The 144,179-nt window shown below is 41.8% G+C and overlaps 1 protein-coding gene across 1 annotated transcript; it reads right to left on the bottom strand.

Annotated features, from left to right (window-relative positions):
* Positions 1–23,171: 23,171 nt before the first annotated feature.
* On the bottom strand, positions 23,172–143,081 carry SLC6A2 (solute carrier family 6 member 2). The gene is made up of 14 exons (XM_065416415.1): positions 142,781–143,081; positions 114,700–114,831; positions 110,361–110,598; positions 92,643–92,781; positions 91,119–91,253; positions 86,606–86,709; positions 81,059–81,183; positions 79,089–79,201; positions 73,989–74,117; positions 67,269–67,368; positions 40,799–40,899; positions 31,002–31,169; positions 24,840–24,911; positions 23,172–23,195 (listed from the first exon to the last, which is right to left on the bottom strand). Exons 1-14 carry the CDS (start codon positions 143,079–143,081, stop codon positions 23,172–23,174), a joined length of 1,881 nt encoding a protein of 626 aa, XP_065272487.1.
* Between the last annotated feature and the right edge of the window lie 1,098 nt (positions 143,082–144,179).

The following is a 144,179-nucleotide window of genomic DNA, read 5'->3' as shown; positions in this document are numbered from 1 at the left end:
CCATATGTACATCGCTTTTGTAGGATTTTATTGGGATTAGGATAAGTACACAAGTGTTTGCATGACATTCAGACAACTAAGAATAGATACAATAAAAGCTGTGTCTCCCTATAGTTATGGAATACTTGTTTTCCTGTGGAGAGATGTGCTTGGCTGAGTGTTTGCTCTTTGCTAGCTGTCATTTATAGAAAGAGGAAGAACATTACTACATCTCCTCAGAGAAAGGTGGCAGCTTCACTAAAAGGTTCTTAACAACCCTCCTTCTGTGATTGAATATGGTACAAATTAATTCCACACAGCCATGGGAGACACCTTGCTACATTGGGTTCGATATTGGCATCGTGCTGCCTCTATCAAACGGTGACTGCAATAATGCATTGCTCAACTGCTGGTGTGTCCGGTTGTTCTTGGTGACTTTAATGGGCTTTGAATCAGGCCCTTAGACAGACTTGTGCCTTTCTAACTCTTACAATGCTTCTAGCTTTTGCATTCCCATCTGGTATGTAGATTTTCATCAATAATGTCTTCATTCCTCACCTTGGATTCCTTTCCATTATTTGTGGCCTGTTACTAGTTTTGTTGTTGTTGTGCATCTTATTAACAACAGGAGATAAACTTCTCTGTGTCTCCTTTTACCTTGTGGGATGATGAGCAGTTACTTATTGCCTAGTAATTGACATCAGGGTGGAGGCTTGCTTATAATATCTCAGCACTTCTGGTTCTAGTGCATGGAAAGGTGCAGGAAAATGAAAAATAACCAAGATCATCTTTTTTTTTAGTTTTAAAAAAATAATCTTTTTTAAAAACCTCCCACTGCTCTTCCCATACCAGGAAATACAAAAGTTGCCAATCTCTATCAAACGGAAGAAAATACAGAAAAGAAAGGAATTTTCACTTGTTTTGTCAAGAGCAGAATAGAAGTTGATAGCAGTGTGCCAAGTGCCGTAAAAGAAGAGCTGTGACTGTCTGGCCAGTATTCTCTTGGTCCTTATTATATGGTGTGATGTGGTTATAGTGGCTCAGTTGTTCGGATCCTACCCTGGGACTTTGAAAACATGGATGCATTCTCTGCTCCGTCACAGCCATCGTTGGGCATGTCTCTCTGTGCCTCACCGGTAAAATAAAGATAATACCACTTCTATAGATTAGAGAAAGAAAATGTTTGTGTGCGCACACTCGTGTGTGTGTGCATGTGTGTGGGAGAGAAATCTACCTACCCACATAGGCCAGTCTAGGTTCCCACTAGATGAAAGCAGCAAATAGACTACACTACCAGAAAGCTGGTAAAAAAGAAAAAGAAATAAGCTAAACCTCTACGTAGTGCACCCCAGCCATTAGACAACAATGCTTCCATATGATCAGAAGTAATGTTTATGGTAGCCAACAAGCATGCTGTGAGAGCTGGGATGGGTCATTTCTCTGCATGAAGGGCTTCCAAGAGCTTTTTGTGGGCCTTTAAAAACAACAACAAAACACCCCCAAAATAACTTCATCTGGCTACAGAGATGAAATATACAAAGATCTAACATGAAAGGAGATTTCCAAACATTGATACCACATGCTAAATATATCATTGAAGTATGAGTAAAGCTGTATGTTTGTCACAGCCGTGATTTCCTCAACAAAAGTCATAGCATAGGTTCTTTTGTCACAAAAAATGTTTGCCTTTTCTCACCTTGACCTGTCCTCCACCTAGTGAGATTTGTCCATGATTGCCTACACATTTTGCTTTATTTTTGGTGGTGTGCCATCGTCACCTGCTTTTAAACTGTTGAGGACTGCAGTTTAAAACATTTCCATCACGTAGAAGAAGCGTAATAAATATTAAAGTATTATTTGGCATGACTTTTCCTTTTTTATTTTTTAAAGTAAAATTGCAATTCACATTTTCTGCCCTCATTAATTATTTAATACAGCCAACATTAATTAATTATTATTTTAAATATATTTGCTTCCTGCTACACTGCTAGGGTATTTCCCAATATGATTAAAAATATATATTTGTTGTGTGTGTATGTAACAGTATTGCCTGGGCATCATCATAAAAAGTCAGGGCCCCGTTTTGCAAGGTGTTGTATAGACATGTAACAAAAAATACAGCCCCTGCCCTGCAGACCTCACATTTTAGGACCCCCCTCCCTATAAATTTTTCTTTGATAGAGCTACTGATGAACCTAAAATTGAGCATGTGCATAAGTGTTTGCAGGATTGGGGTCTAGTTGTTCAACCAGATGCAATGGGTGGACAAAATGGATGAAGGGGCGAGCATGGGTTGGGAAGCTGAGGTAACAATAAAAGAAACAGAGCTTTGCAGAAGAGAAGCCCCAGCTTGCCACCAGACTACCCAGTTCTAATCAATAGCGGTGTGGTCGTAGGGGTCCATTTCACGGAGGATTTAAAGACAAGAGGCAGTTGTTACAAATATCAATAGGGACTACAGATAGAGATTTTGAAATTGGTCTCGTTTCTAAGGAAAAATGAGTGTTGATGAGCTAAAGCTTTTTGGCATAATATTGGTTGTTTAACCCAGATATTTGTTTATTATTATTATTGACCTGGAGATGGCAATATAATTGCTAACATAAGTTCAACAGGTCATTGTACGTTTAATATTAAAAATCTGTATTTAGTTTGGGCCACACTATTGAAGATGTTGTAATAGTGAAGACCATCTTCAATAATGTGGCCCAAACTAAATTCAAGGGATCTGCTAGTTGCAAGAACTCCCCATAGATCGCTCAGTTTCAAGAATAGCAGCAGTCCTATAGCAGGGACTATCATCTGCTCTGCGTGCAGCTTAAAGATATATATATATATGCAAGAACTTTGCTAATTCACATGACTGGCTGGGGAACTCATTGTGAATGGCTGAATTTTCTGAACTTGCAAGTAAATGAATGAATACAAACCTAATAATACCGAGCTCTTATATAGAATTAATTGATCACAAATTGTACTTTGTTCATTTATTTTGCCAGTCATCATTTTAATTATTTATATTCTATAATATGGATAGCTCAGTGGTTTGAGCATTGGCCTGCTAAGCCTAGGGTTGTGAGTTCAGTCCTTGAGGGGGCCACTAAGAGATCTGGGGCAAAATCAGTACTTGGTCCTGCTAGTGAAGGCAGGGGGCTGGACTCGATGACCTTTCAAGGTCCCTTCCAGTTCTAGGAGATAGGATATCTCCAAATACTGTATGTAAATACATATTTTGTATATTTTATATAAACATATAATCTAAGTAATATACTTATAAATCTAAGTAATATACATATAGCACCTGCTCTTCATTATTTGCTGAGAAGTCAGGAAAGGCTGCTAATGTTCTATACAGATTATAACATGTATAATTCAACAAAGCGAGGATTAGCAAATCCTAGTTTTTCTGAAAAAGAATGGAGCTATATAGCACAGCACACAAGCCTAATATAGAATAACATGAAATTCAAGAGTTATACTAGGTTTTTCAATAGTCAGAGCTTCCTAGAATGTCACTTTTAGTGATTTTTTTTATTAGTGTTTAAGTATGTATTTTCATGGATCTGAAAGATAGCACCTGAACAATACCTCTGATGTCAGTGGCAAAACTTTGGGTGATTATTTTTCACATGGATGGAAAGGTCTCAAATTTTTACCTTTCCAATGCAGGTTTCAGCCAGTTTTAGAAATGTTTCTGTTTCTTCCATGCAAGGGAAGAATAGTATGCTAGGGCTTTTTAAATACTATGTTAATATTATCAAGATGATCGCAGTGTTGCCTACTCTTGAGATTTTGTTACAGGTCTAGTAATATTTGGCATTTTTCTTAAACCCCAATCAAATGATTACCTGAGCATCTCTGCCATCTATATTAAATGAAAGTTTCTATCCCTCTTGGTTATGGAGAAAAATTTGAAAACATGAACCTGAAAGGCTCAGTCAGCAGAAGGCAAATAAAAAGAACCCCAAACTTAAAATCATTGATCAGGAACGGCTTGATTTTACATGATTCTGGTTGTGGCTGTTGATCTATTGTTCATCTATAGCATTCTAATGTGCTTGTCACAAAACTGTATAAACCATCTGTTGCTGTCAAAGGTAGAAAGAGAATGGCACTGGCGAAAAATCAGGTATCTATCAGGATTTGTTAATAGGAGAAACTGAGGATTGCATAAATAAGAATTGTAACTCGATCACTAAATCCAATTACATGCAGCTTTCCACCATTCTTGTTGGCTGTAAACTTTATACAAACTGAGAACAGGCCCTGGACTTTCATGATAAGTAACAAGTTCACATACTTGTATGTGAGATTATGTGAAAATCAGGGAGGGAGAGTATGACAATTATGGCCAAATGGCATTGGGCTTTGAATAATAAGAGGAGATGATAAAGGAGATCACCCCCCAAATCATATACTACAGTCTATCCACAGCACGCAGCGAGAATTCTGAGAGAGACTGCTGTAAAAGTTTGTGTTATATAAGGTTAAGTTCTTGCATCCAAATCTTTCTTGTTTGTTTACAAGTGTGAGAGTTTTTATTAGTGCAATACAGCCACTAGAAACAAATTGCCTGGTCATGCTTTTCTACTGCCCCAAGGCAATGACACTGAAATCACCTTTCAAATCTCCTTTAATGTTTTTATGTGCCTGTGTGCTCTCTAATTCACTTTAATGTAGGCCAACGTTCTCCAGATTTTAGCTCTCGGCAGGATAGATAACCTGTTCTGTTTCTACTACCACAGTATACCAAGAAGCTTACGATAATTTTGTGAAAACCAAAAAAAACAACAAACATTTTCAGAGTACATTTTGTACCTATTGTGCTTTAGTACATTTTAATGGAAATAGAAGACTGGATAGTACTGATATTTGGCACATGTGTACTCTAGTTCTTTTCCGCTCAAGATCATGCAGTGTTTTGCAATGGTAGGTACAGTATTGTCTCCATTTTTAGAGAGGTCTTTTCCACCTCCTGTGAGATAACAATTTTGTTTTATTGCTGAAATTACTGATTGGGCTGCCAGACTATGCAAATGATGCAACAGAGCATATCTTGCCTACCCCCTACTATGGCACTAGAATTGAAAAACATATATATATAATTTTTTTTTGATAAAATGAAATTGTTCCATTTTAAATCACAGGGACTATCCTTAAACACGTCACCCCTGATTTTCCTTTCAATTTCACCACCTGTTTTATACCAGTATAACTCCACTAGCTTCCTCAGCGTTATCCCTTATTTGCATTGTTCTGAGAAGAGAATCAGACACTTCCTCGTTTTCCCTACCCTCCATTCCAAGCCGTTTAAAAAAAAATGTCTTGAATTGAATATGGAACATAACTCACGCTTCAGGTAAATGGTAGGGGTTAAATCTAAGGTTCACATTTATTCGTAAGATTCCAAAAGAGGTAAAGAGTAATAAAACTGCTACTTGAAAATGCAATTAACACCATATAGTGTTACCATTATTGAGTCCTCAACTTGGAAAGGACATGCATTTTTAATTAATTAATTAATATTAGATTTAGCTTCTCTAACAGAAGAGGCACAACATAATTGGCCAAAAGCAGAGAAGAAATTGTTACTTCTATTATACTTTTAGGAGGACACACAAACTAGACTTTCTCCAATCAAAGACTTCTATGGGACCACTTTAGTAGTAGTAGTTGTTAATAATGCTGATTTTTAGAGGCTTGAAAACAATTTACAGAAGTTTGATGCAAAAATTAACATGGCAAATAGACAACATTTAAGATAATAATGAGAAGTGTGGCTTGAAAACAGACTGATGATGTGAAATAAGGAATATCAGTAGCTGATACCTGCAACTCTGCTACCTGTTTAGCTGAAAAAATACTGAAGAAGGGAGTATTTTTCCTGGCTAGGCAGAGCAGTACTTGATGCCACTGTATTTGATTTAAGGGGTATAATCTCTATGGCTCTGAGCATTTTAATCAAATTCAAAAGACAGAAAGCAACTTCTCTGAATGGGGTCAGCTTTTGAATTGCCAGATTTAACACACCACAGGGGACAAAATATTCTTCCCTGCTTGTTGTAAGTTTCCATAGTAAGCATCAATTCTGGGCTCACGTACATTGCTGCCACCTCACTGACTGGGAGAAGGTCAGTGGGTGGATTGATAGCAGAATTTGGACCTGTAAACTAAAACAACACCATCATCAGACAGTTTAGACCAGTTATGCTTCTAGAAGTAGACAGACATTCAGGAAAGGGTAAAAATAAGAGATTTTTTTTTTTGGTCTTTGTTTTGTTGCTGAACAAGTCAACTCCCTAGTGAATGTTCCCTTAAAACATCTGGAATGTTTCTACTGCGGAAAGAAACAAAATGATCAGTTGTTAAGGCATCCAACACTTGACATGTTCTCTTTGCTAGTGGTTAAAATAATTCCCTCATCTGCAGACTGAAAGAGAGGGTTCACTTTTTCTACCAGGATATTGATGATCTCAGCAATGCAAACTAACTGCACCAGGTATAGCAGTGGGTTCATTCCCCCGCAGACGGCTGTACTGCTTCAGCATGTAGTGGAAGCAGAAGAGAAGGGATTGATGGTTTGGGAATAGGGTGAGGTTTGGGAAATGGAAACAAAGCACTTACGCGTGTGATTAAGTTCCATGGGATTTAAACAAATGCTTATTTTAAAGCTAAGCTAGCGTTTAAGTGCTTTGTTGAAGCAGGGCCTGGATCAGCAAGATATGTAACGTAATGGGCAATCATTCCATTTAGTGAGGAATACAAATTAATGGAATGTGATTTGCCTGTGTTTATATTAACTTATGTAAAACAAACTCAGTTCATTATTTTTAACTTTTCCTTTAGCACCTTCATACATCATCCAAGTTTACACAAGATCATAGACAGCGTATAGAATAACTTACTCCAGTGTTCAGAGTGTATACCCAGCCGCTTATGTTCTCTCTAATTATTGCCACATTATTTCTCACCTTCTTGACAGGGCACGTTAAACATCTCAAAAACCCAGTGCATTCTTTCATCCCTGGCAGTTTACATTTTGGGCTGTGATCCTCATCTTGCAGCATAAATGCACACAGCCAGGAGAGTCAGATAGCTATTCCTACCCCACATCAGTGCATTGATTGTCAAGGTCAATGTACATTTTACAGGAGAAATGCCAACAATAAACACAGCACAATTTTGACTGAGTTGTATTGTTATTCCCTAATCTTGGGAAAATGCAATTTCTCTCCTACCTGCTGCCTTCATCATAGTTAGTTTTCATTTGACTCCAAAAGCTTGCCTTTTCTGAGGCCTCATTATCAATCTTGAACATGGGTGATGGTGAATTATGAAGAATTTCATAACACAGCGGTCCTCTGACAACATAGTGAGTGAACGCAGGATGGGGTGATACACTGCTGAGAGTTTTAATTCACAAAACAAGCTTATGTTAAAATAAGCCTGTAGCTTACAGGATTTGTGGTGATTCATTTATGATAAAAAAGTACATCTTATTTGAAAAAAAGTGCTGTTAAAATGTAGGAGTCAAACCTTTAAAGTTTCTGGCTTGCTGTACTTTCCCAGTCATACAGTACTGGAGACCAAATAAGTTTTTCCTGAGGATATTTTAGCCTTCTAGTTGCTTGTGCATCATGCTATATTTTGGCCTTCAAACATCCCTACACTGCAGATGTGTACTATTACGTGTAACTTCTCTAACACTTTAGTACACTGTGACATCTCAAATATCTAAAGCAACGCTATAGTACATCCAGAGTGAATAACTTGCTAAAATCAGTTAAAAGACCTCCCCAAAAATCTACATTTCTGCATTTAAGTGCTTTCAAAACTAAGATTCTACAAACTGACCCTAGATATTGTATTTATTTTATTATTTGAGATTTTGGTTTTATACAAACTCCAGACAAAAGGACGTCCATCCAGAGCTCTAGGCACCCTTCACTTTCACATCTGCTTATAAAAACAAGAACATAAGAGATGCAACATTAAAAATAGTCCAAAGCCACTGCACTTCTTTTCACAGTTCATGTGATCACCATTCATATGACAAATTCTGTTTCTTGACCACCTCTACTAAATACACACAGATTTTGAAAACAAAATGAATATTCAGCCCACTTGAAGATCCAACCTTCAACCAACATTTCATGAATTGGGCTGGACAGGACTGGACTCTCTGTTGGTAATTTAGATTGTAAGGTTCTCGGAGAAGGAACTGCTTTCTCCTTTGTACAGCATCAAGCACAATAAATTCATTCTCAATAAATAGTAATCTGGAAGTGGGCAACTTTTTGACCCAGTACACCAAGAAGTGATTAAACTAACTTCAACTTTGCAAAATCCTTATGGAATCTTTGCAGCTTTTCCCTAATGATTTCACCCGATCTTGAACTTTCATAGTATGTATATGCTGTGTCTATCTAGCTCTATTTCTTTGTCACTCTATTCCTGAGCATTCACCATAACAACATGAAAGGTGTAAGTGACAGTAGACTGACAGTGTTGTGTAATGTGTCACATAAACTGTACCACTGCACTCTCCTGAAGTCTATTTGTGTACAGCAGTACACTTTTATTGAGTGTAATATGTTGTTGCTCCTATAACCCAAGGGTTGGAGATGTGAGAACCCAGCTCTAATTCTAATGTCATCTCTGGATGTAGTTGTATTAATGCATGGACCATTCCTCTAGTCCAAATGTCCTTTACTTTGGATGGAACAATGAATAGAGGAAAGTTTAAAACTTTAAGAGCTGTGGGAGTTTTATGACGCTTTTGCAAATCGCTTGGCATTCAACGTGGATATTTCACTAAACATCTCACAACTTCTGGACTGAGCCCTTTGACTATACTTACTCATTAAATAGAATCCACAACATGTTGCTGAAAATATTTATCATGTACACTAATCCACACAGCCAGTTATGGTAGTCAAAGCCATGGATAGAAACAAAGGGGAGAAAATTGGAAATACTGTAGTGTCAAAGTTAAAGCAATACAATGACTAACAGGTTTTTCTCTTCTGAAAAGTAAAATTAACTTTTTTTTGTACAATGTGGTTACTCCATGTTTGTATCCTTTTTTGAGCACTAATATTGGAATCCTATATACTTCTAATTAATTATATCTTATTAAAATACACTGGGACTCAGTTTAAGCTTCTTGCTTTACATGCCTCACAGCAAATCTGTGAATGGAGTGATAGGATCTTTAGCTATTCCAGAGTAAGTGCTGGTGTCCTGTCCCACTGCCCCTGAGGTAGCACAGGGAGGCAACCTGCTTCACACAGCAGACTGGTCCTTTAGACTCCTGGATGAGTAGGGGGAGCCATTTATGGGGTGCAATTTGTTCTCCCTGTGCAAAACCAGACTGCAAACTTATGTCTCCACCTCCTGTCTGACCTTTTGGGGGTTCCATATGAAGCTGGTTGGAACATTTTCAACTAAATTAAATTTCATTTAAATATGCTCTTTTGCCAAGACGTACATGTTTTGACTAAGTTTTGGATCCAGGGCTCTCTGGTCACTTCTGACCAGAGAGAGAGAGCGAGAGCAAGAAAGCAAGAAAAAAACCAACCTCTTGTGCTCTAATAGCTTAGTGGTCAGGTGATTGGCCCGATTCAGAGTGATCTGGGATGAAAAACTGTGCTCCTATTAAGGTAGAGCAACGCCTTGAACCTTGTTCTCCTAGGCTGATGCCTTGGCCCCACAAACTACCAGGTTTTGATTTGAAAATAGACATTTCAACACAATTTCATTCTTTTTGTGAAAATGTTCAAAAGGTTTTATTTTCATTCCAGTGCAGAACACAACCCTCAAAAGTTGCCACAAAACTGAATTGTCTTCCTTCGGCCTGCTTTAGTTCTACACACTCTGGGGGCGTAAACATGAAGTCGGTGCCTTCCTCAGTTCACGGGGGCTTCAGCTCTGTATGGCCCTTACAGAGGTTAGGAGGGAAAGCTCCTTGTATCCTCCTTCCCAAGGCACACCACAATCTGTAGTTATGGCAGAGACATTCTCGATGAATATTATGTATTTGAAGATTTAGAAGGGCCTGATCCTGAAGACTGTATTTTTGTGTGTCTAATCCCCATTTAGCTTCATGGGAAGTAATTACATAGCATGTAGCTCAGGATGGTACTGGAAGTGTTTAATTGCAAACTAAGGTCTCTGCTTCAGCTTTGAGAACAAGGTGGTCCATGCTGCGGGGGGGCAGGGGGCGCAAAGCGAATAGGTGCAGTTGCAACATCATTCTGCCTCCAGAAAACAAGGCAGCTAGAATGTTCCAGGGGCTTGAGAGCCTGGGGGGAGCATGCTTAAAAGCAGCAACACATTCTCTCTTTTAAGTGTGCCTCCCACAACCAACCTCCAGCTGCCATGGAGTGAGCAGTAGTCAGGCCCCCAGACCCCATTTTCAGTGTGAAATGGCCCTGACTTCCCTTGGGTTATTTATCTCAGTTTCCAACCTGAGGCAGCAGTTGCACGAGCTCGATATACTCGATGAACACATCTGACATTCTGATTTAAGAGAAGAACAGTTTTTACGGACAATATTTATATTGTAGAAATAATTCTACCACATCATTTTAAACTAGATAGATAAAGTAGGTAGATATTTTGTATCCCCCTATTGAGCCATTACCCTTCTAACAGGCTTGATTGCCTTGTTGGTCTATCTATAGCAGTGGTCTCCAACCTTTTTTGATCGCGCACCCCTATCAGTAAAAAATTTGAGCACGCACCCCCTGCCACGCTGGCGCTACCATTTTTCCCTAAGCAAAAAAAGAAAAAAAGGTGCTCGGACTCCCGCCCGAACCGCCGAAGCGCAAAAAAAAGCCGCTTGGACTCCCGCCTGAACTGACAAAGCAAATAAATAAATAAATAAAAAGTGCTCCTCCTGCTGTGCACCCCCAAGGATCCTCTTGCGCACCCCCTGGGGTGCGCGCACCCCACTTTGGAGACCACTGTTCTATAGTCTAAGCTGCACTTGAGAGGGGATGTCCTCTGCTATATTCCTTCAATAGCAGAGTCGGTCAAAAAGAGTTGTGAAACATTTCAAAGCGTTCAAATTGGACCCATTGTGAGTAGGCTTTAAATTATTTTATAAATTAAAAAATAAACTTTTCAATGGTATATTTGATGGTTTCAGCTGTAGGCAAAATAATCAAATTATCCCATTTTTTTTAAACTGACATCAATTAAGGGGAAAAGCAAAAGTAAATCTTTTCTTCCTGGTTAATCCATAGATTAAGGTCGGTTTTTGTTATACACCTCTACTCCGATATAACGCTGTCCTCAGGAGCCAAAAAATCTTACTGCGTTATAGGTGAAACCGCGTTATATCGAACTTGCTTTGATCCACTGGAGTGCGCAGCCCCACCCCCCCGGAGCACTGCTTTATCACGTTATATCCGAATTCGTGTTATATCGGGTCGCGTTATATCGGGGTAGAGGTGTAGTTGTTACTATAGTTATGGCATATTTTATAAGCAGACTATAAATGACAGCAAGTAGTTAAAAAGGTTAACCATGTGTACTTTGGGAAATTGCAGTTCTTGCATCTTGCATTTTGAGAGATTTTTAAATTGTTTGATTTTCACTTACTGTGTGTTTAGCATGACAGCTGTACAGAGTTACTTGGATTACACTCACTCTAGGAATTAAATAATCCCTTTACTCTTGCTAATCCATTTGATTAGCTGAATGGTAAAAGGATGTGGGATATAACTGAGCAAAGATAAGAATTGTGTGCAGTTTCTACATTTTGCCTGCTATTTTTAACTGGCTACCAGCCTGGAGGATCAGCCGGAGACAATGTTTGATAAGAGTGGCTAGTTTGCATATTTTTAGTAGGACTGGTGTTTCTGTACCCCACTCACGTCAAGGCATAGTTTCCACCTGTGTGAAGGTCATTTCGGGATTATCCATTCAGAACAATTTGGACATCTTAACTCCGTTTTCATTTTAACATCTTCAACACACTGCATGCAATATTACCATGACTAAATTGTTGATACAGAAGATACTCTTTATTGTTTATAGTCTGGTTTTGTATGTGCATATTTGTCAGATGTTTATTCATTTAAATAATAGTTTGTACACAATATTGAAATAGTCTATTACATTTATGGTGCACAGCTTAAAACAGTTCTTATTTACACTGATCACAGAAGAATGAGGACAAATACTTTACATTCACCAACTTTATCAACATTTTTAACATAGTTAACCAGCGCATCTATCACACGTACACCCATATTTATAAGAAATGTAGTAGTTTCTGGTTACATACGTATGTAGCTATGTCCCTCTTTTTAAAAAAAAATGAAATTGAAATGCTGTTTCTTCCCAGACAACGAAACAGAAATGAAATAGTTAATAAAGGGATCTGCAGATCGTACAAACTCATGGAAGTAGATGTGAAAGTTTAGTGGCATTATTCAAACATTTGTGGCCACTGGGATACTTTGGAGAATGTTCAATCACTGGTAAATTGTCAACTTCTATGAATTTTTTTTGGAAATTAAATAGTATTTCTTGACTTGGATATGGATCTATATTAGACACTAGTTTATTTTATTTAAAGTTCAGTTCTCTATAACAAAACAAAATTACAGGCAAAAATATGCTCTAATTGGTTCTTCAGAATATAGACTACAAATGCATGACTTCCTTTTATGAAATTAAGGCAGTTTTGGAGAATATTGTTCTGCAGTGCACTTTAGCTGTAGAGAACAATTCTTTATTCTCCTTTCTCACATTTACATTTATAATCAAAAGGCCAACATACTGTAGAACTAGACTGGCTGATTACATAGACTTATAATGGAGAGACAGTCCTATATGATAACACAAAAGCTCAATTTCTCGCCTTACAATATACATTTACATTTTGTTAAAAATAAAAAAAAAACAGGTAAAAATATTAAAATATTCATATACAGAGGTACCCTTATTTCAGATAAATTCTAATCACTGCTATAAAAAGGCTTTACAAATTAAGTAAAACATTTGTGTAAACCAAGTAAATGCTCACTATAAAGCTTTCATTTGTAAGGCAAACCTTGATAAGTTACTTTTAAAATGCAGTATTTGGAAAAACTCCCTTAGTAAATAATATTTTCCCTAAGTGCACATATGTTAAGCTCTCACAAATAGGTTCATAGAGAGGGTGCAACATAATAAATGATGAAGGCAGGTCACCTGCAAATTTAACACTGTCTTGGCAGTGAACAAGAAGCAACATGACACATTTAAACAGAGACAACTTAATGCTTAGTGATTTTCTGAGTTCACTGCATTTTTGCATGTTACCCTGTTAAAGAAATTTAGCAATCAAAGAACCATTTAAAGTTGCAGTAAAAGAGGAAAAGTAAGCACCTTTTTACAAAAGAAAACAAATATACAAGTGGCACAGTCTTGCAATCAGTACTTAAGCAAGAGGTCAGCTGATCTCAGTGTCAAAGCTGATGCCAATAGAAATTTTACCTATGTGAAGACTGTAGGGTAGGACTGAAAGACTTTTAAAAATGTTTCACATAGGGGCCGATCCAAAACCTACTGAAGTACACAGGAATGCTTCCAATGAATTCACTGGGCTTTGAATCAGTCCTATTAAAATTACTTAGCTCAGGCATAGCATTTTTCTTCAGTAGATCTCAAAGCACTTTACAAAGGAGGTCAGTATAATTGAAAACATTCATTGTTCTACACTACATTTGGTCATTTAGTTCTCCTGAATTTCTCTGTCTGCGTCTCCCCTCTACATCAATTTCTTCAAATAATGATTGCTATATGACTAAATAAGTTTGCTTTTGGTACTGGGGAGGTGGGGAACAAACAAACAAACAAAAAAACCATCTTTTGTAAGTTGTCACTTAATTAAAACACAAGGAAAATTCTTATGCAGGCTGAACTGTAGCCTAATTCTCTCTGGCAGCCCAAATGATAAATGTCTGATGGACATAGATAAAGAATTTCAATAGAGAGCATCCAGAGATGGTCTCCTTATTGTGATAGTATGCCCAGATTCTTAGGGGATGAACAATGCAGCTATGCAGTTACAGCCAACTGAGGATATGGCCCTATGTTTACATGAACTTGCCATTCTTAAAAGTTATAGTGTGCTTTGGTGAATAATTTGAAAATGGCCTGAGTGCATAAAACCTACAGCTTCTGTCCCTAATGATCATACTCCCCATGTTTGTACCGATGATGCCTTTTCCTGCAGAAACTTCTAGGCATCAAAAGATGTACACTGGGCTGTATAGTTATCCACGTTTGAAATGTTTTCTGGAGTGAATGAAATTTGGGGCAGAGGCTTAAAGATAAGCAGAGGGCATTCACATTTTTGGTCCTGCAAAAGGAACCACATCATCTTGACATGCGCATGATCTGCCACAAGCAGTAAGTAGCACTCATGAGAGTGTAGCATGCAAGAACTGGTTCATTTCAAATCATGGTAACATAAGAACTTACTAAAAAACTGCTACAGATTCTCTGTGTTGCTGTTCATCAACCTAGTTAGTTACTGCTACTCCACCTCTTGTTGGTGTCACTACATGATACTGTGTGACGAGGGGATTAAAGGGCACATTCTAGTCCATCAGAAGCTAAGATGAGAAAAATCCATGTCAATATCCAAAAGTCGGGTTACTGGTGTAGAAGAGAGGCCCTAGCTTAGTGGCACTGAAAAAACAAGTGACCACATACAGCACCAGAGTGGACAGGATACTTGCAAATGCAGGTAGTCTGTTAGCTTCTTTGTCTTGCACAAAATGCTACCGATGTCTCCAATACTGCTGCCAAAGGGTACTGCCCAGTTTTAAAATGGAACTACACCACTTCTTTCACATAGTTTAGACAAACTTTGCACATCAGCAGAGTTGATAAAGTGCCCTCTCTTTGCTAGTGTGATACAGAACATGTCTCTCTTCTGGAATATTTTGTCAGACAATAGATATTAGAATATTCCTCCTCACCAGTGATGTCCTTGGAAGTGAAAATGAGTAATTTCTTACAATTCTTATTCAATTTTTTCCCTTGTATTTGCCATAGTAATTTTTTCTGTTCAAGAAAACAAGTTTTGCTAGAAAATATTGACACTGAAATTAAAGATAATATTCTTTATGACTAATACTTTGAAAAGTTGCTCAGTAATAATCTACCCTTATTAATGTTGACATCCACACGTTTCCTGAATCACATCAACTTGGTTTTAGTGCCAATGTTAAAAAGCAAGTCGACAACTTCTGTTCACAAAAGTTCGGAGGTTTAGATGAAGGAAATACCTGTTCTTGCTTCTACTTGTATCCCAATATTTTGTCTTTTTTCCCCGTTCCCTTTCAGATCAACATACTGAACCAATTGTGATACAAAGATCAAAAGTCCTAGGTGTTCTACCCCTGTCATGTGACCTTCGTGCACTGTGAGTGGGAGAATCAGGTTCAGAAACATTTTTTGTCTAAATAATAAAAATAATTAAAAAAAAAAACAGTTATACATGGGGTAAGGTCCCTCTCAGAATAGGCCTTTCAGGGCATTGCAGAAACATGCTAATTGCATTTTTCATCAAAACTAATGAACATGTGTATACTTGGTTGGTCTTATTGACTAACATTATCCCTACCTGAGCAAAACCTTGCCTCCCAAGAATATTGGTTAGGAAAAAACAAACCAAAACAACAACTCATTGTAGTGCAGTGCAAAGCACTGAGTTCCAACACCTAGATTGGAATTAAAAAATGTGACTGCAAAAATATATTGAGGACTCAATTCTATAACACAGAAATCCCCCCCACCCCCATGGCCTTTTTTAGATTCCTTCCAGGTAGAAGCTTTTCATTAGAATATGCTCCTTTGCCAAACAAAGAGGAATAAAATTGGGGGAGGGTCAAAGGACTAACTGAGGCTATGTCTTCACTACCGCGGTAAGTCAACCTATGCTACACAACTCCAGCTATGTGAATAACGTAGCTGGAGTTGACGTACCTTAGGTTGAGTTACCGCGGGGGGTCGCCGGGAGAAAATCTCCTGTCGACTTACCTTACTCTTCTCGTCAGGGGTAGAGTACAAGGGTTGACTGGAGAGTGATCTGCAGTCGATTTGGCGGGTCTTTATTAGACCTGCTAAATTGACCACCAGTGGATCGATCTCAGAGCATACACCTCAGAGCATACATACTGTAGTGTACACCTGCCTTGAGTTTAAATCTAGGGTTTTTTTATTTGCCATAAATTAAATGCCAAAGAACCAGTTCTGCAACCACTTTGCACTGCTCTGCTGACATAATCTGGTGCAGCCAAAGCTTGGATACTCATCAATGCTTTGAGTAGGGGGTTGGACTAGATGACCTCCTGAGGTCTCTTCCAACCCTAATCTTCTATGATTCTATGATCTCAGTATAAGGGTGATCCTTTGACACAGAGCACAGGTAGGTAGGAGCTTTTATACCATTCCTAGGCACGCTTTTTATTGCCAGTGTGGCAGAGAAAAGGGGGCAATGGCCTGGATGTCCAAGCACTGCACTGATCCTCTGCTTCAGATTCAGCTCCTTGGGGCTGTTAGCCACTGTTATTTAGAACAGCCCTCATGCTGTTGATGCAGCCCTTAATGCAGAGGGGCCAGCCCTGCAGAGGCAGCTCCAGGAGCTGTAGGTCATTTTTACCCCCCTTCTTTTGAACGGAGTATGTTCAAACAGCAATAACTTCATTCTACAGTCCACAGTAGCTTGACTTCTAACTGAATAACTGTCATAAGTTATAGTATGAGTCATGCTAATCAATACAGAAGGCAAAGACTTTTCCCTTTGGGTGAAAATCTCCAAGGATTTTTATTATAAAATCTGCCTCTTCCTGTGTTGTGGCCAAGAGTCTAAAAGACAATCAATGATTTTGGGGGCCCAGTTTGAGACACTTTATCAGGTCCTAACTTAGGACACTTTTTAAATGTCTCAAATGAGACAGGAAAAAATCACTAGTCATGTCAGAAATTCTTGGTCTATGTTTTTGAGTTGATTCACTAAATCTTTCCCTGTGTTTAAGGAAATGTTTGACACAGCTTCAAGATATACAATAAGACAACATTCAAAACACTCAGCAAAAACAAATGTTGTTTTTGTGCCTGTCTTATGCATTCCATCCGAATCCGAATTAATGTTAAATGAACAACTTTTTTGGATTATGAAAACTGTTTGAAAAATGAGATTGTTTTCTACATGACATTTCTCTTGTTAGGTTGGGGAAAAAATAAATTAAACTCACCTCTAAACAATAATGTAAGAAGGGAAATGTTATACTAGATGTTTGAATGTGGCTGTTTTATCAGTGTTTCATCTTACTGTGGAAAAAGGTCAACTACAGGGAGCTTCCTCTGGGAAAATTACATACAACATGCATCACACGGGCAATTGCGGTACACATACAATAGAACGGCCAAGTGTTTCTCCCCCTTTACTTTATATTTATCCTAGATTTCCTGCAAAATCGCTCACTATGGTAAAATACCTTTCAAGTGTTGCCAACGTGTATGCCTCAGGACATGACAGAAGGCAAGATAGAGCCCTGCAGTGGTTCAAACAGAGGTCAAGCATTAAATCATACTGGTACTTTTTGGATTACTGACTTAAACGGCTCACTATATTTCCATTAGAAATCTAGGCTTCAAGGGCTTTAACCATGGAGTGGTGGAAAGCTGCAGATATTTGGAAAACTCACAGCATTACTGCTGAGCTACAGAAGAAGAATATGAAGGAAAAGCAAGTTCTCTTCTTATCTGCTAGTTGGTTTTCTGTGGCTTGGTGAGACAGTGTGGATCATGGCTGGGTCCTAAATTTCAGTTAGAGCTGGGCAAATAATGGATTTTTATGGTTGCTGGCAATTCCAAAAAATTGGGGGGAAAGAGTTTAGAGTCAAATGAAATGTTTATTTTCAACAAAGATAAATGTTTCATGTTGATTTTGATTATTTTCAAATATTTTGTATTGTTTTTAAATAAAATTAAGGGAAATTTTGAAATGAAAAGTAGTTTTGAACCAAAAAATTGAAATACACCTCTACCTCGATATAACGCTGTTCCCGGGAGCCAAAACATCTTACCACGTTATATTGAATTTGCTTTGATCCGCCGGAGCACGCAGCCCCGCCCCCCTGGAGCACTGCTTTACCGTGTTATATCCAAATTCGTGTTATATCAGGTCGCGTTATATTGGGGTAGAGGTGTATTTTGTTTCATAAAAGATAGACTGAATTTCAGATTTTTTTTCTCCAATCAAAATATTTCAGGGAAACAGAGATGAATTTGCAACATGTTTTGGTGTCGTCGAATTTCTGGGTTTCTCAGAAAAAGTTTTGCATGAACATTTTTGCCCGGCTCTAATTTCAGTTCCAGGCAGGCCGTGAAGGACTGCCCAGGAGCAGGAGACATTGCACTGAGCCCCTCTCCTTGCTGGCCCTGAACCAAGTCATAGAGCACACGTTTAAAAAACTTAAAAAAAAAAAAGTGTGATTTTTAATTTGGATTAGCTAACCCACGTTCGCTACGTTGGGTTAAAATAGCAACAAAGACACAGCCAATTGGCTTGTAACTCAGGTTCGCTGCTTGAATTGAAGGTTATCTGGGAGGATGGGGTTGAATTTGGGCTGATTTAAAATTTGGGCTGATTTGAGCTGATTTGAATTTGAATTTGGGCTGATTTGAATTTGGGCTGATTTGAGCTGCAGTGCCTTCACTGGTATTGTAACCTTAGCTGATGCAGTAAAGCTAACCCGAGTTAAGAACTCATTGGTTTTGCAGAGTAGCCATACAGTGACTTCCAAAGCTGTCGAATAAACCTGCTTAGCCCTACACTATGCTCCCTACAATAGTCACTTCACCCTTTCCCTCAGACCAAGGTGAGTGTCCGCGCTGGCTCACCAATCTACAGAACTAGCAAGCACATTACAAGCTCATTTTTAAGGGAGAGATAATGCTACATCTGGGGGTGCAAATGAACAGGGCCTTTCCTCTAGCAGAAAATGGGTTACCATGCCACCTCTTACTTTACTAGGGATTGTGTGTGTGTGTGTGGGGGGGGGGGGATCTTCAGAGTTTGGGATCTGTGGGGGAAGATATGGGTGGGGGGCAGCGAAGTGAAGTGACAGAGGTTTGAGCATGGAGTCATATTCCTCTTCTGAGGGAATCTGTTTCTAGGCGGTAGGAAGGGGAGGAATTTTTATTCCTCTGCAGAGGCTGCAAAGAGGTCCCAGGAATTACTGAGCTGTGACAAGGGATGGTGTAAGAGGGGCGTTCGTTTAAGAGACTTTAGGCTTTGTTAATCCTGAGATTTATGAGACTCTGCCTCTCCCTAAGTAAGCATGTAGTGGAGTTGGATGGACTTTTTCTCTCCAGTGTCCAGTGCCCTCAGAAATGGGTCTCACGGGACTGCTCCAAGGCATGGGGAGGGTCTGCTCTCTCAGGCAGGCATCTGTGTGTGTGTGTGTGTGTGTGTGTAGGGAATAGTGAGTTGCTGCTTGGCTGAACGTGTCAGACACACTGGTTCTGTTATGGTGGGAGCCATTTAGCTGAGCCACCTCATAGAGGTGGTGAGCCTGCTTTGCCTGAGCAATCTTCCATAACTGCTATGGTTGAAGCCTAAAGAAGCTGACTCTGTGCAAGGCATTTTCTAGTTTCCTCAGTGAGACACAGAAAGACACTGGGGAGATGGTACCTGAAAGGAGCAGGGTGTGGCACCAAATCTCTCTAATTCCTGACTGATGGACATTTTTGATGGACTTTGATGGCTTCTTTGATGGACATATTGTCCATATTGCCTTACAAAGTACAGAGTGAGTCTTTAGCACCTTGTTCGCACAATCAGGCATGGCTTCCTTGAAAGTATTTCATTACTCAGCAGGCCCTGAGGTCACATCTAATAGCAACATACTTTTCTGTCATCCAGATGTGATAAAGTGACTCATCTTGCTCCCTCATTTAATGGAGAATCAGGGACAACATTTTCCAGCTCTGGGGCAGAAGAAATGCCTCGTAATAATTGTGAGAGACTCCTTCTGGCTGACACTCTGAAATAAGGACCAATCATACAAGCACTTACTATCCTGAGTAGTCCCGTTGACAACAGAATTCCTTTGTCTCTCAGCTCCACCTATTATCTCTTGTCTTATACTTAGGCCTGGTCTATACTAAAAAGTTAGGTTGACCCAGTTATGTTACTCAGAGGTGTGAAAAATCCACACCCTTGTGCAACATAGTTAAGCTGACCTAACCCCCGGTGTAGACAGTGCTAGGACCTAGCAACTGCCTCCAGGAGGTAGAGTACCTACGCTGAGGGGAGAACCCTCATGTCAGCATAGGGAATGTCTACACTGAAGTGATGCAGTTGTGCCACTGTAACATTTCAAGTGTAGACGAGCCCTTAGATTGTAAGCTCTTTGGACAGGGACCATTTTCTTGTTCTGTGTTTGTACAGTGCCTAGCACAATCGGGTCCTGCTCCATAAGTGGGGTCCTAATGTGCTACCACAATACAAATCAATGATAATTTAATGAGTAATCACCCTAGCCTTGGGCATAGCCACCCATGGAAACTATTCACAGTAGTAAGAATTACTATTACTACAGTAGTAAGAACCCAGTGAATATTTGCAGGATCAGGCCCCTAACATGCTGGTTGGAGCAAGCTCCAACGTCCCTTAGGACTAGTCTACACTGGCAACGCAAAGCACTGCTGCGGCAGCGCTTTAATGTGGCTTGTGTAGTCACAGCAGAGCACTGGGAGAGAGCTCTCCCAGCACTCTAAAAAAACCACCTCCACAAGAGGCGTAGCTCCCAGCGCAGGTAGCGCGGCTACCAGCGCTGGTGCACTGTTTACACTAGTGCTTTACAACGCTGAAACTTGCTGCGCTCAGGGGGGTGTTTTTTTTCACACCCCTGAGCGGGAAAGTTGCAGCGCTGTAAAGTGCCAGTGCAGACAAGCCCTTAGATAGAAGAAGGAAAAACCACACAGGCTTTAGGACGTGAAAGCATTACATCTGTGGCCATTTCACTGTATATTGGCAGATTTTCACAACTAAACGTTGCCGTAGGTTGTTAGCCTGTAAGTTTACCATTTATGTGCAGATCTAAAGGAATATGACTTGATGAGACATGACGATTTGCACATTTAGCAGTTCTCTGGTATATCTCAATTTGATCACCATAACCGGTCTGAGAAGCTTTTCGGTCACCTCAGAACAGTGACTGTGCAAGCTATGCCATTCTCAAAGTAAGATTTATATCTACAAAATAAGGACCCCAGCATAATTTTAAGAAGCAATGTTGATTAGAGTGACGATATAATGACCATTTAAAAAAGAATCCTAAACTTATTTTCCTCTTTATAGAAGATGTTGTTTGGACTCTTAGGTAATTACAGTACTAACATTTTAAACTTCTTGATTTTTGTATATAAATTACCATAGCTGTCCTACCAGGTTACTGTCCATTAGCTTGGGTAAAAAGCTGACAATGCCCTTTGGGTTTAAAACTCTGTGTTTTGAAGAAGAAGAAGAAAAGAAGACAATGACAATAGTTTGTCACTTAGACACTGAAAATAGAAAAGAAGCTATTTTTAAGAACTGTTAAATATTTCTGGCTTTTCAATCATGCTGGGGCACAAAGGATAAAGTAAAAAAGAGAAGCAGATATATTTCAATTCTATTAGAAACATTGTGGGTTGGAAGGAAGTCAATGGTTGTTAAATGGAAAAGGACAAAATCAATAGGGAAAAATTTTATTTTCAGACTTCCAGGATGGTATTATAAAAAATGAAGAATTAAAAAAAATATAAATAACCATTAAAAAAGGAAACACTACATATATTTAAAAAACCATTAAGAAACTGAATTGAACATATAAAGGCAAAGAAATTCAGCATTAAGGCTCTAACTCCAGACTAGATTCAACTGAGAACCTGCTGTCTCTAAAATTTAGAATAGTTCTTGTAATAAGTAATTCCCAGTTACTGCAACCCCTAGTGCTCACTGGGAAGATAGGACTTTAAAACAGTGACTATACAGAACAGCATCCAATCTCACTATGATTGCTCTGTATTTTCTAGCTGTCATAAAGCTGCTTGAAATACACAAGAGAGGGAGCAGGCCTAGATAATTGTGTTATGCCTAGAAGACCCCTCCATCCAAGATGTTCTACACAACTCTTAAAATGTTCTGGCAGTTGAACCTAGAGGACATTTATAATAATAGTGCACTCGCACAAAGCCAACATTTGATATTTTGGTGCCACTGGATAGAGTGGCTTATTCTAAAAATCACTGCCTCTGTTCCTATATATTTATATATACTGTACATTCTTTGTCACACAATATAACAGAATGTAGAAGGAAAATCTGACTACTTGTAAATATTTTTGGTGCTTAACTCAAAGTCTGTAGAATATGGATCATGTGATAAATAAAGCCATTTTAATAGCTGACATAAAGGAATATGTTTGCATTGTTAAATACAGTGTATTGTTAAAACTACTTTCTGTACTCAATAGCCACAACAATAGGAATTTAATTCCATCCCTGTTACTTTTCGGTGTGTATAGTTCAACTGCACAGAAAATGGCACAGACATATACAGCAAAGACAACCTTCTTCACCAAAAGAAGAGACTAATAACAAACCACTGAAAGTGAAGCACTGAGTCTCCACTTCAGAAGGATGCAAAATTATATCCCAAAGGATAGTCCTGAAAGAAAGCAAATGACATGAATGTGCACTTAAAGTCACTCTTGTCTCATAATTGAGATGCATCCATCTCTGAGTATATAGTTGGTCTCTAAACAATGTTGTGGCAGGAATTTTAAAAGGAATTATGTTTTTTATTTATTTCTCCAAGACAAGAGTTTCTTTAATTAATGCTGATTTTCTGCTCCCTCCTCCACTTCTATCTCTATCAAAGCTCACAAATTTGGTCAAGTATGGATCTCATGGCACTGAAAGATATAAGGAAATGGAAAACCAGTCTGTAAGTTCATTTGAAACCAAGTAATAGAGAAAACAGAGAGCAGAAGCTGTCTTCCCTCAAAGGAATCAGTAGATGAGCTCTGAGCCAGCCTGGTCCAAACACAATCAAGAGAGCTTTGAACTTGACTTTTCGTTTATTCCCAGTTTAGTTTAATGTATTGGCTTTTTCCTCAACCTGTCAGTTGTCATATTGATAGCCAGTGTTGAAGCTGAAAGGAAACAGAAGCCATTATTTATTTGATAATATATTATTGACTTCAATGATAGTGATGAGAGTAAGTATGAAATAAGGGAGATGACAAATCTTGAATTACAGAAAAGCAGGAAAAATGGACTACCAGTATTATTTTCAGAATGAATCCCAGTTTCTATTAACAACCAGCTTGTCTTATACAGCGATCATTTAATAATTGGACAGTTTTAAAATGCACAACAGTTGGACATTAGGGAAACATAACTAAGATACTAGTTGCATCATAAGATAGGCACATGGTTTAATGTTTTGTTAAGATGCTTAAAGAAGATTAACGTTCAACAATCATGATGTTTTTCTGCTATTGATGCTGGCTATTTGGAAACAGTAACTTAAGTCAATACACAGGCCTCAGTGATTGACACATCATCCAGGAACTCCATTGTCAGAGCCCCACTCCTGCTTTTTTCAAATTATGCCTTTCTACTTTTTGTCTGTTTTCCCAACCTCCATAATTTAAATCCAAAACTGCTGAAAAGATATGTTATACCACTATGTCTTTGGGTTCAAATGTTCAGAATTGTGCAGAAATATGTGCATATAGCCCATGTCTGCATGTTCATGTGCAGTAATTACAGAGAAAATATGGAAACACACACATTTGAAATCTTGAGTCATAATCACTTACATTTGAGGTATTAAAATATAAGGGAAGATATCTCTACTATAATATCACTCTAAAATATATAGAAAGAATTCTCCCTCATATATAGCGAGTATTTTGCCTATTCAGTTTCTTGCGTTTGTTTCAAACTAAATATAAAGAGCCAAATTTTCACCTTATTTTTCAGGACCAGCACCTGAATCTGAATCAGCAATGCAACTGGGGTCAAGTTTTGAGCTATTGTACATAATTATTAGTTAGTTTTAACCACGAAGGCAAAAAACAATACAGTATGAATGTTGATAATAGTGCAGAATGGGATATTTGTATCCTTTTTCACTTTTAGCAAAGAGTTTTTCAACAGGCTCATTTTATTTGCTAAGTCGAAGGCCTCATTGGAAACTTATAGCATATTTGTCATGGTTGCTTAAAGACCATCCATGCAAAATAAGGAACATGTTCAACCTGTAAGCATATGGGGAAAACCTATTACATTTCTGTATCGGGTCATCTCAGCATAACCATTTTGTAAGTGAGTTCTTGTCACAGGATATTTGCTTGCCTCTTTGTCATGACTGGTGGCACATATCTGGAGTTTGAGGTAGAAACCGTCAATCCAGATCCCTATGAAATAACTTATGTGAGGGGAGAAGCATCTCATAATACTTAATTTTTAAAAAAACTGCATGATGGTCTGGAATCGATCATTGCCAAGATGTCCTTTGATGAGATCTCACCATGATTGCATATGAACAAAAATGCTTGGAACTAGATCTGCTGTGGGATAACCTCATGGACTCTATAGGGTCATATTGTTAAAATGGTAAAAGATAGGTACCAAAAGTCCTACAAGGCCGATGCACATGGCATTTTCCCACCCACAAAGCAACATACTGGCAAAAAGGCAGAAAGGAATCAAACCCACTTTCATTTGCCAGTCAAACTTGCTAAGGGTGCAAAGGAGTGGGCAGGGAGGTAGGGAGAAGGAATACACACCTTAAACTGCCTCACGTTCCCTTGTGCCACAAGATGGTGTTCGTTCTCAGGTGTGATGCAGTAAGCTAGTCTCTAAACAAGAGTGGAGGCACACAGGAAAGAAAGTTAGCCATGTTAAATGGGTTAGATCTGCAGATAGGGGATGTTATCCCTGGGTTTACAGGGAAATAGTGTGAGTTTTCTCTAAATCAGTGACTTAATTTTTAATATCATTGAGCCCAGAGGGGACCTAATCATTGAGAGACAAAAGTGTATTATAATTTATGAGCTTCTTGATGGTAGTCCTAATCTCACAGCAACAACAGAATGTTTATGATAAAGTTTAGCTGGTCCCCCCAACATGGGAAAAGGGCCCCAGGAGCTACTTGGCATCACAGCCCTTGAACTTCCTGAATGCAAGGATTGCTGGAGGCTAGTAACAATGCAAACAGGTGAAGAAAGGTGCATGGGAGGGTACCCCTCCATATTGTCCACAAAGCCTAGGTTGTAGTGTCATTTGGGAGCACACACAAACATTGCTTTGGCATACACTTCCATGGGCACTATGCATGCCTCTAGGAGCTCCTGCTGGAGAGGTTCCCTCCTCTCTCCCTCTATTGCAAGCTGAATAGCCACAATTTAGCCCTTGATATCTTATACTTATACTAAGAATTTTGGGCATGGCTTCCCCTTTATCTGCAGCCCTTTTATTTTTGGGTATTGCTAAGGTTCAAGCTTTGTGAGCAAACCTGAGCTTGCCCTTGTGTCATTTTGTGTCATTAGCTTTTGCAAGCAGGTGAAACTCAGTGGGCTAAAGTGAATTCTGCTGTGAGGTTTTGGTGTCGCTTGAAAGGGATCTGCAAACGCAAGAGAACTGAACAAAATAAAGGGTTTGCACAAACCCCAGTGAAAAGAAAGCCAAAGGTTTTGCAGAACATTGATTGCACGGGGCTGGATTGTAACCCTACAAACTAGCAGGAGTAAAGGGCAGTGCGGGAATCAGATTGTAACTCAGAGGACCTCAGTCAGGTTCCTGGCTCCCTGTCTGCACTGGTTTTGCTAATTAACCTGGTGTGTTGGGGGGTGGAGTCAAGTCTTCTTCTGCTCCCTGCCCACTCTCATCCATCTGAGCAGGAGAAGGAATAGCTGACAAGCAGTGGTCGCTGTCTTCTCCATGCTTGTACTGCCGTTAGCTTGCACAGTGGTATAAGAAGGATTAGACTCCCTCTTACTCCCCTGTGCATGCAAGAGGGCTCACAGTTGAGCCTATGGAATTGTCTTTCTTACCTTTCTCTTGTCCTAACATATTAGGAGACTATTTGAATTTGAGGCTCAGAAATAAAAGATTGAACTATAATAATATGCCTGGCTACCTCACAACTCTATTTGCATAATAGGTTTAAAAGATAATTAAATTCTACCTGAACTAAAGGGCCTGATCCAAAACCTTTTGAAGTCAATTGGCACCTTTCCATTGGCCTCAGCAGGTTTTGCATCAGACCCACAGTGCATTTTCTGCACTTGTTCCACACACAGATCTTCTGCTGAGGTCAATAGAACATCTGCGTGCAGAACACATGAACAATATGAAGGGTTCCTGTCATTTGCTGGGGAGAAGAAAGGGAAAATTGTTGGAATTGTTGGGTATATAAACCATAAAATGCTTCTTTGTGGCAGTCTGAATTTTGACAAACCTAGGGGCATCTTTTCAGATTATGGATAGATACTATGATTGAAATCCAACTGTTTGCAATAAACCAGATAATATTCAAACTGTGCTTGCCTGAGTTTTAAAATACTGGACTATAAGGCACATAAAACAATCAACATTTCAATGTCTTAGGAGTACGTTTGGTATTTTTAAAGGGCTGAAAACAGATCTAAAGGTGGCTTTACTTTCTAAGTCCTATTTGTGGATTCCTTTGGAGCATGGATAAGAATTTCCAGTGACAGTGATGAGAAAATTAATATGATCAGTGAATCTTAAACTTGTGTCATTTTGAAATGGTAATTTGAGGCAAGTACAGAGCAGTGAGATTGTAATGAAAAATAATTAGATGTATTTTTTTCACCATAGAAACCAGGTTCCTCTTAAGCAGAACAATAACACACTAGATTAACATTACACACAATAACACTACGTTAAAAGAACATTTTTAAGGTAGCAAAGTCAAGCACTCAGAAGTTAGGAAATTAGGTCAGAATTAGGGTTGCTTATGCAACCGTTCTTCAGCCCCTTTCTGTGTATGCATTTGATAGTCTTTCCTTACATGACCACATACTAGTTTTGCCACAAAATGCCTGCCTCAGTCAGTGTAAAGGACGGATGGTGCTCAATTCATGAGCAGCTATTCAATATTCTATTTTCTCTTCATTGTTCAGTGTGTTGCCTCATGCCTTATTTCCTGCATGTTATTCAAACCCTGCTCTGAAGATAGAACTATTAATTTCCACGTGGGCTTTTCTATGGTGCTCATCATTACAGTATCTGAGTGGTAGACAAACATTAATTTATTTTTCAGCATCCCTGTTAAATGAGGAGGTGTTATCCTCATTTGACAGATGGGGAACTGAGGCATATTGAGTCAAAAGTATCCACTAATATTGAGTGCCCAGTTTGAGATGCCTGGGATTGAATTTTTCAGAGCACTTAGCATTATGTAGCACTTTGTGGTATATCTTCAAAGCAATGCTCCCCTTGCTCCAGTTGCTGCTGTGAGTGCTCAGGACTTCTGCAGATCAGACCCCAGGCACCAGGAAGGAACACTCAATTAGTGACCACCTGAAAAGGTTTGTTTTAAGTGACTTGGCCAGTATCACACAAGAACTCTGTGGCAGAGGTAGGGGTAGAATCCAATTCCCCAGGACAACATTCAACTGCCTTAACCATGAGACCCTCTTTTCTCTTCCTGTGGTCCCCTGCCTCATTTTACTACTTGGGCTAAATGGGAAACCGGAATTCCATTTCATAAAAACTTTCACGATTTCAATATTTGTTTTTATTCTACATCCAAACAACACAGGGAGCTTTCACAAAAACGTGTGTGTGTGTGTGTGTGAGAGAGAGAGAGCTCCTCCCCAACCCCAAATAGCCAAGATTTTAGGGGTCTTAGACACTCACCTCTGATGTGGAAGACCGAGACAAGTCCCTACTCCAAATCAGAAAGACCAACAACATGGATGTCCCACATCCCAGCTTTCATCAAAAAATTTCAATTGAGCTCTATCCCCTACACGCCTTTTAACTTCTGTAACAAATGTAACAAGGGCCCTACAGATATCATCTCCAGAGCAGGTCCAGCCTGTGAAGTTAATGAGGCAGGGGTCATGTGGAAAAAATATGTGATCATGTGATTTAAGACTGCAATGTATGTGCAATATTGGGCAGGGCCGGATTAATGCAGGGGCTTTAGGGGCTGCAGCTCAGGGCCTCTGGCTAAGGGGGGCCCCGCGGGCCGGCTGCGGTCCACTGCTTCTTTTCATCTGGCCCATGGCAAGTCTCTGCGCTGCGGGCCGGACACCGGTCCCTGAGCCTCGGTGCCCCCCTGGGGCTGGAGCCATGAGCGCTAGTTCGCCAATGTGCCCCTGCAGCCCCTAGGCGAAGGGGTTCAGTGAATCTCTGCACGCTGCCCCCAGCGCTGGTTCTGCAGCCCCCATTGGCCGGGTACCGCGGCCAATGGGAGCTGCGGGGGCAGCGCCTCCAGGCATGGGCAGCATTCATTGCGCAGAGCGGCCTGGCCCCTGTGCCTAGGATCCGGACATGCTGGCCACCTAGGGGAGCCAGGGCAGGCAGGGATCCTGCCTTAGCCCTGCTGCGCCGCTGACCAGGAGCCGCCCGAGGTAAGCACCTCTCAGCTGGAGCCTGCACCCCCGCCTGCACCCTAACCCCCTGTCCCATCCCTGGACCCACCCCAGAGCCCACCCCCCAACTAGATCTGCACCCCCCTCCCACACCTCCGTCCACTCCCCCACTCCAAACCCCCAGGGGCCCCATGAAATCTAATAGCCCCGGGCCCACAGGAGAGTTAATCCAGCTCTGAAAGAGGGCCAAATTAAGATTTCACAGGCAATCTTAATTCTGGCATTTACTAACTTCTGAATGCTTGACTTTGCAACCCTGATGTTCTTTTAATGTAGTTTGCCTGTAATTTCCTATAACATATAAAACAATATAGATCCTAAAAACACCTATAAAACAAAAAACAACATCCATCATATGATGTGATATATTTACACCTACAAGGTACATCAACAGGGTTGGAACATTTAGACCCACCCCACAGACCTCTGCTACTTGAATTAATGGAGTAACTGATAGCAGTAGTAGGTTGTCATCCTCTTTGTTGAACAACACTGGAGGGGGATGAGACAATTTGCCAGTGGGTTTTGCAGACATTTGCTGACAGCAAAGGAATGGTGAGACACAGGAATCTTGGGTTCCGTTCAAGGCTGCGGAGGGGAGTTTGTCTAGTGGGCACAGACTCTTCTGCACATTTCCACCAAAGCTTGAATTTCTTTTGTCCCATCCCCTCCAACCTGCCTGTCTCAGCCCTGTGTATTCTGCACCCCTGGTTCCTCATCTCAGTCTTCACTCCTCAGGAGACTGTTCACCCAAGTGCCAGTCTCCGTGTCCAGCAAGTCCTAGTCTCACCCCTCTGGACTCCCCAGACCAATCCCCTTGCCCAGCAATTCCCAGTCCTCCCCCAAACATGCACTTGCCCATGTTTCCCATCCCCACAGAATCTCAGTCCCAATCTGCCTCCCAAGGATCCTCATCCAATCTTAGTGTCCCCCAGCCCCACTCATTGTCCACTCTTTACTCACCTACTGGCTCTGGTATCTCCCCATTTCCCTCCCTAGCCACTCCCAGTCTCCATCCCAACCTAACTCCCATTCCCAGTTTCCCTTCCCTATCCCCCCCCACAGCCTCAGTCTTGCCCCACCCCTTTGTCCTTTTCCCAATCTACTCCCCTTTCCTCTTTCACAGGTCCTACTCTTGCCCCTCTGCATTCAATTCAGGCAGCTGCCTGGGTCCAGCATGAGTGTCATTGAGAGTACAGGAGAGACAGTCTCCCTGCTCTCAGTTCAGGTGCCTGGCAGAGCCTGCAGGAGCCCAGAGCTGCAATTGCAGGGAACAATATGGAGCATCCCAGTGTGGACTGAATCTTTGGGGAATCTAGCTGCAAAAATCTAACAACTTGTCTACTTGAAAGTTAATTTGGATAAGGATATGGTGTTAATTTAAAGCTTAATCACTATTCCTGAATAGCTGTAGACAAGCCTTAAGAAGTCTTTACTGAGCGCATGTGAACGGCTATTTTTCAAAGCTTATTACTTGCCCACGTTTCAGCAGATTTCCATAGGGATAGCAAAAGGCACATTCCTGACACAAAGTCTACCCCCTGCCAAATTCCAAGTCCCTGTTCCAAAGCATGGGGGCTCTAGAGCAATTCAAATTTTCCCCAGAATTTTTTAATACGGGAAATAGGACTTATTTTTCACAACTTCATTTTTGATAATGATTCCTCTATTTTGGCTGAAGTTTTCCAAGAATATTCAGCCTGAGGTAGACCCCCAGCATGAAAAAATTATAAGCAACCGAAAACAGGGTCTATGAATGGGAACTGTCAAGCAACCTTCAAAATAGATGATGTCACTAGCTCTATAATTACCCACCCTCCAACTTTTTTTAAAATATCAGCTATACAATAAACATTTGGAACCATATTTTCAGATGAGTGGCCTAATCTATTTTAATCACCTCAATGAAGTGCCCAGATTTTCAGAGATGCACAAGACTCCTGTTGAGAATCATGGGCCAAATTGCTGTCTAGAGAAAGCATCTGGACTGGGTCCACTCTTTATTCTGGATGTTTTATCTGAAGGCATCCATTTATATATATTTCTACAGTTGAGAAAAATCTACTAATTCAACTTTAAAATGTGCATTAAAAATGCTTTTATGAACTACAGTGGGGCATTCTGGCAGACTAATTTCTGTCTAGAAACTGGAATAGGGTGTATTAAATCCAGTTCGTAATTCTAACCCGTTAGAAAGCTGGATCTGAAAGGTCACATAACGAGGAATGTGTCTGGGGAGCTAGAGAAGCAAACTGTTAGCGCAAATCCAGTACATTCATTTCATAATAACATTTCATGACCTTTTATTAGCACTCCACTTACTTCTTTAAAGGTCCCACGCACGTTCAGAAATTTATAGATAATGTAGGCAGGCACCAGGATCATTGAAGATAATGCTATTCCCCAGCCAATGCGATTTGCCCAGAGAGGGAAGGTGTAGTCATCATAGGTCAGAGGTTTGAAGTTTATAATACTGACTATCACCACAAACTAAGGAAGGAAAAATAGAAAGAACCACAATTTTAGTCCTTTGGGAAAACTCCAAGTGGAAAACAAGCCTCATCTGTTAGATCAGGCAGGCTGCCCAGTGCAAAGGGGATACTTAGACCAGTGCAATAGGCCCTACCTTCAGCCTGTTTACAATGTGTCCCTTTTAGAAGACAGTGTGGAACCACTTAGGGCACTCACGAATGATGTTAAAGGCCAGAAAAATCATAAAATTCCAGCCAGGCTATTTGTATCTGCCCTGTGTACTAGTGAACCTCACCAGCAGACTACACGCTGCTGTGGAAGGGGGATTTCCTCCCCTACTTCTGAAGCAGACAGGGGAGGCTGACTTGTTATTCTGTAGTTTAAACTAGAGTTAGAGATGGGGATGTTCTTAAGGCTGTAGTCATGGGTCCCGGACAGGACTATAGGCAGAGATTTTCAAAGGGTCCCTGAGGTCTCCTCAAGATCCCTCTTTGTCCTTTTCCCCAGGGGTTCTAGTAATGCTTCCAGGGCTGGCTTTAGGACCTGCGGGACCCAATTCGAATACCCGGCGGCATTCCAGGTCTTCGGCGGCGGGGGGTCCTTCACTCGGCTCCGGGTCTTCCACGGCACTGAAGGACACCCCCCCCCCCCCCGCCGCCGAAATGCCGCCAAAGACCCGGAGTGTTCCGCCGCTGGGTGAGTAAAAAAAAATTTAAAAATTAAAAAGGCGCCTAACGCGTGGGGCCCTCTTAGGCGCGGGGCCTGATTCCGGGGAATCGGCCTAAAGCCGGCCCTGAATGCTTCATAAGGATGGGACTGTCCCTGCTTGACTGAGGAGCCTGTTATTAAATATTTGTTGCCCGCGTAGATACTTACAGACTGTAATCAAGTCAACCCTTAAGCTTCTCTTTGTTAAAATAAACAGATTAAGCTCTTTTAGTCTATCACTATAAGGCAAGTTTTCTAATCATTCATGTGGCTCTTCTCTGAACCCTCTCTAATTTATCAACATCTTTCTTAAAATTGTGGGCATCAGAACTGGGCACGCTATTCCAGCAGTAGTTGCACCACTGTCAAATATAGAGGTAAAATAACCTTTCTACTTCTACTTGAGATTCCTCTGTTTGTTCATCCAAGGATTGCATTAGCACTTTTGGCCACAGTGTCGCATTGGGCCACAAATCTTTTTCGGATAGAATCCCCTATCCTATGAGTATGACCTACATTCTTTGTTTCTAGATGTATACATTTACGCATATTAAAATGCATATTGTTTGCTTGCACCCAGTTTACCAAGTAATCCAGATCCCTCTGACACAGTGACCTGTCCTCTTCATTATTTTACCACTTCCCCCATTTTTTTGTGTCATCTGCAAACTTTATCTGTGATGATTTTATGTTTTCTTACTGGACATTGATAAAAATGTTAAACACTGGGTCAAGAGCTAATCCCTGTGGGAACCCACTGGAAACACAGCCACTCAATAGTTTCCCATTTACAATTACATTGTGAGACCTATCAGTTAGCCAGTTTTTAATCCATTTAATGTGTGCCATATTCAGTTTATATCATTAGAAAGGTTTCTCAAGTGTGTGTCCCCAGAATTGCCATTAGCCCAGTGGTTATAGCATGGATGTGGGAAACCCAGATTCAAGTCTCTGCTCCAATCTAGGCAGAGCAGGAACTTGAGCTTGGGCCTCCCACACCACATATGAGTGCTCTCACCACCAGGCTATTTGCTATTATTGACTAGTCTCAGATTGGATTCGGTGTGTGTTGGTTTTATTTTGTGACAAAAATGGAAAGGTTTCTAGTTTCATCCTGATGTGGATATGGAGTGGGACAGTTTTTGAAATTTTGAAAATGTTTTTGGGTCAGGAAAACCATTACTCTAGGAAAAAAGCCTTGGTGGGGAAAAAAGCTCTTCTGGCTAAAGATTTTTGGGACAGCTTGGCCAGATGTTCCACTCTCTCAACGTACAGCAGCACTTTCTATCCCACTTAAACAAATAAGATGCTTGAGGGTATTTTTTTTTCTAGCTGCTGCTCCATGTTGAACATGAGCTACTGAAAATTGAAAAACTCAGCCACTCTTATGCCCATCAAAATATATCTTCCTTGGATTGTGTGTCCTACTGAAAGAACGTTAGATTTATAATACAATGCAGGCTAGAAACATTCTGAATCACTTATTGATTCAGTATAATATGTTTGAGTTTTGTTAGAGATATTGTAGTACAATACCAATAGAATCAGTCACCAGTAATGTCTTTAAATGTTGTATTTGTCAGAAGATAAATTGGATGACTATCAGTATGTGTATATAATCTCAATGTGCAAAGTACATTGGTAATTTCTTTTTGTCCCCCTGGCTATTCCACCTTGGGCCATGCAACTACTTCAGATGTTCAGCGACTGAGGGCTTCTCTATACTTGAAGGGCTACAGAAGCACTTCAGTGTAGACACTACCTACGCTGATGGGAGGGGTTCTCCCACCATCATAGGTAATCCACCTCCCCAAGAGTTCGTAGCTAGGTCAACAGAAGAATTCTTCCGTCAACTTAATGCTGTTTACACAGGGACTTAGGTCGGTTTAACTACGCCGTTCAGGGGTGTGTAGTTAAGCCAACATAATTTTCTAGTGTAGACCAGGCCTAGAATGTCAAAGGCTACTGAGATAGCTTTTTCAAATCAGCAAGAATGCCAGAAATGCTATATACTCACAAATGTTGGTTCATCTAGTGATATTTTTGGCTGGCATTCAATAGCTGTGAGAAATGTGGGGATAATGTTTCAACAAGAGACTTCCTAATGCTAACATAGATATGTGGATATCTAAAACTCCTAAGAGTTTGATCTAGTATCCTATGGAAAGACCTGTTTATATTTAGGAACATAGGAATTCCTATACTAAATTAGAACAGGGAGCCTTCTAATCCATTATCCTGGACAGTGGTCAGTACCAAATGCTTCTGAGGAAAGTGAAGGACCCCTGCACTAGGCAATTATGGGGTAACCTTCCCCCAGGTAAAATTTTCTCTTAAAAACCACTTGTTAGAGGCTGGTTTATGTTGTGAAGCATGCAGGTTTACATCCCTTCCAAAATTCTTTTAAAATTCAATATTTAACTATTCTAACTCATTATTTTTGTTATCTTTTTTGACCAGTTGTTTTTTGAATCTTGCAAAGTTCTTAGCCTCATTGATCTCATGTGGCAATGAGTTCCACAGGGTACGTTGTGTTAAAAAAACTATTTCCTTAATCAGCTTTGTATTTGTTGTCTTGTTCTTTCATTATAAGAGACGGCTAACAGAAGTTCCTGATCTACCTTCTCTGTGCCATTCATTATACCGTATAATTTATAGCTCCTCTTATTAATATCCTGTAAATTAAACAATTCCACTCTTTTCTCACTGTCTCTGAGCCCCCTCTAATTCTGCTACATCTTTTCAATTCAGATTTTCCCTCTGGTTTAAAACAAACAACAACAAAAAGCATTTCCATTGCTTTTTCACAATTTATAATGGAGACAAAATATAGGTAAAAAAAATTGTATGGACTATGTTTTCCCCCTAATAAATCATGCTTACAGTGTCCATATAACCTTTTAAGACACCTGAAAAAACCCAGACTATTAGAATCAAGCTACTCAATGTTGTCTAAAATGTGTGTACTCTCCCCACAGATATTAGAAAGTATCTATATATAGTAGTTACACTTAGTCAATGATTGACAATATTGGACTTTAATTCTGGAGGTCTTCTAGGACTGTATGCATGGCTAGAGGATGCAGCATCCACTGATCCAGAAAGGTACATATTTTTATGTTTACAGTAGATATTAAAGCATATACTTTAGAGAGATTAGAAATTCTTTTTTAATTCGCTTTCCAATTATCACCTGTCTACACTGAAGGTGGGTAGTTATCTAACCCTGACCATGCAGTTCATCACCAAGAAATTTAGAGAACGATTGGTAACATATTTATACCGGAATAAGCTTATTTGGAAAGACAGTGACCATTACGCTGCATCCCACATCCTACACACAGACATCTGTGAGCAATTGTGTGATTAAAAATAGAGCTGAGGTTACATCCCAAATACCCAAAATTCCTGGTAGCCAGGAAAACACCATTAGAACATCCTTCATTTACTTCCCTAGAGCTAGGTTTGTGCTGTAAAATTGAATCCAGAACTTGGCTTCCCATTCTCAAAAGTTGGGTTGCAGGGAGTGTGGTACACAAGAAAGCTAGATCCAGCATTTTCATTCAAACTATTGTAGATTGGGATCTGGATCCAAACATTTGTGTGGATTTGGTTGCAGGATCTATCCTTGAGGGTCACAATTTATACTAAGTTTATATTTATAACTAGTGTTTAAAGGGCTACTAAATGGTTAATCAATTGTCAGAGCACTTAACAGGTCAATAGGTTGTTTATGTAACAATGATTTATAACCACTCTATATACCTTCTACTGATGTGTTTATAATCATCTTCAACATACAGTCCTCATGTCTGTAACATATTTATAACATCTTTTGATCATTCATTAACCTTTTATAAAACACCTACAAATGGAACATTAATATAAAGTACGACTGACTGACTTCAGTGTATGCTTCATTGGCTCATTACTGATTGGATGGTATCAGATGCTAAGTATGCTATTAAAATGTTTTCCCTTTTAAAAATGTATTGGTGTATCCCATCATAAATATGTCTCGATAAGAATGCCTTGTGTCATTAACTGTTTGATACCTAATTTTCAACTTTGAGACGATATCTGATCCAGATTTGATGTAGCTATTTGGCAGATCGCTACTGCTTTCAATTTTAAATTGAAAGCATAAACTTTAATGCAACAGAAAATATCCTAGGTCACAATGATGTCAAAATCTCCATATATGCACCATGACCTTTTGATCTACAAATAACCTGGAGTGAATGTATAAATACCCAATATAAAACTGCAGTTTAGTTCCAACTCTAACCTTTACATAAAACTACCAAATGCTACCTTCATATTTCAGGGAGAAAAAATCCTCAAATGTAATGAAACGTCTGTTTATTTTCCTTAATACACGTCAGAAGGCTTACAAGCTATATTTAATGTGTCTCCTCTCTATGTCACACAGCTAACCATTTGGAGTAATTGCACCCTACATATTCTAATGCGTTAGTCTACATTTGTGATCTTCATACTCTCCAAATAAAAAATACATTAATAACTGAATTATGTTCTTTAGTACATATATAACAAATAGTTGTAAAATTTTATATGTAGTCACATTCTTGTGCATATTGTTGTGGTTTTACTATTCAAAAACAAGCACATACATAAATGGTAACGCCTCAAGAAGTTATGTGCTTAGTTGACACATATTTGTTTAATGATGGCTGAGTGAAATTTAGCACTGAATAAACCCCCCCAAAATATTTATTTGCCTAAAACATTAGGTATAAACATCACCACTCCATATTGAGTTATTTATCTTACATTTTGGGGTGGGACCTGAATTGGCAGCATGTTATTTGTGTTGAGATTAAGTTGATTGGAAGACAGCATTTGTACATTTTGCTCTGACTGTTACAAACATGATCGTTTCAGTGGTATAATCATTAAATAGTTTCACTTTGTACTGTGTGTATTACACTTTTGAACTCCATCAATGAAATATCAATAGGAAACATATTGGATACTGCTTTTACCAGTTATGTTTCACCTTTTTGCACTAAGCATTTGCCTATGAAAAGCTAAACTCAATTATAGTCAATGGCGTTACTCATCAAAAGATAAACACCAAAGCCCCAATAGCTATGAGAAAAACATTTCTCCCCTTGGACAAGCTATTGCAAAATTGTATTTCAGGGGTTTTACATCTTCCACTGAAGCATCTGATATTGACTGTTGTTAGAGAGAGAATATTGGACTAGATGCTAGATTTGGTTTGACCCAGTATGGCAATTCCTATGTTTCGTTCCTTATGGAGGGCAACCTGCAGTTCTGTATACTCTGTCAACAGCTGGAATCATGTACCTGATTACCCTATAGATTTCGTTGTGGGGAGGAAAGGGTTGTTCTTTTGGTTATTTTTTAAACCAATTTGTTTGACATCTGCTGAGCATCACTGAAGTCATAATGAGACATACACCTCTACCCCGATATAACGCAACCCGATATAACATGAATTCGGATATAACGCGGTAAAGCAGCGCTCCGCAGGGGCGGGGCTGCGCACTCCGGCAGATCAAAGCAAGTTCGATATAATGCGGTTTCACCTATAACGCAGTAAGATTTTTTGGCTCCCGAGGACAGCGTTATATTGGGGTAGAGGTGTATTTATCCTTGAAGTGGAAGCACAGAATCACAACCAGTGATGGGCAGAGGATCCAGAATACACAAAGATAGATCGGATTCAGTTTCCATCTGTAATCATATAATTCCTTCCAGACAGTACATGCAGCATTTTCTTTAATATCCAGTAATTGGGTATAGTTAGCTTTAGCTTTTTTGTTGTTTTTGGTTTTGTTTTTTTGGTAACATCTCTGACTTCATTCGTAACATTAGTTTCAGTCACACTGATTAAGAGTAGCAATTTCACCTTTAAATGAAAGATATTGTGGTTAAAAATCAGGGAATGAGAGTCAGGAGATTTTGGTTCTCTTCCCAGCTTTATCGCAGACATTCTCTGAGATCCAGGGGATGTGATATAAACACTCGCTGCCTCCATCTCTCTATCTGGATAACAAAGATAATATGTACTTGTGTCAAGGGTGTTGTGGGAGCCTTATTTAGTTTTGTGTAAAGAACATTGAGATCCTTGGATGGAAAGTGATGCATAATATATACAAAGTATTATTGCAGCTAATGGTTTTGATCAAAATTGGGCAAAACTGGTGACATTTCTTCCAGGAAGTTTCTCTCTCTGGTTTTAACTAGTCATTTTGTGTAGTTTTTAAGTCCTCAGAATTGAACTTCCCTGAAACTGCAAATGCCCAAAACATTATACAGATCAGTTTGCAGATAATACTAACAAATTTGAAGCTGTCATTTTATACATTCAAAATTTTGTACAAAAGTACTAGGACAACTACCATCTTGGGCTTATGGAGAGGAGACAGGGAGGGAAAAAGCCCCCACAGATACTCTCACCCTCATATCAAACATGCTTCCAGAGGCACAACTGGTCAAAAGGAGGTGGAAATGTACCATCGTATGATGAAGGCAGACCAGGTGCAGCTCATGCCAAGGCCCCAGACCTTATTGAACACTTACAAATGCATAGCTGGAAACCAGCCTTGCTTACTTGTGTGTTAGCATTATCAGAATAGATATTAGATGTTAAGTTGATAAAAATGTGTTTAGTGTTAGACTTTATATAATGTTTGTAGGACGCTGCATTATTGATCTCACTTATAACCCCTATAGCCTGTGGTATAAAGTTATATTGAGTGTTTGCATTGTAAACCTCTGTAATTGTGTAACTCACTGAACAGGAAAAGAAGCATTAATTAAGGGAAAGTGCTCATCCTGAATACAATCAGATGGCACATTGAAGGCAAATGAGGCATTGTGTAGCATCAAAGGACAGAGGCTGTGTTGACTGCATTCCTCACTCCCTCCAGGAAGGAGAGACCTACTCATGAACTTATCCCATCAGCTTTGGACTCTGGAGTGGAGGGGATAAAAACCCCTGACAAGGGGAAACTGAGGCTATGTCTACACCGATGCAGCTGCACCACTTCTGGTGAAGATGCTCTAAACCAAGCAGTGAAGAGCTTTCCCATTGGCCTAATAACTCCTGCCTCTGCGAGAGGTGGTAGCTCTCCTGCTGACATAGTGCTGTCTATGCCAGCGCTTAGGTTGGTATAAACTTATGCTGCTCAGGGGTGTGGATTATTCACACCCCTGAGTGACATAAATTATACCTCAGTAATTTATAGTTTACACATAGCCTGAATCTCTTTTATGCTGTCTGGATTCTGAGGGACAAGGATTCTTAAATATAAGTATTGAGATCCCCATGTTTGGTGTGGGGTAGCCTTGAAAGACACTTTGGTTTGACAGATTACTACAGCTCTGTCACTTTTTGAATCACAGACTGAAACTCATTTGTGTATATATGCTTGTTTGCCTTAAGCTGTAAGTAAGTGGGAACAGGTAGGAGCCCATATCCTGTTGCAGTGGAATTTCTGACTCTACAGGACTGAGGACTTGAACAACCAGGAACTTTAGTTGTACTGTACAAGAGGATGATTGCCTGCAATAGAGTCATGGGCTGATATTCTGTGTCAGATAATGCAGGTAGCTACGTAGTCTAGGCCTCTACTTCATTTCCAGTGGAGTTCTCTTCAGGAGCACAGGTCCTGACACTTTAGATTTCTTTTCCTTCCCTCCCCCTACCATTCGTGCTCCCAAGAAGGAAGTCAGCCTAAGAGGGGTGTGATTATAAAATGGAATTCATGGCAGCTGAAACGCAGGAAGTGAATTTGAAGCGGGGGGGCATAATGGCTGTTTTTGGTAAGACAGAACATAAACTTGACCTATAACCCAATAAGACACCAAGCATTCATCAGCCTTATAGTCTGTACAGTGATCAGAGGAGAATACACCTCTATCCTGATATAACGCGACCCGATATAACACGAATTCGGATATAACGCGGTAAAGCAGCGCTCCGGGAGGGGGCGGGGCTGCGCACTCCGGCGGATCAAAGCAAGTTCGATATAACGCGGTTTCACCTATAACGCGGTAAGATTTTTTGGCTCCTGAGGACAGCGTTATATCGGGGTAGAGGTGTAAAATGAGAAATGTGTAAACCTCAGCGTTAATATAAACACGTACCATCACACACACACTAGTTCTCCAAGCCAACTTCAATATAGCCAATAGATCTACATACAGATCTGATGATGGAGAAACCTCAAAAAATTAAAATGTTTAGTTGAACCAGTTGAGGATCCTTCCAGGCCAAATGGCCTTTCAATCCCATACAGTTAACCTCTAGCTCCTACCTGGTGTTCACTTTCTGCAAAAAAGAATTTGAGGACTGTACCTCTCCTTCCTTCAACATACACGCATTCACAGTGTCTTGGATAGGGAGAGCATTCCCACCATCCAGGTTACCAAGCAGAGCCACTATCTCCTAAACCAGTTTGGAGAGAAGGGGCTACAAGTGATGCCCACAACTGATTTGGTGGTCTTGACCACTAACCATTTTTTTTTCCTGTCTGACAAATTTCACCCAAAATGCAGCCTCTCCAAATGTGAAAATGAGTCAAAATGGCTTCTGTTATCCTGGCTGACAACATTGGGGATAACAGCGAGTAACAGGGCCAGCCTTAGGGTCCAATAATCAGGGCAGTTGCTCTGGACACCTGGTTCTGGGGATGCCAAATTTAACATCCAGGGTGTGTGTCTGCATCAAAATTGGGTGGGCAGAGTATTTGTTTTGTACTGCTCAGCTGTTTGGGTAGCACTGAAAATCTATACTGCCCTGGGCAGCAAAACATGTAGCGTAGGCCTGGATGAGTAATGTTATGAATTTGCTTAATATCTTGCTTTTAGTATGAATAAGCTGGTAGGAAGCCTCCTCATAGTGTTCTTTCCAGGACAAAATCAATCAATCAATCACCTCTTACCAATAAAAAAGCAGGGCTAACAAATTTCCAACACAGTCGCCAGTAGAGGCCCGGTTTGAAGCCCATCATTTGTTGGATGTCTTCACTGAATCTGTCCACACCTGCAAGTTAAACACAAACAGAAGAGACACAGACTTCAAGTTGGCAAAAATGAGTAGACAGTGGCAAAAAAACAAACATATTTGTAGTCTCAGAAAAATATAAGTGAGTTACTTCCAAACCAGAAATAATGTAAGGATAAAATCCTGACCCCATTTTAGCTAACAGGAATTTTGAAATTGAGTTCAAAGGGGCTGGGGTTTCTCTCTAATTGTCTATTCACATGATACCCTAATTGTAAATCCCATGACTACTGAGAAAGACATAAATTTATTTGGGCATAAGCTTTCGTGGGCTAAAACACACTTCATCAGATGCATGCAGTGGAAAATACTGTAGGAAGATAGATAGATATATATACAGAGAACATGAAAAAATGGGGGTTGCCATACCAACTCTAACGAGAATAATCAATTAAGGTGGGATATTATCAGCAGGAGAAAAAAAACGTTTGTAGTGATAATCAGGATGGCCCATTTCAAACAGTTGACAAGAAGGTGTGAGTAGCAGTAGGGGAAAAATTAGCATAGGGAAACAGGTTTTAGTTTGTGTAATGACCCATCCACTCCCAGTCTTTATTCAAGCCTAATTTAATGGTGTCCAGTTTGCAAATTAATTCCAGTTCTGCAGTTTCTCGTTGGAGTCTGTTTTTGAAGTTTTTTTGTTGAAGAATTGTGACTTTTAGGTCTGTAATAGAGTGACCAGGGAGGTTGAAGTGTTCTCTGACTGGTTTTTGAATGTTATAATTGTTAGAGTTAGTATGGCAACCCCCATTTTTTCCATGTTCTGTGTGTGTGTGTATGTATATATATATATATATCTTCCTACTGTATTTTCCACTGCATGCATCTGACGAAGTGAGTTTTAGCCCACGAAAGCTTATGCCCAGATAAATTTGTTAGTCTCTAAGGTGCCACAAGTACTCCTCGTTCTTTTTGCTGATACAGACTAACATGGCTACCACTCTGAAACCTGAGAAAGACATGTTGAGCTTCATTTTCAGTTAAGCCACAACACATTTCAAACATTGAAGTGGCAAAATGAATACAGATGCTTTTTTTATTATGGCTGTGGGCTATTCTACTTGTAGTCAAATTACACCACTCATACTCATATACAAAAACCCACAAATAAATAAGGCGCTGATTGTAAAGTAAATCCACATATTTGTAAGTCTTCAGAGGAGCTACCAGTTCCACTTTTTTAAGCGCAGTGTGAGGAAATACACATTGTCTTTGTAATGCATGCCGTTTCATCTTTCAGTAACCTTCTCTAGAATCTGCCTAGGTGCTTATCTTTCAGTTTAGATGTGTGCCATAACATAAGAATATAAGCCACTACACTGGATCACACCATGGTCCATCTTGCCCAATATCCTGTCTCAATGCTAGAGGTTCAGGGGGATTGTACAGACCAGGGCAATTATGGAGTGATCCACTCTTGTCTTCCACTCCCAGCTTCTGATAGTCAGAGGTTTAGGGTAGAGACCTACACAGGACTAGTGTAGAACCCTGCAGTGAGTCTGGGATCCTGTGGGTTCCACAGGACACACTGCCATATAGCAGGTGCAAGTGGGAGTAGGATTAAAGAATAGTCCCGCGCAGGGCTCTAGTTTAGGGTTTCCCCGAGCATGGTGGTCTTTCCTTCACCAACTTGGCTCATAGCCATTGCTGGGCCTATCACCTATGAATTTATCCAGTTCTTTTTTGAAACCAGTTATACTTTTGGCCATCACAACATTCCATGGCAATGACTTCCACAGCTGAGTTGTGCATTATGTGAAAAAGTTCTTTCTCTTGTTTGTATTAAACCTGCTGCCTATTAATTTCATCAGGTGACCCCTGTTGGTTGTATCATGAGAAGGGGTAAAAACACTTCTCTATTCACTTTTTCCACACCATTCATGATTTTATAGACTTCTATCATATCCCCCCTTGGTCATCTCTTTTCTAAGCTGCCCAGCCCTAAGCTTTTTAGTATCTCTTCCTATGGAAGCCTTTCCATACCCTTGATAATCTTTGTTGCCCTTCTCTGAACCTTTTCCAGTTCCACTATACATTTTTTGAGATGGGGCAACCGGAATTGTCCACCAATATTCAAGTGGGGACACATCATAGAGTTATATAGTGGCATTATGATATTTTCTGTCTTATTTTCTATCCATTTCCTACTAGCTCCTAATATACTGTTGGCCTTTTTGACTGCTGCTGTGCATTCAGCTGATGTTTTCAGAGAACTATCCACGGTGATGCCAAGATCTCTTTCCTGGGTGATAACAGCTAATTTAGAACCCATCATTGTATATGTATAGTTAGGATTATTTTTTCCACTGTGCATTAATTTGCGCATATCAATGTTGAATTTCATCTTCCCTTTTGTTGCCCAGTCACCCAGTTTTGTGAGATCCCTGTGTAATTCTTCGCTGTCTGGTTTGGAATTAAACAGCTTGAATAATTTTGTAGCATCTGCAAACTTCACTGTTCACCCCCTTTCCCAGGTCATTAATGAGCATAACAACATAACCGTAAGGCTACAATGCCCTGGTTTAGATTTCCCAAAGCATTGCAGGAAACTACTCAATAATACCAAATATTTTTTCTAAAAACGATTATCTCTGTACACATTGTCAATATCTCCTAAATTAATACTGCTGACACAGAAGATACATTAGAAAATAAATGACATGTTCACATGTGTAAAAAAGTAAAAAGCAGCAATTATAGGAAACTGTTGGGAGTTTTGATTGTTGAAATCATTGGGCAGCTGGGGGAAGAGGGTTTGCTTGATGAGACTGCAAGATCAGACTCTAAATAATTATAATCAAACTTGCTATGTTAAATGAATGACATAGAACATGTGTTTATAAACATGGTAGACTCACCTTGATCACTTGATTAGCATTTATAAATTTGCATTAGCAGTTGTAAATACATGAGCCTATTACTTTCATTGTGAGCCGAACCTTATATAACCAAACACCACTTAAAAACTGTAGCTGAAAGTTAGCTACATCCAATGGTTGTTACTGTGCTCTGTGGAAAGAGGGATGCATGAAAATGAGAAGCAGAACAGAATTATATGCAACTGACATTGACTAGAGAGGAGAGAAGAGTAGCAGACAGACTCTCTCAAATTAACCAAACTATCATTGAAGCACTTAGGTGTTCCTCTAAACCATCAGATAGCTAAGGTTCTCAATACCTTATTTGTTTCTTCTTCTTATTATTATTCATGTGTGTGCGTGCTCGCATAGTACGTATTACAGCACTAAAAGCTAGAACCCTCTGTGTGTGACCAGACACAGTATACACAGTGGCAGTACAAGTTTCCTCCCACTGTCCTATCAGTGAACTTGCGGAAGCCCCCATGTCTTTCCACCTAAGGTCTTTCTAAGGCACCTATCAAAAAGTGTTATTTGGGCTAGGACTAGGATCAGAGTATAGTTCAGCTTCCATTGCGACTCAGTCTTTGGAATCTCTGCTGAAATAGCATCATGGTTCCAATTACTGCCAGTGTGAAACTGGTGTGAGAGGAGAATCAGGCCCTTAAAGGCCATATCTCACCAGGAACATAAAGCCAAGGATGAAATGTGATTATTTTCATGTATTTCCTTTTAGATAATGCACCTAAATTCTCATGTATATATATTTGATATATAGACATAAGCAGCAGTGGAAGCCATAAAAATAAAAATTTCTGGAGCCACCTAACCTATCTGGGCAAGCACCCGTCGTTTACCTCACTTACACCGTCCTCAACTTGTCCCTTTCTCCGAAGCCTGGGAAAATAAACATTTTTGTAGCATGTTCTTTAAGTGAAGGGTGTCAGGCTCCATGGGACCAAGGATGGACATTTGTTCCAGAGATGAGAACCTCTCATGGGAAACATCCTGCCTCCAGCCACTGCTCATTTAAACTAGAGGTCTGTTAGTGTGAGTACCTCCGCACATATCATGTTCTGTGGCAATGAGTGAGGAAAGGGATGTGGGTTTTTTTTCAAGTAGGCAGGACTTAAACCCTAAAGAGCTCCATAGGGCTTCTAAACCAACACCATGAATTTCACCGCTGAACAAGTTGGGAGCCGGTGTGTAGGCATGAGGTCCTTCCTGTGAGAGTCTGCAGTAGGCTACCATAGTCTGCACTAGCTGAAGGTTCTGAGAGTCTACAGGGGTCAAATGTATTGCAGCTAGTCTCAAACTGATAAAGACATGTCTAATTGTAGGAAGCTCGGTATGCGGAAGAAAAAATGATAAAAATCACGCTAACTCATATTCATTGGACCTTTCTTGAACTTAATTCCTGACTGGAAATACTTACTTTCCACCCATAATATTTTATTAGAACATAAATTTATGTATTAACTGGCAGTTTTAATTTGTTATGCAAAATAATTGTAAAATGTCTACCTTCCATATGATTAGATTGCTAATTTCTCCCCCCAAGCCCCGGCTTTGTATCTGTTGTTGAAATCCTTGAATTGAATTTCTCCTGGTAGCATTTCCCAATAGGAGAGATCACTTTGCAAAAGTTTAATCTGTGCCAAGACTATTTTCCCACATCAGTTTATAATTACATGATCTCTGCTGCTGTGATAGCTTGGAAAAAATTTCCTGGTCAGAACCACCGTAAAATAAACAAACACATAAATAAAAAAAGATTCCTTGCTTGTAAGCCTAGAGACAACACAAATAAAGTAATTAGAGAAATCTCCAAGAGAAAAAAGGGCTCTTGGCTCAGTGCTCAATATTTCTCTTTGACCAGTGTCACGCTCACGTAGACGTACTGAACCTCCAAGTATTAATATACTGGAGAAGTATGTTGCAACTTGCAGGTTTGTTTTTCATCCCAAAACTAATGGGCAAAGAGCCATAAGTTTGAAGGCTTTTTCTCATAGGAACTTGTTTACGAGAGTTGAAAGGTGTTACCACAGTACTAATGCCTATTCTTAGGGAACAATTCAAATGGAACCAGTTGACTTGCATAATTTCGCTTCAGTACCCACATTTAACTCATTCTTTCCCCCCGAATGGTTAGATTAGCATAGCATTTTGTGACTAAAGTCTTTTTGATCATGGTATATATGACTATGCAACTCTGAAAATAAAGGGACTTTGTTCCCCACATCCCCCACTGCAGTTTCAATATAGCAGTCCAGCTCTGCTCCATCACTGTCAATATGAAGAACATACCAAATCCTTGATATTCTTAACCTACAACTCTTAACCTATAGAAGGATTTTTTTTCCTATGGTATGTTTCTGTGTAGCTACAGGATTCAGCCCACCTGTTTGCACTGTTTCTCATATTTTATTAAACTTGTTTAACTCTGATATGCTGGCTTTAAAATTTTGTAGGAGCTGATTCTCATTTACATCAGTGTCTCTTTACATTGTCAGAAGAGCAATTGAGAATCAGGCTCATAGTCCATTAGACAATACTGCTGCTTAGTGCTTTAGAAATGTGCAATTTAAAGGCCCCAGTTCAGCAAAATACTTGAGCATGTGCTTAACTTTAAGCTCAGGAGTAATTCATTCCTTTTCAGCAAAACACTCTAGCCACTTTAGTGCAATTACAATACATACTTCTTTATTCTTTTATTTCTATTCATACTCTGACAGTCTCAAACTAACTCTGCAAACCTATGCTGACTATCCTCTCTGTAAAGTTTGCTTTTATTTTTAACATTTTAAACGGTCATATACAAAATCTTCTCCCCCATTTTAATCATGTGATTTTAACATTTGACATTCCTAATTCTGCCCAGTTCAGTTAGGTAAAGTATTCTTCCCAACTTCCTATCCTAAATTCTTTGAATCTTGATTTGTACTGTTGATCAGTGGCTGCATGCCACTGTATGTTACTGTGGGTGATGTATACACCCTCAACAACCTTTTGCAACCCTGACAACAAAGTGTGTAGGTTCTATAAACATAAATTAGTAAAGTTTATGAAGTGCTTCTGAAATCTTTGGAAGTAAAGAGTCATATACTTTAAATGTAAGAGGTGATGATACATGCTGCAGTTAGTTGCCTTGTCTTTTAGGATCAAACTCTGCTCTCTCTGGCATCAGTGACAAAACTCCCACTAACTAGCTTTTGGCCCATCTGGAGAGTGGGATAGCCAGTGTAAACCATGGCCTACACAAGTCAGTTACCAGAAAAAAGTTATTACCCAATAGTGCTGGGAGAACCAGGGTATGGTTTGGATTTTGTGTAAAACTGAGTTCTGAGAACTATTTATTCATTTAATTGGATTTTATTTTTTTGGAAGGAAATTTAATATCCATTTAATTTAAATTAATTTAGTTATTTAACTGTATCAAATTGTTAGCCTGTGGCAGGCCCCCAAAGGTGGAGAATACACCACACCCTGTAGGCACAATATTCATACAAGAGTGAAAGTGCCTTCCGAAGCAGTACCGTGACATGCTAGGACATGCAGATGCCGTAGGTACTCAGTGATATGTTCTGTTCACACTTGGCACAGGCAGCTCAACAGCTAGTGACAATAATAGCAGGACAAATGAAAAAGCAGCACTGCAATCGTGTAGGGAGAAAACATATCCTAGACTGTCACAACTGGGCATCCTTCTGGATGCTATGTAATTTGGCACCAGTAAAGACAGTGAAAATGGAGGTGGAATTGAAGAACAAGGAGCACAAGCCAGGGCAGTTATGATATGGGATAGGTATAGCTATGTTTGTGTAAGGGGACTGTTGCCCCCTTACTAACATTCAGTGGGGGTGTTTTGATTGGCTTGCTCCCAGTACTAAAAGGGGAAGGGTCGATGGCAAATCAGGAGCCTGAGACTGACAGTCCCCAGGAACAATGGGGAGAGGCCAATGCTCCAGATCAGCCTGATTGACAGGCTAATCAGAGGGTCAGGAGGCGAGGGAGGCCCCGTCCTCCGTGTGAGCTGGAATTGCCTGGGTCAGACTGAGTGGGGCCGAGCTAAGGAGAAAGCAGGGGCCCAAGCTGAGCTGGAGAGCAGAACCGTGCCAGATCCAGAGGGGCCAGAGCTGCAGCCCCAAAACCAGAGCACAGCCAGGAGAGAGCAGGGGCCTGAGCTAAGTTGCTGGGAGCAGAGCTGCAGCCCCAAAGCCAGAGCACAGCCAGGAGAGAGCAGGGGCCTGAGCTAAGTTGCTGGGAGCAGAGCTGCAGCCCCAAAGCCAGAGCACAGCCAGGAGAGAGCAGGGGCCTGAGCTAAGTTGCTGGGAGCAGAGCTGCAGCCCCAAAGCAGAGTCACAAAAGCAGCCTGCAGAGCAGACCTGCCCTGGGAGGAGAGCTGCAGCAACCAGAGCCAGAGGGGCCAGAGAAGCAGCCCAGGGAGCTGGAGGCAGAGCAGCAGCAGCAGCCGTGCTGAGGCAGAGTGGAGCTGGAGCTGGGGCTGGAGCAGTCCGGAGCTGGGTGCGGTGAGCAGCTGGGGAGAGTGAGGGGGACCCTGGCAGTGGGCCCAGCACAGGGAGATACCTCAGCCAAGAGGCCTTGCAGGCCAGACTTGGAGGGGGATCGTAACCCTGACAGGGCGGGGGCGACGCTGGGAAGAAGGGTCCTGCCACCTAGAGCCTGAGAGCGTGTGGCCACCGCCAGAGCAAGTGTCCAACCCACAGCGTCTCTGCAGCACAGCCAGGGCCTGAGAAGGAGGCCCGGGACCTACAAGGAACAGACTGTGAACTGCCCTGACGTTCCAGAGACACTGCTTGTGATATTCCCTGCCTCAGAGCAGGGTGATGTGTTTCCTTTAACCTTTTCCATTTTTCCTTATTCTTTTTTAAAAGTAATTGTTAATTAAACAACTTGTATTTGCTTTAAATTGTATAAGATGATCAGTGGGTCAGGGAGGTGCCCAGTGCAAAGAGAGTACCCCGGAGTGGGGACACCCTAGCCCCTGTCCTAGGTGACCACAGCAGGGTTGGGGGTCAAGCCCCCCAGGAATCCTGGGCCCAGCCTTGTCGGGGTTTACGAGGACTCTGCCAGACAGGAGAGTGGAAGGGGAGTCCTCGAGGGCAGGGAGGCCTCTGGGTAAAGGAAGTGGGAGCGAGGACTCGGATCCTTTCGCTAGCCCACTTCACCGGGGTAGTGCAGAAGCCAGGAAAGTTCCCCACAATAGCGGGACCATTCCCCCGCTTACATAATTGGCGTCACGAACAGGATCCTATCCACAGGGTCCATCCCATTGGTTTTCTGGTTAAGTTCTAGTAGCACGGTCCGGGTCTGGTTGAGCACCCTACCATGGCTGGAATTGAAGAACTACGAACCCAGTTGGCTGAACTTCAGCGCAGATTATCAGACCAAGCGGAGGCATTACAGCAAGCTAGAACTGAACAGAGAGAAGCCTTATCGCTGGCCAAGGCAGTAATAGACCAACAGACAGCAGAAGCTAAGAAACCCCCTACTATTTATGTCCCACGGGAACGGAAGGTCACGGAGTTTGGTGGCTTCCCGACTAGACCAGGAGACATTACAGTAGAGGAGTGGGTCAAGTCTGTGAAGGCGGCTCTGCGTGTGCTAAGAGTACCTGAAGAAGATCATGTGGACTTCATAGAGGAGCACCTCAAGGGCCAGGCCAAGGCCACAGTAAAGTTCATGGCAGTGGCAGACAAGAAAGATGTGGAAAAGGTATTTGAACTCCTCCTAGAAGTGTATGGAGACAAGGTACCTATTGGAACCCGACTAAAGGAGTTCTTTGAGAGAAAGCAGGAGCCTGGTGAAACTGTCCGGGCATACGCATATGACCTCCAGGAGAGAATGAGCAAAGTGGAGCGGCGAGACCCTCAGCGAGTTCCAGACCCAGATACGGTTCTGAAAGAGCAGTTGGTGCTGGGGCTCCGTGATGACTTCCTCCGACGTGAAATGAAAAGGAGGTTTAAAGAAGAGCCCAGTAAGAAGTTCCATGAACTCATGCAGGCTGCCATTATGTGGTCAGAAGAAGAGGAAGTTCCTGTGGCAGAGGCGGCCAAGCCTAACCCCCATACACGAAGTGGGGGCCTAGTGAATGCAGCTGCTGGGAAAAAGGCCCTGCCCCAAACAGAGCTAACATTGGAAAGCTTAAGTGAAGCTGTCCAAAAACTGGCGGTCCAACAGGGGGAGATGTTGAAAGTGATGACCGAGTTGATGAAAGAAAAAAATCCCATTAGTATACCAAAGTATCCAAGGGCACCGGGATCCCGAAGAGCCCCACTGAAGGACGAGCTGGGAAGATACATTTGTTATACTTGCGAAAGGCCAGGACATACTAGCCGAGATTGTACACTGAGAAGGAGACTGGAGTCCCAGGCGCCTGAAATTCAAGAGGCACCGGGAGCAAGCAGCCAACCATCAGAAGGCCAAGTGGGGACTGAAGGGTTTCTACGGCTGTCCCTAGGAAAAGGGCAGTGTGTCAGCAGCGAGGAAAAGGACCCTGATGATGTTAGTATATTCAGTGACTTCTGTGGCCGAGCTTTCGGGGACTGCTTGACAGTGGATATAACCATAGCAGGGGTGAGAACCCGCTGTTTGATAGACACTGGCTCAGAAGTCACCACTATTTCTGAATCATATTTCCGAAACTGCTTAAAAGAGAGAGATCTGACCATGCATAATACCCGATTTGTACAGCTAACGGCAGCTAATGGACTTGCCATCCCTGTGGTGGGGTGTCTTGAAGCTGATGTAGGGTACATGGGTCGAACAATCCCTGGGAAATGCATCTTTATCCTAAAGGACACAGCTTCAGGAAAGACTTTAATGGAGAACAGAGTACCGGGAATTCTCGGGATGAATATTATAAGAGAGCTGAAAGAATTACTGTTGGTAGGAGAAGGAACCCAGGAGATGAACCGTCACGGGCAGCCTAGGAAGGACGCTACACTGAAGCGGGTACTAGCCCAAGTGGAGAGACATGGACGTTTCCCGGGTCCAACGGGACAAATTGGCTATGTTAAGGTGGCAGGGAGACAGAAGGTGGTTATACCTCCCTGGAGTGAGAAGATTATTGATGGGCGCTGCCGGGTGCCAAGCGACTTTGACGGATACAGAGTGCTTGTTGAGCCAACACCTGGGGCCAGTCTCCCTAATGGGCTCCTGGTTGCAAATGTACTTGCTAATGCCAGCAAAGGAAAAGTGCCAGTCAGGCTGTTAAACTCAAGTAACAAGGCCATAAAGTTGTGCCCCCGAACCAGGGTGGCAGAGGTACACCGTCCTGAAGGGGTGGTACCCCCAGTGGGGGTGGCCTTGGAAGAAAATGGCGATGAGCTGCGGGTGACAGAAGTAAAAAAAGGCAAACAGATTATCACATCGCAAGCGGCACCTGATGGAGAGCTACCCATTCCAGTCCAAGTGGACCTCCAACAGCTAACCCCTACACAGGTTGGCCGTTTGCGGGCGCTACTGGAGAGACATCAAGAGGTCTTTTCCAGGGATGAGCGGTGTGACGGGTTGGATCACAGAAACCCCCTTGGGAGCTGCCACCCAATGTGCAAAGACTACCCCTGCTTCTGTTTTCCCTGCCAGCTCAGGATTCCAGCACCCTGTCTTGCTGAGCCAGACACTCCAGTCTGCTCTAACAAAGACTCAGGGTCTGAATCACTTGTCCTAAAGCTGCAAGTTTACCCGAAACCAGCTCACAGGAGTGTGCTTGTCTTTAGCACTCAGATGCCCAACTCCCAATGGGGTCTAAACCCAGATAAATCCGTTTTACCCTGCATAAAGTTTATGCAGGGCAAACTCATAAATTGTTCGCCCTCTATAACACTGATAGAGAGATATGCACAGTTGTTTGCTCCCCCAGGTATTAATACATACTCTGAGTAAATTACTAAATAAAAAGTGATTTTATTAAATACAGACAGTAGGATTTAAGTGGTTCAAAGTAGTAACAGACAGAACAAAGTAAGTTACAAGCAAAATAAAATAAAATGCGCAAATCTATGCCTAATCAAACTAAATACAGATAATCTCACCCTCAGAGATGCTTCAGTAAGTTTTTCTCAGACTGGACACCTTCCAGGCCTGGGCACAATTCTTTCCCCTGGTACAGCGTTTGTTCCAGCTTAGGTGTTATCTAGGGGATTTTCCATGATGGCTCCTCTCCCCCTCTCAGTTCTCTTCCACCCCTTTATATATCTTTTGCATAAGGCGGGAACCCTTTGTTCCTCTGGGTTCCCACCCCCTCCCCTCACTGGAAAAGCACCAGGTTAAAGATGGATTCCAGTTCAGGTGACATGATCACATGTCACTGCAAGACTTCATTACTCACTTGCCAGCACACACATATACAGGGAGACTCACAGGTAAACAGCCATCTGCAGACAATGGGAGTCATCAAGATTCCAAACCATCATTAATGGCCCACACTTTACATAATTACAATAGGCCCTCAGAGTTACATTTTATATTTCTAGTTTTAGATACAAGAGTGGTACATTTCTACAAATAGGATGATCACACTCAGTAGCTTATGAGCTTTGTAATGATACCTTACAAGAGACCTTTTGCACAAAGCATATCCCATTTGCATTATAGTCACTTATTATCAAATTTTTTATAAAACTATCCCAGTTACATTATATTCACTTATTATGTTTTTATAAAACCATGTAGACTGCACAACGTCACACCCTCCTCCTGAACTTACTGCCAGAGACTTGGACACTGACCATGGCGGAGGCAGTATACCTAAAATTCGTTTTTGGGCTCCCCTACTGGGCAGACACTCCTGTGTCCCCCAAAAGGGAAAGAGACCCTGACCCAGCTGTAGGCTCACAGCTACCAGCTATGAGGGACCTTTCGCTGGCCAGCAAAATCCCCCCCCTTTCACTCAGGTTGGGTTTGCTTCCAGCTAGAGTCCTTGGGGTTTGTTCCCACCGCAGCAGTCACCAGGACCCCAACTTCCAGCTCCAGGATACATGTCTCTGTGCACCTCTTCCACTCCATTACAGCCAGGTTATGCTTCTGGGTCTTACTTGCTTTGTCTCTTAAGTCCAGGCTGGTGGGCAGCCTTTTCTTTTTCCAGGTCAGCCTTTTTCCAGGCAAATTGTACATCAATTTCCATTTGTTTTCCCTTGAGACCATCACTTGATGAGCTGGGATACAACAGAGAACACCCTCCTGCCAGAACAGGCACCCCTCCCCTCCTGTCTTGCTAGGTTAGACACTCCAGTCAGCTTTAGCACAGACAGAGGTTGGGCCACACCCATCTGCAGTTCACTGAAACTGAGATGTACTCAGCTCAGGGGCTTCTTAGTTAACAGAGACATTTCCAGCGCCCATTGTTCAGTCTTTCTGGGCAATTTGCAACTTGTGTAGTTTTAGCTTCTTTTGATCTTCATTCTTACTTATTTTGCTTCCTTTTCTGTCCCTAATTCCCTTTCCCGAAATAAGCAAACAGAAAATAACAAACCAGTAACCACTTTGTCTGTTATAAAACCATGTAGACTGCACAACGTCACAAGCGGGACTTTGGTTACACCACCACAGTGACACACCAAATAGCCACTGGAGATGCTGTCCCGATAAAACAGAGACACCGGCGGATCTCACCACGAGTGTTCCAGGAGGTAAAAAAACACATTCTGGACCTAGTGACTCAAGGTGTCCTTAAAGAAAGCCACAGTCCGTGGGCATCACCCGCCGTGATTGTAATAAAAAAAGATGGTGGGGTGCGATTTTGCTGTGACTACAGGAAACTGAATGAGGTAACGCACAAGGATGCCTACCCACTACCCCGGGTGGAAGAGTCACTGGATGCATTAGGAAGTGCAAGAGTGTTTTCAACCCTCGATTTAACTTCTGGTTATTTCCAGGTTGCAGTGGAAGAACGAGACCGGGAAAAGACAGCAGTGACGACTCCGTTTGGGCTGTTTGAATGGACACGTATGCCATTCGGCTTGTGTAATGCACCTGCTACGTTCCAGAGACTAATGGAGGGGGTGTTAGGAGACTATATCTTAGACATTTTGCTGATATACCTGGACGATGTTATTGTGTTTTCCAAGGATTTTGAGAGTCATATGGAAAAATTGGACTTGGTTTTCACACGATTGAAGGAACATGGATTGAAGCTGAAGCCGAGTAAGTGCTACCTCCTACGTGAAAAAGTCAAATTCTTGGGCCATGTGATTTCAAAGGATGGAATCCAGGTAGATGAAGAGAAGACCAGGGCGCTGGAAAATTGGCCGGTCCCCAAGAATGCCAAGCAAGTGCGGCAGGCTCTAGGTTTCATGAGCTATTACAGACGATTTGTTCCAAAGTTCGCGCACATTGCTGCACCGCTATATGGACTAGTGGGCCAACCTGCCCAAAGGAAGGGAAGGGACCAATGTTTTGTGTGGGATGATGCCTGTCAGACAGCTTTTGACAAACTAAGACATCGGCTGATGTCACCACCTGTGCTTGCATATCCTGACTTTAGCCTGCCATTTATAGTGACAACGGACGGGAGCCTGCACGGCCTAGGTGCGGTGCTCAGCCAGAAGCAAGAGGGGGCCGAGCGTGTGATCGCATATGCGAGCCGAGGGCTGAGGAGGTCAGAAAGAAATGACAAAAACTACAGTGCTTTTAAACTAGAACTGTTGGCCTTGAAGTGGGCTATCACTGAAAAATTTAAGGATTATTTAGTGTACTCTAAATTCACGGTAATCTCAGACCACAATCCACTCCGATACCTCGCAACGGGTAATTTAGGTGCAATTGAACACCGCTGGGTGGCCCAACTCGCTGAGTTCACTTTTGAAGTACAGTATAAACCTGGAAGGCAGAACATCAATGCTGACACCCTGTCTAGATTGCCTCTGGAGGAGGAATCAGAAGAGGGCGAGGACCTGGAGAAAGACTTCCTAGTCATTCCTGCAGATGTCGTGCGTACGTGTTTGTGGCTAGAGAATCCAAAGCCCGAAGACGAAGTGACGGTAAAGGATGCAGTACAAAACCTGGTAAAAGGGGAGAGCGCAATAATCTCGGGGTACTCATGGGAGGAGATTCAAACTCTGCAACGAGAAGGTGATGTTGGACCTGTCTTAGTGGCAGTCATGAGCCGAACGAGGCCAGACCGGAGATTTGGGGCCAGATACCCCCAGTCTAAGAAGCTAGCCAGACAGTGGGAACGACTTAGATTACATCGTGGAGTGCTGTTCCGGGTAACATATCATCCCCGAGATGGTGAAGAAGTGTGGCAGTTAGTGGTGCCTGTGTCACTCCGCCGTCAAGTTTATGAAGCCAGGCATGATCATGGGGGGCATTTTGGAGACAGGAGCACTCTGGAGGTAATGAGGAGAAACTATTACTGGCCCACGATGGGTAACGACGTGCAAGTGTGGATCCGTCAGTGCAAACGGTGTGCCTTAGCCAAGGATGTGTTTCCTCCCAACCGAGCCCCTTTGACCTGTACTAATGTGACTGCCCCAATGGAGGTCCTAGCGATGGATTACACACGGCTAGAGAGATCTTCAGAGGGGTATGAGAACATACTGGTTCTCACGGACATGTTCACCCGATTCACTGTTGCAGTTCCAACTAGAAACCAGACAGCGCGGACAACGGCTGAAGCCCTCATAAAACACTGGTTTGTGTACTATGGTTGTCCGGCACGGTTACACTCGGATCAGGGGAGGAATTTTGAATCAGAGGTGATATCTGAATTGTGTAAACTGTATGGCATAGCCAAAAGCCGAACAACACCCTATCACCCGCAAGGAAACGCTCAGTGCGAGAGATTTAACCGGACAATGCATGACATGCTAAGAACGCTCCCGCCAGAAAAGAAGCGAGCCTGGCAGGAACATCTCCCTGAGCTGGTGTTGGCCTATAACAGCCATGTCCATTCGTCGACAGGTTACGCTCCTTTTTATCTCATGTTTGGGAGGGATCCCAGGTTGCCATTGGATATTCTGGACAGAGAGGGCCCTGAGGAGGATGAGGTGACCAATTTGGATGACTGGGTCAAAGGTCACCATGACAGGCTGAAGATAGCCTGTGACGTTGCTCTCAATACAACTAAAGACACAGCCCGAAGTAGGAAAAGGACTTATGATCGCAAGTCCAGTGGGGCTCTCATCAGGCCTGGTGACCGTGTACTAGTTCGTAACCATAGACACCGGGGGCGTAATAAAATACAGGACAAATGGGAGTCAAATCCCCACATTGTAGTCGCTCACAACAATCCCGAGCTACCAGTTTACACCATCCGGCCTGAACGAGGGGGTCCTGAGAGAGTAGTACATAGGGACCAGTTGAAACATTGCACTCTTAGTCCAGAGAGGGACCATAGGAGGCGTAGATCAGTACACCCCGAGGAGGCTGAAACCAATTGGGAAATGGTTCTAGTCCCACAAACCGAATACAGAGGGGGACAGAGTGGGGCAAACCCAAACCCTAACGAGAATGGCCAGATCCTTCAAACTGACCCAGTATTACCTGAGGATAGGGAAATAGAAAATATGGGTAACGAACCACCAGTCTTAAGAAGGTCGCAGAGGGCTAATAAGGGTGTACTTCCTGTTAGATTTAGAGATAATTATGTTATTGGTTCTATGTAGTGTTTTAATGAATATTGTTATATATGGTATTAAGAAGTAGATGTGGAATGTTAAATATGTTAAATGTTCTTTTGATAATTGTTAATGGGTTGTTGATATAAAATGATGTGGGTATATGTTGTTACTATGGGGCCCGGATGTACCGGTGTGAATATTGTGGATGTGGCAGTATTTTAGCAAGGGGGAATGTAAGGGGACTGTTGCCCCCTTACTAACATTCAGTGGGGGTGTTTTGATTGGCTTGCTCCCAGTACTAAAAGGGGAAGGGTCGATGGCAAATCAGGAGCCTGAGACTGACAGTCCCCAGGAACAATGGGGAGAGGCCAATGCTCCAGATCAGCCTGATTGACAGGCTAATCAGAGGGTCAGGAGGCGAGGGAGGCCCCGTCCTCCGTGTGAGCTGGAATTGCCTGGGTCAGACTGAGTGGGGCCGAGCTAAGGAGAAAGCAGGGGCCCAAGCTGAGCTGGAGAGCAGAACCGTGCCAGATCCAGAGGGGCCAGAGCTGCAGCCCCAAAACCAGAGCACAGCCAGGAGAGAGCAGGGGCCTGAGCTAAGTTGCTGGGAGCAGAGCTGCAGCCCCAAAGCCAGAGCACAGCCAGGAGAGAGCAGGGGCCTGAGCTAAGTTGCTGGGAGCAGAGCTGCAGCCCCAAAGCCAGAGCACAGCCAGGAGAGAGCAGGGGCCTGAGCTAAGTTGCTGGGAGCAGAGCTGCAGCCCCAAAGCAGAGTCACAAAAGCAGCCTGCAGAGCAGACCTGCCCTGGGAGGAGAGCTGCAGCAACCAGAGCCAGAGGGGCCAGAGAAGCAGCCCAGGGAGCTGGAGGCAGAGCAGCAGCAGCAGCCGTGCTGAGGCAGAGTGGAGCTGGAGCTGGGGCTGGAGCAGTCCGGAGCTGGGTGCGGTGAGCAGCTGGGGAGAGTGAGGGGGACCCTGGCAGTGGGCCCAGCACAGGGAGATACCTCAGCCAAGAGGCCTTGCAGGCCAGACTTGGAGGGGGATCGTAACCCTGACAGGGCGGGGGCGACGCTGGGAAGAAGGGTCCTGCCACCTAGAGCCTGAGAGCGTGTGGCCACCGCCAGAGCAAGTGTCCAACCCACAGCGTCTCTGCAGCACAGCCAGGGCCTGAGAAGGAGGCCCGGGACCTACAAGGAACAGACTGTGAACTGCCCTGACGTTCCAGAGACACTGCTTGTGATATTCCCTGCCTCAGAGCAGGGTGATGTGTTTCCTTTAACCTTTTCCATTTTTCCTTATTCTTTTTTAAAAGTAATTGTTAATTAAACAACTTGTATTTGCTTTAAATTGTATAAGATGATCAGTGGGTCAGGGAGGTGCCCAGTGCAAAGAGAGTACCCCGGAGTGGGGACACCCTAGCCCCTGTCCTAGGTGACCACAGCAGGGTTGGGGGTCAAGCCCCCCAGGAATCCTGGGCCCAGCCTTGTCGGGGTTTACGAGGACTCTGCCAGACAGGAGAGTGGAAGGGGAGTCCTCGAGGGCAGGGAGGCCTCTGGGTAAAGGAAGTGGGAGCGAGGACTCGGATCCTTTCGCTAGCCCACTTCACCGGGGTAGTGCAGAAGCCAGGAAAGTTCCCCACAATAGCGGGACCATTCCCCCGCTTACATTTGCAGTGGCATGTGAATATAAATACAGCAGAAGCATTATGGACCCCATCTAAATCCTCCTGAAGCCAAGGAAGTCTTTACAAGGACTCGGCCTTATAAAACCATGGGTTGAAAGGGGCAATTCCCACTAAACACCCTTCTTTCTCCTTTATTTCTCTTGTCTGTTTCTGTTTGCCAGCTTCTCCCCACATTCCTGTTCTTGCTCAAAACTTGAACCAAACACCCACTGTATTTATTGGTCACAGAAAATTTTGGTTCTCAATTTTAAAAATTACATTTCAGTTTTGTACATGACCTCCTCGTTTCCAGGGACAAGACTGGAGCGCTGCAGAAAGCCATGTGAAATGGAGAAAGGTGCTACTGACATGGTACTTTTGGTCCAGCAAGCGGAAAGTTCAGGGAATCTAATGAGAGTGCCTGTACTTGTGAGATTTTCACCCAGTCTTGCAGACCCAAGATGGTCAGAAGCATTTGAACTTTCGGCTGCTTATCTGAACAGACCCCCTGAACCTCTTTGAGGTTCACATTTCCCTAATCATAATACAGAGACAGGGTGAAAATCACCCAAAACAAAGCACGCTATCATGACAGGCTCTCTGCAACGGGATGAATTTCACCCTTAGAGTAAACACGCTAATCAAAATTCTGGCGCTTTAAAGTTCACAGAAAGCATCACAAATACAATCAAATTGAATTAAAAAGAATATGTGTGGACTCTTTCTTCCACTAGCCCCCCAGTTCAAGCATGAAGTATGTGACAAAGATACTTTGGTTAAAAACCCCTCAGAAATAATATTAAAAATACCTCCAAGCTTACCCCTGTCTTAGAGAACTTCCCTTTGCAAAGCAAAGGACAATGCAGAATTCCATTTCTACTGAAAAGACAAATTAAATCATTTAAGTCCTCTAAAAGTAGCTTTCAAACTACATGTTTCTTTTTAATGCTGTATTTTTGTTTTCAAATAACAGCTCTGAAAAGGGGCCTCCATAGCAGGCATGTATATCTATCTAGATTTATCAATATATATTGCTCGCTTTCTTCATGTTTCTTGAAAGCCACTTAACCAATTTCATTTGTGCTTCTATAACGTGGCACATGGGGGAGGGGGAGAACCCTACATAGTGGTGGCTGTTGCAATCATGAGCAGGATTTGGTATTATAAACCCAACCAGGGCCGGTGCTACCATTAAGGCAAACTAGGCGATTGCCTAGGGCGCCAAGATTTAGGGGCGCCAAAAAGCGGTGCCCCCAATTTTTTTTTACAGCGTTCCTACGCCCCCTCCCCAAGCGGCGGTCACCGCTCCACTTCTCCCGCCTCCCAGGCTTGTAGCGCCAATCAGCTGTTTGGCGCTGCAAGCCTGGGAGAGGAGGAGAATTAGAGTGGGGGCGGCGTGCTCGGGGAGGAGGCGGAGCAGAGGTGAGCTGGGGTGGGGAGCTGCTGCACGGCTCCCCGGGGGGGGGAGCTGCCGCAGGGGGGGCGCCTCAGGGTGGAGGAGGGGCGGGGAGCTGCTGCAGGGCTGGGGGGGGCGCAAGGTGGAAGTTTCACCTAGGGCGCGAAACTTCCTTGCACCGGCCCTGAACCCCACATTTGATTTAATCACCAGTTGAGAGAATCTGTATCACTTTTAATACATGACTGCCAGCGTGAACTTCATCTCTGTTTCTCACTGGGAAAGCAGCTATGATGCACTTAAGTTTTATGACCAAAGACCCTAAATAAATACATTAGTGCTAAAGAGAATTTCAGTGTAATCTCTGAAATACATAAACAGCAAAGCTGTTTTATCAGTGTGTCCACACTAATGTTTTGTTACTCCACTTATGACCGTTGGCATGGTTATTGCATAAATAATTGTTCTGGACATGTCAATCAAATTAATAGGCATAAAAGAACAGCTTAGTAAAAAATATGACAAATAGATCCCAGCTGTAACTGAAAATTATCCTTTAACATAGCAATATGCTTTCATCTCAACTGCATAAAGACCACTGTATTTAGTCAGGATGAAATTTCATACACTGCAGATGCTCCTGCACAATGCTCTACTGTGTGATTTGCTTATGGCTTCATTATAGATTTAGGGCGTAAATCATCCCGGTGCCGAGGGCCAGCATGAGGCCCAGAGACCACTCAAATCCTACATAAACCCCTGGAGAGAAACTGTTTTCTCTTATCTGAAAGAGGTAGGCATCCAAAAAGTAACATGATCAGTTCTCAGTATCTGGAATCCTAAAGTTATCTATCTATCTATATATCAATCACTTATCTTCTATTTCATTTTGCTATGTTGAATATGTCATGTTCCATACTCTTTTAACCTTATGTTTTATACAAATTAAAGTTATTTTTGAATTGCAAAGAGGATATACGTCAATCACATTTTAAATGGCATATTTGATCAAATGATGGCAGGCAAACTTAATCTTTAAAATTGGATCTTGATTTAATTCAACCATGTTTACCCTCTTTGTGCATTTTCCCACGAATGTGTATTCATAGGTTTTGTTTGGGAAAATATTAGGTGAGGTTTTATTTGTGTAGATATGGACAGCATTGGGAGGACATTTGTATTTGCATGTGAAAAATCTGGGTCATGTTGGAAGCACTTGATTGACTTTGTCACATGTACAGGCCTTTGGGAGCAAGGTGTTAGGAAGCAGGAAGAGAACAGAAAAATGAGAGATGTAGCAATTTTTCAATCAGACAGTTGAGTCACCACTTGAGATGAGCAGCAATGAGGGAAGGAGGATGGAGGGGGATGCTACAGTAGCTCTCTTTAAAATTGCCCTATGGAACCAACTCTGCACAGTGCTGGGTGCTGCCGCCATGTGGTCACCCAATAGCGCAAGACGGAAGGACTGCTGTGGTTAGGAGGTACCCGCATGAGGTGCGCAAGGAGCAGTAGGGAGCATGCATGGCCAGTGCCATTCAGAGAGGTTTGGAGGCCACCACAATTGACATTTCTGTTAGAGCTGGGAGAAGAGTGGGGAACATTTTCCCCAATTTATTCATGAATTCCAAATTTCTATTCATTCCAAACACATCCGCACCATTTGTGTTTGCTTTTCTATGAGTATTTCTGTGACTGTTTTTGTTCACATGAATGTTTGTAGAGGTATTTCATTCATAGTTGTACTGGTATCTATGCATGGGTGCCAGTGGTGGAGAAGGAGAGTCACTGTCCCCCACCACTTTTTAAACAAGGGGGGCATGCCCCCCCCCATTTGAGAATCTGAACTCACCAGGGGCCCAGCTGAGGTCAACACCCTCCTAGTCTCTGACTTGAGCTGGGTGGTGTAATGGCAGATTCCCTTCACTGCTGGCAGGATGGAGTGGTGGCTGGGCCAAATTTGAGTGAGTGGCAGTGTGACCTGGCACACGGGATTACAATGCCACTCACATTTGGCCCATTTTGATTGCTTCCCCTCCCTCTTTTGCAGTCTGTTCAGTGGCACTCCTGTATCTATGTGTGAACGGATGTGTGACTGAACAAAAGTATAATGTTGAAAGTCAGTTCCTAGCTAATATTTGTCTCCACATCATCCAAATGGCTCAACCCATTTAACTCAAACATTCCAAACAAACTCACCTGTGGGTTGAGCCCAAGTATGGAAAGCTTCAGCCCAAAAGGATTTTTTTTTTTTTTTTAGAAGATTCTAAGCAACTGAAAATGCGAGGCAGGAATGGAAGCAGGAATTCATTTTTCACAAATATTAAGCTTATTCCTTCACAGAAACATGCCATGAGAGGAGGGATAGCTCAGTGGTTTGAGCATTGGCCTGCTAAATCTGGGGTTGTGAGTTCAATCCTTGAGGGGGCCATTTAGGGATCTGGGGCAAAAATCTGTCTGGGGATTGGTCCTGGTTTGAGCAGGGGGTTGGACTAGATGACCTCCTGAGGTCCCTTCCAACCCTGATATTCTATGAATGTTCTATGAAAGGGATTGTGACTTGTAAACCCTACATGGAGCTTTTCCTGGCAGTGATGCTAATTAACAGATTTTAATTTGAGGTGGGAGGGGCTTTTCCCAGAATGTGTATCAAGCAAATCATACCTTTATGTTAACAGAAGGAAAACTGAATGCCAACAAAAGTATCGTTACTTGCTAAGACAAACCAATTCCCCCTCCCCCGTAAAAAATCTTTGGAACAAAAGCTTCACAGTTAATGGACATAGGTATTACTTGAACTAAATATTTCCACATTTTTGGTCTGTGCCAAAATGTCAAGTTTGCCTTTGGGCTAAGCTAATGTTCCTGCTGGGTCACTAAGGCAACGGGGGTCTATCAGAAAACAAGAGGTGGTCAAGACCATGCCAGATTTAATCAGTCAACGATTTAAATAGCACCTGGGGCTGCAATAAATTGTTCTTTATCGAGCAGCAGGTTTTATTGTGTCAGTAAAAACATTTATCAGCTGCTTGAGACAAATTAATAGCTATTTTCCCAATTATGGGGGGGGAGGGAAAGAGGTGATGAGCAAAGGGAGAAGTTCTAACAAGTAAGTGAATTCTGACTGAGCTCGGATGATTTACTTTGTGGACTTCATCCAAGCCTAGCTATTGTGAAGCACAGTAAATCTCATTTTAATAATAGAAGATAATTCTTCCTCACTAAAGAAACAATGCTATTTTTATGCCTCAGCTGCCAAACTGGAGTATGAGCATCCCTCTCTTTGACACATTTACCTCTCTTAAAAAGCAGTTTCCTCTAAAATCTAGGGCCTGTAATTGTTTTATAAGAAAGCAGCATTATAACTTGTGAGATTTATGTTACCTCTGATGGACAGAATTACCATTGTGAAGATTGTGTGTTTGACATTCTTTGCTTTCCTTAGATGCAGCAATTGTGGACGTCGCCCCTTCAGATCACTTGCTTGCCAAAAGTTTCCATTTGGGAGTTTAACTAAAAAAATAAAGTGATGAGATGATGGCCGAGGGAGGTAAATGGCAGTAGAGCAAGGGTACCTGAGAACTTTATAAAGCACACAATGACAGCTATAAAGCACTATCTCTAAAAAGAAAATAAGATGACTGTCAGGAAAAGAAGAATCATTTCACCAGTAATCAGGACAGCTAGCTCAGTATATACTTGGATGAGTCACATAAAGTCTCTAGGGGAAAATATATGCTTGAATGTTGGCTGGCTGTGTCCTTGAACTCTGATTATGGTGAGGAGAGAAGAGGTGGCTGAATAGAGAAGAAAGCGTGAGAGGTTGATTAATGTTATTGACTTTTTAATGGCAACTATCTTAAGATACGATAGATGGTTTGAATGATGCTGTCAAAACAGGACTATTTGCCATGAGTAAGAACTATTTACCCAAGTACAACTTATTATCATGGGACCCTTAGGACAGTCAATATATTCCTAAAGTGTGTGGCGGAGCAAAGAGGTTTATTATTAATATCACATTGTTCAGATGATTATTGTTTGAGGGGTCTACTGAATTGCCAAAATATTTAGAATGCCTTTGACAGAACTGAAAAAAAAAGTTTTCCGAGATGGTGTCCTCAATAACTGGGACACAACTGGCTTGAAAGCAGAACAGAAATTAAATATAAGCAAAGTAACCTCAAAGTCATTAAAGGGGGAGCCTGGATGGTGCATTGTATTTTGAAAGAGGAAAAGTGGAATTATTACGTGCACCTTGTATCTGAGCTCAATACTGAGCTGCATTTATTTACAGACTAATCATTGGGGAAGTAATTTGGAAGCATGTTTTCAACATTTATGCTGTCTGAAAAGTCGGCCAGAAACATGACAGATGAGGTTACAAAAAAACATGGCAAATTGTAGTTGTATTCAGAGCTTTGATCCACAGTTGGAGCATTAGTTATTTGCAGGAGAATCTTGAAAAACTCGCAACAACAACGATACACCAGGTGATTTGGGAACAGGTGGTTGGGAATAAAAACAGGCCATTACACTGTATTATGATTTACACTGCCTAATGTATAGTTTGAAAATATACATTAGCAGATCATTTAAGGACAAAAACATGCCAGAGGTTTATAATATAATATAGTTTCCCACACTCATTTCAAGTTACATTATGGAATCCCCAGGGAGAATCCAGAATTTCTTTGAACATTTGGCTATTCAGAGAAGGAAGTTGTTATAATTTCATCAGCTTTGACAGGGACAAGTTCAAGACATGTTATAGTCCCTCCCAAGAGAAATGGAGTATCATTTCCATTACATATGTAGAGTACGATATGTCTAATACAGACCAAATTCTGCCCAAAGTGTTCAGCATGATTCAGTGACCAATGGAGCTTTAAAGTTCCCTCCATTTCTCAGCTGGTGTTCTTCCTTGCATTGGACAAACATTGAGTTTCAGGGTTTTTTTTAAAAAGAAACAACCTCCTACAGAACAGGTGGAATTTTAAGGCTCCAGATGTTTAACAGCCCCCAAAATTTAGTCCTTTGGGTTGAAAAGACATGAGAAGCTTCAGGGACAATGGCTAGTGAGAGTTAAAAAACCCATTGAGCATCACATGCTGAACAGAAGAAATATAGGCCTGATTCTGCCACCTTCACTCACATTTATTATCTTACTATCAAGTAGTCCCATTGCTATCAAATAATTGGCAAAACTGAGCCCTGTGTACATAGGATCCTATTAGTCCAAGTAACATACAATTTAAGTTTTCATTTCCATTCTTCAGGAACAAAAATAGTCTACTCTGTCATCACTGAATTGTACAGGATCATTATGTTGCAAATATAAACACAATCATATTAGTATAAAGTAATAAGTGACATTTTATTGTTGATACACAGTGGAGCAACCTAGCTGCCTCACAAAAAGAGGCAATCAAAACTCTAATTTTAGCAATAGAAAAGCATGCCAACAATATAAAAAGGAGTTCAGGCCCTTTCTAAGACAGATAATTCCTTGTGTCTTCTCAAATCAGAATGAAACACAGTCTAAAGGTCTAAGGCAAAAATACTGACACTCTGCACCTGAAACCAAAAAGTGGCAAGCACCACCTGAGAAGTTTAAGCTGGAAGAAGCTTTTATCCATCTGAAACCCAGTCCACTAAAGGAAAGAATTCATTTTCCAAAGCAAAATATATAAGAAAAAAATCAGTTTACGTAATGTAAATTCTCTACATAAGGACGATTTGATACAACTGATCACATGTATACAGCAAAGCAGTGAACAAGATGGAAGAGTTGTACATTTAGAAATAGTAGATGCTACAATCCAATTAGCATTCAGGGTTATCTTAGATTTCAAGTGGCTTTCCAACAGTTTCATCACTGACACACCTGTTTCTTGGCAGACATACACGACACAGGACATTTTCCACAAGGTTACACCAGTTTTAAAATTCCTGTCATTTAAGTACTGGGTCTATCCAGATTTAGTGTCCCATTATATTAGTAAACTAAATACAGTTGCTGTTCTTCTGGCTAAGGTTACCTAAATGCATTCATATTGGTTTGGAGGAGAATGAGCAGTGGCTGGCTGCCAATGTTTGATTATTTTTGCACTTGGAAAGCAAAAATCAATTTTGCTGTTTCTTCTTCCTTATATAACTGTCCTGTATTTTTAATGCCCCATCCTGCATTTATAATACTTGAGGGAGCAGAAAATACAAATGGCCAAATTCTGCTTTCCGATATTGTTTGTGCAACTGCCCAGGAGGTAAATGGAAGCTGTGTGCATGCATCTGAGAGCAGAATTGGATCCATACTTTGTATGAGCATTATTCTCCTTTAGGGTACACTGGCATATCATTGCATTGGGGTTGGTGCAAAGCCACTCTGGCATGAAGGGAGTTCCAGGTGGCTGTCAGAATATCTCCTGAAGCCTGGCCTGCAAGGGAGTGTGCTGTGCACCCCCAGGATAATATGAACAGAGTTGTCCTTAAACTCCCACTGTGCCTTGCCCTTATGGAAGGCTCCTTACACCCCTCCAAACCCCCAGTATGCATCCCTTTTGGGGGACAAGCAATCAGGTGTTAGGTTCCCACCTGTCATTGACTTTTAGTAGGAGTTGGGCACCTAACTTCCTTTTGCACCTTTGAAAATCTCCCAGAATTACCAAAGTGTATCAATTGGGAAAGATTGCTGTTTGGATTTACGGAACAGTCTCACACAGACCTTAGTGTCTATGGAGAGCTCCCAAGCCTGGCTCATCATATCCGTGTTAATATATGTAATTATGGTGACACCATCATTTGGGTTGATGCTTAAAGGCGCAAAGGACAGTTAGGTGCCTAACTACCATTAGAGACTAAACTGCTACACAATACCTCATGTTAATATATATGTCCTATTTCTAGTGTTCACCAGTTCATTTGATGGATATGCTCATACACTAGGCATCATACGTTGAAGCATATAACAAAACAAAATTCAGTGCTACAGGAGTATTTCATCATGCACTCTATTACTAAATCAGACAAGAACTGCCCAGGAAGAAATGAATACAAGCCTATAGGGTCAAGCCACCATGTGTTCATTGTGTAGGTCATGGAGAGACCACAAAGATTCCACGCTCCCTGTGGGTAGCAGGGAGGTTCTGAGGGAGGTAGGGGCAGTGTCCGTGCCTCCGCAACTAAGCTAATCCACTGGCCTGAAATTCTGCATGGTTTAGAGCAGGGGTCGGCAACGTTCGGCACGCAGCTCGCCAGGGTAAGCACCCTGGCGGGCCGGACCAGTTTATTTACCTGCTGACGCGGCAGGGTTCGCCATCCCGGGCCAATGGGGGCGGCGAGAAGCGGCGCGGGTGAGCGATGTGCTGGCCGCGGCTTCCCGTCACCCCCATTGGCCCGGGACAGCGAACCGCGGCCAGTGGGGGCCGCGATCGGCTGAACCTGCCATGTCAGCAGGTAAATAAACTGGCCCGGCCCGCTAGGGTGCTTACCCTGGCGAGCCGCGTGCCGAACGTTGCCGACCCCTGGTTTAGAGGCTGCAACCCACAGGCTGTATTAACAGCTGCAACACCTTGGGAAGAGTGGGAGGATTCTCTCCCTACAGCGATTCTCAGCCCAAAGCAGTTTATTTTGGCTTTGCACAAGGCTCCAAAATTTGGCCATAGAGCATATGAATTCGTGTCACTATTTGTAAATCAGATGAAGATCACTGCATTAAAACTACTGCTCTTCTGATTTCTGCTATACAGCACACTTCCATTATTACTTACAGCTGTGGGCCACGGTATCATGGGGACAGCCAACATTTTACAAGACTTTTTGTTGTCACAAAAAACAAGAGAAAAGCACTTACCATAAAACCAGGAAACTCCAATTGCCTCCATTAAAACAGCAAACAGGATTGAAGTCCCAGCTGCAAATGTGTCCAGTAGTGTGAGGACGTAAATTCCACCCTGAGGCATAAAAATCCAACAAGTATCATAGATTCATAGATTCCAAGGCCAGACGGGACCTCTATGCTCATGTAATCTGAGCTCCTACATAACATGGGCCAGAGAATGTCCCCCAAATTATTCCTAGAGCAGATCTTTTATAAAAACATCCAATCCTGATTTTAAAATGGCCAGTGAGGGTGAATGCACCACGACCCTTGGTGCAGTGTTCTAATGGTGAATTATTCTCAATATTAAAAATGTATGCCTTATTTCCAGTCTGAATTTGCTCTAATAAATTTGTTAGTCTCTAAGGTGCCACAAGTACTCCTGTTATTAGTCTGAATTTGTTTAGCTTGAATTTCCAGCCATTGGATTATGGCTATACCATTCTCTGCTAGATTGAAGAACCCATTATTAAATATTTGTTCCTCATGTAGAGATTTATAGACTGTAATCAAGTCACCCCTTAAGCTTCTCTTTGTTAAACTAAATAGATTAACGTCATTGAGTCTATCACTAGAAGGCAGGTTTTCTAATCCTTTAATCATTCTTGTGGCTGTTCTCTGAACCCTCTCAATTTATCAACATCCTTCATGAATTCCCCTGTTTATGCATTGTAGGGTCACATTAGCCTTTTTGGCCACAGCATTGCACTGGGAGCTCATGTTCCCCCAAATATCCACCATGACCCTCAACTCTTTTTCAGAGTCACTGCTTCCCAAGATAGAGTTTCTCCATTCTGTAAGTATGGCCAACATTCTTTGTTTCTAGCTCTACACATTTACATGTAGTTGTATTAAAACTGTATCAGTGACCTGTCCTTTTCATTATTTACCACTCCTCCAATTTTTGTGTCATCTGCAAATTTATCAGGGATGATTTTGTGTTTTCTTCTAGGTAATTGAAAAAAATGTTAAATAGTGTAGGGCCAAGAACACATTCCTGTGAGACCCCACTTGAAACACACACACTTGATGATGAATCCTCATTTATAAGGCCTATCATTATCTGGGTCATCCCATTTAGCCTTTTAAAATATTGCCACATTTTCTTTCTTCTGGAACTTTCCCCGTGTTCTAAGACATTGAAAATCAGCATTAACCATCCAGTGGGTTCCTTAGCCGGATCTTTTAAAACTCTTGGATGCATGTCATCTGGACTTGCTGATTTACAAATGTTTAACTGTAGTAGTTGCTGTTTAACATCCTCCTGAGATACTATTGGAATGGAAAGAGTGTTATCGTCATCATGTGAGACTACATCATCTGTTTCCCCCCAAAAATACGGAATAGATATCGATATTGAAAACTTCTGCCTTTCTGCATTATTACTGATAATTCTACTGTTTCCATACAGTAATGGGCCAATACAATTGTCAGGATTGTTCTTCTTCCCAGTATCCTTAACTCCTCCTTGTCGTTAACTCTGATGGTCATATATTTCTCTTTGTGTTCCTTTTCTTCCTTTATCAGTTTCTATAGTTCCTAGCTTCTGATTTATATTCATTACTGTCAACGTCCCCTTTCTTCCATTATTATATATTTTTATTTTTTATATTTACCTTCACTTCCCCTCTAAACCAGGTCAATTTTTTAATCAGTACGGCCTTCCTTGATTATGAGATTGTGACTTTTTGGGCATCTAGTTAAGTGTTCTTAAACAATTCCCAATTATGATTTAGATTTTTCTGATTAAATTCTTCCTCCCAGTTGATCTGGCTCATAATTGTTTTCAACTTTGTGAAACTGGCCCTGTTAAAGCACCAAGCATATATATTACTGGTCTGGACTTTATTCTGCTTCCATATTGTAAATATGATCAAGTTATGATTGCTTGTACCTAAGCTATGATTAATTTTTAGTTCTGTGATCAGTTTCTCTTTATCTGTTAAGATTTGATCTAATATAGAATTCCCCCATGTTGGATTCAACAGCTTTTCATTTAGCAAACTGTCATCTATAATATTTAGAAATTCCAAGGATATTTTAATACTGGCAGCATGAGATCTCCAGCATATGTCACTCAAATTGAAGTCCCCCATGATCACGCAGCTTTCCCCCCCCTACACATTATGGTTAGAGGCATAAGGAGCTGGTCATCCTGTTCCCTTGTGTGATTTGGTGGTGTGTAGCAAATGCCAACTAATACTCCATCTTGTGCTTTATGCATTAGGACATTGATTCATAGGCATTCAAGATCATTTTCTTTGGAGTTATGAGTGACTCAGAAACCAATAATGCCATTTTTGACATAGAGTGCCACTTCCCTTTTGCCCACTCAATCCTTCCTAAATAGGTTATAACCACTGATTTTAATATTCCAGTCTTACACATCATCCCATCAGGTTTCAGTAATACCAACTAGATTGAATTTATACTCATAAATAAGCAATTCCAATTCAATCTTGTTTGTTATCCTGGTTCCTAGCACTGGGTGTATAGGCAATTAAAGAATTGTTTCTCTTCATATCCTCGGGTTCCTTCATTAATTTTGTTTTCAACATCTTGATTCTGTGCTAAATGAGTGCTCATATTTCCCCTGTTTTTACTCTCCCCTGTTGTTGTTAGTTTAATGCTCTCCTGACTACTCTAGCCAGACTACCCCTGAGGAGATTGGTTCCCCTTCTACTGGTGGAGGTGGTCCAAACTATACTGCTTCCTCTCCCCGTAGAAGGTCGACCAATGTACCATAAAACCAAAATCTCCCACCCTCCACCACTTATCTAGCTAGTGGTTCATTGCCAGAATCTTCTGCCTTCTGTCTTCCTTCGCTTGTGGGACAGGAAGGATCTCAGAGAAGATTGTTTCAAGTTTATTCTTCTTCAGGACACTTCCAAGTTCCCTGAAGTCATCTATTATCTGTGAGATGTCCCATGATGCCGTGTCATTAGTGCCGAAGTGAATCATCATGAATGGCTCCTTGACCATTGACTTCAGAAGCCTATCCAATCTTAGAGTGAGGTCTTGTGTCTTGGCTCCAGGAAGACAGCACACCGTCCTGTTATCCATCTGTCCCTTGCAGAATGATCTTTCAATTCTTCTGAGTACAAAATGTCCAACAAGGATCATCAGTCTTTCTTGGACACTTGGAGAACTCTTTGTGGATATGCTTGATTTTCGTACCGGTTGTCCTGTACATCTTTCCATTCCCTAGGACCAGCTGGATCTTGAGAGGAATCTTCTATAGTTTCCATACGGAGGACCTGGAATTGATTGGAAACTTCTAGCTGTGTGGAATTTCTCCTGGTCATCATCTCTCTGGTGGCCTCAGTCTATTCATCCTCATCTGTCTCCAGCTGTGAGGAATGCTGATGTGATTTCTTGCCTCTGGTGGTTATGAACTGCCAGGCCTCCTCCTCTGATTTCCTGTTTCCCTGACTTTTTGGTGATCAGCAACTTTCTTCCTTGAACCTGGGGGTGCGGATGCTTCCTAGACCTGTCTAGGAACTCCTCTGCTTCTCAGTAGCATCTCTATTTGCACCTCCAGTCCAAGAATGTTTTCCTCCAGCACAGCCACCAACTTGCACTTCATGCACCAGGAAGTCCCTTCTTGTTTCGGCAGGAAAGAAAACGTGGCAAATCTGCTGTGGGTCACCACCACTGTTCCATCACTGGTCATCTTAAAATCAGACGTAGAGCTGAACCTGGAAGGAAAGGCTCTCACACACCTTCTCTCAACTCCGTCCAAAACTCTCCTGTTAGCTGCCTCTGTTCATGGCCTTTGAATTTGCCGAGCAAGTGACTTTTTATACCAGAGCTCCCTGCTTAGCTCAGCTCAGCTTCGTCCCCACCACCAGGGAGTGATTAACTACTCAGAGACTTGAAATAGCAGGGCTCCTCAGAACTCTTAAAGAAACAGTTAAAATTCTTCTACTTTCAAAGTTTATCCTCCAGGTACCAGAGGTCTGATGTGTAGAAATATAATAATCTCAGTATGTTCAGGGGCGGCTCTATGTATTTTGCCGCCCCAAGCACGCCAGTCAGGCGGCTTTCGGCGGCATGCCTGTGGGAGGTCCACTGGTCACGCGGATTCGGCGGCATGCCTGCAGGAGGTCCGCCGGTCCTGCGCCTTCGGCGTACCCACCGCTGAATTGCCGCCGAAACCGTGGGACCGGCGGACCTCCCGCAGGCATGCCGCCAAAGGCAGCCTGACTGCCGCCCTCCCGGTGACCGGCAGGCCGCCCCCCACAGCACGCGCTTGGTGCGCTGGTGCTTGGAGCTGCCGCTGAGTATGTTTAACCAAGGAGGGGAAAGCTTGGGCATCCCTTGGGCTGCATGGAAAATGGTGGGTTTGAATGAACAACCCTTGCAAATGGGTTTAGCCCTCACCCACAAAATGGGAGCTGAAAAATGGATGGAATTCGCTGGAACACACAGTTAGTGAGCACCGTCAGTTTCCAGTAACTTCAGTGGGAACTGAGGTCTCTTGGTGCCTTGCAGAACTTCTCACCAACTTGGAGGATTGAGCCCAAACTACAGCTAGCGTAGAGTTACTTCTCAAAGTAGCTGCAAGGCATTGGTGTGTCACAGTCATGGCTGCTATCACTCCACTTCTTCCCATAGCCAGGTTTGTGGTCCAATGGATCTGCAGTCTTGGATCCAATGTCCCATTCCCATGCTCCTGTAGAGTGGCCTAGTGCATACAAATGGCTGTGAAATCTCCATTGCCTGCTCTCCAGTACAGTAGGAGAGCCCTGGTTATGCTGTGGTTTGTGTCTTTTTCTGTGGCTGAAGTGTGGTGACAGGATTTCACCCGACATAAATATCCCCTCTCCTCCGAAATATACACCCCCTGAAATGCATTGATTTGGAACTGTAAGTTGCATTTACGAGATTCTTGCAAAATTGTTTTTCAGACACTCTGAGCTGGATTTGACTTTGTTTTATTTGATTGGTCTTTGGGTAAACTATTAAATGTCTCATTTTATTTAGTGTGGAGTGAAGAGAATGGGGGGGGATTGTTGGCATATGGAGCTCCCTATCGTTTTGAAATGAAGCAAAACAAAATATTTTAAGACATTGTTACCATTTCATCCCCTGCAAACAGCTGAGAGAACTTCCAGCCAGGGTAGATTCTAACAATCTTATTTATAAACAAACCCATTATGAATATGCCTGCTCCTCGTGTGGATTTTGTCTTTAGTATCTTTAACAATTTAAAAAAGAGGATAAATACTATTCGTTTTGTAGATCTGATGATGATTTTACTGTTTAATTAACAAAGACATAGTTTAGCTTTTCTCTTCTTATAGCATATGGAGACTTTGTACCAGAGATGTCGCTATTTACAGTAACCAATGGAGACGGCTATCTAGGCTTTTCTGAGTTATAAACTCTGGAGATGTGGAGATCTGGCCAAAGTTTGGATTAACATAGGGCACCTAACAAACTGTATGGCAAATATTTTAGCAACAAGCAAAAGACTGTTTATTGAATAGTGTTTTAGGTGAGAAATTCTGCTCTACACCTGTTCATTATTTGAATGCCTTTCTTTTAGAAATCCAGCAAGGTGCCTGATGAAATATGTCTGTATGAAAAACAGACTGCTTTGAAAGGATATCCCAAAGATTTTCAAGGAGAAATTCAACTGATTATTTTATCTCTATGGTCTCACAGGGGATTTGTGCTGTTGTGAAAAGAGAGTTTTCTACCCTGTACACATGTGACATCAACTTTTTCTTTGACATGCACTAATGTATTGGTACCTGTCAAGGCAATTCAGTGCAGTCTAGCTTGTTTGAGGATTTAATCCCACAGAGGTACATAATTTGAAAGACACTGAACTAGATTCTCATGTGGTCTGAATTGGCATAGCGCAGTTGAAGTCAATGGAGTTACACCAATTTAGACCAGCTAAAGATCTGATCCATTGTGTTTCTTCAAACCCATTGGCCCAAGCCTATTGTTAACCCAGATGAGACCTTGAACAAGGAAGTAGTATGTCCAGCTGTATTAGATGACAGAGAAAGCTGAAAAATGTAAAAAGGGTCAATATTTATTATTAGTATAAATTATCTGTATTATTAATATAAGACTTACTTTCAATCTTTGAAAACCCTTTCTAGATAATGAAACACTGTAGTGAAAAAACTACCAGGAAAATGCATTTTGTTAACTTTAAAATTTCTTTAAAACTTTTCAATTCATTAATTAGTACCATTTTAATAACTTTCTGCTAACTTGTTGATCTGTGAGTCAGTGAAATGCTGATAGCCAGGGATGTGGTCATAGGATCCCAGCACTGGTGCATTCATTATGGCTACCTAAGGTATAATGCATATGGTAGCATTATGGGGTGCACGCTTAGCAGTGGCACTCACCTTCCTGGTTCTAGTTGGCATGCAGAGAAGAGCAAGGCCAGCCCAGAACAGACATGTCCTCTCTGTGTTGTGCTGCCAGCACTTGCAGTGCCTTGCTCCTTTGCCCGTAGACAGCAAAAACAGCCACAGTATGACTGCCACCTGTGCAAAGGGTTCCCTGCAACCTTTCCCCACATCCAGCACATGTATGCAGCCATTATTTTTCTGCTTTATATTTGTAATGCGGGGATCAACCCCAGCCTACAGTAATTCTGTCTCTTTTACAGGAATAGTTGCATTGTTAAGTTAACTTGCTAATGGAAACGCTTGCAGTACTTACATTGGTGATACAAAAAAGAGCCACCAGGAAAGTGCCAAAGGAGACACCAAATGTGAAAAGCTTTCTGTGCCGCTTCAGTATTTGGAAATCATCTGCTAACCCAGTGATGACAGCTTCCATTCCACCCATCTAAGGAAAAGGAATACAGGAGTCTAGTTTAGACAATAATGACAGAGACATTTTACCCACAAACAAACAGAAGGGTATAAATAAGTTTGAGATTCATCTCTATTTCCTTTTGTGATTTCCAACATTGATTGAGTTTCTTCTCTTTATTTAAAAGTGTTATACCGTCTGTAAAATGTGCATATGATTTCACTCTGGATTATTCTTCCTTGTTGTTGTTCATACTTGCACATAGTTGAAGTGTTAGAAATCAGAATAAATAGGTCTCAACTTCCCTCACCTGGTGGCTGCTGTTTTTAATTGATAAGGAACAATAAAATGGAGAGCAGAGCTAAGCAATGTGGCAAATCAAACAACATTGTTACCTCTGTATACTGGGGCTAGAGAGACAACCCTTAGTGCTGAGAATTTTATAGTAACAAAAATTCTTGATAATACCATAGAAGAATTTTAGTTTGCCCTCTGGACGTAACCACTATATGTTAGCCATTTTTTGCTGTTGAGAGAAATTGACTGTGGTAGCTGAAATATTTTCCAAGCTTTCATTGATCCTGCTGTAGGGTACAGGTTCCTGATCATGAACTTTATGTCCTGCGCTGTAATGCAAATATTTGGGAGGGTTTTCATAGGTTTAGATCAGAATGAATCCAAGTCTCCTTCTCAGAGCCAGCCCTCAGTGTTTTGCTGCCCAGGTGGGAAAGTATTTTTGGCATTCCCCACACAGCTGAGCAACAAATAAATAAATAGCTAAGCAGTGGTTCCCCTCTCCCTCCCATGCCTGTCCTGCTGTTGCTTTGGTGATCCTGGAAGCTCATGCCCAGGGCAACCACCTGATCACAAACCCCTAAGGGCTAATCAGTGGTTCCCCCCTCCCTCCCATGCCTGTCCTGCTGTTGCTTTGGTGATCCTGGAAGCTCATGCCCAGGGCAACCACCTGATCACAAACCCCTAAGGGCTAATCAGTGGTTCCCCCCTCCCTCCCATGCCTGTCCTGCTGTTGCTTTGGTGATCCTGGAAGCTCATGCCCAGGGCAACCACCAGATCACCAACCCCTAAGGCCAACCCTGCTCCTGCTAGGGATGAACAAGCCATCTTAATTTCTGTAAGAATCGTGGGAGACTCGATATAGGATATTTCCTGCACATGGAAGAGAAATGTGGCAAATACTTGGGGGTTGGGTGAGAGGGGGAGGGCAGCAGGTTGGAGACAACAACATCTCTGTTTCAAATCAATTGCTGAGAATAATCTCGGTAGTATCTGAATGATACACTTCAGAAACCAGAGGGCTGCAGAGGGAAGGGCAAACATTCTTTTAGCAAATCTGACACGCAAGAGTAAAATGTCAAAGCATAGTGTGGGGTTTTATCCATGTGACTTCTGTAAGCATCAACAGAAATCGTACAGTTAAATCTCAGTGCACTGCTTAAATACGGGTTAATATTTTTCATGGTCACAAAGATTTACTACATGGCTACTTTGAGAGACTCAGAGAAGTTAGAAGTGGAAAAGTAGCCTTCAGATTCTCTACTTCATCCTATTCATTCAGGACTGCTTCCTAATCTAGTGCTTTGTTCATCCCCGTTGTTAATGTCCTATGTAGAGATGGTTGCATGCTGAAAAGAACATTACAGACATTCATTCTAATTCCTAATCCTTTTAATTTGCTGTCCACTAACACGTTCATGAGGAAGTTTCTCTTTCCATAAACATTTGGGGGCATTCCAGAAAACTCTCTCCATATGTCAGTCAGGGGTTTTGTACATGAACAAGGGTGTTGATGCATTATTTCTCTATTTTTTTAATTTCAGTTTCTAATCAGGGATAAGCAACAATACCACATGTCCTAGGTGACCGAGCTCACAGTATGTAGAGTGGGTAATCAAGGGAAACAGTCTGCAAACAACCCCACAGTTGCTTGCATAAAACCAGTACATAATTATGAGCGGCAGCAGCTTGATGTGGCTTTGAAGTAGCTGTGGTGGTGCATAGAATGGAATTCATCTTGAACCGTCCCCTGGAAGACTTCTTCTTTCGGCAAGAGTCAGCATGGGTGTGGGGTGGGGTGCCTATCCCACACAAGCCTGACTAGAGAGAAAAGGGCCAATTAACCCTGTGACAGGCTGCACCTGGAGGAGAGTCAGGGCTGATAAGCTTTTAGCTGATGATGAAGCCCAGCTGGGCAAGGAGAAGGCTAAGCTGCTATAAAACCAGGACGTAGAGAGCAAGAAGGGGGCTGCAGTACAGAAGGCCTGCAGTCACTCTTTGGGCTTACAGAAGGAAAGGAGCAAACCAGGGGGAGAATAGAAGCCCTGAGACCCTGGGCCTGAGGGAAGGGTGTACCTAGAGATGGGTGAAGAAGGAGCCTGATGGAGGCGAAGCAGGAAGCAGTCCAGGGAAACAGCAGAAAGGTTTAGGATATTGCAGACCTTGGCTGGGGAAGTGGCACAGACTGGACAATGGAGCAGAAGACTGCCTGGGACAGTCATTTAATGGGACTTTGATACCCTGGAAGGACAAAATGATAGATGGCTGGAGGGCCAAGCCATGAAGAGGGAGTGACTCCAGAAAAAGAGTGTGAGATCATGGGGCAAGAAACTGAAGGAGGGGGCATCAGACTGGGTATGAGCTCATCCCCAGATGGGTCACAAGGACACTACACAGCAGTGAGCAGAGCACCTCATGACAGGGAGGATTTAGGATTCTTAAATCCCTCAAAATTGCATCTTCCAACCTCCTTCATTCATGGTCGGCCTTGTGTTCTGCTTCCTTCAGCCTCAACTCTAAAAACTTCTGTAAAACCATACATTCTTCTGCACATGACCCCACCATTGCAGTGTCATCTTGTTCTCAACTTGTGCAAGACTGCAACTGGCCAGGATTATCTAAATATCTCCTTGTTTTTGACAAAAATCAAACCAATGGATGTTAAGAGTCCACTGTAACTTCTGACACTGAAAACTGTTTAGTTTCCTCTCCTCAGCTGTTTTAATGGCCATGTTTGTGCTCCATATAGCAGGGTGATGAAACCAAAGCTCTGCATGTCTCTATAAAATGAATGACTTGCTGATGGTGCATGTAGATGGCAATGACATTGAATGGGGTAAATACTTTTATATGTCTGGCTAGTCGATTGAAACAGGAGGTTCTATAACCGAAGGAGTCACACATTGGATTGGTCTTCCCTCAGTGGCATGTCAGTGTCTTCAAAGGCCTGTGACTGGGTGGTGGGATGTCACTAAGATATAAGTGTTCAGTGCAGTAGTGTTGACAACTCCCCTTCCCTTCTCCTGCGAGAAAATAATTCTGAACAGCAAATAAATAGGCAAACATCCAAGCCTAATCAAGAACAAGAAAATGCTAGATTTACCACAGTTTATCCACTTTGAATAATTTGACCCCTTCCACTGAAAAATTATTATTCTACAATTTAAGGTGCTGACGCTTCAAATATCTACATATGTGCTTTACCATGGTAAAGTTAAACAAGTCCCTAAATGTTTGCAAGATTGGGCCTAGTAGAGCTCAACCTATAATATACAACCTAGATTTTACTTTTCTTAATTTTGACTCATTATTACTGGTCATTCTTGCCACCCTAATCTACTCTTCTCCTTCCTTCATGTTTGTTTACAGTACAAATAGGTCCAGACTGGAACCCAAGATCTGACTTTGCCTCAGGTTTTTAGAATAAGATTCCAGAGTCTCAATTTTACAACTTGATCTAATCGCTAACAGGCCTGAAGTGAAATCCAGAATGCAAAGAGTTGGGAAGAGTTTAGAGCTGGAGCTGAACTTCACAGCTCAGATCCCTTCTAGAATATGTCCTTCAAATACTTGCAGATGACTATCAAAGCTCCTTTGTGTGATCTCTTCTTTTTCCCCCCAGCTTTGTTCCCTCTCTTGTCTCTGTTTTTCCTTCCCTTTCTATTTTTGAAAATGAGTTAACTTTCCTCTTGGCAATTTTTATTTTAGAATAGTAAAAATATCCTTATGAACATGACTAGACTGACCAGAGTTCTGTTCTTTAAACATCCTATTTACTTTTCCCAGAAGAAAATTAGCTTTTATGTTAAGTAGAAAAGGAAATCTTGATGCCTCTTTGGCAAGAACAAGGTGGTACACGTGCTGTTAGGGTACTTAGAATATTTCATCTAGGGTTGAAGTTTCTGTTATCTTTTTTATCCCAAGACAATATACTTTCACTTTGTAGACAGCACAAATACTCCCCCTTCATGTTGAATGAAGTTCAGACACTAAATCTAAAACTGAATTTAACTGTAAAATGAGGCAACCTATCTTAGTGCTCATTTTTTACCATTCCTAAATATCTATTATCTTTCAACATACAGATTACATTGTTGCCTTTTGCCAAGACACCGAACAAACACAAATTAATAGTAAATGAAACTGATTTTTAAAAAAGTATCACAATGAGACTATTGTTGTAAGGAAAGTATCTTAATACAGTTCCATATGATAGGAAATCAAAGCTATAATTAGATGCTATCCTCCGCCTTTGTGTCATGAGTATCATTTAGGATGTTGTGGGAAGTAGAAATCTCTGAAACAAAATAGTACTGAACCATAGGCAGGCAATTCAGCATCTTGTTCCTATGTTTTTTCCAAGTTCATTTTTAGGCTCTGAGTGTGCTGCTGTAGAAATGAATGGTAAAATTCTCATTAGCTTCAGTGATGCAGTATCATAGCCTTAAAGTGTAATAACTTTTGCTGCTTGAGCCCAACCCAGAATCATAAACTAGTTGGCCCTCCCAAGCCTCTTGCGCAATATGAATCTGTGACTAAACAAACTGCTGTGTGCAATGCTATATGGCATATTGGCCTTAACTCTGAAAACAGATACATTGAGAGCACAGCATGTGGCTTCTGAAACCTAATGGAATCAGACTGGTGCCTCCGTACTTGTTACCAGAGAATGTTACTAAAGGAAAAAAGACAGGCATGGAAGATACGCACGGAACTGTCAATGCCCAGTGTGAGAAGCATTATGAAGAACACCACTGCCCAAAATGTTGATCCTGAAAGGGTTGAAATGGCCTCTGGATAAAGGATGAAAACTAATCCAGCTCCTGAAAAGCAAGAGGAAAGAAAACCTCATTTCTGCACGGAGGCTTTTGTTAAATTTTTAAAGCTATAAAAAGGTTCATGAAAATAAGATTTGACCTACCTAGATTCTTATATTGGTGTCCCTCACCATAGTATTTGAACAACTTAGACTCATAGACTTTAAGGCCAGAAGGGACCATTGTGATCATCTAGTCTGACCTCCTTCATGTTGCAGGCCACAGAACCTCACCCACCCCTCCCACTCCTATAATAGACCCATAATCTGTGGCTGAGTTACTGACGTCCTCAAATCATGATTTAGAGATTTCAAGTTACAGAGAATCCACCATTTACACTAGTTTAAACCTGCAAGTGACCCATGCCCCATGCTGCAGAGAAAGGTGAACCCCCCACCCAGAGTCTCTGCCAATCTGTCCCAGGGGAAAATTTCTTCCTGGTCTCAAATATGGTGATCAGTTAGATCTTGAGCATGTGTTCAAGACCTACCAGCCAGACACCTGTGAAAGAATTCTCTGTAATAACTCAGAGCCCTCCCCATCTATTGTCCTATCACTAGCTGTAGGAGATATTTGCTGCTAGCAGTTGCAGATCGGCTACATGTGACTGTATGTAGTCTCATCCTACCATCCCCTCCATAAATTTGTCAAGCTCAGTCTTGAAGCCAGTTAGATTTTTGAAGCCAGTCTCAGGCCCAGATGCACAAAAGTACTTAGGCGTTGCAACTACAGAATCAGTCTCACACTCTATCTGGCCCAATTGATATTTAATTATTTAATTTTTTAAATGCAAAATGGAATCCATTCAACAAGAGAGACTGAAAGAGAGACACATCCGAATATCCCTGAGTGCAGTGGCTACAGCACTCACCTGAAAGGTCAAGGACCCCTCAAACTCCTTCAAATCCCTTGCCCTTACCAAGAAGAGGGAGGAATTGAATCAGGGTCTCCCATATCCCAGGTGAATACCTTAACCCCTGGCTAAATGTTATAAGGGAGGCCACCTCCTCCCACTCACTTCACAGCCATTTTGTGTGGAGTTGGGTGTCCCTAGCCTCTGTTTGCCAGAAGCTGGGAATGGGCAACAGGGGATGGATCACTTGATGATTACCTGTTCTGTTCATTCCCTCTGGGGCACCTGGCACGTGGTCTGAGCCAGTAGGGCAGTAACTTATGGAACTAGCCAGTAGACTTGTCTCAGTAGATTATGTATGTGTTCAGTACAGACCTGACCCTTTAAAGTGTTACGTGCTTCCAGCCAGGGGCCAAGCACCCTCAGCTCTCTAGAGCGTGGACCACTCAACACCTTGCATGGGCTCCAATTCAACGATGTGCTTAAGCCTGTGCCTGCCTTGAAGCACTTGAGTGGTCCCCTTCAGGTCACAACTCACATACTCAAAGTCAGCATGTGCCTAAGGTACGTCTGCTGTGGTTCCCATTGTGAGCAGACAGACACATGATAGCTCTGCCTGAGCTAGTGCATTAAAAATAGCCGTGTTGCCAGGGGTAGCACAAGCAGCAGCTCAGGTTACCAGCCTGAGTACAAACCTATGCAGCCCCAAGAGTACGTTCTTGGGCAGCTAACCCAAACCACCACCTGTGCTCCATCCAGCTACACTGCTATTTTGAGAGTCTTAGCTCAAGCAAAGCCAGTGTGTCTGTCTATTCACATTGAGAAGCATGCTCCCAATTGCAGTGTGGACGTACCCTAAGTAGCTTTCTGAATCAGGGCCACATCTGGGTCCATTGTAGGTGGGCTTCTTTGTCTTGTTTAATTTGAAATGAACATAAACAAATGTGCAGGGCAGCACTGGAGAAGGTGGTTAATTTTTCAGTAAATCTGGAGTAAAATGAACTTCCTACCTTCAGTGGCTACATCTTCAATTTTTACTTTGTGCTCATGAGCCATGTAGCCCAGTATAGAGAAAATTGCAAATCCTGATATGAAGCTTGTGACACAGTTGATTGTACTAGTCAGCAAAGCATCCCTAATATGAGACAGAGAGAAGAACAATTGAGTGCAAAACAGTTTAGGAAATAGGTAGAAATTGTGTTATTATGATGATAAAATTCTGGTGGAAAAGAGAAACTGCCAATTAAGTAATCATCCTGATGATCAAAGGCTTACATGAGCATATTGTGCTGGGAGAGACCCACTGTTATTTCCTAAATTGTTTTGAAATTAATCTGTGTTCAAAAATTTTAAAAAACTATATTAAATTGTAAGATGGTCTTAGCTGGCAGCAATAACGGAACAGGGAAGTAACCAGAAGTGAACAAAAGGCTACATGGGGAAATGAATACTAGCAAATACCAATCCATACCTATAAACTCTTGTGAATGTTTTCAGACAACATCAGGTATGCATAGGGTGACCAGATGTCCTGATTTTATTGGGACAGTCCCGATGTTTGGGTCTTTTTCTTATATAGGCTCTTATTACCCCCACTCCCTCTGTCTTGATTTTTCACACTTGCTGTCTGGTCACCCTAAATATGCATTTTAGTGAACTTTGATGCCATTTTCAAGGTATTGCATAGAATCTGTTCATCAATCCTTCCAGTTAAGCAGGCATTTCAGATAAGATGCATGCAAAGACCTCATCTGGCTCCCACTGAAATCAATGGCAAAACTCCCATGGACATCAGTGAGATTGGAATCTGACCCAACCATCATCATTGTAGAATATAAAGAGGTAACCATCAGTTTAGTCATGAATCTGACAAAAATGCTGATAACTTTATTATTAATCTGCTATTGTTTTAGATCAATGACAGGACCCGCAAAGGAAAATCCAGATTCAGCCCTGGGGTAAGCAGACAACCCTCCTTTGAATTCAATGGAGTTATGTACATTTATGTCAAAATTAAATCTGGCCACCGTTGTCAACATTAATTTGGAATGTCAGCCCCATCCTAATGTACGTATTACAACTGGTCATGTGGTTTTGAAGTTCAAAATGTCACTGAACATTTTTTGTTGACATTCCAAATGTTTACAAAAAGAGGAGATTGCTCCTCCCCACCCCCTCTCCCCATTTTGCACTAGCTCTAGCATTTATTTGTGGTGCGAAGAAAGTGATAATAATTTGTTAGATATTTCATGAGTCAGAGGCTGGCAATGTTTCCCCCTTTCCTCCCCATTGTTAAATATCAGTAACAGCAAGATTTTATAAACCTCATTGTCTTTTGCAAAGCTGTCATCTTCATAATGACACCTGCAAATATACCTCACAGGCTGTTCGCTGTAAACTATTCTGTTCAAATTTTCTCTAGCAAATCCGTCCGTCATAGACTTTTTTTTTTTTTTAAGTTTAGCCAGCTCTTCAATGTAACATTATGGTAATACACTCCCCTAGAGCACTGGAGAAAGTTCCTCCTCAGCATGATAATTCCCCAGAACTGTGACTGTTTGATGTTTAGTGGCATCGGGGAGCCAGCTGCAGCAGGATCGGTCTAGCAACACACTGGGCATAGCTGACCCTAGCAGGAGCTGCCCTGCCTCATTGACTGTACTTCCTGACTGGTGGGGATGGCAGAGCTAAGCTACACCTTGGCCGAGTAGTGGCCAGAGTGCTTGACTCTGCATCCTGTGCCTTTTCTTTCTCCCACCCAGCCTGTGCCTGCCCATGCCCAGCCTCCTCTTGTGCCCACTTCAGTTCCAGCCCTTCCCCATCCTTGACGCCTTTGGCTCTGACCCCCATCTCAGCTCCCCGACCGTGTCTCCAGCTAGCCCATTGGCTCTGGCATTCGTCTTCTGATCCCTGTGTCTGACCCTTGGCTCTGCTGCCATCTATGTCCATGGCTGTCCTTTGGCATTGATCCTTGACTCCAGTCTGGCTCTGTGCTAAGCCCCAGACCACGCAACCCCTATGACTCCGACTGTTAGGCCCAACTGCCCACGTCCTGGTCATGATCCTGACAAGCGGTATAAAGACAAGCCTTATGAAAAATGTAAGTAATATGATTCATTGGCTTTAGTCACGTCATGAACTCCATTCCACAGAGGATTGTTCAATGCTTTCAGCCTTAAGTATGAAATACCCAGGCTTCATGGGCCCCTGGTTAAAATCAAACAAACCACAACAGGGTTGTCGAAACAGATCTGTTTTAGAAGTAGATATAATGAGTTCCATACAGTTGACTGTTGGAGAAGACCTTTAAAATTGAGGTCCGGTCTCCAGTGTGTGGACACCACTCATACCATAGTGCTTTTGTTAATGACAGAGTTTGCCTTAGCCAGAGTTTCCACATCTGTCACATTTAATTACCCCACTGCACCCCAGACTTGACTGGATTGCTGTAGAGTAGTGTGTACATAAGAGGAAGGACTAACTCACACTATATACTTGTAAAATTCTTTGGACTCCTTTAGGACAAAAGTTGCTAAGTATCTGTGAAATATTATGGCCAAGGTCATCATTACCATTTCCCTCAATTACAGAACACTCACATGCAAGTAGCTTTTTCCTTTTGCATGATCAACCGCACACGTTACCCCTTTCAAGTGACAGATTTACATGCAAGCTATAGAAGTTGGCAAAATGCTGTGATTCTGGCTCTGATTTGCCACTGCGTTGCCCCAGGTTTACACCTGCGTAACTATTGATTTCAATGGAGTTCCACTGACACAAAACAATTGGGGTAATGTAGTGGTGAATCATGCCTTTTATTTGGAAATACATTGCTAGTTTCAATTTGTTTCGTTCCACTTCAGTAAAGCATTGCCCATGTAATAAAGATGTCACTGACATACTCCACAGTATTTTTCCAAAGAATGGATTCATTTAAGTGTCAATTGTCTTTGAATGGAAACTTGTTTATAGGATTAAAGATAAAACATAATATTTTAGAAACACTGCAGATCACTCTACAATACAGCAAGAGTGATGCTGGTAAACAACATAAGACAAGTGTAATAAGCTCAGCACAGTTTAATGTAATTTTGGGTATTGCCTCAAGGCATTTTTTTTTAAGTTCCAGAGTGTATTTCTTTTTCTGTTTCCTGGCAAATTTACTCAGGATACAGAATAAAACAATTATGTAGGAAATGTCTTAAAGCCAGGCTTCCTAGAAATCTGTAAGATTAATGTTAACCTAATTGTAGAATGCAATGATTGCCACTTTGGAGAATAGCTATTATTACAGGTGTCATTTTTACTACAGCATTACCCACATTAATGTCACCTAACATGAAACCCACTTGTGAATCTAAAGTTACAGCGGGCTTGGTCCAAAGCTCCTTGAAATCAATTGGAGTCTCTCCGTGGACTTCAAAAGGCTTTGGATTAAGCCCTGTGTTCAGAGAATTGAACAAATTTAACAGACCATTTCTGCAAACTAAAATCTATATAGTCTGTTATAGACTGCTATAGGTGTGTTTGTTAAAGGCATGGTAGGTGCCCATTTTCCTCTTTATGGTAATATATACTACTATATTCCTGCAAACATTAGATATTTCTAAACCAGGCTTACCAATCAAGTGTCACAGTGTGTCTGTGCAAGCCCTTTTGGTGAGACCCGTGACTAGGCTACTGGCCCAGGCAGGGAATAAGGACTCTCTTATACCCCTTCATGGGCTTCATGCCCACTTTCTCCCCTTCTGGGCAGGCTGGTGGAGAAGAGTGTTGGTTCTACCCCACTGCCCATTGCAGCTGAGCTGATGCTCGGTGTGCTGCCTATACCAGCGGCAAGCTACTACACGTCTAGAGCAGGGGGAAGTGATGTGGTACTGTGATTGAGAGGTCTGTCTCAAACACCCTGCCTCCTGCAACTACTTCTGGGATGGTGCGGCTTATGCACCACTCAGGGCTGTTTCTATAGACACCACCAAGCCCTTTGCTTCCTAGCTTTTACTAAGATATTTTCAAAAGGAGCTACTGTAGGTAACTGTTAGCACTCAGCCCAGGACTATCTAACATGCAGTGACGTTCTCTGATGCTTTCCATTATGGGTATTTTCAGTCACTCCAGTTTATTCCTCTGGCTATATTACAGGAACTCCATTTTTGTTCTCTTTTTGCATTAAAAATATTCTGGATTAAAATCCATATTTTTGAAAAAAATCCTAAACTGGATTTACAAGCAATGCATTATGAAACCTGAAAGACATTTTAGAGTTTACTTGTCACTCTTAGTGCTTTTTGCGCTTCTCATAGCTAGGGCATTTCAAAGAGACTAGTCAGTCTGGCCCACAAATGCTGACACACACACACACAAACACTAGGCAAATGAAATGCCCCAGAACGTGAGTCCTTTAAAGCCAAACTAGCCAAAATAATGGAGTCCTTGGGGAGACACTTTAATTAAAATTTGTACCAAAAAAGTATCCCTTTGATTGGTAAAATCCCTTCAAAATTCAAAGTTTTTCAGCTAGTTCCATTCTATTGGTCTTTTTGATAAGGCAGCATAGTAGACACACAGAGAACAATTAAAACACACATTCAAACGATTGACATTCAAATGTAAAGTGACAGTGTCTGTCGCTTACTATTTGTCTGTACAGTGTCACCCACAATGGGACCTCCAGCCCTGGTTGGGACCTCTACGCACAATAGCCCTGATTCAGCAAAGCACATATGCATATGTTGAACTTGAACTATGTGTTTTGCTGAATCAAGGCCTACTGAAAAAAATCACAAATAGGTAATCCCAAAACATAAAATCCTTTTAGGATTTGACTCTAAAACCCTCATTTCTGTTAAATTTGAACAAAGGAGGAAACATCCCCCTGCTTCTCTGGGGTTGTGGACCAATCAGATTTCATTTAATATTCTCTGTTGTCTCTAGTGCTACTTGTGAAAGACAAATATAATTGCAGTTTACACAGCTGTCTAAAGTATAAAATTAATCCTGTACTTTTGCACAGGAGAGCCAATAACTTTGTAGGTTCTTACTGCTGAACTTTCAGCAAAGAGGTAATTTGGGTGTGTTTGGTTCAAGTTTTGGGTTGGTTCTCATGTCCAAATCAGAATGCCTGTCAATAATAAAATCACAATTAAGTGAATGAAGTACACTGATGCATATTAGGTTGTAATTATCAGTTCCACTGGCTAAATAAATAATAATAAATAATAGAATATACCTGTTACCTGTATAACATACTATTATATAAAACAGATATATTTTATTATATTATAGGTATATTATATAGGATAGCATTTTATATATATATATATATATATAAAATCAGAAGTAAAAAAAAAAAATCCAAAGCTAACATGAAAATAGAGTTCTTGAATTGTGAAATATGTATCAAGAAATAAATACATAAAAAATTAGATTACATTTCAAATTTCTCAGATATTTTATTGGAACCTTGGTGTCAGAGTGTAAGTAAAGGGAGTCTGAAATCAAAGCTTTTAAAAACCAATTGTCATGATCAAATAGTAATGAGAAATAGACTCTCTTACCTATAACAGTTGTTGTCAAACTTATTATAACTAGCAAATGCAATTAAAACTCCAAATCCAGCTCCTAAAGAGTAAAATATCTGAGTGGCTGCGTCAATCCATACCTACAGAAAGATGAAAATTATTAGATGTGTTAGCTCAGTTTAAAAGAGAAAAGTTGAGTGGCATGACAGAACTGTACAGTTAGAACTAGCTTTGGATATCTATTGAAATAATATCTGATCACTCTCCATGACTACAGAACCATAAATATTTCCCAGCCCATCAAGAACCAAGGCATGGGATACAGTCAAGGACTGGACTATTTCAACAAAGAGGCAAACTCTAAAGCAATAGCAAAACCTAAGTATGTGCAGAGTGGCATTATAGGAGTGCTGGTTGCTTATTGAACTTCCACAGAGTACAGAAACGATTAATTGATTTTTTTTGCTGTGCTGTGGCAATACACTTCCCACTAGCGCTGGGTTAATTTGGATTGCACAGTCAGAAATAAAAATAGTTAACAGGCTAGGAGTTATGGAATGTTTTCCTTTCCCAAAGGAGAGTTTATTGCATGGGGCTGTAATTACAGTTTATATGATGCTTTCTTCCATCAGAGGTCGAAGTCTGATTGACATGCTGTGAATAGGACTTCTAAGAGAGATTCCTTTTCAATTCTCACTCATTTAAAGGGCCAAGAATTATTTTTATGATAGTCATTAAGTCCCATCACTTCATCTACTCAGACTGTATATAGCCCATGTCCAGAGACAATGCCTGGATTTTAAATTAGGATCCTGAAAATACAGGCAGAGGAGTTCAGATGAACTGTTTTCAAACATCTCTGCCCTCAAGTGTCACATTGAGAAATCAAAAACTCACGGCTTGATCCCAAGAGGTTTTGAAGTTAAGGGGAGCTGAGAGTACTCAGCACCTCACAGACTCAGAATGTTTGGGTTTAGCTGAATCTGCCAAATACAGCCTTAGGCTAAAACACCCGTGGGTGTGGGTTGAGCAAAAAAACTCTAGGATGTATTGCTATCAGCTGCTGGTGCTGCTAACACTCCGCATCCCACTTGTTGGAAAAGTTGTACAAAGTCTAAACACAAGGAATTTTTAAAAATAAACTATACTTGGGAATGCCATATTGACAGCACAAGGTCCTTCTATTGCTTTTTGATAGGTCACTGGCTCTTTGCCACTTTGTGTCCTGCCACTGGATTTGTAGCTGCTTACACTAGTTCTGTATTTTTGGCCCGATTCAAAAGCACTTAAGTCTCACTGGCTTTAAGATGACTTTAGCACATGCTGTATAGCGATGGATTTAAGCATGGTCTTAGAGTTAAGCATGTGCTTTTGGGCCTTGCTAAATCTGAACCTTGGATTGAAATAATCCTCTGTGTTAACCCAATTAGCTGCTGTGCGCGGATCAAGATAAGGAGTAAGCAGCAGAAGACACAAGTCACTAAAAAGTCAAGGTTCCATGCAAAATATTCCTTGTAATAACAAACAGGATGCAACACAGAGACAATAGGGCTGGGTTCGTCTACAATTTACACTGATGTTATTCTACTAATTTCAATAGAGTTACTTCTGACTCATGCCATGATTCAGTTTAACTGTATCCTATAGTATTTGAATTTTTATGTACCATTACAAAAAATTCTAGGAGGTTATAGCCAGTCTTTCACTCCAAGCTTCCTTCCTGTTTATATTACTCTAACTTTTGTTCCTACACTTTCTCTTCCATGTATGGACTTGCAATATTGCTGCACCATACAGAGAGGAAGGGGAAATACTAAGTGAATCCCCAGACATGATGTAATTTTCAGGAAACTTTTTATGACGTCCAAAGGAGCAAATACCTCCTTCCTGGCCTAGAATTCCTGATGGCTCCGGTTTTATTAAGCACCCACTGTTGTTCCTTTTGTGGAACAGAAGTACAGCTGCCATTTACACCAATTTTTAAGTTAATCACTTGCTTTTTGTGCCGTGGAGCCAACAGTATCAAGCTTTGTGCTGCTGGACTTTCAACAAGGAATGCACGTAGGCCCTGTTTCCTTCAGAACCCTTCAAAACAACATTTCTATCTGCATTCTTGATGGGTCTGATCCGGCACAGTGCTGGTGTTACTGGCAATGGAAGCCTCTCACGAGTTGCTGAACACCTTGCCATAGTGAGCCCTATAAACTCTTGGCATGAGGGGACCTTATGCCTTTTACATTAGGACTTTTGATCCAGTGGCAGAGCAGATTGTAGAACAGCGCAATTTATCTGTGACTTTTACTTGCTGCTGTTCATCACAGGGAAAAAAATATTCATAAGTCAAAGACTCTTTCAGAAACACACTGAAATGGTACTCAGGCAGCTGTCAAATCTCCCAGAGGCCCAATAACAAGGATTAAGCACACAAACACGTCAATAGAGCCAGCAGGGGCCCCAGCCTCCTCAACAGGGGGTTGCAGAAAGAACAACTCAACAGGCAACTTGACCTTCCTCTTCCTTGTAAGTTGTCTTCCATCTTTCATCATCCTGCAAGCATTCTCTCTGTCTCTGTCTGTCTGTCTCTCTCTTTTATATAAGTAATTTGGAAAACCTGGTCTCAAACAAATATCTTTGTGGCTAGCCAAATAGCAGCTGTATAAACTTAAAGCCCAAAAGAGCAATACACAAATACGGTCTACAAATGCAGAACACAATTTGAGGACCAGATCCTGAGCTGGTGTGAAGTCAGCATAGCTCCATTTACTTACAGCTGAGGATCTGGCCCTGAATATTTATTGTTTTCCAAACATCACTTAAAATACTAAGGAAAATGAAAAAAGAACAGGAGTACTTGTGGCACCTTAGAGACTAACAAAGGTGCCACAAGTACTCCTGTTCTTTTTGCGGATACAGACTAACACGGCTGCTACTGTGAAACCTGTCATTAAGGAAAATGAAATCACTCCTGCCCCTTCCCCGTATTGTGTAATATACAGTAATGGGTGTGTGTCTGTATAGCCCATTTCTCGTATGATGAGCGTGACATTGCTTTGGTGACAGATGTGGCTCAAGCTGTAATATTTGGATCTGGATTCGAAGCACCCCAAAGTGGAGTGGGTTCAGATTTGAAGATGTGCTGTGCTATACTGCAATGTCAATGAGGAGACCTAAATATTGGCTGCTGCACACAGCAGATAAAATGAACATTACTACAAAAAAAAAAAAAAAAAAAAAAGAGGAGTGGAGGGGCTGTTTTGATTACAATACATGAAGTAGTCCTGGATTTTGGTACTCAGGCTTCGTATTAACTTTGTCTAGTTTTTCTAACTCTGATGGGCCTCTCTTTAGGTGTTTTCATGCCAGTTTGTTTCTTCTTCTCATGTTTTTCCAGTTTTCTATTTTGTATCTATTTGAAAAGCACTTAACATTTTCAGGTTGGTCTGTACCAAGGGGATGCCATTGTTTAAGGACTGGTTCTTTTTTCTCCACTAAGTAAAAAACAAAAACAAAACAAAAAACAAAAAACAAAAAAAAAGCCCTGGGATAAAATCTGTTTGTGATCACTAAATTACTGCCCTCTGGGGCTTTGGAAAGGCTGGTAATTTCATAATGAATTTGAGTGAGTTGACTTGCAGATCTTTTTAATACTGTGGGCGGAGGGCAGAAGTTATTCTAATATACAGTAGGTTGAATGTTCTCAGAGCACTAAGGTCTATAGGACTATATTGGCTACAAATTGAATTTATGTGGGCACATTTGCTTAGGCTGACTTACAATGTCAGGAAAAGCTACAGACATATGTACTTCAAGTTGCTAATTCCTTACTAAAGTCTCAGACATTATAAAGTACAATAAAATGGCTTGCACTGGAATGGCCCTGACAAGTAAGGTATTCATTACCAAACCTCAGTTCAGATACTCACCCAAAATTTCAAGTGCCTATTCAAACTGGGAAACATAATCCAAAATTATTTTTCCCCCATGAAAATCTTCGTTTTCAATTAAAAGCTATTTTCTGTAGACATTATTTTTCAATGGAAAAATTTCAATCTGCTCCGCTCATTATCTTCTACTAGCAACTGTTCAACATAAAGGGCCAGAAAATAACCAGAACTTACCAACTATTTCCCCAGCATGCAGGAGCTCTCCGCTGGCACAGAGCCTTTGCACCACCCCATGGCCAGACAGGAAGCACGTCATCATAGGTAGGGTGTGTGGTCAAAACATGTACGGTTTCTTAGGGACCACTGGAAGCAGGAATAAACTGAAGCAGCCCCCAGACTATTCTACCAGTACCAATGCCCAGAATTATACAGATCCATCCTGATATGGCTCCCTGATGCTCTCCTCACCATCAGAGAGCCAGAAACTCAGCACAGTAGAGAAACTAGAGTAATGTTCATGTGCCAACAAACAAATACATCATTTTAGAAACGAACACTAACAATTTAATAACAGCTTCCATTTCTATTAACTCTGACAATAGTTAGGAGGTTCTGTGAGGGCTATTATTTCATTATAGGAAGCAAAGATGGAGGAGAGAACTTACCGTAGCTTCTTTTAACCTTTTGAAATCTATGTGAAGGTAAGCATTTATTCCATTGTATGCACCAGGCAATGTGATTCCATGGATTAACAATACAAATAATACAACGTAAGGCAAAGTGGCTGTTATCCACACAACCTGCAGGGAACAAACAGACACCAAATGTTAATTAATCTACTGTTACACAAACAGGAAGTTTTATAAACATGTTGGAGAATCCGGCTGTCCCTTTGTTGCATTTGTCTCTTCTGTTGTCTGGAGGATGTCTTGATTGTTTATCATAAGGGGCATTGTCCTAGCAAAAAAGAACTGTTAGCTACCAGTCACACAGACTAGGAAAATTCCCACAAGTAAAGATAGGTAGTATGTTAAAGTATGAGATGGGTTAGGCAAGTGAGATTATATGTCAGCAGTGGAACGACTATATTATTAATTGTCATATTAAACTTCTGAGCAAGCTCAGTGTGAATTATTTCCAGAAATGTAAGTAGACATGAGCAGATATTTGCTGTAAATACCATAGAAATATAAAAAGCAACCACAGACAGCAAGAATTCTCAGATCTCTTCCACAGCTAGGACTTCTGGAAGCAAACACTACACTGAGATTGATTCATTTACCACACGTTGCCAAGAAACGTTCAATTTATTCTAAGCAATTAAGTAAAATATCAACATGAAAATGAGGAAATGCTGGCATTTACTGAAAATATATGGCATAAATGGTGGGTTAACCCTATTGTTGTAATTGAAAAGCCAAATAAAGAAGGGCTGTGCATTGAATGAATAAAGAAAGGCTGTGTATTGGACCACATGATTGAAATTCAACCACGGTACATGAACATTAACTGATGAAAACTGTTGAGGTGGTAGCTAATTTATCAAAATCAAAAATATTCTGAGCTTTGGAAGCTAGAAACTCCTTTTCAGCAAGTGAATAGAGTTGTGTCAAGGTCTAACGTCTTAATTTCAAAATATCCAAATGGTGTGTAAGTAAATATCCATCCAGGTGGTTTTATTTCAACTCTTGAGGTACTTCAAAGAATAGTTGCCGAAACCTTTCGAAGTGATAAAGTGTTTAAGTTAGAATGGATGTTTATTTAATAAAAGCAAAGGCCCTTAAACAATACAATGAAAGCTTTAAGCAAGTTTTGCAGAGAACCAGAGACAATCTTTACCTTTATCCAACGCCAACAGATGTCAAAGGAAAGACTCACCCATTGACTTTAATGGGCTTTATATCAAGCCACTAATACTGAACTTAAAGTTAAAAAGCTAACAGAATTTTGCAATGCTGGACATCACTGGAGCAAAGATGACATAACTGTAGAGTCAGATAAAACAGGAGCTGTATTTGAAATGTCCACTCCACTTTGTAGAACAGATATACAAAGATCTAAAGCTTTGGTCCTAGTGGCACCCTTAGGTACAATGATTTACAACCCCTATTCCCCTCCGCCCCCCAAAAAGTCACTTTCTAAAAAGGACAAAGAACAATATTGAGATACAAGAGCAATATTAGCTCTACCTTTCCTGAAGTCTTCACTCCTTTCCACAGACTAAAGAAAAGAATTATTACTACCACCAAGAGGCACAGCGAGAGCTGCCATCGGGGTGAGCCAAGGTCATGGATTCCACTGCTTTCATGCAGATGCAGTACACCTCGTCTAGACATAAGAGGGGAAGAGAGACAAAAAAACAAACAAAACCGCCATCAGGTCATTGCTTAGTACTTCTCATCCTGTGGGCTGCAAGTAGACATGAAAGCTGAATGACAATATCAGTGGCTTCTCTGCTTGATTTAGTTTTTACTAGAGCTGGTCAACATTTTGCATATTTCAATTGACAAAAAAGTTAATATTTTTTTCCTATTTTGATTAAACCACGGAAAATAAAATGAATGCGTGGACACCCACACCCCCTTATTCTCCAGCCAGACAGCTGGTTGAAATATTTCAGATTTTGAAATTGATGAAAAATGTCAATTTTCATATGTATGTGTGTACAGTATATTCACCAATATTCTCCCCTCATTTTTGACCAGTTCTAGATTTCTCTTAAGCCAATGTCAACTAGAAATCTGGGTCACCACAGCATGAGGAAATGGGAAGTTAAATAATATAACTGTTTTGCTTTGCTAGCTCATCATATCCAATAAAGAAGATTTGCCATAATCTTTTGGCTGGTTCTTCAATTTCAGTCTTAATTGGATGAAAGATGCTTTTAAAAGTATCATGCCACAGTAGGTAGCTGCTCTTTTTTATTTCATTGTAGGGCCAATAACAAGTAAGGAATGAAAGCACATGGATCAGTATGTATGTGATGCCCATTCAAGAATCTTCTCTTTTTTAGAAATTAAAAGGTGAGTGTTAGTTTATATTTTAAGAAAAATGAGTGCTAAGACCTGCAGAAACATTAACAAAATATACAGATAGACTCCTTATGATGCTTAACAAAAAAAAAATTCTTCAACCAAATTTAGGGACATAAATAGATTGGGCTTCTTTAGAATAAACCCACAAAGTCTCAAATTTTGAGCAAAGGTTTAAATGAATGGAACCCACCTCAAGTCTTTGATATTCAGAAAAGTTAAACCTGATCCTGCATGCCTTGTTCTCATTGAACATTCATTTCCCCCAAATATTCTTTTGAATTTTTAAACGAATATGCTTCAGTGGTGATTGTTTTCCATGAAACATCTCACAAATGATCTTACTGTTACGAACATTTGCCAAAAGAGCAATTTCAAATTTGGGTTTATAAGTAGTTGCATTGGAAGCTTGATTCCAAGAGGTCTGTTCCTTTCATCAGGAAAAAGAATCATAACATGGGGGAAGTTTTTGTTTGTTTGTTTCTTAAGGCTCAGCAATTTAATGTTAAGGCAGCTGGGGACCAGCTGGACTAAGGTGGTCCTCCTAACCATTCTCCCTGTAGCAATGAGGAAGGTGACTTCACAGCAGCTATAGGCCATTTGAGGATTCCCTGACACATGAGATTCTCCAGGGTTGAAGCAGCTGGGTGGAGGGCCACTTAGCATTGGGAGAGTAATGCAAAATGATCAGAGTCCATTCCTGGACAGGGACCACTTTCTCCACCAACTGAAGAACAATCCCATATCTCCTCCAACATTGTGCAGATGTGCTTTTGAGCCTGTCATTTAATGTGTTCTGGGGTAACATAAGCCCTACAGACCTATTTAAAATATCATCAGCTTCAGTGGACATAAACTGGAATATTTATTTTCAAGTCAGACCAGTCATCACCTGTCTCTCTTCTCAAATCCTTAGTTGATTCACAACTAATCCAGAAACCTGTCAAAACACAGTATTAATGGAATCAACCTATTTATTTGGGTTTTTTTTTGCCACCAATCTCTGTAAGCAGGTCTACATCTAAAACTACCCAATGGAGGATGGAGTGTGAAACGTGCTGAGAGCGGTACTACTCCTGTTTTATAATATATTTCTCTAATTCCATTAGCAAAACAAGGAAATTGTCAGATTAGTATCAGGGGGTAGCCGTGTTCGTCTGTATCCACAAAAACAACAACGAGTCCAGTTGCACCTTAAGACTAACAGATTTATTTGGGCATAAGCTTTCGTGGGTATAAAACCCTCACTTCTTCAGATGCATGGAGTGAAAGTTACAGATGCAGGCATTATATAATGACACATGAAGAGAAGGGAGTTACCTTACAAGTGGAGAACCAATGTTGACAGGGCCAATTCAATCAGGGTGGATGTAGTCCACTCCCAATAATAGATGAGGAGGTGTCAATTCCAGGAGGCGCAAAGATGCCTATTCCCAGTCCCTATTCAAGCCCAAATTTAACACCATTAATCTGGGCTTGAATAGGGACTGGGAGTGGCTGGCTCATTACAGAAGCAGCTTTGCCTCTCCTGGAATTGACACCTCCTCATCTATTATTGGGAGTGGACCACATCCACCCTGATTGAATTGGCCCTGTCAACACTGGTTCTCTACTTATGAGGTACTCTCTTCTCTTCATGTGTCATTATATAATGCCTGCATCTGTAACTTTCACTCCCTGCATCTGAAGAAGTGGATTTTTACCCATGAAAGCTTATGCCCAAATAAATCTGTCTTTAAGGTGCCACCGGACTCCTTGTTGTTTTTGTCAGATTAGTGACAGCCAAAGAGAAAGACAACAAAGGAAGGCAAAAGTCAGAAGATGTAGTAAAATAACCAGTGATAGTAATGAAAATTGGTAGACAAAATATTAAGAAAAAGTGATGGAAGATGAAAAATGAAAGTGAGGAAAAACATTACCATATCATTACTGGGAGACTGGTGGGGAGGAAGAGAAAAGCAATCAGAGAGTAGATAAGGGACTCATTACATTAGGCTGAGCAAGACACAAGAAGAGTTGATAAATCAGTATGACTTTTAGGCTTTGTAATATTGCAGCCTGACCCCAGAACACAGGGCCAGCGGTATTCAGCTGGAACAGCATGAAAACACTACTGAGGAACCTGCAGATCGGAAAACAAGAATTGCCATAGTCCAGTTTCTTGTCAAGGGTGGGTGTAAATGCAAAGGGCCTAATTCTTGTAATTTACACCAAGGCTACTTTACATCGCTCTTACAATGTAAAAGGGACTTAAAGTGGCCATAAATTACATCTGCACCACCTTTGAGGCCCTTTGCATTGTCAGGGGTATAAACTACTATATAATCAGGCCCGAAGAGTCTTCCTGCCTATCTGCTGAGGTGGGAGGGGCAGGGCTCTGTGGGGTTTCAGGCTGGAGGATATTACTGTCAGGGACTTCGCTGTCTCTCTCAGGGAGATTTTATGTTTGCCCTTTTATTGTTATTTTGGAAGCAGCGCGTTCGGCTCTTTGTGTCTGGAAAGCAGTTCTCCCCATGGGCAGACTCCTCCTACCTGCCCTGCTCCCTTCAGCTTGCTCTTCCTGGACAGATTTCACTCCCCTACTTCCTCCTGGATGGACTATTGTTTCCCCTTCCTCACCTGAATCCTTGAATTTCCACCCAAGTGAGGCCACTCATCTCAACTGAAACCTGAAGACAACTGGCCAGCAGCAGTGAGCTATTTATTACACCCTTGCCTTCTGTTCTGCCTCCATAATATAGCTAGGTCCTCTCTGATCACAGATCCTGGATCCCAAGTTGCCAAGACAAGGTCCTGCATTTACACTCACAGCTTTTGTTAAACTGAAGAGGCAGGGTAGGCTTAGCGATAGAACACTGGACTGGGACTCAAGAGACGTGTGTTCCATTCCTAACTGTGCGATAGGGTGACCCTGAGCAAGTCACTGCTCCCTATGTGTCACTTTCCCCATCTGTAAAGGGATGGTTTGCGATCTATGGATGAAAAGTGCAATATAATAGTTAGGTATTTTTATTATGTCACCTCTGACCTGGGTCCATCATATCCCCTTTGTGAGCTATTTTGAGACCATGTCCTTTATGGAACCGTGGAAGGATTAAACAAGGAAACTAAACTCAATAGAAAGAACACTTCAATCCATATGTGAAAATGACTAGATTATCCATTCAAATATTTTTAAGCCATAGCCTGAGAAAAAAACAAAAACGATAGAGTGATATTGCCCTTTGTATAACCAAAGCCTATGGAGAGATTCCTTAGTAGCTTATTTGTGTGACTAACTCTTACTGAGAGAGTCACAGTGCTGTACTTTGCAAGTATCAGAGATTAGTGTACAAGCAGATTGACTTAAAATGGAGGCTATGCTTCCAATCCATGTCCAATGATAATTCCAAGTTCAATTAAAAGGCTTGTTTTGCCATTGTGATGCAGTTTATAGACCACACAGAGACTAAGGGAGTGAAGGAGCAGTACTGGGTCAAAAGGGCCCCGCCCTTCAGCAGCTGTGGAACATATTCCAAATGGATGAGCTGCTCAGAGGGGGACTCTAATAGTCAAGCAGGGGGAGAGAGTGGAAGAGAGGATGGCTGAAGGGAGGAAGCCAGTTTGCAGCCCTGGGGACAGAACAATCCACAGGAGAAGGGTCTGGACTGTGGGTAAGACCCCAATTGGGTGGGTAAAGGCCTGAACCTTTTCCCTCCCCCGATGCCTGCTAAGAGAAAATAAATGAACATGGAGAAGAGAGTTGGGGAATGCTTGGCCAGCTCAGCTGCTGACACTGATTGGGAACTCCCTGCTGGAGGGGGAGGGGGCAGCAGCCACACACCAAACTGCAGAGAGAGTGGGTGAAGTAGGAAACATCCCAGGGGATGCCAGTAAGGTTAGGGTGACCAGTCAGCAAATGTGAAAAATCGGGACAGAGGATGGGGGGTAATAGGAGCCTATATAAGAAAAAGACCCCAAAATTGGGACTGTCCCTATAAAATCGGGACATCTGGTCACCCTAAGTAAGGTGCACCAGGAAGAGGTGACTGAGACATTCCACATCTTTCCCCTTTGGGCCCTGGTCTGTAGCAGGATGGAGAGGCAGGTCCCCCTAACCTCACACCCCTCTCTTCCATCCAACTGGGAGAACCCTGGAGCACTGGGGAATGACACACTACAGCTCGACTGCTAGACTGGCTGACCTCCAGGCAAATTCATCTCTGGACGTCAGGGGTGGAAGGACTGTCAAGCCATGGCCTGCCAGTCTCTGAGTGAAACCAGTTACAGCCATCCTCATTTTTTTAGTTGAAAGAGGTATTGGTTTGCATTTGTGTTGGACCAGTGGAAGGAATTTTACACACACATGCATGTGCACAATATACAGAAAGGCAGGTTTCAATGGCAAAGTATATCTGTCCTCAGAGCGATTTGTTGAGGAATTGATATTTTGGCAAATACATCATACAATCTCACAAAGTCATTCATTTTGACAAGCTTGTATTAAAAACAGAAGTATGTTTCTAGGCCTTATGTTAGAAAATATAAACTTCTGGATATTAACTGATGTAGTGATGTTTTTGACAAATGCATTTGTTGTCAATAGCCTCAATGTCAGGTGGTTGTTGTTTTTTTAAATCTTAGAGGAGAAAACTTTTGACATCTAAATCTGATGAGGACAAGTAGTTTTAGGGTATGTGGGTTATGGTATAGGCACCTATAGATATGTCTCTTGGAGTTGCAAGTGCCCAGTTCCTCCAAAATTCAGACATTAAAGATTTATCAAGTTAGCCTCTCAAAATTTGTGGCACTTAAAATTAGAGGCTGCTTTTGAAAATTTGGGTTTAATTTACTTTCCCAGGGTCACAGAGCAATAAGGCCAATAGAAACACCTAATAGAGAGACAGAGATGGGAATAAACCAAGAGTTCTGAGTCCTAGCCCCTACTCTGATCTAGATTAATTTCTTTATCACTTTAATTTTTAAGTTTAGACAACCATCCTGGTTAGAAGATGCTAGAGGGACTTACGGTATATAGTGTATGTCAGTGGTCATCAACCTATTTACCATTGTGGGCCGCATATGCAGCTCTCTGTATGTTATGTGGGCCGCATCCACACTATATATATATATATATATATATATATATTATACACACTACTTGTATGGCCCTCAGGATGTCTCATGGGCTGCACATGTGTGCTGATTGGGCCACAAGCGGCCCATGGCTGCAGGTTGAGAACAACTGCCGTATGTAAACTACAAACCCTAAAATTACTGCTCCCTGCTAATTACATTTATAATGCAATTTGAAATGTGTTCATTGTGCTCATTCCTGCAATTGGAAGAATCATCTAGGTGTGTCCCTCAGGCTGTGGTCATAATTTTAAATAATTATTGGTGCTGGTTTCCTTAAATGTGTAATGTACAATGTCTACTAAAATTACCTGTCTCTGTGTAGGTACTTTGATCAATGGCCCGGGCTGGTATATTATGAACTGCTGGTTGATCTAAATGAAATGGTATTAGATTTTCATGAATGTTAATCCTGAGCTGATAAATGGCTGCTTTGGGATTTAACTTTTCACAGAGAGAGAATATTAATCCCAAACCACTGAAGTCTTTGCTCTACTTAATGTTGCCATTTAATTATTAATACTGGCCTCCCTTGTTATGTGTACAATGCTTAGGCACATTAAAGTTTACACTGCACTTTGAAGCAGCTGCTTGTTAAATCTGATTTTTGCACCAACTCTCTTGTGGTTTGCAAATAAAAATAGAACACTTTGGTTTAACCCCTTGGCTGCTCTAATGAATAGCAGGCACACAAAGTGAGGCAAGTTAGCCTATGTCCAAGTTCTTTAGAAGTAAGAAGCAAAGCAGCAAGGGCACTTCAGGAAAATTCATGTGCTCCCAAGTATGTATCGTTTGTGGTTGCCAATGGAGTATTCCTTGACTAAGAGTCTTTTAAACTCTTACCATGCAGGTCAGTTAACCAAAGTCCCAATCCTGCAATGAGCTCACTACAGGTAAACCGACGCTTGCATGGAGACACTCTGATTTCAATGAGGCTGCATGCAAGTACAAGGGTTTGCCAGTATGGAGCTCCTTGCAGGAGCAGGGCCCAATGCCCTTGACTGCTGCATGAGAAGGACATGAACACACACATTCTCATTTTATGGCTGAAGTTTGCTATAATACTAAGCTGGGGAAAGTCCACATACAGAGGCTCTGACTCAGGTTGTCAAGATTTCAAATCTAGGGAAACTCAACAGGAGCTCTAGAGCTGACTTCAGCTGTTGTAATCCTCTATAGGGCAGTCACTCAGAGAGCCAGATACTCTTACCAAACCACACAGGGCTTTATTCATGAAAAGTAACACTTTGAATTGCTCCCAGAAGTTAATGGAAAATGAGTGTATTGCATGCAGGACTATTGTCTATTGATATTGACTCTTTGCAATATACCATTGCTTGGAGCCCCTCTAGAAACTTAAACTAGCATAGATGTTACTAAGTCCCCTAGTTTCAGGTTTCGCTATAAAATCTAAATTCAGATCAGGTTTGCTAAGGTTTATGAACCCTTCAAATAGAGCTAGCCAAGTATGACCGTTTCCTAAGAATATGCAAGCACATGTAAATGACTTCATTTGCTTTGTACTCACATTTCATTTGTGTTCCCCTTTCTATGAGTAGGCATCAAACAAATTTTACTGATGTGAATTCTTGTGGAAAACAAATATCCCAGCTGTGCATGAGAGTATTTGTGGGAAAGCGATTTTAAATTTGCACGCAAGTATTTGTACCAGAAAGGCTTGCACACTCATCCAATCAGAGAAAAGAATCAATAGCATGTGACTTTGACTTATTTGACTGTCTCAAAATGTCTAACATGTTAAAATAGCAAATATACAATACTCACAGAGAACTGTTGACCATCAGTTCATGGGCTTATAAACAATTTGCTAAAATATTTCTTGAATGCTTCTGAATAGCTAATAAACCTGAGGTAACTTGCTTATGGCTCTTCCGACCGCAAAAGACAGCAAGATTCACTGGATATATTATTCAATGTGGGGCCTGATCCAAAACCCACTGAAGTCAATTGGAGTCTTTTCATTGCCTTCAGTGGATTTGGAACAGGTCCATGGGACAGGCACACAAAACTAGAACCAAGCTCAGTGTTTGCACGAGTCCCTCTGAAGAGAAACTCCCCTGTGTTACCCAGCCCTAACCTTTGCCAGAAACATCTGGAAATCCCTCCTTTTCAATGACCATTCCAAAAAGGTGATTAAGTTAGGGATCCAAGAATTCAGCAGGATTAAAAAAAGGGTTAGACATTATAAGTGTGTGTGTGTGATTTTTTTTTATATATATAAAATCTCTCTCTCTCTCTCTCACACACACACACACACACACACACACACACACACACACACACACACACACACATCTGCAGTTACTTAAGAGGATACAAAAATTTAAGGGATAAACCCTCATACTTAAGGGGATTACATAAGTTACTGATTTATGGTGATTAGGAAAAAATTCTCTCCTATAGAGAGTTTATTCCATAACTGCCCATACTGGGGTTTGCTGCACCTTCCTCTGAAGCATCTAGTACTGGCCTCTGGCGAGAGGCAGGATACTGGACTATGTGGCCCACTAGTCTGATGTGTTATGGCATTTCCTATTAGGAATTACCGTCCAACCCACTAACCATGCAGTTGGCCAACTAAAGTTAAGTCACTTCAATTTTGATTTTTGTGATTACATTCTCAGATGTGGAGTTAATGTGCTGCAGAAAACTGTTACTTCATGCATCATAAATTTACGGTCATAAGTATAATAGATGTGGACTGTGTTGATTCAAGCTTGTTTGAACTTCCATGTGGTTGCTTACATAGCCATTTTACAATTAATTACTCATATCTCGGCAGCCTTGCACACATTTAGTTGCACAAATTCAGTAAATTTGCTCCACTGAATGGGGCATGAAAATTTGCTCGTAAAACATGTTTTTTTTATTACACAGGAGAAAAGGATTAAAGGCCTGAGAAAATAGCTATAGCTCAGTGCATTGCTGACAGTTTGGTAACAAAACCTTCCAAGGAGCAAGAGGGGAGAGAACAAAGATACAGTATGTCTGTATTCAGATAAAATGTTTGAATAAGTAAGATAGGTTTGGGAACAATTTTTTTTCCACTGAGGCACTTTCTTAAGTGGTAACTTTTTAATTACTTATTTTAACAAAGTTAAAGCGGATGAAAGGCAGTTTGCGTTCTCCAGGGTGAATTCCAAACCACAGGATAAGGAAATAATTAAAGTGATACATGTCTCCAAAGTAATGTGGGGCTGACGTTTTATTCCTAGCTGGATTTCTCTTATGACTTATTATTCCCAGCAACAGAGCATAAGCTGTGAGCCCTACCACTCCACTATTGGCATGTCATAGGAAGAATAAAAGAAGCAGATTATATAACACTTATCTTGCCTGATTTTAAATGTACAAATAAGTTTATGATTTATTTTGACCATCTCTAATGAGAAGGCCCATTCCCAAAGTCCATGTTCAGGCAAAGTTCCCATTGACGTCAATGGGAATTTTGCCTGTTTGGAGACTGGAGGATTGGAACCAGAATTTGTCTAATGAAACATGGTATTAAGCAGACATAAATGGAGAGTTCAACCAAAATTATCTACTAACTTGTATTGCTGGGAAATGACAGCTTGTGTTTCTGTGCAAACCAATTAACTGTGTGAGCTTCCCCCCACTAAACTAGATTCTCAGGAGATGCATATCAGCTCCAGTTAAGTCAGTAGTGCCTCACGGCTCTGGAACTTGCCTCAGTTAAAATAGAACCTCCCCTCTTTCCCCAGAGCCATTCTACCATCTCAGGGGTGCTGGAGTACAGCTCTCTGACCTCAGCCCCTGGAATGCCCCTATGCTGGGAGGAGCCAAGAGCAGAAGGTATACAGATAGCTCTGCCAGTCGTATGACTGCAGGGGTTCCCCTACTCCAGATCTCCAGCTAGTTATTTAAGCCAGCTTTGTTGCTAAGCATACATGCAACGCAAGCATGTAGGGGCAAAATTAGAAAGGCCAAGGAAAGATTAAACTAATTAGAGACAAAGGGTAACAAGAAAACATTCTACAAATACATTAGAAGCAAGAGGAAGACCAAGGCCAGGGTTGGCCCATTACTCAACGAGGGGGGAAAGTCAATAACAGAAAATGTTGAAATGGTGGAAATGCTAATTGCCCTTTTTTGTTTGTTTACACCAAAAAATTTAGTAGCAATCGGTGTCTGACACAGTGAATGCCAGTGAAAATGAGGTAGGCTCGGAGGCTAAAATAGGGAAAGAACAAATAAAAAAAGCCTCATCAAGCCCTCGGATCGCTACCCCTTCCTGCTTCTCCATGTGGGAACCAATGATACTGCCAAGAATGACCTTGAGCGGATCACTGCAGACTACGTGGCTCTGGGAAGAAGGATAAAGGAGTTTGAGGTGCAAGTGGTATTCTCGTCCATCCTCCCTGTGCAAGGAAAAGGCCTGGGTAGAGACCGTCGAATCGTGGAAGTCAACGAATGGCTACGCAGGTGGTGTCAGAGAGAAGGCTTTGGATTCTTCGACCATGGGATGGTGTTCCAAGAAGGAGGAGTGCTAGGCAGAGACGGGCTCCACCTAACAAAGAGAGGGAAGAGCATCTTTGCAAGCAGGCTGGCTAACCTAGTGAGGAGGGCTTTAAACTAGGTTCACCGGGGGAAGGAGACCAAAGCCCTGAGATAAGTGGGGAAATGGGATCCTGGGAGGAAGCAAGAGCAGGAGAGCGCAAGAGGGGAGGACTCCTGTCTCATACTGAGAAAGAGGGATGATCGATGAGTTATCTTAAGTGCCTATACACAAATGCAAGAAGCCTGGGAAACAAGCAGGGAGAACTGGAAGTCCTGGCACAGTCAGGGAACTATGATGCGATTGGAATAACAGAGACTTGGTGGGATAACTCACATGACTGGAGTACTGTCATGGATGGATATAAACTGTTCAGGAAGGACAGGCAGGGCAGAAAAGGTGGGGGAGTTGCATTGTATGTAAGAGAGGAGTATGACTGCTCAGAGCTCCGGTATGAAACTGCAGAAAAACCTGAGAGTCTCTGGATAAAGTTGAGAAGCGTGAGCAACAAGGGTGATGTCATGGTCAGAGTCTGCTATAGACCACCAGACCAGGGGGATGAGGTGGACGAGGCTTTCTTCCGGCAACTAACAGAAGTTGCTAGATCACAGGCCCTGGTTCTCATGGGAGACTTTAATCACCCTGATATCTGCTGGGAGAGCAATACAGCGGTGCACAGAAAATCCAGGAAGTTTTTGGAAAGTGTAGGGGACAATTTCCTGGTGCAAGTGCTGGAGGAACCAACTAGGGGCAGAGCTTTTCTTGACCTGCTGCTCACAAACAGGGAAGAATTAGTAGGGGAAGCAAAAGTGGATGGGAACCTGGGAGGCAGTGACCATGAGATGGTCGAGTTCAGGATCCTGACACAAGGAAGAAAAGAGAGCAGCAGAATACGGACCCTGGACTTCAGAAAAGCAGACTTTGACTCCCTCAGGGAACAGATGGGCAGGATTCCCTGGGAGAATAACATGAAGGGCAAAGGGGTCTAGGAGAGCTGGCTGTATTTTAAAGAATCCTTATTGCGGTTGCAGGAACAAACCATCCCGATGTGTAGAAAGAATAGTAAATATGGCAGGCGACCAGCATGGCTTAACAGTGAAATCCTTGCTGACCTTAAACGCAAAAAAGAAGCTTACAAGAAGTGGAAGATTGGACAAATGACCAGGGAGGAGTATAAAAATATCGCTCAGGCATGCAAGAGTGAAATCAGGAAGGCCAAATCGCACTTGGAGTTGCAGCTAGCAAGGGATGTTAAGAGTAACAAGAAGGGTTTCTTCAGGTATGTTAGCAACAAGAAGAAAGTCAAGGAAAGTGTGGGCCCCTTACTGAATGAGGGAGCCAACCTAGTGACAGAGGATGTGGAAAAAGCTAATGTACTCAATGCTTTTTTTGCCTCTGTCTTCACAAACAAGGTCAGCTCCCAGACTGCTGGACTGGGCAGCACAGTATGGGGAGGAGGTGACCAGCCCTCCGTGGAGAAAGAAGTGGTTCGGGACTATTTAGAAAAGCTGGATGAGCACAAATCCATGGGGCCGGATGCGCTGCATCCGAGGGTGCTAAAGGAGTTGGCGGATGTGATTGCGGAGCCATTGGCCATTATCTTTGAAAACTCATGGCGATTGGGGGAGGACCCGGATGACTGGAAAAAAGCTAATGTGGTGCCCATCTTTAAAAAAGGGAAGAAGGAGGATCCAGGGAACTACAGGCCAGTCAGCCTCACCTCAGTCCCTGGAAAAATCATGGAGCAGGTCCTCAAGGAATCAATTATGAAACACTTAGAGGAGAGGAAAGTGATCAGGAACAGTCAGCATGGATTCACCAAGGGGAAGTCGTGCCTGACTAACCTAATTGCCTTTTATGATGAGATAACTGGCTCTGTGGATGAGGGGAAAGCAGTGGATGTGTTATTCCTTGACTTTAGCAAAGCTTTTGATACGGTCTCCCACAGTATTCTTGCCGCCAAGTTAAAGAAGTATGGGCTGGATGAATGGACTGTAAGGTGGATAGAAAGCTGGCTAGATCGTCGGGCTCAACGGGTAGTGATCAATGGCTCCATGTCTAGTTGGCAGCCGGTTTCAAGCGGAGTGCCCCAAGGGTCGGTCCTGGGGCCAGTTTTGTTTAATATCTTTATTAATGATCTGGAGGATGGTGTGGACTGCACTCTCAGCAAGTTTGCAGATGACACTAAACTGGGAGGCGTGGTAGATACGCTGGAGGGTAGGGATCAGATACAGAGGGACCTAGACAAATTAGAGGATTGGGCCAAAAAAACCCTGATGAGGTTCAACAAGGACAAGTGCAGAGTCCTGCACTTAGGACGGAAGAATCCTATGCACTGCTACAGACTAGGGACCGAATGGCTAGGTAGCAGTTCTGCAGAAAAGGACCTAGGGGTCACAGTGGACGAGAAGCTGGATATGAGTCAACAGTGTGCTCTTGTTGCCAAGAAGGTTAATGGCATTTTGGGCCGTATAAGTAGGGGCATTGCCAGCAGATCGAGGAACGTGATCGTTCCCCTTTATTCGACATGGGTGAGGCCTCATCTGGAGTACTGTGTCCCGTTTTGGGCCCCACACTACAAGAAGGATGTGGAAATATTGGAAAGAGTCCAGCGGAGGGCAACAAAAATTATTAGGGGTCTGGAGCACATGACTTATGAGGAGAGGCTGAGGGAACTGGGATTGTTTAGTCTCCAGAAGAGAAGAATGAGGGGGGATTTGATAGCTGCCTTCAACTACCTGAGGGGGGGTTCCAAAGAGGATGGAGCTCAGCTGTTCTCAGTGGTGGCAGATGACAGAACAAGGAGCAATGGTCTCAAGTTGCAGTGGGGGAGGTCTAGGTTGGATATTAGGAAACACTATTTCACTAGGAGGGTGGTGAAGCACTGGAATGCTTTACCTAGGGAGGTGGTGGAATCTCCTGCCTTGGAGGTTTTTAAGGCGTGGCTTGACAAAGCCCTGGCTGGGATGATTTAGTTGGGAATTGGTCCTGCTTTGAGCAGGGGGTTGGACTAGATGACCTCCTGAGGTCCCTTCCAACCCTGATATTCTATGATTCTATGATTCCAGGGCCTGATAAAATGCATCCTAGAATACTCAACAAGCTGACTGGGGAGATATTTGAGCCATTAGCAGTTATCTTCCAACACTCCTGGAAGACAGGATAGATTCCAGAGGACAGGAAGAGGGCAAATATTAGGGTGACCAGATGTCCCGATTTTTATAGGGACAGTCCCAGTTTTGGGTCTTTTTCTTATATAGGCGCCTATTACCCCTCACCCCCGTCCCGATTTTTCACATTTGCTGTCTGGTCACCCTAGCAAATATAGTGCCAATCTATAAAAAGGGGGATAAGGACAACCCAGGGAATTACACACCAGTTAGCTTAACTTCAGTACCCAGAAAGATAATGGAGCTAATAATCAAGCAATCAATTTGCAAACACCTAGAAAATAATAAGCTAAGTAGCAGTCAACATGGATTTGTCAAAAACAAATCATGTCAAACCAACCTAATAGCTTTCTTTGTCAAGGTAACAAACCTTGTGGATGGGGGAAATGGTAGATGTGGTAAATCTTGACTTTAGTAAGGCTTTTGATACCATCTTGCATGGCCTCCTCATCAACAAACTAAGGAACTATAACCTAGATGGAGCTATCATAAAATGGGTGCATAACTGCTTGGAAAACCGTTCCCAGAGAGTAGTTATCAGTGGTTCACAGTCAAGCTGGAAGGGCATATTGAGTGGTCCTGCAGGGATCAGTTCTGGGTCCAGTTCTGTTCAATATCTTCATCAATGATTTAGATCAGGGGTTCTCAAAGTGGGGGTCAGGACCCCTCAGGGGGTCGCGAAGTTATTACATGGGGGGTGGTAAGCGGTCAACCTCCACCCCAAACCCCGCTTTGCTTCCAGCATTTATAATGGTGTTAAATATTTTAAAAAGTGTTTTTAATGTATGGGGGGGGGGGGGTCGCACTCAGAGACTTGCTGTGTGAAAGGGGTCCCCAGTAAAAAAGTTTGAGAGCTGCTGATTTAGATAATGGCATAGAGAGAATACACTTATAAAGCTGAGAGGGGTTGCAAGTGCTTTGGAGGGTAGGATTAAAATTCAAAATGATCTGGACAAACGGCCTGAAGTAAATAGAATTAAATTCAATAAGGACAAATGCAAAGTATTCTAGTTAGGAAGGAACTATCTACTGCACACATACAAAATGGGAAATGACAGCTTAGGAAGGAGTACTGCAGAAAGGGATCTGGGGTCATAGTGGATCACATGCTAAATATGAGTCAACAGTGTAACACTGTTGCAAAAAAAGCAAACATCATTCTGGGCTGTATTAGCAGGAGTGTTGTAAGCCAGACATAAGAAGTAATTCTTCCACTCTACTCTGCGCTGAGAAGGCTGCAACTGGAATATTGTGTCCAGTTCTGGGTGCCACATTTCAGGAAGGATGTGGACAAATTGGAGAAAGTCCAGAGGAGAACAACAAAAAACATTATTAAACATCTGTAAAATAGGACCTCTGAGGAAAGATTGAAAGAATTGGGTTTGTTTAGTCTGGAGAAGAGAAGACAGAGGGGACATGATAACAGTTTTCAAGTACATAAAAGGTTGTTACAAGGAGGAGGGAGAAAAATTGTTGTTCTTAACTTCTGAGGCTAGGACAAGAAGCAATAGGCTTAAATTGCAGCAAGGGAGGTTTAGGTTGCACATTAGGAAAAAATTCCTAACTGTCAGAATAGATATGCACTGGAATAAAGTGCTTAGGGAGTTTGTGGAATCTCCATCTGGAGGTTTTTAAGAACAAGTTAGACAAACACCTGTCAGGCATGGTTTAGTTACTACTTAGTTCTAGCATGAGTGTAGGGGACCGGGCTGGAGGACCTACCGAGGTCCCTTCCAGTCCTATGCTTCTATGATTCTAAGCAGCAGTGGCACAAAAGAGTGTAGAGCTTACACCTAGGTTTGTCCCCTTTATGTGCCACCACAGCAGCCTTGTTAGAGCCTGCTTTAAAAATATGGAAGCTGGATAGGAGTTGTAGCTTTGTTCGCTGATGCTCTGATCACAGAATGGATCTTTGCTTCTTTTCTATTTTCCCCAGTGAGAGCTCAATGTTTCTTCATATGACAAACACAAAAGAGAGATTGAAACCTCCCACAGCAAAACTATTTCCTAAATAACTGTTCTTACCATTATCCAGATCACACAGTGGCCAACACAACAAACCTTAAACCACTAAAATCACTTGCAACCCCTCACAGCTTTATAATCTACTTCTTAGTAAATACAGGCAGTGGGATTTCAAAAACACCCAAGTTTTAGGACTATGAATCCCAGGGAAAGGCAAATGCAATGTATGTTCCTAATTCACTTAGGCATTTTTAAAAATCCCACCAGAGGTGTACATTACTTGGCAGAGCTGAGAACACAGATCTCTTGACTTTTAGTCTTGTGTTTTCGCAGAGTCACAAGTTGAGTTGTGTTTCATAGAGCAGTAAAAGTTCACTCAGGCTGAAAGGTGTCAGATATCACACCACCTAGAAGAATGGTGAGTGTTTTATTCAGAGAGAACCACAACAATTCCTAACTCTAAATAAGATGTGATAGCAAAATGGATCGAACTCAAAGGTTACTAGTCAATTAGTGAGCAATATAGAAGTAGACAGAGCAAGTAAGATGACTATGATGATTGTTGTAACAAGTCTGAGGGCCAGATTTTTAAACCAAATTAGATGCCTAGCTCCCACGGAAATCAGGCACCTAAATACCTTTAAAAATCAGACTCCAAGATTATACACAAGTTTTAAAAGGAAACTTTTCTAAAATGACATTAACATTAGAAGTTGTGTAATTACCACTTGGAAGTGTTCCCAGATTGTTCAGATCTCTTCTTCTTTCACCCCAATAGCATATTCTACAGTGTATAATATTTACTGCATCTTTTTGCTGTAATTAACCACAATACTAAGAGAAGTGTGTTTTTTCTGTAGGGAAGAGGCCAATTTCCTGGCTGACATTACTCAGCATTGTATCAAGTTCCTACACCATCACAGCTACTCAGACTCTTGCAAAGCATAGAATTTAGCAAACCTGTATCTTCTCCCATTGGTTGTACTGTATGTCACTCCCAACTTTTCAAATTTACTAACATTAAAGAGGAAAAACGAGTCATTAATGTGTCAGTGCAGTAACCATGGACCCACAAGATCCCAACTGTAGCCCAGCCAGGTATGCCACACTGAACAGGATAGGCTGCTGGTGGGAGGAATGACGACTGTTCTCAATGTTGAGAACATGGTCAGTGCTCACTAGATAAATATACATTGCCATGGTTACAATTACAAAACAGAAATACTAATTAATAATCTGAACCAATTTAGCAGTTGATGAGATTAGTCTGGTGTCCAGCCAGTGCTCCCCTTTCACTAATCCAATCACATCTTTCCCTGGAAGAGGAGAGGGGTCCAGAACCCAATCATTCATAGTGAGACTTATGCTCAACTATGTCAGACATTCTTGTTTTGTATTTTCATCATTCATTCGTATTCCCATTTGCAATGGGTCCTGTTACCACTACACACCCGAAGAGGACTTTTAGTCTGAAGTGTCTCAAAGCCTAACGATTGCCTCTGTGATTGAGTCTGTTCCTGTTACCATCAACAGCAGAACTCCGTTTCACTTAAATGGGAACAGGATCAAGCCCTGTGTTTTGCAACTGCTGCCATCTCCTCCCTGTGCTGCGCTTCATTCCATTTCACCGAGCTGCTGAAGCAGCAAAGGAAAAAGAGATCTGCTCAGAGATATTTGGTAAGCAGAGAAGCAAAATTTGTTGGGTAAATGATTAGTTTCAAACTATTCAGACAGCTTTATTCTGCATGTATTATTCCTTTGCCTAACACAAGTGTCACCTTGGTGTAGAATGAAAAAAAGCTGCACATGGGTGGGGGGTGGGGCAGAGATTTTGTGCTTTGTCTCTGACGCCACATCACTTAGCTGAACTGGGGAAACTGAGGCACAGAAGGAAAGTGTGACTTGCCTAAAGTCACACAGCAGGTCAGTGGTACAGCCAGGTGTATAACTCAGGTCTCCTGACTCGTAGTCTAGGGTTCTGTCCCCTAGGCCATGCTCGCTCATCAGAGAGACTTTTAGAGACATATGAACAAACACCTCAACTAAACTGGAAATTTGAAGCAACAGCAAAGGCGACTCAACACTTACTCATAAAATTCAGCAGCAGGAGTGAGTTTGTACTTGGAGTACTTGGTGCCATTGCCAAGCACCGAGGCGTTGAAGAGTTTGGGATCTGTACAGTTTAGGCTATTCCAGCTGTTGCCGCAGTTTGTCCAGGGAAGCTCAAATGTGAATGATGAAAACAGATAATACAGAGACCAAGCTATGATAACGTTGTAGTAGAAACCCACGTAAAGAGCTATGAGTATCACAGCATAGCCTACACCTAAAGACAAAGGAAAACTAGATTATACATTGCATTTCACATACAACAATATACTCCAACCGTATTGTCTGAAAGCTAAACCATGGTTTTTTTTGTTTTTGTTTTTTTAAGATAAGGCAGTTCCTAAACACACACTTGTTTTTGCCTAGTATTTTGTAAGGACTTAGCAAAGGGTTATAAATATAGTGGCTGGACACAAAAACTGACCGTTAAAAATAATAATTCCATGAAACTGACTAGTGTTTAATAAAGCTTGTTGCGTTTGCTGGAAACTAGAAATGTTGCTATTAAAGGACAAAGCTCTGCTCTGATCCAGCTCTATATTCGTAGGGGAAAACTCACCCAGGGCAGAGGGCTGTAAGCCCTATGTTAATAGGGCCATTCATTTCACCTGAGTAAAGTTCAGGTTCAGTATAATCCACCTCCCTCCCCATAAAGTTAAGGCCAGAGCGTGGGGCTGCAGTGAAGTAGCCCTACAGCTGCTGTACCCATCTGTGGGCTTCAACAGTGGCTGCTGCCCATCCCAACCTGCAACCAGCATTGTGACTACAGACTGATTTCCTCTCCCGGCGTATCCCCATTGCCATTCTCTGCGCTGGTTTACATGAATCTAACATGAAAACTCATTCCAGATTATGCAAGGTGTGTGGAGACTGTGGAACCCCCAGTGAGGTATTTAAGTGGGTCCCAGACATTTGGCTGACCCTTCAAACCATGGTGAATTTCAACCTTAGGGCTAAATTTTATCCTGACTTTCACCCCATGCTACTGTATTGCCTCAATGGGTTGGCAGAGTGTAACTAAGGGCAGAACTTAACCCTAAATCCTTAAATAGTATGCAGGGCCTTGTATGGGCCCTCCAGCCTGGGGTGAACTCCACCCTGCACATTCCCTATTGGCCCATGTAGATCTGGGTTTCTTTGGAATATCGTGAGGTGTGTTTGGAGTTTCGGTGCAGACTTTCTTCAGTGAGCATTTGTTCTCACCATGAAAACAGACCCTTGTAAGCAATTCATCACTGTCACATATTCTAAGAGGGAACTCTGGTACTAACAGCAGGTCAGAGTGGAGGTTCATTCTCAGAATTGGGCACAGAAGCTTGCTCTGCTTCAGCCAGTGCCATCAGTTTCTTTCTTCTATGGGCAGCAGTGTTTAACGAATTCTACATTTAAGCCATTTGGATTATCTCTGATAGGTGAAGACTATCCAGTCTTATACAGGCAGCATATCTCAATACCTAAGTGTAAGCCTTCATTTCTACTTTTAGTCAGTCCAGAAAGGTGATGCTAATAATGGCATGAGATTCTCACTAATAATCACATGCTACCAGGTTTTTATGCACCTTGACAAACCAAGGAAGACACAGCTTGCTGTAAATCGAGTACCAGGGACTTGGGGAGATGGTCTGTGAAACTGCTACAAGAATATTGTTCCATTATGTAATAGAAAGAGGTTTTAAATTCATGTAAGGAGTAGCTGCCAACTCCTTAGGAGGCAACACTCTTAAGAGTAAATTGTGTCAAGCATGCTCTGTGTTTGTCAGGCGAAATTTAACTAATGTTTTACATAGGAATCAGTTTGTTTATCTCTGACTTCTAGCAAAAAGTGGTGAAAACAAACTTGAAACTGTCTTAAAAATCATGGGGCTTGGATGGCTTCTGCATGTTGGCAGTGAAACTATATTGATAAATGATAGTAAAGAAAGCAGTGGAAACCTCCCTAGATGATGTATGTTAGAATGTACATACCCACCACAAAGACTGTATACTGCATTGAAATGGGGGAATTTTTTTTTTTAAAACCACCCCAGACACACATGCTGTTTCCACAATTCTGGAGAGAAGATGGTTGCAATTTAATGTGAAAATTCAAAGGAACTAGACCAAACCTATCCCTGGGGTCACTCCACTGACAACAATAGGATAAATCCAGGCATGAATTTGCTCCATTGTTTCTGGATCCATCCTTTTATTTATTTTAACTTTGTCCCACTCAGGCTGCTAATATAAACCCTGTAAAGTCTTGTGATGCAAATGGGCTGTGCTGGAAAGGTTACAAGATACATTTTTGATCCCTTGCCTTATGGGAGTGCTTCATTAAGGTTAGAGTCTTAGGTTTCATAGCAATATTATTCAGAGCTAAAATTAGCACCATAGTGCTTTTTCATTTGGAGAAACTATTATAAATTTGAGGGTAGACCATGCACATTTCATGTCAGTGACGGCTTTGAGTTAACCCAAAGATATATCGAAAGAACTCTGGTGTATTTAACAAAGTACTGAAATATATTTATGCATCTTATCAGAAACTGTGATTGAAACTTTACTAACAGTATCCCATTGCTGGGATTTAAAATATAACATTTCTTATTATTTTAGAATCCAATATTTGATGTCCCTTGTATTGTACTATTCAGTAATACAAACACTTAGCAATGGATTCTAATGCACACTTAGGCAGACTTGAAAATCTCAGCTTAAAAAACAGCTGGATTGTTAACAAGCCTCTACATGAAATCCTAAACATGAAATAAACATTGAGTTTCCTTTCTCATCTTCTTGTCATGCCTGAAGTCAGTGAAAAGTCAGTGAACGGTTTTTGGATCAGACTTTGTGAGATCCTCCAAGCCAGATTTTACACTCCTGACAAGTAAAATTCCCATTGCCATTTAAAAAAAAAAATTTAGTTAACGTCAGTGAGAATTTTTTTGACTAAGGGTGTCATGATGCTGGGGGTGGGAGGAGTGTTGCTCATGGGTTTAGTAACAGGATAACAACAGAAATGGGAAAAACTAAGCAGTTATATTTTGAAAGATTTCAAGCATACTTTTCATTAGGTGTCCGTCTATGCTGGTCTGTTCATCTCGAACTTCACTATGAGTTTTGGCTGCGCTTGAAAGCAAGATCTCAAAGCAGAATGCAGTAAAACTGCACTTTTCTCCGGGTTTTGAGTCCCAATCCCCACAAAAAGGAAAACTCTACAAGAGTTCAACACAACCAGAAAAGCCTAAAATTAGCTCAAGATAACCCATAGTCAAGCTCCAGTTCAGGCAAGAGGAGATTGCCACTGGGAAGCTCATTACCCTTCACCAATTGTTTTACAAACATTGTCTGGACTTTATGCTTCTAAGAAAACCAAGAAGCCTGGTGAGCAGATATGTTGTGGGTTTGGGTTAGTTTTCAGTCATTTCACACCACTCTGAATTGCAGAATTGTTCACCTAGGAGGCTAGATGGATCCAATCAGGTACAGGATGGTAGCAATCCAAAATCATTGCCAGTTGGCACTTTTTTGATGGGTCCTTATAAAATATGAATATTTTACACTGAAAGCATATCACATCTCACATCCTGAAGGATGCCACAAGCACTGAACTATATATCTCAACACCCACACAATTATCTACACGCCCACACAAGCTGCCACTGGAATGCAGCCACCTGTTTGATGGAGAAAATGTAAGCACCTAGTATGCAGTGTGCAATGTAACAGTAGGGGCAGAAGAGACCATTAGGCCCAGACCCTCAAAGCTATTTAGGCACCTAACTCCGATGAGAGTTAGGGACCTAGATACCGTTGAGGATCTGGGCCATAGTCAGTAGTCAGTGCCCTTGGAGTTTTAATCCCCCAGCAAAACCAGTAACATTTTGGCTTTCAAGGCCTCAAAAAGAAAACCCTAGGGAATAAACTGAATGGTAAACCTAATCTATCTATGTTAGAAGTGTAACGGGCTCAGTGGACCTTGCTGGGATTTGAACCTGTGATTCTAAAGAGTTTAACATGAGAAGTTTACATCACAAGAAACAATAGCCACAACAAGTGGCTTTAATTGGCACCCTTAATGGAGTTACGACAAAGAGACCAAAAACTGAAATGAACGAGGAGTCTGAACTAGACTCTCCTCCCCCTCGAAGATCCCTCTGCTTCTTTCCATGTTGTGCTTGTTCTGTGATCGCAAGAGGACCTTAAATTGCGGGCTTATCAAATAGGCCATCAACTTTCACGCTATCTAAGAAAGAAGAAAATAGACCCTTTCTATTTTTATCAGACTTGTTTAAAACTCTCACATTCTCCTCAAATCAAGTGGAGAACTGGCACTTACCTTTGAAAACTGGACAGATTTTCCACACCGTAGCAGCCCCTTCCCGGTTGTACTGTCCCAGTGCTAACTCCATGTAGAACAAGGGCATTCCAGCAATGATTAGGAAGAGGATGTAGGGGATAAGAAAGGCACCTGGAAAAACAGAATTACAAGCAGCCACTGAAATCTAGGCTTTTGTTATGGTTTATTACTTTTATTATGGGTATTTCCATAGAGCCTAGGAGCCCAAGTCATGGACCAGGACCCCTTGTGCTGTACAAACAGAACAGAAAAACTGTCTCTGCCCCAAAGAGCTTATAATCTAAATATAAAAGAGTCTATATAGGCAAGACAAACACAGGGTGGGAGAAGGGGTAGGCCACACAATCAGAGTGAAAAATGTGATGGCAGCAAATGTCATGTTCCAGAATGTCTATACAGCACAACCCCCCCCCCCCAAACCACCCGCGTCTCTCAGAGCCCAGGTCAACTGACTTGGGCTTGGGAGACTCACACTACAGAGCTGAAAATAGCAATGTAGCCATTGAGGCTCAGACTGAAGCTCGGACTCTGAGACTCGGCAAGAGGGAGAGTCAAGAGCCTGGGCTCCAGCCTAAGTGGGAATGTCTACGCTGCTCTGTAGCATGTGTCCGAGTCAGCTGACTCTCTGACTCACTGCTGTGGGGTTGTTTGCTGTGTAGATATACCCTTAGTTCCACAGTTTTTGTTTGTTTGTCTGTCTTTGGGGGTGGGTTTAGTTAGGAGGGGATCCGCTAAATGAAACGAAAAGGGAAGAGAAGGGAATGGGAGGAGAAGAGAAGATAATCAGGTGAGGAGTGAAGTTGAAGTGAGGTGATTTCTTATGAGGAGGGAGGGAAGGGCTTAAACAGTCCATCAGCACAGGGCAGAGAGCGGCAGAGACCATTCGACAGTTTCGATTAACTGTTCAGTGGTCCTTGCATTTTGCTTTCTTTGCATTTTTGTTTCTAGTTCTTTTACCTTTGCAGTGACAGAGCAAACTGTCTCTGGGAATCAGGAAGGATGAGATCATGCTTTCTAACAAGTTGGCTTGCTCACTTCATTTGTTTGTTTGGGGCCCAAAGACCGGACCCCCGAGAAAAACATTTAGCATGGAGCATATTTTCCGCTAGTATTACAAAACGCCAGTAGTCTGGTTTCAGAGGTTAAAAAGCCAGAGAGCAGGTCCTGCAAAATTTATCCTTAATGGGACAACAAACTCAGGCATAGTGCAAAGCCAACTTTCACCACTAAAAGAGAAGGGAAGGCTCTCTTTACCTGAACATGTTGGCAAAGGGTAGAGTTTGGTTCCCTTTATAATGTAGGGTTTTGCACCTCTTAGTAAGTGTGTTATAGGTCAGCAGTAGGGTACTAGGTACTGTATAAAGGATCCTATAAGAATGGCCTTGGGCGGTCATACAGGTAGGGGACTATAGAAGCTGTCTTGCTTGATAAAAGTAACAGTATAAGGAGTGTGTGAGTTATTGTGGCCATTGGCATAACGTACATCCTCCTTTAAGAAATGGCTCCTCTGCTGTGGCAGGCAGGATCTCCTCACTGCTTGTTGATGCTTTGACAATATGCAGAATGTCTGTAGGCCACAACTGTCTTGCTTTAATTTGTAAGCAGACTATCACTCCATTACATAGCAACATGACAACCCATAGGGCATGCCCCATGTTGCATCTTCATGGGGTGCCTAACCTGACTTGATTTTGGACATTGGTCCACAACTTCTCAGCACACACAGATCCTTAACAAATGGCAAATCCTGCTGTGTCAGTGCTACTCTCATAAAAAATGGTCTTAAGCCACTTGTATGTTAAAAGATGTGTTTTGCCAAGAAAAAAGTAAATAATTTAATGTAGAATTGATCTGAACGTTTCTTAGCTATATCACACCATGATATCTAAACCACAGAAACTAAAGCCTCCCAGAGGAATGGATATCCTCATGTGAAGCCATAAAGCAATTATAGCATATGTCATGTTTAATAATACGTTCTGTCATGGTGTTCCACAGACCATGGACTTGTGAGGTTATCAAAATGTGGTTCTCATTTTTATTGCATAACTAGGTCCAGAAAACTTTAATTCGTTTATAATCTGTGAAAATAAAATACAGCTGGATTGTTGTATTAACTAGGTTGCAGACAGAGTAAATACATATCCAGAATGACTTCTCTCCCTAGGAAAACAAATGTATTCTCCAATCAGTATGTGGCTAATTTATACACCTAAGTGTAAGTAGGGTAAATGGGAGATACCTGTTTAAATGACCCATATAATCAAAGAGTAAAGAAACTGTCCAAATTACATTTGTGGAGGTTTTATGCACTACAACAACAACAACAACAAAAAGTTGGGAATAAAAGGAAGGTGTAAAACTGGTTCTGTGCATCATGCTCTGCTGTACTGGTTTGTGCATTTGAAAACTCTTTTCCCTTGCAAGGCAAAATGTTAAGTTTCTAAAAATAAAAACCTAGAATAAAGTGTGTTTAATCTATCCCTATAATGTAGCTTAAAGTGTTGGAGCAACTGTCCGAAACATGAAAATAAGTAGAGCTGATTGAATACTTAAAAAAACAATAACAAAAACACCATACTTCTGAAAATACTCCATCATAGTTAAAAAACTTGCATGGCTGTGTTCTAACCCTACCTTTGGTGTTTGTTTTCCACAAATATTCTAATAAAATAGCAGGAGTGTTCAGAGAATGAATTTCAAGTGAATATTGAAGAACATAAATGGAAAAGCAAACACATTTTTTAGTCACAGCAGAAATTGAATTCAAAGGATTATGCAGCTCATCCAATCAAGGAAAGGAAATCTGCTATGCAATCAAGAGTGTTTGAAAATTGAAACAATTAGAGACCAAGAAATATTCAGAGAATAAATAAATTTAAACATAGCTTGCAGACAAATCATGAATAGATAAGAGCAGAAATACATTATATCTTTCATGTTTTTGCTCTGTGTTTGTACAGTGCCTAGCACAAAGGGGTCCTGTTCAATGACAGGGGTCCTACATGTTACCATAATAAAAATATAATAATTCAGAGACGATCATATGTACTTTTCTAGTAGTAATGCTATTGTGAGCGGTTACATTTTAATAAGAATTTGGGGAGCAATTTTCAAAGATATTTAGGTGCCCAACTCCCACTGATTTCTAATAGCTTTGAATTGCAATAAGTGTTGAAACACCGTCTAGTATAGGATATATTGTTCTCATGATGGCCAATATCTAACTAATTACATTAGGTGTTATACTTTCAGAGATCTTGTGAGTGATGATCTCAAAAACACAACGCTTATCTGTCTTGGGCACTATTACAATGAGTAAAACTGACTCACAAACCTAGCATGTTGTGGAGAGGCACTTCTTGTAGGAGTTTTCACAAAGAGCTATTTGATTAACTTTAATGTCAAGAGACAGTAGAAAACAGAACACTACATATTGAGCAGGGATGTTTTTGTTCGAAGCAATTAATAAAAAGGCTGTGTAATGCACATAAATATTAAATCATAGTTTAAAATGTGTGTTTTCCAAGTGTGACTAATATGTTGATTGAACTCTGAAGTGTTTTGTACTTAAATGATACTTAAACAAACAAGTCCATTAGGCTGCAAGTGAACCCAGGTTTAATGAGGTTCTTCTGGAGAGGTTCACTATTTTTTAGGTGTCATTTTCAACAAAAGGCTGTTACGTGATATAGCATTATCTCACACCAGAGAGTTCCCTTTCATGTAAATAGATTTATAAATGGTGATGGGTGAAATTTTCAAAGTCTGGATCAACAACCAAGTGCTGATCCTTATTTGAAAGGTATCTGTTTCCAAAAATGATCTGGAAATCTCACGAGACTTCTGGTGCAGCCAGCTTCAGAAAACAGCAAAAGTTTGGCCTGTCTGGCACTGTTCTGACATTTCCTCTTCCACTCCCAGCCAAAGCCCAGAAGCACACGGGTGCGCAAATAATGAAAAATAACAGGGGAAAAGAAATTAACAAAGCTCTGTTTGATCTCCAAAAAGCTTGCTTCAGGCACAGTTTGAGTTTATGGAGAAGGTTTAGTATGTCATCCCTAATATGTTCAACAGGACTTCTGCCTAGTTTTAAATTGGACCCTATATTCGTCTGATGGACTCTTCAAAGGAGAATATGATTGTATCCATGTTGCATCAGCTAAGCTAAAAGCCAATCTCAACTGCATTGCCTTTGCCCTCTACCCTCTTGACTATGAGGTACTGATGGGAGAAGGTGTGTATGTATGAATGTTGTGGCTCCATGACACAGCCCAGGAGAAGCTCCACCCCAGGGCAGTGTTACATGGGTAGGAGCTGTGGCTGGGAAGGGAGAGGAGACCTGAGATTCCCCTTCTTGAGATTTTATCACCATATTGGAAGGGAGTTGGATGGCTAACAGCAGAAACCCTGTAAGTGCATGGTTTCTGGGGACACAGACTGTTACAGAAGACCCGGACCACTGCATAAATGTCTCATCTCTCAATACAACAGATGCCATGATCTCCATATGACATTTCCTTTTAGATCTCAGAATATCTGTGGGTGAAAGAAAACCATGCCTCCACTACTCACTCTACATGAGATCAAACCTTGCACCTCTTTCCACCCCCACCAGAACCAGCTGTAGGAAACTACAGGCTGAAACCTCACATATATGGTTTCCTGTAGGCTGGTCAAAATATGGCCCAGAGTTTACAATCACAGTTAGCATCCTTGAGCCCAGTGACAAAAACAAACATCTTATTACAATAACATTTATAGTAGTGAAATCTACTAAAAGAGTTTAACAGTTTCCATTCTGCTTCAATATTCAAAATATTTTTGAAATGGCCTTTTTTGGAGGGTAGAGAAGAGAATTGTAACAAATGTCTTTCAACAATCAGTCCTAAAAGAAAGATTTATCTCCATTTTAGAGATCAGAGAAGGAAAATTCTAAGTTGATGAGGATCAAAACAAGGTGATTAAAACAGCTGCCACCTATTTTGAATGAATTTATTAATACAGATATAACAGACAGGCTGGGCAAACTTACCTAAAAACAATTTGTATTGGTGCATTCATGACTCTTTTGAATTTGCTTTCCATGAATATTCTAGTGAACAAGTTTACTGGCAGCAAATTTTGAACAAACATTGTAGGGCATTTGCAGCAAAGAGTGTTTCAAGTATTCATGCTAGAAACTTGATTCTAAAAATGACAGTGTTTCAGGCAGAAAACTGAAAAACAAACTAATCTCTGTGCCCAGTCAAAATTGCTTGACTTTTTTCAAACTGTTAAAGAATACTGAAAGTAGTATCAACAGTTCATAAGCAATAAGAGAATGAAATATATTTGCTTGGACAATTTAGAAAATGTGTGGAAGTGTAATCTGTTCAAACAGTTGTGAATTGAAGAGGGTCAGATGCAATTAGCAAATTGCTTTTTCTTGTGTTATCTTTCTTAAGCTGTTGTCCAAGATCCTGACTTAGCTCCTGGGGCCCTATTGTGCCAGGCACTGTACAAACACATTTTTCAAAGGCAATCCTAATGATCTTGATATCTAGGTTAGAAAAGACAACCATAGACAGAGAAAACAGGATAACAGTAATATAAGAATGTCCTAGCACAGCAAACATTAGTTCTGGCTCACTATCAGCTGGCATGCGTAGCCATAGAGGAAGAATCTGAAAGTGAATAAACTTGTGCCTAGCTGGATTTTGTCAGAGTTTTCCTGAACACAGGGCAACATGGGAGAAAGCACAAAGGTGTTGGAGGGAGCAGCTGACTAGTGGGTGGGGAAGATTGAGAAAACTGATAGAGCAAAGGCAGCATTTGATGTGTGGAGCTACATCGTGAAGGTGCTTGTGCCTGATATAGGGGAAGGGGAGTGGTCCAATCTGGCTAGTCCTTGAAAGGGAGGTGGGTCTCAGCCCCACCTGTAACAGCCAACTCTCCTCTCCAGGTGCAGAAAATGAAGAGGGTCATGTGAAAAGTCATGTGACCCAGGCAGGTATCTGGAATAGATAAGGGAGAGGCCTGGATAACCACTAGGGAAAATTTTCTGTAAAGAGTTAGAAAGGGGCCTACAGGAGCTTATGAGATACTAGGGAAGAAAGAGGTACAAGGATTTATTGGCCTTTGCAGGAGCCTGTGAGATACTAGGGGAGAGAGAGCTGTAGGAAGTTAGTAGGCCCTAAGGGGAGATCCTGAGGCACCAGGGGGAGAAAAGACTGTAGCTAAATAGGCCTGGGAGTGACCTGCTAAGCCAAGGAAGGCCCCAGGCAGGAAGGCCTGGGAGTGCCTTTAGGAAGAGTGGGGAAGGATGATATGTAAACCTTAAAGAACATGAACTTCTGATTTGTACTCTCAGGACCTGATTTTGGAACTGTCTGATAATAAGCCAGAGGAAGTAAGGGTGTTATGGGCTATGAGAAAGCCTTTGTGAAGTCAATGAGGAGCCCAGTAGAGAGGGAGACTGAGGCAGGGATGTTGCAAGGACACCCCATGCCCTGAAGGGATGTTTGGGGGTAGTGACCCTGTTACAGGGATAGAAATATAAAGAGGAGGAGACTTAATCTAAGTGACAAGCCAAGAAGATGACTTAGCAACAGCTTTTTGAATGGTGATGTCAAGCACAGGTAGATGTAGGTTACAGTAGTCAAGACTAACACTGTATTGTAAATAGTTTGTCCACATCTAACAAAAAAGGATCACAGTGTTGTACCTTGCAAATGTCAGCAACTCCTTTGTAATATTTCATACCACAACATCTTCCAAGAACGCTAATGGGTTTTTCTCAAAAGCTTATTCTTTCACTCTATGAAGAACGGAATTATATGGTAATGAGAAATGAATAGCATCTCTTATGACGCACTCTTACTATGATGCACTCTAATGCAGCTTGTTTTTAGATGTGAGTCAATTTATGCCCTCATTTTCAGTTTTGGGTCAACACTTCTGATATCGTTGGGCTCCTTTCACCCAAATGAAAGGGGGGAATAAACAGGCTGAAGTCTCCATAAGTGTTTTAGTGCAATTCACTGGCTGACCTCCTTCAAAGTCTAAATACACTGTTGCTAATCTTCCACTGCCATGTTACTTATGGCTGTGTATTTTTAAACTCTGATCACTGGGTAGTAACAGAAAGGGTTACCACATCTCCGCCAGACAAATTCAGTTATCTCCTCTGCTTTCTGTTGCAAGAGTAATGAGCTAAAGAGACCCATTAGAAGCTATTTTGAACATATTAAAGAGAGTTAAATATATCCAACCACTCAGAGCAGCATGATTCATTCATAAGTAATAGCTAAGTCATTGAGTAAGGTCCTATTTACATAAATTAATGAAAAGATCACCTTTTACAATGGTGTGTAATTTAGAGATAATCACAGGAACAGCCAAAAGGGGCAGCAAAGGCCCATCTGGTTCAGCAAGCATTTTAGAGTAATCAAAGCAGAAAGCATGAGTTTGAGAAAACATAGGCAATCCAGGAAGAGGGTCAAGAGCCAGTGGAGATGACAGTGTGGTAATGGTAGGAGTGCTGGTAGCTGAAGCTTCGGAGGGATCGTCAAGCATAACTGCATGTATGTTGCACTCCAGTGATCTCAGCTGGGGAAGGAGGGGTGTCATAAAAGCACAGATAACATCAGTGTCAGAAGAAAGGCAGCAACATCTTGGTCAAATCCAGTTACCTCCTCTGGAGGAAAATGGAGAGCTGTCCAGAAATGGGACATTCTCTCAGGTAGAGGAGGGCTCAATGTAGTAATTAGATCACCATGGAGATGGTTTGTGGAAAGATGGAAGAGGCTTAAAATGAGGAACTAGCTCCAGATAACATGTATAGATGAGTCTAGGAGGGAAAAAGGGGAGCAGCTTTACTGATATCTAACTTATATTTAGGGAAGATCTTGGAGGACAGCTTAGAGTTCATAATGCTAGAAAGTGAAAGTAACTCCGAAAACAATTCTCCCTTTAAATGACTGAGCATAGCTGTTGACTAATAGCGTTGTACAAATTCTGGTTTCCATAGCATGCCAACTAGGGTGACCAGACAGCAAATGTGAAAAATCGGGACGGGGGTGGGGAGGTAATAGGAGCCTAAATAAGAAAAAGACCCAAAAATCAGGACTGTCCCTATAAAATCAGGACAGCTGGTCACCCTAGTGCCAACATGAAAAATAGTGCCTGGTATAGCCTCCTTCCTCACAAAGTACAGCAATTCCCATACTTGAACAGACCAATGGCTTGTCTGGTATTCTAGTCTGTGTAGATTCTTATACTGTACTTATCACCACATAGTATATTAGTGCCTTCCAGCAGTGCATTTTGTCATACAATTATACTTCTGTCACATCCTGCTAGTGCCCTACCCACCTTCCTCTGAAACATCAGATGTAGGCCACTGCCAGCTCCCTGGCACTTGCCTAAACGGAGCATTGCTCTGTTCCAGTATGACACATACTAGAATAAAACCGGAGTTGCAGCACTTCTGTATAAATGGATTCCTTTTCTATAGTCTGCCCCTGCCACTTGTTTAGGGGCCTGGCCAGGTGTTTAATTAAAGCCTTTCCCACCCTCTGTTCTATACTTGATTGTTAAAGGCCAAAATATTGTTTGTCAGGGCTGCAGAGATCATGTTATCTTCTACATTATACCATCTTATAGCTGCATTACTATCACAATAACATAACCCCCTTAATTATAGGCACATAGATTGTGGGTTGATGTCAATTCTAACAATTACATTCAAGAATGAAATTAGCCTATAGTCTTTAATGACTTGAAAGTCTAGCTGCCACCATTTGTGCCCACATTTTTCCATTGGCACTGTGACTCTTTGCAAGTGACTTTGGCCAGTTTAGCCAGGTCACAAATACCCAAAAGGTCAAGTGTAGCAAAGGCTGCCTGCAGAACATCTAGCTCTATCCCTGAGGGAAATCTCTCTTCCATCACTCATGTTCAATTAGCACTCGAGATAGGGAGGCTGACGGAAGTTCACAGCACTAAAAACTCAGCTCAGAGTGAGACTGCTAGGCTTCTGAAAACATCTAGTTCACAATGGACATGCTTAGAGGCTTAAGAGAGTTATTAGCATAGTTTTCCCCATTCTATCATCTTACTGCATTAGCATAGGTGCCCCAATATTGAGAATATGATGTATATCCTTGCAATCACCCGTGGTACAGCAAAGTTTCTAAGAGACAAGTTCATCAGTACATGAATGAAGTCAATGAGGCTCCAAACACAAACTGCAGGATCATCTTGGAAAGTCAGCAGGCAAACAACTTGTCAACCTGTACATTAGCAAATCTGCGTCAAGGACAACAAATTCAAGGCTTTTTTTTTTTTTTTTTCCTCATGTGAATAAGAAACATTTGTGGGTGATTAGAACAGAAAAGAGCTGGTTTTCCAGTCCATGGATCCATGTAACCAGGTGCAAACATTAGAAGTCAAAATATGTTTTTAAAAAGCCTATTACCAGACCCTCATATACTAGGCTTCCCTGGAAAGATGATAGCCTGAGCAGTTGTTTTCTGTGGTGTTCCATAGGAAGCTATGTACATAACACAAGATGCAGAGGGTTCCCTGCTTGCTGCCATTTTGTTTCCATTCAGATGCAGAATATTAGTCACAGTTTTCTCATTTGCTCTCGGGGGGGGGCTCCATTTGTTCATTTCTATTTGTTTGTCTCAATCCAGAGTAATTGAGACTGAATGTTTTCACCATTCATAGGCTCGAAGGGACCATTACATCATGTAGTCTGCCTCCTATATATCATAGACCATAGAATTTCACCCAGTTACACATGCACTGAGGCCAATAACTTGTGTTTGGCTAAAGCATATCTTACAGAAAGGCATCTAGAAGACATCAAGCAATGGCAAATCCACAAAGTCCCTTGATAGTTTGTTCCAATGGTTACTCACCCTCACTGTCAGAAGTGTGTGCCTTATTTCTATTTTGAATTTGTCTGGCTGTAATTTCCAGCATTTGGTTCTTAGTTTTTATGCCTTTTCCTGCTAAATTTAAGTGCCTTTTAGTACCTGCTATTCTCTCCCTATGAATGTACTTTTACACTAATCAAGTCACCGCTCAATATTCTTTTTCATAAGCTATAGAAGATTGAGTAAACTAAACTACTGTACTGTAGTCTGTCAGCTTTCCTCTTCTCTATTGAAATGCTCTGTTTACTCAGTGGGCCTTGTGTACTAATTTCACAGAGGGCATAATGAGAAAGGATGTGGCTGTGACTCGTGGGCCATTTTATGAGCTGCACAGTTGCCATGGGGAAGACTCTGCAAGCATCTGAAAATTTGGTAGGAGGTGCCTGAAGTGCAGTAATCAATACTGCTTGACTGCCCTAAGTAGTGTTTTTAGCTTTTTAATAAGTGTGACTTTTGGTCAGAATATTACACGGATATTTCTGGAAAACCGAAGCATCATGCTATACACAGCAGAGAGAGCACGGTGGTTCTAGTGTATTCTTTTTACAACATAGTTCTAAACATTTGCCATTACGTCAAGGAGGAGAGTTTTTCAAAAACTATCTGCTCTCATTGAGGTAGCTAGGAGCTTAACCCTTGACGTCAATGGGAGTCAAGTTAGACCAGCGTTGGATACTTTTGAAAATCCCACCTTTGGTTCTCTATGAAAAATAAACATGACAGGTAAATTACAAGTAGTACAAGTGGAATGAGATTCTGCTCTCTATTGTCGCTCTCTTGTGGGGAAAGGTTAAACTGATGCTTTAAACATCACTTGTTCGGTCAGAATGGAGTGTCAATGTTGCCTTTCTGGGATGGCTTCTGCTGGAACATGCAAACTTAAACGTGGTTCCTAGATGCATAGGGCAAACCCGAGGGTGCTATGGGAGTGGGGAAGAGCCACGATACTGCTGGATGCCTACGGGGCGAATTCTGCCCGAGTTAGCTAGAGCTGGTCCTGAGGGGGCTCCTGTGTAGTTCAGCTTGCATCCAGCCAGCTCTGGGAGCTGCTTTAGGGGGTTTCCACCCCTTCTCAGCCCTTCAGAACACAGTTAGCATCCAGGAGGGCACTAGGATGGAGCATATGACAGCCTATGTATCACAGACCATTACATTTTAGTTACCCCCGTATTGAGCCCCCTTAACTTGTTTGGCTAAAGCTTCTCGTGCAGTAAGGCATCCAGTCTTGATTTGAAGACATCAAGAGATGAAGAATCTGCCTCTTCCCTTGATAGTTTATTCCATGGGTAATCACCCTTACTGTTAAAAATGTATCTTATTTGAATTTGTCTGGCTTCAGCTTCTAGCCATTGGTTCTTATGCCTTTCTCTGCTAGATCAAGAGCCCTTCAGTACCTGGTATTTTCTCCCCATGATACACTGTAATCAAGTCACCTCTGCCTCCTTTTGCTAAGCTAAACAAATTGAGCTATTTAAGTCTGTCACTATAAGGCCTTTTTTTAAACAATCATTTTTGTGGTTATTTTCCTGCACACGCTTAAATTTTTCAACATCCTTTCAAAAATGTGATCAGAACTGAACCCAAAACTATATGCAGAGGTAAAATCACCTCCCTGCTCCTATTCACAACTCCTCTGTTTAGACAACAAAGGACATTAGCCCTTTTCCCCACAGCATTGCACCAGGAGTGGACAGTTGTTGCTTGTCCACTACAATCCCTACATCGTTTTCAGAGTCCCTGCGTTCCAAATGGTCTGCACTCCTTGTTCCTAGGTGTGAAATTTTGGATTTTAAAAGGCATTTTGTTGGAATGGGCCTGGCTTCCCAAGTGATCCAGGTTGCTCTGTACTACTGCTCTCTCTGAATCATTATTTACTACTCTGCCAATCTGTGTGTCAGCCACAAAAATATATCAGCAATAAGTTTTGATATACTTCTACGTGATTGATAAAAATGTTGGGCCCTGTTTGCACATGAGCTTGATGCTCCTGTGCAGGGCACTCAGATTCTGTCTTAGGGCATCTGCTTCAGCGGATTCACAATCGTTAGCATACACTGCAAAGCTATGCAGCTGAGAGACTGTATTTTTAATACTGTGCCATTCTGCAAGCTTAAAGGAGTGATGTAGTTTCTTTTTCCCAGAGCAACTTCACATGGAGGCAGCCACATTTAAAGACTGTTTTTTCCCCCCAGGTTGTCTTTAGTTATTTGACAAAACCAAAAAACTACCCCAAATGCAAACACCCTCTGGGGAGCATGTAGTACCCATTTTTAGGCAGCATGTGATTCATAACTGTACCAAAGTGAAGCAAAGTGCTCAAGACATCTTAAATCAGCTCTAGACAAGTGCCAGGCAGCTTTCAAGAGGATTAATGTATAAACCAATGGGAGGTAAATGATTCTTCTCTAGCAGAGTTTTAGAGCAAGTATAAACATCATGAGGTACACTTAAAACTTGTCCTACTGTTCAGTGATTAATCCTATCTTAAGTCCAATATTTGGACTGAATGACCAAACCAAAACACCCCCTGTCCTTCCAGGTTTTACTAGAGGTCTATTTTGTAATATCTTAGTACAGCAAATATTATCTTGCACTCTTGGCACAGCAGAATCCTGCAAATTTCTGCTATCAGCCAAGGAATATATTCTGTCTCGGTAGAGAATGATAGTTACAATTTCCTACCTGTAAGAATCCCAGTAAATCAAGGTGCTGTTTTGCTCTCAGTCATTATAAGTAGAGTCATCAGGACCAGTGTTTTTGCTGATACCAGTATGGGCAACTGACGAAACACACTCTAGACCAAATATTGTGCATATTTTTTTGCCAACAATATTGAAAAACGTCTGCAGTTTAATTGTAATTTTTTGTGTTATAGAGCTAAGAACCCATAAAAGGTAAGGTTACATACCTCGTACAATTGGATTTAAATAAAGAAAAGTATCCTAGCTAATTATAATCAATACCTTACTAAAGTGAGGCTAACTAGGACTTTGTACAATTTTTAAATTAATTTGTTTGTAAACTCTCTCTGGCTGCAGTGATTTAAATAAGGGATTATGCTGGCACCAAATTTACCATTATAGTAACATCTGCTGTTGCCCAAACTGCCTTGGAGAAGACAAAAATGTTCTCCCATTTATTTTAAAAGATTTCAGGCACTATCAGCTCAGACCACTATATGATTTTAAAAATCACTGAATCCGAGTAGCTTCCAGCTGATTGTGGATTCTTTATCTGACCACACTCCAAGTAGAGCTGTTTGGGAAACTAGAGAATTTCACAAGAATATTGCTATTTTTTATTGAAAGCACTCACAATTGGAAAGCTTCAAGGTGCCCCATTTATTATGTATGATAGGGTAGCACTGGCAACATGCTAGATGCAACACACCTATAAGATGATGCCCCTGCCTTGAAGAGCTAAGAATCTTTGGGATAGATTGCACCTTACGGCATGGTTCTCAGCAAAAAGTCTTCTGTAAACTGCAACACCCCAATAGTTGCTGCAGGAAGACTGGATCACTGAAACCCTATTGCCCAGTTCTCTTGCCACTGTCCCTTCCCCACATCCAAAGGGATTAAGGGGAGTAATTTGGTTCTGGCCTAAACCACAGCAAGTTACAATAATCGCTGCATTGGCTCAACCATTCTAGCTGGTGCATTGGAATGGCTAGGCACTAAACGTTATCCTTTCTCTGCCCACTCTGTCTGTGAGGGGAGAAAGCAGGCACACAGGGTTTTATCTAGGCTAGAAGCAACGGTTTTTTTCAGTTGTTTTTATTTAATAGATTTTCTTATTAGTCCATTAGCAACAAACATAGAAGCCTAGTTCTCGCCTATACTCACTCTGTCACTGCCACTGTGTCCAGGGCCTCTTAGCTAGAAATTCCATCTAAGAATGTGAAAATGACCTCAGGGCCCATAATAATTCACTGCTAAGATGAAATGAAGACCCAATAAAATTTGAAAGCAAGGTATTTCCAAACTAAGGTTTTACATGGAAAACAGAAGGCAAGTTTTATGCTATGACTGCACAGTACTCTACAGTAAATCAGTGTTGCCTGGGTAGTGTTTGGACTGTGTTGTGCAGAAGAAAAAGGAAACCTTTCATTGATTGCTATTACTTCTAGTCTCTTTATACCTCATTACTGTAGGGCAAAAGTAGAAAACAATTAAGTGAACTCTAAGATATCCAGATCTGTTCATTTAGGGTTAGAGATTGTCTTTGTCACCAGCCTTTTGTAAGAGGTAATGCATAATTGTGACTCCAGAACTAAATCAGGAGGGACCAAATTATGACTCAGAGTCTGATCCCAGGCTTCCCCTACTTGCTTCAGGGAAGAAGTAATCTGCGCCAGCCACATACCCAGTGTTCCCAACATTCAAAAAGGCATGAATCAGGTCCCAGAAAATCATGAGTTTGGCTTAACACCACAAGATTTTTTTTAAAAAATTGCGTTCTTTTTATTTACCTTCTGGCCTTTTGAGCCTTTCGGGTGTACTAGGTTCACATTTTCAGACTTTCCTCTACAACCATGAGGGCTAGAAAGTTTCTTGTATTTTGGAATGAAAGCTGAGCGTCTCCCACATCACTTGTTTCTGTGAGCTGGGATTCCTAGGTAAAATCCCTAATGCATCATAATTCTCAGGATAAAATGGTGAGCATTTAGAATCCTGAATACTTTGCATAAGGTATGTCACCCTGCACTGGCTCTGCTGTGCTGGCTGGCATGTGGGAGACCAGGGACAGAGTCAAAACTCCATCCACTCCCGCAGGAGCGGCGCCAGGGTTTTTGCCACCCTAGGCAGCCGTGCTCCTCCTCAGAGCATTCGGCGGCGGGGGTCCCGGAGCGAGTGAAGGACCCACCGTCGAAGCACCCCGAAGATGCGGTGCGGAAGGACCCCCGCCGCTGAATTGCTGCCGAGGACAGCAAAATGCCGCCCCCCCAAATCCTGCCAAGGGTCGCCTAGTGGAAGCGCCGGCCCTGCACTCCCCACCCATCTGCCTAGGTAGGTGAATAGTAACCCCATGGAGGCTGCTCTCCCGGGGTGCTGTGATCTGTAATAAGAAAGCCCTGTGCAGTGCAGGAAAGGAGTGCATAGGCCATAATATGACCTTTATGGAGTCAATTTAAAAATAGAGCCTTTAATGAGAACCACAATTTATACAAATCTAACACTCTGTTCATTATTTACAGGGCGTAGTATTGGGTGAAGGCCCCGTTCTCCTCAACAACCTCCCTAGTGATTTCATGTACGGGTACCTTTTACATCTTTCTCTTTAGATAAGACACAAATGCATCCCTTAGCACATGAAATTCCTTGATTTTGTCATTAATCTTTAAATGTGCATTTGAAGTAATTTCATTACTAATCTCTTAACAGTGGGGCATAAGGATCAATCTCCTTTGAACATCCATGGATAGTTGCAGTCCCATGTCCTGATGAAAAGTCATGTAACAAATGTAGTTCTGAGTCAGCTAGTGACTTATGATCCTTGCGTTTCTATAAGCCTTGTGTGAAAATTTCTAATATTGTAATTACTCCAACTTATTTAACTGTTATCTCTCATCAAAGCAAACATTTCACTTGTATCCCCAGCTGTTTGAAAGATTGTCATGCACAAGTAGGATCAGACTTTGAGACCTGGTGAGAGGGGGATGCAAGGTTTAATATTGTAAAAAATACAGGATATGGTTCTGTGTTCTAGGATTGCAGTAGTGAATGTAATATGGAAATGTGGATTGTTCACAGTCCATTTTTAAAACAGTTCTGTAAGGTTGCACAGGTAGCCCTCTAAGATTTAAACCCTTCTGAGAAATAATCTCTGCCCTTTTCCTTCCTTCCAATAAAGGGATATGCCTCCACTTTTATGTTAGCCTTGTTTCAAATGGACCAATGGCAGGTTAATTTGAGCGACATGCTGTTCATTTTTGCACAGTGTTCCCATCACCATTACTGCAAAAGCCAACTCATTGGTGCAATTAGGCGTCATTGAAAGGTGCCAGTCCTAGAATGTCCTAATATATGAAGTGCATCAGAAGATCCAAGAAAAAGAGCCAGTTGTGAAAGACCATTTTCATTATTATACAGTTGTCTGATGAGCTCCTAATGATCTGGCTATTTAAATACAGTACATTGACTTTACATTAATTATCCGTTTATAAGGTTTTATTGCTCCACCTTGTGGTCTGAAAAAAGTTTTGGTCTGTTTCATATTCTATAGAGCAGTGTGACTATCAGAGAAAAATGCCAGTTCTTCCTTTTCCCCTGCATTTAAAATGACATTTTCCCCTTCAGTAGTACCACATTGGACCCATTCTAAAAATGTCCTAAGCAAACCTTTGATCATTTTTTTCTTTAGGTTTGATCAGCTCAGGATAAAAGCTTATTTCATAGGCTCATTGATAACTTAGAGTACATTTTTCCATGCCACTGATGGGCCAGAAGACCCACTGTTGGGCTCAAACAATTCTGCAGGCTCACATGAAGATGAATCCTATGTAGTTTTCTACCTCCTCTACTCCCAGCACATCAATGACACACAAAACTGTTACTCAACCTAAGGATGCTGTAGTAAGATGTGGTTCTTTAATCACCCTGCTCCTAATTTCAATGTTTGGAAATCAAGGGCTATTCTTGCCACCTGCTTCCCCACCCCCCAAAGCACTGATAAATGTATAAGGGAGTGAGACCTTGATCCTTCTAGCACTGAAATCTAAACTCCCATTGACTTCAGTGGGGCAGAATCAAACCAATAGGCGGCTCTTGTGCTCCAAGGTTTCTTTGTTATGCTGATGTGACAAGCATGTTCTAAGGAGTTTATATATATATATATATATAAAGTCTAATAATAGTCTGATAGTGATGGATTCCTATTTTACACATGCTTAAAAGGTAGAGTATGAACTCAAACAATAGTGATAACTAAACAATAGCAAACCAGTTAATACACGTCAAGAGAACAGCATCAGCAATTGTCTATATTTTTGCAAGCAAATGATTGTGTTCATGACTATTTAGACAAAGATTGGGAGGACTGGAAATTAGCATCTTCTAGTGAAAGGCAAGTCAACAATGAAGGCAGCGTTCTTCACCGCTCCCCCAACAATCAGAGAGCTCTGATCCTAAAGAACTGCTTAAGGGGTGGCTAAAGATAATTAACTGTCCATTTCTACCTGACTTCTGAATTTTATGTCACTTTGTTTCATGGAATTTCATCCATTGGAAACTTTGAAATGTCTTTTTGGATGAAAATGAGTAAGACAGACAGTCCTCTGGCAGACAGGTTCAGCTTCAGAACTGTAGTCCCTAAATCTCAGAGTATTGTGCTGTCACCTCTGTCATACTTCGGTAGAGACGCTTCAAGGCATATTTAATTACAAAATAGGCGGGGAAAGATAAGGACAAAAGAAAAGAAAATAGTGAATAGTGCTGATAAAGTACATTAGTTGATAAGTTCTCATCTATGACCTTCCCAACATAAGCTATAAATAAATAACAAAAGAATAACATACCAAAATGCAGGCAATGCTCTCTCTTGTGGTTCTGGTGCTACTGCTTAAGGAATAAGGTCATTGCTTTCAAAAGGCTAAAGCTAGACAGACAAATCCTATATCCAGGCACATAAGCAGCCTAAAGGTGCTGAGCAATTGCAGCTCAATCATCATAGTCTATCCAATGATTTCAGTGGGAGCTGTGAATGTTCAGCACCTCTAGAAATAAGATTTTGTCCCTAAAATAAGGATTCAGGTGCCGGATTTTTTTTTTTTTTTTTTAAGCAGTCAAGCTTGGAAAATGTTGGCACGATGCCTTTAATGTGGAACATCTATTCTAACTTAGGGAACAATGCAGAAGCACTGGGCATTTGGGATGAAATCCTTCCTGAGCTGTCATGGAAGACCCAAGATTCAGTGGAACCACCACATTTCTGATGCAGGGAGGAGAGAGAGAAAAGGGAGGACTTGAGAGCTTCTTGCACATCATGGGGGTTGGGTGAAGGTGATGTTGTGGGTAGGCAAGATGTGGGGGCACAGATAACAGATATGTGGCCTGTGTGGATCCTGTGACCACAGACCCCATGTGGAGGGGAAGCTGGAGGATGCAATCACTACTACAACCTTAGGGTCCACTGCTGGAGTCTTTCCTCAATCAGTGCTCAGGTCAAAGGCATTTCAGTCAGATTATTTCCCCCCTGACCAGGGACTAAATACCCTGTCAGAGAAAGGTTTCCCCTTTCATTTCCAGATGTGGAAGTCCCCACTCAAAACCCACCCCAAAAGAAATGTAGTTCTGAGATGCAGGACCAACAAGATTAAATACGAGACTCATGACGGATTAAAGCTCCAGTGACCCACCTTGGCTAGAAATTTGAGACTTTGTAGCACTGGGAAGGGAAGAGTCTCAGCTTTTTAACTGGATTAGGCTTGCTCTTTTAGAAAATCATAAAATCTTGGATTAAAAATCACTGTATTTGCATCTCTTCAATGTGAATAAATAGAGACTTTTGCCAGAATAAGGTCGGACTGATTCTTTAAATCGGAACAAATTCTGCTGTTCCTGCTCACCCAAGCAGCTTCATTGATTTGAGTGGGGCATCTAGGGTGATCAAGATCTGCTCCATCTTCTCCTGGGTAACTTTCTACTAACATTGCTCACTGTCACTCAGTGTTCCAGTGACAGGGTTGGTATTAGTTGCAAAGTAACAGAAACAAGGTTTGACTTTTTGTTTTCAATGCATGATTCCCTGGAAAATCTCATGTCATGTTTTTGTATATGCCGTGTGAATGCTACGAATGCTGTGTAGAAGATGGGAAATACTAGGAATGAGGATGAACTAGTCAACAGATCTGGACTTGTGCTATGTCCAAGAAGGTACTCATGCAAAACGGTTATTGAAAAATGTCTTTCGTCAGACCCTGTCTCCTGCAGTGCAATATTTTACAATGACTCCGATGCCTCTCAAAATATAGGAACGTGCATAAATGTGCATGTTACAAACCATTTCCCCCCATGCTTTTGAAAGAAAATAGGTCCATAATAACTATATCTATGTTAATGCTATGGTGTTTATGAGAGAAACCAATAAAGGAATTCCATACTTTTGCCCTAGATTCCTAAAGATTCTTTACTCATTTTAATCAGAGAGTGAATTGGGGCAAAGGCACTAGTTAGTGATAGCCATTAATGCACTCTCAACCAAGCAGTGGATGAAGACATGTTCTATTTTAAATCTGTTCATTTAAAGGTGATGCTTCTTAAAACTACTTGCAATGCTCTGAAACTTTTGCCTGCATTAAAATTTGCAGCAAGTGGACCAGTATATGACAGACTGATTTTAATCATAGTTTCTATCAGGGCTTATTTAAACACAAGTTAAAATAGTACAACCCTCTCAAGCCTCCCCTCCCCCGCCCCTTTGTGTGTACACAATTTATTAGAGCCCTGCAGATCCAGATATCCACTTTATATCTGCAGCTATCCACATCCGTGGACCATTTCTGCGGATCGCAGATGGATACGGATCCAAATTTTATACCTAAAACCCTGCAAATCTGCGGATCATTTTTGCAGATCGGATGCGGACACAAATTTTGCATCCGTGTGGGGTTCCAACAATTATATCAGTACAAAGGTGCTTTATATAAAGATAGATAAACTGTATGGAAAGCAGAATACTCTATAATGCTATAACCATCTTTATACTGATATAGCTTCATCCACACTACACATTGTATTGATATAACTATTTCTCTTAGGGGTGTGACTTATTTTTTACTGAAATAATTAAACTGGTCAAAAACTATGTGTAGACCAGGCTAGTACTATGGGCAGAGCAGCATGAATTCTCTCCCTCAGCTGTCTCTTACAAATGTTTCAGAAGGTGCAGTGAAAAGCGTCTGTTGGTTATTCTCATTAAGGGTCTTTTCTGCTTTCCATTGCCTCTATAGTTCCCACTGAATTCAATAAGAGTTTAAACAGAGATCAGTGAGAGAATGGGTCTGGCATTTCAGCTTGGATAAGTATCCAAAAATTAGGATTCTTAACCAAACTACACTGAACTCCTGGATCTGCTTCACTAGGCTGCTATATTTACAAGAGAACGCTTTCTAATGTGACTTTTAGAACTTCCCTCTTCAGATAAGCTAGAAATATGATGAGAACAGGCTTTCTGGTGATACTTCAGCACTTCCGTTTCCACACCAAACCAGCAGAAGCACAAGGGGATGAAAATGAAAACATGAACCAAACCTTTCAAACGACACCCACCTTTAATTGTGATGTGGTGCTGTTTTGCCCATCTTTGCGGTAGATGCTACTGAAATTGTATCAATGGATTTCTAATCCTTAATTGTGCATGATCTGTTCCTTCAGTCCCGTTCAGCACTGTTAGAAAGGGACATCTGCATTCTGTCAGCACAACTGATTAATCTGCCAACAGTAACACTAACCTTGTTTATTATGTGGCAAGCACTGCATTAACGAAAGGTGTTAAGCACCTACTGTAGTTCCTAGAAAACCACTATTTTCTTTCTGTGGGAGTGTGGATTGGGGCATCTCTCCGAACAGATCACAAAAAGGATTAATTAGTGGCAAATCTGGTCTGCCTTACTCACTCTCACAGGATAATTCTGAATAGGATACAGCCCTAAAACATTTCACTACCAATAACCTGCTGTTGAACATCAAACTACAGCCCGTTGGAAGCTGTTCAGGGAGATGCAAGTTTTCAATTCAGAGACGATTTAGCTGGAAGTTTGTATTACTAGTGTTGTCAACTCTCATGAATTTGTCACGAGTCTCATGATAATTATTGTTTTCCTTAAAGCCCCAGCTTCAGGAGTCAAGTGGATGCGTGATGATTTCAGCCTTCATTCTTAAAGGAAAAAGTAAACTTCTAGTCCTCATGACTGGAGAAAGCTTCAAAATGTGACCCCCGTACACCCTAAAGACTCAAAAAGCAGAAGGCAAATAAAAAGAACACCAAATCTATTACTTTTACATAATCTCATGATTTTAAAGCCAATCTCGTGATTTTTTTTATTAGCCTGACTCATGATTTTTGAACATTTGGGATCAGTAATACTGTATTATTAGCATCTTGTCATTTATATGAGATTTCATAGTGCCCTGAACTCAAAAGTCAGAAACTCAATTTAGAATAGGTAGGGATTTGATCTCTTGAGACTGGAAGAATTAGTTATTCCTTCTTAGATACTGGCAACATCTATTAAGTATCTGATGTAAGCCAAGTAAGCAGGGCTACATTCACCTATAACCCCACGAGGCCTGGGCCTGGGCCACTGGAATTCTGGGGCACCATTCTGGTGAGGTAGCAAGGCTGATGGTCAAGTGGAGGAGAAGCAGCAGGGAGATTGTGAGACGCATATGACCAGTATTCTGTTTGCAATGTGTTCATAAGCATAGCAGCTGAGAGGGCCAGGCATAACATTTTGAAGGATCTATGGGAGTTCACTGGCTTGACACAGCTTCGCTAATAAAACTTGGATACTCTGTATTAGGAAACCAAACTTAACCACTACATTTGAATCCAAACTTTTTATTGCTCAATGAGGCCCACTCCAGGGTAGAGCTTTCAGTGAAATTGACTGAAATTACTTCAGATGTTGATTATATAATACAGAAGACAATACTCCATAGGTTACTGTCATGTGACACAAAAAGTAGGATAATCAGGTTTTTAATGGTGTGCTGCATTTCTCTGCTAAAATGTATTGATTGTTGGTGAATTGTGCTTTGAACCAAATATAACTAGGTACAGTCCTGGAAATCAATCAGTCTAAAACACGGAGGAGGAAAAGTGTCTCTGAGGAGATTAAAATATATCTATTATGATACATATTTTAACAGTTCCTTGGGTATCTGTGACTTTTTTGTGAATGTATGAAAAGCTTAATTTGAGTCTTATGGTATAATAAGGATCTGGTGACTAATCTGACAATTTCATGCTTCCTAATGAAAAGTTTGAACATGATCAATCTTACCAAATAGTTTGGATCACAAAGAAAGTGCATGATAGTGTAACAAGTCTTTTCTCTTAGAAACTGAATTCAAAATATTCTAGATGGTAGGTCACATTTCATTTTGTTTACAAACTACAGGAAAACGTTTAAAAATGAATATTAAAAGAATATGTTGTAATTGCTCTGTTAATTAATGCAAAGTATTGCCTTACACGCACCCACAAGGAGTACACCAATTAATCATACCAGGCATTACTCAGCATGTAGTTGCTCAACTTCATTTGGCATCAGTTTGGGATATTAGATACATTCTAAACTACCAATATAAATCCTATTCCAAGTTTCTGAGAATCTAATTCTAAAGCTACTAGATGTGCTTGAAAACTCTTTGGGGCTCTATCTGGCAATCCTCACTCGGAAAACATCCCACTGAATGCAGGCTCATGAGAAATGTATAAGAGGTCAGGCATCAGACTTGACTTAAGTACGGTGATATTGCCTGATTAAGGAAGAGTGATCAGACCCTAGATACAGAAGTAAAGCCAGGAACTGCGTTAAAAAAACTTCTTGCCAGAGGTTTATAAGAGAAATTGATTCTAATAAGGCTCAAGAATTTATGCGCGTAGGGAAATCAGTGAAAAGTGGCATACTTGATAGCAAGGCATTTCACACTTTACCTACTGAAAGCTATAGTTTTCTTTTGTGTTGTGAAGGCTAGTCCAGTACAAATAATTTACAATAACTGCTGATAGTCCAAACCAGTTTGGAAACATTTAAGGACCTCCCAGCTCTAGAGTATAATTTTGTCTGTCTCCCAGAAGCTGCAGTATCTGTATGTAATTTTCGCTGTCACAGAATAAATTAGCTTAGAATAATATACAGTGGCCTTACTCCTGCACTCAGTGAAATCAATGAGAGCCGGATCAGGACCAGTATATTTGAACTGAAAGTTTCCTCTTAAATAAATCTTTGACCTGTTTCAAACTGTAACTATGGCAGACATTGAATGCTGTCTTCTCCTGCAAGATAAGCAAACTCAGTGACTGCAGGTAAGCAAAATAAAAATGAACACTCAAACTTTTTAAATCTCAAAGTTTTTTTTTTCATTTTGCTTTGCTTTTTAATGAATTGTTGAAGGATATTTTTGAGAGCTACAGTTGCTCAGGCAGGGTTACATTCTATCTCTATGTGCAGAAATCCCATTGGAGTAACTCAGCAAGATATGCCAAAAACACAGATGTTTCTAGCTATTCATTTAATATTCTAAATGAATATTAGAATCTTAAATGAATAGCTGGGTCCTTCTTACTCTTTGTTGTTGTTTTTTATTGGGAGCTGGTAAAAATAAAAATAAATAAAAATAAAAAAATCAGTTTCTAACACCAGTGATGCAGTTTATGAACTTGCACATTGTGACAAACTAGCAACCAATGGTATGACCCCGCACTCCTTGCATGTGCACTATTCCCATTCAAGCTAATGGAAATTGTCTTTGTCTGGAACTTTAGGTTCTAGCCCCAAAGGGCCATATCTCCAATTCTTACACAGGAACGCCCCTGGCGTTTGCCTGACAACGGAACTCAAGGATTTGGCTTATAAGAGGTGGGTATGTATATACATACACATCCTTGTAACATTCAGCTTTGAATGAGGTGAGTCTGGTGAGTATTCAGACTTCCCTCCTGTAAAAAGCATGTTGCTTCCTACAAGTGCTCTCACTTTGACATCATGAACAACTTAATCTTTACAAGCCTGGAAAGGCTCTAGTGTGTAGTGTTTTCATTGACAATGTCTAACCTACTCAGAGTAACACAGGAACCCAGACAGCACTCCTACAGCATCCCCCCTTCCCATTGTAATAGGGGGATTTTCTTCCACATAACACTTTCAGGAAGGATCTTTCGTGTGCTTGGATGTTCCTGTGTGCAGTAAGCCCCCTAATATTGCCTTATTGATTATAGATTTTGGAATGGGAATATAATTCTGTTCACCAATATATCACAGTACTCTGAATCTAAAAATCACATGTAGCCGTAAGAAGAAAAACAGAGTGGTTAGTTCTGTCTTGGCATTTGAGAGAACTTGTTGCAGGCCACTCCCTCGACTATAGGAACATCAGCCTTAATCACATTTGTCTACAAGTGCTATAACCGGCCCTAGCTCTTTGTTTGTTTACTTTGTAGATCTCAGCACACTTTATGTATAGAAAGTTTCACTCTTTCCCCTGTACAGTCAGGTCCTTTAAGAAGACCCTTACAAACATCAAAAAGGAGACCAGAAACCCTGAATGATTTTTTTTTTTAAATTATTTTAAAAAAGTCTCTGAACATTCTATTCAATTGGTGCCGTTGCCAACACCAGGAATCCAAGTGGATACTGCACCTCTGGCTAACTGAGCAGCCAAACCAAAAGCTACTTTGATAACTGTATCACTTCTTTTTTTGTTGCTTTTCGAATCACATTTTGTGTGTGTCTGTCTGCCTGTGACATCTCCTGAATGGATGTGTAAGCCAGCAGTTATTCTTAGGGTGACCAGACAGCAAGTGTGAAAAATCAGGATGGGGGGTGGGGGGTAATAGACACCTATATAAGACAAAACCCCAAATATCGGGACTGTCCCTATAAAATCAGGACATCTGGTCACCCTATATATATATATATATATACATACTCCCTGATCAAACTCTTTACTAACTTTGAGTCAGCAAAACTCACTTGAATGCTCGTGGGGTTCTCTTCTGCAGCAGTGAGAGAAAAGCAGTGTTGCCATTGTTTTGCGCTACAATAGCAACTTTCACAGGCGCTGCTGTATTTGCAAATCAAGCCTTTGAGAACACCTGTGGTTCTCAGGGATGGAGAGAAGGGAGTGAAACCCAGAAGGCATTCCTCTTCTCTGCCTTGAGTTGCACTCCTCAGCACCTCTGCTGCTGCAGGAAAAACACCTGTAGAACCAGAACCCTCCTATGTCCAAATGTGCAGCCAAACTTCACCCCGGCAAAGTATTGAGCTGGCTTGAAACTACCTAAAGCAGGTTCACTCACCCTTAATCTCCTCTGCCCAACTCGCTGAGACAAAGACTTCTACTTCCTCACCAAGCAAGCCCAATGCCTATATCAAACATGGTGGTGGATGATGGAAAAGCATTCAGATACCAGAGAGATAATTGTAGTCATGTGCGACTAGATAGAAGGTAGTAGCCAAGCCCACTCTGTGGTGCTGTTTCCCACTCCTCAGGCCTGATCTGTACTAGGAAACGGTGCCATGTCTGAACACTATTAGCTGACACACTGCTGACCATGGTTTAGCAATCGGCATAGATCCAGACAAGCCATGTTCAATATCTAGTTGTGATTATGCCCTGCAGTTTAACCAAGCTCTGAGGCAGCCCTTCCCTGGTTATCTTCCATGCTGAGAACAGCTCTTAAAGAAAAGCCCTGGCTAAGTGACTGCCCTCCTCTCAGAAGCTGACACTCCTGAGCATTAATGACAACCCATCCTTTCCTCCTCAACAAAAACAAACCTCCTCAAGGGCCAGAAGGAGCTGTCCTGCTAAGAATGTGTTAAGGGAAAAGGGAAGGCTGACTGTGAGGGAGGAAGGTGGAGGAGCAGAGGCAACAAAATAGTGTTTACAGTCTCCAAACCAATGAGCAGAGCCGCTCTGAGTTTCTGAAGAATCTATTAGCACTGGGGGTGCCCCTAACATTCAGAGGCCTCTCAGCAATAACCCTGATTTCACTTTCCTGCTGGTGGGAAGAGCGAAAGCTTCCGAGTGGCAGCTTGCAGGGTGCTCTATGGGAGAGTACACTAGCTCTGTCTGTCATCCGTGTATATTTCCAGAGAGTTCAACAGCAAGGTTGACTTCTTAAAATTATATAACCCAAAAGCTAAATCAGAGGGTTATGTGGGAGTTTTCGGTCCAGTAGAAAGAATCCTCTAAAAAGCCAGGCAAATATCAGCTGCCATCTCACACTTTTTTCCAGAAAATCATGCTAGCTGTGTCTACATTGCCCTGGCTGAAGTTACAATAAACAGCTAACAGAAAGCTCACAGAACACACAGGAAGATGCAGAATCCTGTCTCCCGTGCCTGAACTAGTAGCAGACTACTAAGGAAAAGGGGAAGAATCTGACTAGAAGTGACTCAGAATCATGGGGGGAATGCAATGAGTTTGACCATTGTAGACTTTACCTCTTTCTGTTACTCTACAGTGAAATAGGGGGACTGTGCCTCTCTCTCCCTGAAAATAAAATACAATCTGTTCACTGAATGTCAAGTAAACAGAAGCTCTCCAAATGGTGCATACAGGTAGAATGGCATGGATAGTGATGTTGATACACCTGCAATAGATCTCAGGGGTCACCTACCTGTCTCCTTACAAAGGGGCAGTGCATGGCACCACAGTATCTTGGAGTGTCTGAGCTATCTTGGATTGAATCAAAGTATATTTGGGGGTTATTTTTTTCAGTTGCTGAACAGCTGGCACACATCTGTATGGGTAGCAGGAGTATGGTTTACCTGATCTCCCCACTCCTCCAAATATTTGGTGGTATTAAAGCAGGCTAAGTTTTTAAGTACCAGCCCTTACTGCTATCAGTTTAAGTTTTAAGGAAGAGACAGTGAAGGTGCAATGACCTACCGTACAACTCAGTTTCAGCTATCTACGTTGAGTGGGATTTTCCCGCACCATGTATTTTCTCATAGGAAAGAAAGACTTTATGCTACGAATGTGAAACCGTTAGTCTTTATCACCAAGCAACCACATCACCGAGACATAAATAGCTGTGTCTCACAGTACATGCTTTCTATCCAGCCAGCCTTCTACCCAGAGCATTGAACGTTCAGGCAAACAGTCTTCCATCTGGTAGATGGGGTCTGTTCTATGTGTGATTTGTAGGCACCCGCAGATGGTGTTACTCCATTGCACAGTGTGTGTGTGTGTGGGGGGGGGCATCACCACCAGCAGCACCTTAAATTTCACAGGGATGAAAGAGGCCTCATTGTGTTTAAGGTCTTGCTATAGATGTGCTAGATTATTTGAATTGAATATAATTAAGGTGGGGCTTTTGGGCTTGTTTTTGATGTGCAGAAGGGGTTTTCATTTTTTGACAAGTCTTCTGCCCATTGGAGACAAAACAAAACCAAAAAAACCTCAAACTGCATAAAGAACAGGAGTACTTGTGGCACCTTAGAGACTAACAAATTTATTAGAGCATAAGCTTTCGTGGGCTACAACCCACTTCTTCGGATGCATATAGAGTGAAACATATATTGAGGAGATATATATACACACACATACAGAGAGCATGAACAGGTGGGAGTTGTCTTACCAACTCTGAGAGGCCAATTTTCTCTTACTTAATTGGCCTCTCAGAGTTGGTAAGACAACTCCCACCTGTTCATGCTCTCTGTATGTGTGTGTATATATATATCTCCTCAATATATGTTTCACTCTATATGCATCCGAAGAAGTGGGTTGTAGCCCACGAAAGCTTATGCTCTAATAAATTTGTTAGTCTCTAAGGTGCCACAAGTACTCCTGTTCTTTTTGCGGATACAGACTAACACGGCTGCTACTCTGAAACCTGTCAAACTGCATACTAGCTAGTGGAAATCACATCCAAAACAAAAGCTGTGTCTCCCTCAGAAACTTTTCACTGGCCAAGCTACAACTTTTCCAGATGCTCTTTTACTGTTCAAAGGTATTTTCCCCATACACTCCACTCAGATCTTTTGCAAAACAAGCAGTCTGACATAAAACCAGCTCTAAAAGACTAAAGTGGCTGCCAAAAGTAGTAGCATCAGTTCAAAACTTTTACTCAGAGGGGTGTGTGTGTAATTCTTATCGGATCGATTTCAGTGGAATAAACTGCAAGGGAGCTCTGAACCATGTTCTGCAGACTACTAGGAAGGGAAGAGAGTTTCTAGGGTGGATGAGGGAGTGCTCCCTGCCCTAGTGCCCTATAGCTATTAACCAGTGACACTGACTACAGATCATTACGGAGAGGCTAGAGAGACCCGGCGCAGCTATGATTTCAGCCAGTCTGCAATACAAAAAAAAAAGCTGGAAACTCTGGGAAGTGAATACAGCACTACGGTCTGCAAAAGCTCTAGCCCTGGGGATGGGAAAGACCCAGTAAAATTGTGCTCTTACCCCCTCCATTTTTGTAGCAGAGGTAGGGAAATCTCCAGACATTGGCCAGGTCCACAGCGAATCCAATGACCGAGAGAAGGAAATCGATCTTCTTGCCCCAGGTCTCCCTCTCCGGCTGCCCCTCGGCGGTGTAGTGGAGGCTGGAGGCGGCCGGCAGGAGGCTGCTGCTGGTGTATTGGACCCCATTCTGCTCCTTCACCAGAAGCAGCTCCACATCCTTCTTCGGCGGCGGCTGGCCGGAGCAGTCCTGCACGGGAGCCACCGCCGACACTCTGCGCTCGGGCTGGATCGGTTTGTTCATCCTCGCCTTGAACACCCAGAAAGAGAGCTCAGGAGGGGGAGCGGCGGAGGGGGGTGGGGGAGAAGGAGATAACGGAAGTGCACTTCCCACTGGAGGCGACTCTGTGCGCACCGGCCCGGCGGTGCTGGAGAAGCCGTAATAAGGCTGCACATGAGCCGGGATCCCGCGCGGCTGCACGGGACAGAGTCACAAACTCCGAGCCAGCTTCCCCCCAGGAGCACCGGCTCCCCGAGCCCCGCTGCGGCCGCACCCCCTGCCTAGGTGAGGCGCGGGACAAGTGCCCAGTGCCCGGGCCACCCACCGCCCAGGGGTCCCTGGCAGGGGCGCTACAGGGACTGGGGAACCGCTGGCCGCTGCCGGCTCCCTGCCCCGCTCCCCACGTCCCGCTGGCTAAATAGGGAACAGCCCCAGCCACTCCCCTTGCACCTGAAAATGTCAAACCTCCGTACGCCCGCGCCACAAACCCACCCCCCCGCTCCCGGCTCCTGGTCCTACCGCCGGGGCAGAGCCTGGCCCCGCACAGGGGCAGGCAGCGCTGCGTCTCCTCCCCGCCGGCACAGCCCCGGCCGCCCCCACGCCTCGCCCGCTGCCAGCGCGCCCAGCTGGGGCCGCTACCCGGCCAACTTTCGGCTGCCTGAGCTCGCCACAGAGGCAGTTTCCCCTGGTCTGGCAGCGCTGAGTAGTTGAGCAGGGCAATGGGGGAGGAGGGGGGGCAGAGCTGGAGGGTGGTAGCGCTGTGGCACCGCGGTGCATTGGCAGCTGGACCCCCCCTCCCCGAAGCAGGGGTAGTTTGACTTGTTCCCTGTTTCGCCAGCAGAATGTGCGGGCCCAGGGACTGTCTGGATCTGGTGGGGTTATCCAGGTGCCAGATCGGGTCACAGGTGCTGGAGCTACAGCACCCCCGGGCTTGAAGTGGTTTCCATGACACGGGGTTTCCAGTTTGTCTAGAGGGAGGGCTGAGAGCCATTGAACCAAAGTGTCCCAGCGCCCCTGGATCAAGGTATTTGCAGCCCTGCTGCAACAGTAAGCCCTGTAAGACCAGTAGAATTAGGGGACAGAATTAGAGGGACTGGGGCCCAAAATTGTCTGAATCCAGGG

Source organism: Emys orbicularis, chromosome 14 (genome assembly GCF_028017835.1).
Source record: "Emys orbicularis isolate rEmyOrb1 chromosome 14, rEmyOrb1.hap1, whole genome shotgun sequence".
Classification (NCBI taxonomy): domain Eukaryota; kingdom Metazoa; phylum Chordata; order Testudines; family Emydidae; genus Emys; species Emys orbicularis.
This window is presented reverse-complemented; position numbering and strand designations above follow the sequence as displayed.

Bases quoted from the DNA above. Each gene is read 5' to 3' on its own strand.
- SLC6A2 (XM_065416415.1), bottom strand. From the start codon at position 143,081: ATGAACAAACCGATCCAGCCCGAGCGCAGAGTGTCGGCGGTGGCTCCC. The intron at 92,782-110,360 runs GTAAGTGTTGAG...TCTTATGTCTAG, and splicing joins CCTGCTGCTGAATTTTATGA to ACGAGGTGTACTGCATCTGC. The intron at 67,369-73,988 runs GTAAGTACTGCA...TTTATGCCTCAG, and splicing joins CTCTTTTTTGTATCACCAAT to GGTGGAATTTACGTCCTCAC.